Source organism: Rhipicephalus microplus, chromosome 3 (assembly GCF_043290135.1).
Source record: "Rhipicephalus microplus isolate Deutch F79 chromosome 3, USDA_Rmic, whole genome shotgun sequence".
Lineage (NCBI taxonomy): Eukaryota > Metazoa > Arthropoda > Arachnida > Ixodida > Ixodidae > Rhipicephalus > Rhipicephalus microplus.
In genome coordinates this window covers 95340827-95485005 of record NC_134702.1, presented here as the reverse complement: position 1 = coordinate 95485005, position 144179 = coordinate 95340827, and the positions used below count along the sequence as shown (strand labels likewise).

The window sequence follows — 144179 nt, the reverse complement described above, 5'->3', positions numbered from 1 at the left end:
GAACCTTTCGAACAGTTTTTGCGCGACATTCAGTTGAAAGCACAGACTTGTAATTTTGGCGAACTTAGGGACTCGATGGTGAGGGACCAGATAGTGTGCGGTATCGTCGACAAGAAGCTACGTGCACGCCTGCTTCAGGAGAAGGACTTAACCCTAGAATCAGCTGTAGAAATCTGCAAAGCCGCGGAACTGGCAGCAACGCAGAACCGGGCTCTTGAAAGCGAAGCGAAAGTGCAGAGAGTCGAAAAAATTGCAAACGCTGCCGGACAGTCTCGTACGAGCGGACAACGTCGACGCTGTGGCTACTGTGGCAAGATTCACGGACCAAGACGCTGCCCAGCGTTTGGAAAAACGTGCACGCTGTGCAACAAAAGAAACCGTTTTGCAGCTTGCTGCAGGAGTAGACGCGGCGTTCATGAGTTAGGCGTCGCTGCAACAGAAGATGCACTGGAGGAGTCCTCGGACGCTACCGATGAAGACATTCAAGTTCTCACGGTACAAATCAGAAACGTGTCCAAAAATCAGGATTGGACGGTGGCAGGGGACCTTGCCGGGCACCCGACAGAACTGAAAGTGGATACAGGAGCGCAAGCGAACATATTGCCGTACTCGTACTTTCGCAGGATGCGTTTGCCGACCATGGTGCGGCCATCGACCACAGTACTTACTAACTACGAAGGAAGCAAAATACATCATTTGGGCGTTATCAGTCTGCCACTACGTCTAGGAGAGCAGCAAGAGAATATCAGTTTTTTTGTGGTCAAGAGAGGCAAGCAAGTCCTACTCGGATTGAATGCAGCAGAACGTTTCGGGCTGATTTCCCGCGTTCACGATGTATCTTCAAGAAGTGACGTTAGCACCGACTGGGTCACCGAGTTCCCGGAGTTATTCCACGGTCTGGGCTGCATCCGTAGACCATATTCGCTGGCAATGAAGGATGATGCGCGCCCCACGATCATGCCGCCGAGGAAAGTGCCACACGCACTGCGAGCGCCACTTAAGCAGGAGTTGGCCCGGATGGTCTCGCAGGGCATCATATGCAAAATGGAAGAGCCGTCAGACTGGGTGAGTCCACTTGTTCTTATTATGAAGAAGAATGGCCGCATGCGAATATGCCTAGACCCGCGGTACATTAATCGAAGCCTTAAACGCGAGCATTATCAGCTACCCTCACGTGAAGAAATAGAAGCAGAGCTGGCAGGAGCGGTGATGTTCACCAAGCTTGATGCCAATAGCGGGTTTCACCAGATCCCCTTAGACGAAGACACTTCAAAGATCTGCACCTTTAGCACGCCGTTCGGAAGATACCGATTTTTGCGCCTGCCATTTGGTATCGCGTCCGCCCCCGAAGTATTTCAGAAGGCAATGACGGAAGTGTTTGAAAACCTGCCGGGCACACGCGTATATGTCGATGATATTTTAATTTGGGGTGCATCAAAAGAGCAGCATGATCAACGCCTGCGTGCAGCACTGATGGCAGCGAGAAAGGCTGGCCTGACACTGAACAAAGAAAAGTGTCTGTTCGCGAAGGCCGAAGTTAAATTCCTGGGAGATTGTATCAGCAAAGAAGGAATAAAACCCGATGCTAGTCTCATTGAATGCGTTGCCAACATGCAAAAGCCGTCGAGTAAACAGGAAGTTCAAAGGTTTTTAGGTATTATGAATTACTTTGGCAAATTCATACCTAATCTCTCAAAAAGAACTGACGCCCTTAGGTCATTGATAAAGAATGATGTTGAATTCATATGGGAAGTTCACCATGACAAAGAATGGAAAGATCTTATTAAGGCTTTGACATCGGCTCCAGTGATCGCAGTTTTTGACCCATTGAAGCAAACGAAACTCTCAGCTGATGCATCAAGCTTTGCAGTAGGTGCTGCTCTTCTTCAACTCCATGACCAAGATTGGCGCCCAGTGGGTTATGCTTCAAGGGTGCTCTCAAAGGCTGAAACAAAATATGCCCAAATTGAAAAGGAAGCGCTGGCCGTGACGTTTGCTTGTGAGCGTTTCCGGGAGTTCGTACTGGGGTTATCAGTGACAGTCGAAACAGATCACCGACCTTTGCTTGCTATTTCACAAAAGAACCTGAGTGAAATGCCGCCACGATTGCAGCGCTATTTCTTGAGGCTAATGCCTTTTGATATCAAATTGCAATATGTTCCTGGGAAGCATCTGCTAGTGGCGGACACACTGTCCCGAATTCCAGGAACCCAACCGAGTGACGGAGAAAGCGAACAAGACGTATGCATCCATGCGACTCGCGTGCTAGCCAGCATCGTAAGTGAGAACACGAAGACTGAACTGACCTCTGCAATCCTGGCGGACCCATACCTCAAGCAAGTGGTGGAGGCACTCCAGGAAGGACGACCAGTCTCAGGCGAACTAGCTCCATGTTTGTCAGAACTGTCATATGTTGATGGAGTGCTTTTGCGGGGCAGCAGGGTGGTAATCCCAAAGAGTCTGAGGCGATCCATGCTGCAACGTCTTCATGAAGGCCATTTGGGAATGAGCAAGTGCAAAGCCAGAGCACGCCTTCTGATGTACTGGCCTGGGATGAATGCTGACATCAAGTCACTCATTAGCAAGTGTGCCACATGTCAGCACTTTGCCTACCGGCAACCTTCAGAGCCACTGTTATCGAGGGAAATCCCAACGCGGCCGTGGCAGCGAATTGGTGTCGACCTATTTGACCATGGGGGCAAGCGTTACCTGGTTGCGTACTGTGCCTACTCCAACTACCCAGAAGTGGAACAGTTGCCTCAGTCAACAAGTCAGGTCGTAGTGGACACACTAGGGACCATGTTTGCTCGCCACGGTATACCCATTGAAGTCTGTACCGATGGAGGACCACAGTTCACATCGCGAGAGTTTAGACAGTTTGCAGTAAAATACGATTTTACTCATACCATATCCAGTCCACACTTCCCCAGGGCCAATGGTCTAGCTGAGAAAGGGGTACAGGTCGTAAAGCGCCTCTTGAAAAAAAGTGAGTACGCTGGCGAGGAGTTTTGGGTTGCACTGCTCAATTATCGAATCTCGCCCCTGATAGACGGACGCACACCAAGTCAGCTCCTTATGGGACGGATGCTTCGGGGACGACTTCCAGACTTCTCATCGGCTTCGACATCGTCAGTGCGGAAACATCCACAGGATCACGGCAAAGGCATACCTCTCACGCCTCTCTCCGAAGGGGACGTCGTCAGAATAAGAAACGACAAGGGGTGGTTTCCGAAAGCCCGAGTAGAGAAACTTGCTGGCCCTAGATCTTACATAGTCTGTACAGATGAAGGCCGGCGTTATCGAAGGAATCGTCAGCATCTAAAAAGGACGCCCGAACACTTAGACCCACTGGATGACAAGGATGTCGCACCGATAATCCCGTCGCCTATACAGCATAGACAACATTCAACATCAGATACAGCGCCCGATTTGACAACAGCATCCGCATCACGAAAGGAACGACATCCGTCACAACAGGCGCCTGCATCGAATGCTCTACTGAACCAGTCAGCTGCACGTGCACCACCCATTGCAAGTCAACCATCAAGGGACCCCGACGTGGTCCCGTCCCAGCATAAGGTCACTTGCCAGGCACAAGAAGCAGCCGACTCGAGTCTCAGAAGATCAACTAGGCCACGTAGAGCACCGACGCGCTTTGCCGACTACATCACCTAAAGAAAAAGGAGGATGTACCAGGCGGGCCACCGCTTAATAAATCGGGATGATCCCACCTCACCTGGCCACCTTGAGAGAGGGCGCGCGCGCGGCGCGGCAGCCATCAATAAACAGTCCCTTGCTAGCTAGCGTCTCGTGTGGTTGTGTCCTTGCTGAGCGCGTAAAGTAGAACACAAACCACCTCTTCCGAACTGACGAACATCACTTATCAGCTGAAAGTGCGGCGTCATGGCCTGCAACTCCACCTGGATCGTCTTCGGGTTGTTGAGCCTAATAAATCCACCACTCGAGGGCACCAGCGCAACAGGGATGCTTCCAACACGACTGCGGAAAAAATATTCCAATGGCAATTCATCATTTCGCAAGGAGGCTGACCAAGGGCTGAGCCCTTGGCCAGGAGATGAATTAGACATTAGCACTAATTCGATTGCTTAAAGAAGTAATATGCAACGTCAGCTAGTTTCAACAGGTCAAATTCACCCAAAACTCAGCCAAACCACCGTCCGAAAGAGTCCGAAGGGACGAGCCCGGTACAGAACGAGGCACAGTCTCGGCGAACGAGGCGAACGCGAGGCTACCGTTCTCGGTACACGTTGCACCTTCTTATCATTGCGCCTTCTTTATATTCCGTGTTTTCTCGAACAGGTTCGGCCAGCCGTCATCTTCTTCTAATCTTTCGTACATCGTGCACACCCAATGAACGCGGCTAGACGAGTAGAAGGTTAATTTTAATCATCATAACAGTCTTATATTATTCTTCGGTCAACTAGTTAGTAATTCTAAACTCTAAATTCGGAGTACATGAGAAATTGTATGCGCTCCGAATTTAAAAGTAATTCTTGTAGTCGCAGTGATATTGTCCTGAACGATGAACAAAATATCCTTGTGTCAATAACCTCGAGCAGTTGCCTAAGCCGAAAGCAGAACATGTTCTGATACTTCCAGGACCAGTTTTCGAAGAGGTGGTACTAGTATAATCATTATCATCATCGTCCTCATCATCCTAATCATCGTCAGCCTGCATACAACCACTCGAAGACAAAGATGGGTTTTCATCATCTACTCACACACAAACGAGGGGAGTACCGCAAGGCTCGGTGCTTTCCCCGGTGCTATTTAATTTACTGATTCCACGTAAACAGGATATAACAACTCATGTTTATGCAGACGATATCGCATTTTTTGCAATGGCAGATAACATTCAGACCTTATATGAACGGCTGCAGACTTACCTTAATATATTGGAGAGCAGGCTCGATGGCAACAGCTTTTTACTTAATCCGAGTAAATGTGCCCTCCTTGTTTTCCCGCTGGAATACCCTGTGAACATCTCTCTGTCTTACCATCATGAGGATATACCACAGGTGGGATCTGTTAAATACCTTGGATTAATTTATCACACATGGCTTAACTGGCGACCTCATATCGAACATATCACCGGAAAAGGTGTACGGGCCATTGGCATAATACGTAGGCTAAGCAACTACCACATAGGTATGACAAGACACATTAATAATGATATATCGCATGTATGTTCGTCCCATTTTGGAATTTGGTTGTGTACTTTTCTCAGGAGTTCCAGCGCACAAGTTGCGGCCTCTAATTCTTCTGGAAAGAGAAGCTTTGCGCATATGCTTTGGTCTTCCCAAAACAGTTGCCAACAATGTGTTGTATCTCGAATCGAGGGTCCCTCCGCTTTCTTGTAGAATTCGCCTTCTGACTGTTCAGACATTGTTAGGAATTTATGAATCACCATTACGGCATTCAGAAACAGCCTTTATTTCCACCCCGGAATCATTTTTTGCTGCTAGATGGCCGCGATTTCACACGCCACAAATTATATTTGTGCAAAATTTACTGGAGCCTCTAAACGTATACGTATATGCGACATCATGCCGAGTCGTTATAATTCAGCCCCGGTGGAAATTCAATTCGATGACTTTTTCCTAATGATGCCAAATTACTTCCCCATAATATTTTGGATGGTTTACTACAAGATCACCTGCGCCGTATTACAACGAACGTTATTATTGCTACACACGCATCGCAATACGACGAAAAGTCAGGGGTTGGTATTTTCAGCCCGATTTTAAATATGATTTCTTCCCTTCGACTACCCGATTTCATACCCGTTTTTGTGGCTGAGTTTCTGGCAGTAGTGCTGGCCATACGCAAGTTAGATACAGCAATTACATCAGCTGTCATAATAACAGGTTCCCTATCTCTCTGTGCAGCTCTTTCTGTTGGTGCTGATAATCACGTAACAAGGGCTTTCCATGCACTAGTACCTGTGCATTTGAGAAAAGTGCGATTAGTTTGCGTGCCTGGACATAAAGGTTTTTTTCTGAATGAAATAGCCGATTCTTTAGCTAAGTCGTCAATCAGCGAACCAATTCTACCGCTCTGACCATCATCCGCTTATGTGACTGCTGCTCAATTCCGGAGACGTACGCTTATGCAAGTCTTTAAAGGTTCAGCACTAACAAACTCTACAGAATATTGCCATCTATTGTATCCCTGGCGAAGAGACTTTTGCCGCACTCGAAAACAAGAAGTAGCTATCACAAGGCTGCGTTGCCGGGTACCAAATCTAAATTTCTATAAACACAGGTCTGCTCAGGCACCTTCGCCACTGTGCGCATTCTGTGATGAACTGGAAACAATAGAACATTTCTTTTTTACCTGCAGGCGGTTTAACACATTACGAAAAACCCTATTAGAAACACCTTTGCGTGGCATTGGTATGGACTTATCTCTGCCTGTCATTTTGTCTTTTGGAGCTTCCGTTCCTGGTTTCTCTAATGACACAGTATGCGCGGCCGTCCGGGACTATATTGAGGAAACTAATAGGTTGACTAATTAACCAGTTTCATTATCTTAACATGTTCACATAATTATATACGTATAAAATCAGATTATTGCTCTATTCAAAGAATAAATTTGTTTATGTAGATATTTGTATGCATTACATTGAGCACCACACTTGCCTATAGGCTATCGGTAACCTTTCTGTTATACCTCCATCATTCTAAATCTGACCAGTAAATTTTAAAGCCACTCGATTCTTGGCCGATTCCCCACAGTGGGTATGCGCTACTAACAATAGGAGAACAACAACAACAACAACAACAACAACAACAACAACAACAACAAAGGCCTCTCCCATGTTCCGCCAGTAAACTCGGTCCGGTGCTTGCTGCTGCCGCGTTATACCCACAAACATCACGATGTGATCTGCCCAACCAACTTTGTCTCCCCTTCACCAGCTTGCCTGAATTCTAGTCTGTGATCATTAATGAACATCATTTATTTTGCCTTAGCGTTACGTGCCCTGCCCATGAATGGTAGATTACCACTATCGCTCAAGGGTAGGGTATATAATAGCTGCATCTTGCTGGTACTTACCTACGGAGCTGAAACCTGGAGTGTTACTAAGTGGGTTCATCTTATGTTGAGGATTACGCAGTGAGCCCTGGAAAGAAAAATTATAGGTGTAACAATAGAGGACAAGAATTGAGCAGATTGTATCAGGCAACAAACGGGTGTTAAGGAACCATAGTTCAAATCAAGAAGAAGGAACAGTACTAGTATGCACTTCCTCAAAGCATTGAATAGGTGACAAGATAAAAAAAATAACAATCAGTTTGTCCAGGTCACAGCAAAAAATTCAAAGAAGAATTCAGTAAACCTGGCCAATGGAGAAAAAATGTGGCAGGTAACGTGAGTACGAAGTTTTGTGATGGCAACTTTTATCATTCTTAAATGTGCCCGTGTGCTCAGATTTGGGTGCACGTTAAAGGACCCCAGGTGGTCGAAATTTCCGGAGCCCTCCTCGACGGCGTCTCTCATAATCATATGATGGTTTTGGGACGTTAAACTCCACGTATCAATCATCACCTTTTATCATTCTTCAACTAGCCACATCACTGCTTCTGGGAAAAAGCGTCTTGAGTTTTAACCTAGTTGGCTGCCAGTCCGAAGATTGATGGTGAATTGCTGGCCACGACCCTTTTGGCACAATTCTTTATGTCTGTTTCAATGTTCTGGTCAGTGGTCTACGGGAGTGAATCCCATAACTTATGGAAAGTAGGCATTAGTTTTTGGAGCGCGATAGTTATTTTTCATTTTGGGTTTTTATAAATAAATGTGACAGGCAGGCGCCTGCCGTCTTTGCATACGAACTCTACGCTGACGTTTCAAAACCATTGCTCACGTAAATAATGTTGAAAGAAGTATTACCAGAAAAATTCGCAATAAAGTTTTAGAAAGAAGTTGTTTATATGAACTTCAGAGAAGTTGTTGATATAGAAATACAATTTGAGACAGTTTATAGTGAACTGGTATTAAAAAATCAACCACAATATGGTATGAACGAGAACTAACAGACAACAAGGCCGTAGGGAATGTTATAAGTATAGAAGTTGTTATTAAAAATAAATGGCATATAAGTGTGAAAGAAGAAATGTGGATGAAAATATTGGCCCGAATCTACATGTTACACTGTAAATGTCGTCGAAAGAAGATAGTTTTGCGTCTGGAGAGAGTGAACAAAACATTTATTTGATGTTCCGCGCAAGAAAATCGGTGAATGGTATTCTGAAGGCGCAGCGTAAGAGTGCCTCGAGCGTGTAACGTAGGCGAACAAGCTCATCTAGGCACGTTAAACACGAGCGCCATCTGGCAGTTATCTTCGAAAACGAAGGCATGAGCGACCGCGGAGAAAGATGCGCGCCAGTCACGGAGGTGATAAGGTGTAGAATGGAAAGTGACGGGTATGTGCCACCACCGTGTCGTCGTAGCAAAGCGTTGGAAACATCTTGAGCATCGCGTTGCACTGTCAGCGCAACGCTTTAATCGCTACAGTTCTTAGAGTGTTTTGTGTGTGTCTTTTTCTGGTATAAAGGGAGACATAAAAACATAGACATGTTGTTATGGCGCCTCAGATATGCGTAATACTTGCTTTTTTAATTGACAAATCACAACTATGAACGCTAAACCTTGAGCAATATTGGTGGGCGCTGCGGATGGGCTTGACCGTTTCGTGCCGTTTGAGGTATCGTTAAAGTGGACAAATAGACAAAGGTACAGAGAGACAGGCCAAAATTTTTCCGTTGAAAGTCCCCAAGAAAGACTATCGTCTTTAAAAAACCGCGTTGGGCGAGGACCGAAACTGCGACTTTCGAATAACGTGCACCAGATGCTGTGGCAACTGAGCTAGCACGGCGGCTATCTACCAATTCCCCTTTATATGGTTTATATGTGCATTTGTTGGTGGGAGTGTCAGTCAGCGCCGCCACTATAGCCATGACGGGGAGTGTGAGTCCGTGTCCCCAGCAAGTTATCTTTTCGTCCACTTTTCCTTCTTCAATTTAAGATTGAATTTAATGCTGATAACATCAGATATACTATCCATTGCTTTGCTGTCTCTTGCTTCGCTTTAGTATTGTGTCTAGCAAAGGAAAACAAGTCCTTACAATTTGCACATCTTTCCCTAAAACACAGGTGATTTACTTACTAATATTCATAATTTAAGGCCCCGATTTCAGCAAAACAGAAACTGAGCTTGCCGGGCACGCCGGAAACGTGGGTGCTGTGTACGTCAAGTCAGAAGTTCACGTAATTAAGATTGAAAAAAAAATGAGTCACAGTAGGAGCGGTGTGGAAAAACCGGAGAGTCTCAAATATACAGGTGCACCGTTTGTTCCTTGCATTTGGACATTTGGTATCTAGTACCTCTCTTGTTGTTAGTTAAACGATGGAAAGTGCAAAAAAAAAACTATCGCTTTTCTGACAGAAGTACCACTACCATGGCAGGTGTAGAGTTTTGCCCAATACAAAAAAGCAACAGGCCAAAATTGCGTTTTTAAATGCAAAGCATTTTCTTGCGAACTTCAGCGACTTCGAGCGTATCTATCTATCGAGCCGCCTATGACTTTTAGCTCTCCTTGCTGTTTCGATAATAGTATCAATACCCAACTTGGCATGGCACAACATGACTGTATGAAAAACATATTTGACCAGTCATAACATGAAAATCATTATATGTATCTCATGAATCTCATGATATACATTTCATGGTCCTGCCGCTCTTGCCGTGGTCTCGTTCACATGGCTTGTTGCAAAACTGGTATGGTAGGACATGATTGCATGGTGAACACAAGCGACAGACCCAAACATGAAAATCATGACATGCGTGTCATGCCATGCTCATGATGCGCTGGCGGCCGTTTCACTAGCTTCGCTTATACGAAATTCGGTATTACGGGACGTGAATGGAGGACAAACGTATGATACTGGTGCAAACATGATAAACATGAGATTCGTGTCATGTAACAACATGACTACATGCTACGCTCATGATGCGCTCGGAGCCGTTTGGCTAGCTCCACATTTAATAAATTTTGTATTACGTGGCGTGAATAATTGATGAAGGTAAACGACACAATAAAACATGATAATCATGACACGGAAGTCACGTACGGCATCATTTATCTCCACCTGGTAATGTTGTGCTGATTTTAAAGTGACATATCAACCTTTCTGAATCGTGTTTGACATATCATCAATTCCCACCGTACGTGGGATCTGCCAATTTTTTTTGTTCAGTACAGCACGTAAGATACAGCCCATTTGTGTTCAACGATCGTGTTCTGTTGAACGTTCATGTTCACCGAGGAAAAGTACTGTTAGCGTGCTTTGAAAAGCCATAATTATGAATGCCTGTTCAACGTAGGGCCCACGCTAACGGTACTTTTCCGTATTGTCAAGTATGCAGGTTATATGGTGTTAATTACTAGTTATATATAGTACTCATAACTGATTATTAGCCAAGAAAACTATTGATTGATTGATATGTGGGGTTTAACGTCCCAAAACCACCATATGATTATGAGAGACGCCGTAGTGGAGGGCTCCGGAAATTTCGACCACCTGGGGTTCTTTAACGTGCACCCAAATCTGAGCACACGGGCCTACAACATTTCCGCCTCCATCGGAAATGCAGCCGCCACAGCCGGGATTCGAACCCGCGACCTGCGGGTCAGAAGCCTAGCACCTTAGCCACTAGACCACCGCGGCGGGGATATTCAAGAAAACTATGTCGTAGCCGTAATGTACTTTCCATGGCAGCTGATGAGGTGTAGTGTAGTCATCACAATCTCGAGGACTCGAATTCACTACCTGGCTTGTGCTACCGCATTACAATGAGTGCCAAATTTAGGAACACCCTTGCACCTCGAGAGCCATTGAGGTCTGCTTATTATAGCATGTTCTTAAGATAAAATGTCATTCGGCTAAGGAAAAAAACCTCCAGGCCTGCGTGCAACGCGCAGCACATTACCAGCGAAGGCGGGAAGAGAGGCCTTTGAAAACCTTGTTTAAACACTTTTTCGCTAATTGCAAGAGCCACACTTGCAGGGTACCCCCCTATGCCTTAAGTTATCATAATTTTTGTCTAGTAGGCAGGCATTCACTTCGTCATCTTTTGTCATTCATCGCAGAAGCGTGATACCCGCTACACCACTGTAGGAATTTTGTGTATTTCTTTCATTCTTTGGCTGACGAAGCTCTAGTTTATTGTTGGGGCCTTTATAGACCCACTCGTTACGCAGTTCGCATTGTGTGACGCCTGGTTGTGCGTTGGTTGTTCTAAAACATTACTTATATTACCGAGATTCTTTTACTGACATCAAGCCCATAGAACGCAGTTTAAGGCACAGGCCTAACTCTGTGGTATAACGCTAGGCTGGCACACAGGGGACCAGGATTCGAATTCTATCGTGTTCGTGGTGTTTTCATATGCGTTTTTTTTATTTAGCGTGATAGGTGTCATAGACAGCAGTGGCGGCGGACAACTACGGTGCACACGACCCTTGTTGTGATCTCATAACAGCTTTCGCTGTAAAACAACGAAACGTGATAATTATATACGCCTACATTCTGTTGCACGGACGTTCCCATTCAGTTTCAATAAAACAGGAATCTGGGGGAACAGGTATCCTTTACGCTAATAAGGGGCCCCAATGTTCAAGCTTAGTTTGATAGAGACCGTTCCCTTTAAAAAGGTAGCCATTTTATAACCCCGTGAAAATAGTTTTCAGCCGGTATTTGACATCAATTCCGCGCGGTCTGTTTTAAATACGCGCGTGCGCACAACTTAGCCAACTTTACGATGGCATGGCTGTTTAGAAGACGACTTTTCTAATTCCCTACCGCATATTATTGCTCCAAATGTCGAATCAATCGAACGCAACATTTAGCAAGGTGGACTACTCGAACTGCTAAATGCCTACAGAAGAAGCGAAGACGAAAAGCCCCTGGAAGTGCCCCGGCACAAAAGCTTCTCCTTACTTAGAAGTGTGGCAGCTTGGGCTAGTTGGTATGGCATGACGATAGTTATAGCGCAAGAACAAAACGACGACACAGAGACAAGAAGGACACGAAAGACACGAGTGTCTTTATACAAAAAATGGTTATAGAATGGCTACCTTTTTAAAGGGAACGGTCTCTATCAAACTAAGCTTCAACATTGGGGCCCCACATTAGCGTAAAGGATACCTGTTCCCCCAGGTTCCTGTTTTATTGAAACTGAATGGGAACGTCCGTGCAACAGAATGTAGGCGTATATAATTATCACGTTTCGTTGTTTTACAGCGAAAGCTGTTATGAGATCATAGGGTCGTGTGCAACGTAGTTGTCCGCTGCCGCTGCTGTCCATGACACCTATCACGCTAAATAAAAAAAACACATATGAAAACAGCACGAACACGATAGAATTCGAATCCTTGTTCCCTGTGTGCCAGCCTAGCATTATACCACAGAGTTAGGCCTGTGCCTTAAACTGCGTTCTATGGGCTTGATGTCAGTAAAAGGATCTCGGTATAATAAGTAATGTTTTAGAACAACCAAAGCACAAGCAGGCGTCACACAATGCGAACTGCGTAACGAGTTGGTGATTAAAGGCCCCAACCATAAACTAGAACTTCCTCAGCCAAAGAATGAAAAAATACACAAAATTCCTACAGGGGTGTAGTGGGTAACACGCTTCTGCGATGAATGAAAAAAGATGACGCAGTGAATGCCTGCCTACTAGACAAAAATTATGATAACTTGAGGCGTAGGGTGGTACCCTGCAAGTGTGGCTCTTGCAGTTACCGAAAGAGTGTTAAACAAGGTTTTGAAAGGCCTCTCTTCCCGCCTTCGCTGGTAATGTGTTGCGCGTTGTACGCAGGTCTGGCGGTTTTTTCGTTAGCCGAATGACCTTTTATCTTAAGAACATGCTATAATAAGCAGACACCAATGGCTCTCGAGGTGCAAGGGTGTTCCTAAATTTGGCACTCATTGTAATGCGGTAGCACAAACCAGGTAGTGAATCCGAGTCCTCGAGATTGAGATCACTACACTTCACCTCATCAACTGCCATGGAAAGTACATAAAGGCTACGACATAGTTTTCTTGGCTAATAATCAGTTATGAGTACTATATATAACTAGTAATTAACACCATATAACCTGCATACTTGACAATACGGAAAAGTACCGTTAGCGTGGGCCCTACGTTGAACAGGCATTCATAATTATGGCTTTTCAAAGCACGCTAACAGTACTTTTCCTCGGTGAACATGAACGTTCAACAGAACACGATCGTTGAACACAAATGGGCTGTATCTTACGTGCTGTACTGAACAAAAAAAATTGGCAGATCCCACGTACGGTGGGAATTGATGATATGTCAAACACGATTCAGAAAGGTTGATATGTCACTTTAAAATCAGCACAACATTACCAGGTGGAGATAAATGATGCCGTACGTGACTTCCGTGTCATGATTATCATGTTTTATTGTGTCGTTTACCTTCATCAATTATTCACGCCACGTAATACAAAATTTTTTAAATGTGGAGCTAGCCAAACGGCTCCGAGCGCATCATGAGCGTAGCATGTAGTCATGTTGTTACATGACACGAATCTCATGTTTATCATGTTTGCACCAGTATCATACGTTTGTCCTCCATTCACGTCCCGTAATACCGAATTTCGTATAAGCGAAGCTAGTGAAACGGCCGCCAGCGCATCATGAGCATGGCATGACACGCATGTCATGATTTTCATGTTTGGGTCTGTCGCTTGTGTTCACCATGCAATCATGTCCTACCATACCAGTTTTGCAACAAGCCATGTGAACGAGACCACCGCAAGAGCTGCAGGACCATGAAATGTATATCATGACATTTATGAGATAAATATAATGATTTTTATGTTAAGACTGGTCAAATATTTTTTCATACAGTCATGTTGCGCCTTGCCAAGTTTGGTATTGATACTATTATCGAAACGGCAAGAAGAGCTAAAAGTCGTAGGCAGCTCGATAGATAGATGCCCGCAAAGTCGCCGAAGTTCGCAATAAAATGGTTTGCATTTAAAAACGCAATTCTGACCTGTTGCTTTTTTTGTATTGGGCAGAACTCTACACCTGCCACGGTGGTGCTACTTCTCTCAGAAAAGCAATAGTTTTTTTTTTGCACTTTCCCCAGTTTAACGAACAACAAGAGAGGTACTAGATAGCAAATGTCCAAATGCAAGGAATAAACGGTGCACCTGTATATTTGAGACTTGCCGGTTTTTCCACACCGCTCCTACTGTGACTCATTTGTTTTCAATCTTAATTACGGGAACTTCTGAATTGACGTACACAGCAGCCACGTTTCGGGCGTGCTCGGCAAGCTCAGTTTCTGTTTTGCTGAAATCGGGGCCTTAAATTATGAATATTACTAAGTAAATCACCTGTGTTTTGGGAAAAGATGTGGAAATCGTAAGGACTTGTTTTTCTTTGCTAGACGCAATACTAAAGAGAACCAAGAGACAGCAATGCAATGGATAGTATATCTGATTTTATCAGCAATAAATGCAATCCTAAATTGAAGAAGGAAAAGTGGACGAAAAGATAACTTGCTGGGGACACGGACTCACACTCCCCGTCATGGCTAGTGGCGGCGCTGACTGACACTCCCACCAACAAATACACATATATACCAGATAAACGGGAATGGGTGGATAGCCGCCATGCTAGCTCAGTTGCCACAGCATCTGGTGCACGTTATTCGAAAGTCGCAGTTTTGGTCCTCGCCCAACGCGGTTTTTCTTGGGGACTTTCAACAAAAAAATTTTGGTCTATCTGTCTGTATCTTTGTCTGTTTGTCCGCTTTAACGATACCTCAAACGGCACCAAACGGTCAAGCCCATCCGCAGCGCCCACCAATATTGCTCAAGGTTTAGCGTTCATAGTTGTGATTTGTCAATTAAAAAAGCAAGTATTACGCATATCTGAGGCGCCATAACAACATGTCTGTTTTTTTATGTCTCCCTTTATACGAGAAGACACACACAAAACACTCTAAGGTCTGTAGGGGTTAAAGCGCTGCGCTGACAGTGCAACGCAATGCTCAAGAAGATGTTTCCAACGCTTTGCTACGACGACACGGTGGTGGCACGTACCCGTCACTTTCCATTTTACACCTTATCACCTCCGTGACTGGCGCGCATCTTTCTCCGCGGTCGCACATGCTTTCGTTTTCGAAGATGACTGCCAGATGGCGCTCGTGTTTAACGTGCCTTGATGAGCTTGTTCGCCTGCGTTACACGCTCGAGGCACTCTTACATGGCGCCTTCAGAATACCATTCACCAATTTTCTTGCGCAGATCATCAAATAAATGTTTTGTTCACTCTCTCCAGACGCAAAACTATCTTCTTTCAACGACATTTACAGTGTAACATGTAGATTCGGGCCAATATTTTCATCCACATTTATTCTTTCGCACTTATATACCATTTACTTCAAAAAACAACTTCTATAATATATAACATTCCCTACGGCCTTGTTGTCTGTTAGTTCTCGTTCATACCGTATTGTGGTTGATTTTTTACTACCAGTGCACTATAAACTGTCTTTAATTGTATTTCTATATCAACAACTTCTCTGAAGTTCATATAAACAACTTCTCTCGAAAACTTTATTGCGAATTTTTGTGTTAATACTTATTTCAACATAATTTACGTGGGCCATGGTTTTGAGACGTTGGCGTAGAGTTTGTATGCGAAGACGGCAGGCGCCTGCCTGTCACATTTTTTTATAAAAACCCTAAATGAAAAATAACTATCGCGCTCCAAAAACTAATGCCTACTTTTCATAAGTTATGGGATTCACTCCTGTAGACCACTGACCAGAACATTGAAACAGACATAAATTATTGTGCCAAAAGGGTCGTGGCCAGCAATTCACCATTAATCTTCGGACTGGCAGCCAACTAGGTTAAAACTCAACACGCTTTTTCCCAGAAGCAGTGATGTGGCTAGTTGAAGAATGATAAAAGGTGATGATTGATACGTGGAGTTTAACGTCCCAAAACCATCATATGATTATGAGAGACGCCGTCGAGGAGGGCTCCGGAAATTTCGACCACCTGGGGTTCTTTAACGTGCACCCAAATCTGAGCACACGGGCACATTTAGGAATGATGAAAGTTGCCATCACAAAACTTCGTACTCACGTTACCTGCCTCATTTTTTTCTATAGGCTAGGTTTACTGAATTCCTCTTTGTATCTTTTTCTGTGACCAGGACAAAATGATCGATGTTTTTTTTTTATCTTGTCACCTATTCAATTCATTGAGGAAGTGCATACTAGTACTGTTTTTTCTTCTTGATTTGAACTATGGCTCCTTAACACCCGTTTGTTGCCTGATACAATCTGCTCATTTCTTGTCCTCTATGGTTACACCTATAATTTTTCTTTCCAGTGCTCACTGCGTCATCCTCAACATAAGTTGAACCCACTTAGTAACACTCCAGGTTTCAGCTCCGTAGGTAAGTACCGGCAAGATGCAGCTATTATAAACCTTACCCTTGAGCGATAGTGGTAATCTACCATTCATGGGCAGGGCACGTAACGCTAAGGCAAAATAAATGATGTTCATTAATGATCACAGACTAGAATTCAGGCAAGCTGGTGAAGGGGAGACAAAGTTGGTTGGGCAGATCACATCGTGATGTTTGTGGGTATAATGCGACAGCAGCAAGCACAGGACCGAGTTTACTGGCGGAACATGGGAGAGGCCTTTGTCTTGGAGTGGTTGTACGCGGGCTGACGATGATTAGGATGATGAGGACGATGATGATAATGATTGTACTAGTACCACCTCTTCGAAAACTGGTCCTGGAAGTATCAGAACATGTTCTTCTTTCGACTTAGGCAACTGCTCGAGGTTATTGACACAAGGATATTTTGTTCATCGTTCAGGACTATATCACTGCGACTACAAGAATTACTTCTAAATTCGGAGCGCATACAATTTTTCATGTCCTCCGAATTTAGAGTTTGGAATTACTAACTAGTTGACCGAAAAATATTAAAAGGCTGTTATTATGATTAAAATTATCCTTCTACTTGTCTAGCCGCGTTCATTGGGTATGCACCATGTACGAAAGATTAGAAGAAGATGACGGCTGGCCGTACGTGTTCGAGAAAACACGGAAGATAAAGAAGACTGGTCATGATGGTAACAGCCTTCTGGGGACTTCTCATGGCCTGAAATAACCATAGCAGCTCTCCGCTGCTAAAAAGAAATACAAGCGACCATAGGTTGTCACAAGACAATGATGTAAGTGGAGAGACAGTGAACGGCATTACCATAATCGAGCTTTTTTTTATTTGCGAATAGGATCATATTTCGCCGTTTAGGTCCGTTTAAAAGGCAAAAAGCCCTGCATGTCCGGTCGCCTATAGCGATGACATACTACTACCAAGACATGTGTACAACATGTGTACAAATATGTCATGCGGATCAGTCTTCGTAGATTTCTACCATTTAGCCACACCCATAATGAAGTTTATAACCCTCTAATGCCTGAATTATGATACTTGGAATGAAAATAAAAATAGATTTTTTCAGCTTTAGATAGCACCCTCTAAATGATTCCGAAAAAAATTATCTAAATTGCACCTTTATTGCACACGTGTTTGCATGCCGCGAATTCTTCGCATGCCTCAGAATCGAGGGCCTTTCAGTGAAAACGTACTGCAAAACTACGCAGCATGTTTTGTGCAACGTTTTTAGCGTGTATATAATAAATAAACAAAAGTATTTAAGATATAACTTACGTCAGCCAGTCGAGAAAGAGGTCAACGCTTTTCCACGTGTTTCGAACTCTCTGCCATTAGCTGCAAAACGATTGGCTGTGACATAAAATATATTTCACAGAATAGCACTAGATTTTGCACACCAAAAACTGCGTTCTCCGTGAATACTTGACAGTCAGCAATCAAACTTTTATTTCTTGTAATCTTTTAATTATTTTGATGTTACTTTGTTTGCTCTTGGTTATAGTTTTTGTTTTTTTTTTGTGTGTGTAGCCCACTCTATTTTGCAAGAGTATGTGTGATTGAGGGTAAAATAGGTACAAATACAAAATACAAAATAAAGGCGCAACGCATTCTGTGAGTTGCTTGCTCAAAGTTTTTCAGCCGACCTCAGACAATAAAGGGTTAATGTTAGTTTGTAAAGTATATGGCTCCTCCATGTTGTTCATGCTTTTCAAGAAGTAAAACAAGTTAACGTTGGGAAACAACGCTGTTCAGACCTTCAGTCCATGCCCTTATCATATATACAAAGGCCCTGTCAACCACCCCTCCCAAACACGAACCTTTATCGCTTTAACTTGACAGTTTTGGCAGCATGTTTTTCAGGTGCGACTTTGCCTGAGAGGCAACAAAAATAGATAAAAATCTGCCGTGCCGTTTCCTGCTTTACAACTTCATGAATAGATAAAAACCTTATGTACAGGGTGTGTCACTAGAGAGAAGGTTTTGACAAGGGGTCTAGTATCCATAAAACCTGCAGCTTATATACCTAGTGTGTATATATATCTTTACACTTCGCTCACTCTCTCTAAACCACAAAAGCCCCGCCGTGGTGGTCTATAGTGCTTAGGGTACACGCTCTGTGATCCGAAGGTCGCGGGATCGAATCCCGGCTGCGGCGCCTGCATTTTCGATGGAGGTGGCAATGCTATAGGTCCGTGTGCTTGGATTTGGGTGTACGTTAAAGAGCAGGTGGTCGAAATTTCCGAAGTGCTCTACAATATGGCGTCCCTCATCATCAAATTGTGGTTTTGGTACGTTAATCCCCCGTACCAATCAAATCAAATCCTATTCATAAAAATGTAAAAGGAAAAAGAGGTAAAAAAGATGAAAAATAAATAATAAAGGTAGTTCAGTAGCTCTTCCCTACCAATAAAAAGAGAGCAAGCTGAGCTTGGCATGTGTGTGCCTGGCCAACAGCTTTATTTTTCCTCACTTTCTTTCTATACAATTGCGTGAAGCTCTCTCCTAACGTTTTGCTTTCCTCTCTACCGGAAATTTCGCATTCGACCAACTGCTTAGGGGCACCAAACTTCATTAGCTACAGGCAAGAATGATTTTCGTATCCAGGCAGCAATGGCATTAAGGAACGTGAAATCACAAGTGACCTCGATAAAAAGTTAGACGGACATGAATATCAGAAATGGCAGGTTGCCGACAAGCTAACGTTTGAGAGAGTATCTGTTACTCGAAATAGGCGCATAGAAATATACGAAGCACGGTTCGTTCAAAACACATTCTAATTGAGCGAACATGCACTCCAATATAGACCTAATAAATAAAGTTGTCGCGTATCAGCGCGCCTCACTACAAATGTCGTCGAAATACGGTAGTCTTCTGTCGGCATTCTTCCGTGCATAGCATAACATTTTCAGCGCAGCCTAAGAAACACTGGTTTCTTTAGAACTGCGTATCTATGTTTTGGGTAGAAGGCTTTCCTACCGGAGCGCTGATCGATTACATGCACATCAAAATGAAATGAGGCAACAAAAACTGACTTTTGGAAGCTACATCAACACGCATGCTGAATTTCAAGGTGGTTTTCACTCATCACCAGAAACGTTTTTTAAAAGAAAATTATTGCCAACTGCGCATGCCTAGCCCGTACACTAGACAAATGACAGTGAGCTACGTGACCTTCAAGGGCAGATACTTCTGCGCGATGCACACAATGTAATAGGCGCAAATCTCTTTTGGAGATGCGGGCCTTTCTAAGTATGTAGACATTCGACATTTGCTGCTCGCCGACATGAGCACTCTGCGGAATTTAATACATGCTGACCCTGAAGCATGCTCAGCCCTGGCGACAAGCACGTAGCCAGGAATTTTTTTTTTTGGGGGGGGGGGCACCACCTTCATTTCGGGAGGGGCACCCCATTAGAATGATTATTTTTTGTTCTCTATGTCATGGTGAAAAGCAATTTTTTTTTGGGGGGGGGGGCACGTTCCTTCTGTGCCACCCCCTTTTTTACTTTTAGATGTAAGGTGTCTTAATTTTTCAAGCTCACTTAGTTGTGTGGTGTGAGCACCCTTACAGCGCATGCACGCCCCTGCCCCTCTCTCCTCTCCTACTCTCACCACTGTCTAGCCTCGCAATGCCGATGCAGCTAGCGTATACTATCCACCCTCACTCCACGCACTGTCTCCTAAGGCATCCTTTCCAGTGGCGTTTACACCTTCACTGCGCATGCGAGTCCCCCTCCCCTCTCTCTTTGCGCTCCTCCTCGCCTCGCAACGCCTCCCCAGGCTGCGTAGCGAATTATTGCTCTCCCCTCTCTCTCTCCTCAAATCATTCCTCCTTGCGTCGTATACACCCCCATTTGCGCATACGCACCCCATCCCCTTTCTCTCTCCTCTCCTATGCTCCTCCCCTCTCTCACCTCGCAACGCCTACGCAGGCAGATTCTGCTAGCAAATTTCTTGATTTAAAGAATGTGGCTGATCTCTCTTTCGGTAAAATGCGAAACAGAAACGTGTCTTCAGAGAGGTTGTTGAGCGTTTATTCTACGTTGTTTAGCCACAAGGCCGACGGAATGAATGCTGCAGCAACCAACTGTAGTCATGCGAAGAACGGTGAACAGCAGCAGCTCAAAACTTTGAGCGTGCACCGTAAGCAGTAAGCCCACACAAAATGAGCATACAAAGAACGAGAGCGGACTAAAGAATGACAGCATATCCACGGAGTGAATGATGGTTGTGGCAGCTTGGGCTAGTGGGGCGAAGCTGGGTCCGCACGCCGCTCCCGCGTCGCTTCTGCCTCCCGTTCTGCTACGCCGAGATCTTGTCGGCACCACCGCGCAGCTTCACGGCACGCTTCTGCCTCGCGCGCTCGCACATCAGGGTTCTGTCTTCGAGCACAAGCGCCGCCTTGCGTGCCGCCGCTCTAAATCCTTGTCTATCCGTTGACCTTCTGAACGTGCGCGCGTGCAAGAATGGCTTTGATTTTACTACAACCCGCCCTGTAGCGTACGGCGCCATCGACGAACACGCGATCGCCAACGTCTTTGTGTGACATCATTCCTATATTTTCGCGCGCTCACAGATCGGGGTTCTGTTTTCGAGCGCGAGCCGCCACCACCTTGTGCGTATCATACTTTTTATCGGCAAACCGTGAATCATCAGTTGGGCGCGTCCGTTCGTCGTCTGCCTGTCTGTCTCTCTGTCTGTTTGACGCACAGACGGACGTATGGACGGACCAACGTATGAATGAACGCACGGACGGATGCAAGAACGAATGGACAGATGCATGAGAGGACACATGGACAAATGAATGTACGGTTGCATGAATGAACGGTGAATGGACGGACGGTTGCGTGGACGCACGGACGGACGCATAGACAAACGCATGGACAGACTAATGGACGCACAGATTAACGCACGAGAAGATGAATGAACGGACGCACGGACACATGCAGGGACGGACAGACGGATGGACAGATGTAGGGACGGATGGACGGATGGATGGAAGCAAGAGCGAACGAACGGATGGAAGCGTGGACGGACTGATGGACGCTTCGCAACACTAATCATCATTCACTCCATGGATATGCTGTGATTCTTATAATTTATCATACAAGTAACGCCCTCTAGTATCGTACCATTTGCATTTTGCAGCGTATATGCATTTCGTTATATGTACAAGTACCGCTCTCTACAACCGGTTAAAGAACTAACGAGAGGTGGCTACGTACGAATATGACGGGACGCTCAGCCCACAACTTCATTGCTCGACCCTTACAGCGCGTTGTACAGGAAGTCAAAGCAACGCATGGGAGTGCTGCGACTCTGAACAGGCAGCGCCATTTTTGGTAGAAAAGTAGAAATCAGGGATGTACATCGCGCGTTTTCTCTTCCCGACAATGCACTGCCGCTCACCTACGTGCTCGTGCAGAGAGCGCTCGCTGCGTTTGAGTCACCTCACACTGAACCGCCGGCATTGCGGCTTCATAAGGATCTCTCATCTGGACAGGAACTTCCAAAAGCGAATCTAACAAAAGGACTAAAGCTCGTCAGTCATGTTTATGATACGGAGCAGACGACGGAAGATGAGGACGCCCGAATCACTGCGAAATTCATTTCTCAAGTCGTCCATGATAATACCGTATAAGACGTATGCCTCGAAGTAAGTCTCATTCTGCTGACATGAAACCGTGTACTCTATCGATGTGCTGTGTGGACGCTTGCGGAAACCATATATTTGTTGTTTTGATGTAACATCTAGCAGTAGCAGACGTGTAGTGTCATGTGCAAACGTTTGCGGCGTTCTACAAAATAAATAGAAAATAAAGTTGTACGGTCATGGCATAAAAATGTCCGAGAAGTTTCAGAGTCATGGCCTCCACGCCGAGCATGACCAACTGACGTCACTGCGAAGCAGCAAGCTGAACTTGACAGCCAGTTAAGTGCTTGCCTCGTTTTTTTTTTTTTTCTCTGGCTTTCGTGTCATGCTTGCCTTATCTTCCGCCAACGCAGCTGTGTTCGCCGGCTGTGACTTGCTGGAAAACTGATACAGCTTTACACGTGAAGAGCGACTCTTGGTGCTATCTGCATTGTTGTGGCAGCTCACAACACAACAATACTTCGGATCTCACCGACGAGTCCATGGGGCCACTTCTATCACGGAAAGACAGCTTCCAATAGCGAGCGTCTCGTTTGAGGCTGCCGAGCTGACGGTACGGCGCCTAAAAGTTCTCCGCACCGACTGCAGAACGCGTTGAGCGCGTGTCGCACGCACTCCCCTATCGGCGAAACAGACTCACACGCCTGCGACCTCTGCCCGCGTCTCTCCTAGAGTTTTCCGGAGCTCGCCGCCAGGGCCAGGCGCGGCGTCGTCATCGCTCCGAAAACTTGAGCTTCGGTTCCCTATATACAGAAAAAAAAAGGCACACGAAACGAACGCACAAGTACACACAGGACAAGCACTGACAACTGTCACAACTTTCACTTCTTTGTGCGTAAGTAGTACGCTTATTTTGTAATTGCAGCTGCGGTAGCTAGAGAAGTGACCTTGCTCTCTGGAATCGCGCAGAAAAGATCACGCCCCGTGGAGACAGCGCTCCACGAAACGCCAGAAGCGATGACCTTAGGAGCAGACCCAATGCCAGGGAGTCTTTATGTGCTCGCTGCGAGGCGGTGAGCACATGAAGGCACCCTATAAAATCATCATCATCAACATCATCATTATCACAATCATCGTCCTCGTTTATTTTCTCTTACAGGCCCCTTTTGGGGTAATACATAAGGGGGGGGGGGGGGAACATGAAAGTTAGACACGAGACTTATCAGGTCACAAATTCGAAACCCATCTCAGTGAAATTGATTACCAGTTTATATGCAAAATAAAAACATTTTAATTTAATGAGACATGGAGAACAGTGTAAGGTCGTAATGAATATTGCAGCGTGAGGAGATTAGTGCGCAACTGCTTAAATACGATGGGGTCATGCTCGGTGACAACACTATCTGGCAATGTATTCCACTCTGCAATTGCGATCGGCGAAAAAGATTGAAAGAAGACGTTGAACCATGCAACCACTGCATGCTGAAGGAGTTAAAAAAGGCGACGAGATGTGTGGTGTGGGGGTTTAGGAGTTTACAACGAAGTTGAGGAAAGTTGTAATAGAGCCTATATGGAACAAGCACAGCCTTACAATCTTACGTCGGAATGACAATGACTCGAGTCCCAGGGATGACTTTATGGCACTGATGCTTTCATCACGGCTGCACCTAGAAGAGATGAATCTGGCCGCACGTTTCTGTATGGTTTATAAAACGTTAAGGAGGTATGCTTGGTGAGGGCTCCAAATAGCTGATGCATATCATAGCTTACTCCGTATAAATGTTTCACACGCCAGTTTTCGCGTGGCTGAGGGACACAAGGAAAGGGAACGTCTGTGTAACCAAGTGATTTAGTAGTATGGGCAGCTAATTTTGCGCTGTGATCGGACCACGTCAACTTGTTATTTATTGTGAGACCACTATAATGATATAATTCGACGGAGGACAAAGCTAGATTGTGAGACCACTATAATGATATAATTCGACGGAGGACAAAGCTAGCGAATTCAGGGAGTACGCGTAACTATTAATTGAGTGCTTACGGGTTATCTGCATCACTTTGCATTTTGAGACGTTGAGCTTTATTAATGAATCGGAACAACAGGTTTTGATTGGATAGATCTAAATCAATTTGGATGATATCATGGTCACTATGGTGTGCAATGCGCCTATAAAGAACACAGTTATCTGTAAAAAGTAGAGTGGGAGATGAACTGCCGTTAGGAAGGTAGTCTATGAAGATGAGAAAGAGCAGAGGACCAAGGACGGATCCCTGTGGTACTCCAGAAATTACATCAGTAGTGACTGAACATCGATTTCCGACAACTGTGTATTAGAGGCGATTTGTCAGAAAGCAGCGGATCCATGACAATGCGAGGGGGTCAAGCCATAGGCACGCTAATCTACTGATGACGAAAACGCGCTGAAGCTGAGGAGCTCCGAGGACCGCCAAAGGGTATATGGTGTAATAAGCGGCTTGCTGTTAGCGCTGTTATCTGCATGCGCATTGTGATTGTGGTATAGTGTTTAGCGCTGCGGTTCAAAAGTTCTCCGGTTAGACACCCTGTGGTAAGCATTAGCATGTAGTTTTAAATGCGAGGCATGTTTGTTGACTTTGAGCGTATCTATCTATCTATCTATCTATCTATCTATCTATCTATCTATCTATCTATCTATCTATCTATCTATCTATCTATCTATCTATCTACATTGTAACGAGGGCAGTGGGCACGGAGCTCCTGCTTCGCCGAGTCAACTCCTGCTTGTTCAACAACCCGTTTCAATATATATATATATATATATAAATATATATATATATATATATATATATATATATATATATATATATATATATATATATATATATATATATAAACGCACAAGTACTTTGTATGCTCTTTTTGTATATATATATATATATATATATATATATATATATATATATATCTACGCCCCGCTGAGGTGGTCTACTGGCTAAGCTACACGGCTGCTGACCCGCAGGGCGTTGGTTCGAATCCCGGCTGCGGCGGCTGCATTTCCGATGGAGGCGGAAATGTTGTAGGCCCGTGTGCTATGATTTGGGTGCACGTTAAAGAACCCCAGGTGGTCTAAATTGCGAGAGCCCTCCACTCCGGCGTCTCTCATAATCATATAGTGGTTTTGGGACCCTAAACCCCACATATCAATCAAATCAATTATCTATCTATCTATCTATCTATCTATCTATCTATCTATCTATCTATCTATCTATCTATCTATCTATCTATCTATCTATATATCTGTCTGTCTGTCTGTCTGTCCGTCCCTATCTATCTATCTATCTATCTATCTATCTATCTATCTATCTATCTATCTATCTATCTATCTATCTATCTATCTATCTATCTATCTATCTATCTATCTATCTATCTATCTATCTATCTATCTATCTATCTATCTATCTTGCCACCTACGACATTTAGCACAGAATGCGAAATGCGAAAGAATACGCTTAGAATGCGAAAAGCCATGTTTGGAATAGAGCCCGTGCGAGCTGCATCATAGCGCTCATCAGTTTTCTCAACAGCCGACGTTGTGTTCGTCGTTGTCATTGTGCAGTGTGTATTGCCAGCGGCCGTGGTATCGCTGTTGTCTAACTTACCGTTTCCCGGCCGCACGTTCAACCAAATAAAAAATTTCATCTAGGACACAGCGACTGCTGCTTTAGTTAGCGTCACGACCCTGCGATAATATGAGTGAATAGTTCACAACTAATCGCTGCACGAACAGAAGCCTTATTCGACGCGTTCATTCTTTATACAAAAAACACCTTTATTCCGAACAGGGAATGGCAATCTGCTTGGCTAAATGCGACAGGGGGTGGCAATCTGCTTGGTGAAGTGCAAACTGCACGTTTGTTCTTTCAGAAACGTCCACTATTTTACTAGGGCTTGACACAGACCATGTTGTGGCATATCTGTAAAAGAAAAGATGGATGAGAAAATTGATCTACTCGTTTCCTGCTTAGAAACGATATCACGCGATTTACAGTACTGTGAATATTAGAATAAAGTAAAACCTGTGCATGTCTGATTAATATGACTGTTCTGAGAGATGTATGCTCTCCCCATGCGATTGAAAGTTGAATTTCCCAAAATTGTCAATAAAAGGTTCCGGAGGATCTACTTTTTTTTTTCTCTGTGTACGCATTTATTCCGCTTGTGTGAAGCAAACGCAGGGACATCTTTTCCCACGAAGTATTTATGAGTGTAACGAAACGTTAGCTTACGCCTTTGAAGATATGTTGCTGTACTGCTGTGGCGTATATTTGTTCTACAGAAACTGTTGATTGCAAGTAAGATAATGACACATGCACAGCCTCCCAAATCTTTAACCATCTTGCGTAAGTGGCGACCTTTCTGTGCGTCAGCGCCATATGGCGAAGTCTAGTCGCAAAGAGTCGAGGGCAAGAAAAGAGCATGTCCGTAAAGCACGCTCAGCTGCGCCTGTCGTTTGCTGGGCTCCTTCTACTTGAGAACTTCACCTTCTATTGTCTCGCTTCAGGTGAACAGACAGCGTGAGCTCGCTAATAACTTCTGTCATATTTCTTTTTTTAGAAAAGACGTTGCAGTGAAAAACAGAGAAAATATTTTGGAGGGGCCCTGAAACACTTTTTTGAGTAATTATTGAAATAATTCACTGGAAAAGCGTACTGCCTCACAAATTCGAGACCGCAAATTTTTTTAGAATCCGTCCAGTACGAGCGGAGTTACAAAGATTTCTCGCACGCTGCAAACGCATTCTCTCTTTTGCTGTTCCGACGAAAGCGCTGGAAGCTAAGCAGGGAGGGGTGGGCGAGGGCCAAACAAAATATGTCACGCACGCCTTGTGACCTTAAATATATTTTCTTTTTTTTTCTTCGAAAACGCGGCTTTTTTCTCAGTGTGATCGTGCGCGCACTCAAGAATAAGTGCCAGCCTCCCTCGGAGATCTCTGTAACGACCGAGCGCGCCATGTTCAAATCAGTCAATGGCTGATAGGTGGGCTCACTAAGAGTGGTAGACGAAGAAGGGGCTTAACAGCGCAAACCACAGGAGGGGATAGAAGAGACGAGTTCAGAGCGCTCAACCATCTCTTCTATCCCCTCCTGTCGTTTCCGCTGTTAAGCACTTTCTTCTCCTACCATGCAGCCCCAACCAGCCCAATCAAGCACCTTGTTAAAGTTTACTAAGAGTGATTTTTAGGCATATAGTGATTTGTCGAGAGATTAAAAAGCAATGTTTAGCTGACTTTGATCATTTAATGTGAATTTTAGGCAAGGTACTGCGTTATATTGTTTGGCTCGCTTGTTCTCGAGAGCCTCTACTACCGATCGGCAGCATTTTCTGACTATGCTCAAAAAGTGGTGCAGGGCCCCTTTAAAGATACGCACTCGTACACACTCACGATAAAAGCAGTAAATCTACCCATTAGTTGCAAAACCTTTTACATAGATGTGAAAGGTTTCGCTAAGCATGGAAATATTTTTTTTGTATATATGTCTTTTCGAAGACTTGCCACATGAACGGGTAATCAGGGGTGCACTCTTAGTTTTCACTTGCCCTAGAAGAGTAAAAACATTTCTCACCTTTTGCGGTTCAGTTTCAGAGCAGGGTGTCCCATCTATCGCAAAAGACGTGCGGTTCTGCATCTTCGCATGGCTGTAAGTATCGTGTACCAAGCAGCGAAATACGCACTGCTCTAGGTCGGATTGAAGCTGTAACAAAAACAAAAATGTCGATGCAGAACTTTCCCCTCGTGGTATAGCCCTGAGTTCTTACGTTCTATTTAATAATACATCTCGAGGTCCAAATAATAAAACTCAATTATACCAAGTTCTCGATGAGGGAAAGAACTTCCATATTTGTGCAGGCACACCCGTATGGTTCCATGTGGCCGTCACATAGAGTAACGAAACTATACCTTTTCTTTCAAATTTGTTTTTATTGAAAATGACTGGCGAAACAGCGACCATTTACTTCTACCTTTGGCAAAATAATTTTGGTACGTGGGATTCAACGCTATCGCTTCAAAACATATGGTTCTCTTAGGCAGGGTATACGTTTATCTTGACAGGGATGTGCGCCCCGCCCTTTCACTTCCAACGAACGTGGTAGTCGTGTGCGTTCTGATGTACTTGAAGGTGCTACGGCCCTAGGTCGGCACTTTGAAAGACTACTCACTCATACTCACTCACCACAATTTCTTCAGCCTTCACCCTCACTCATGTTCATACTCACGTCTACTCTCACTCATAGGACCTCACTCACGTTCATACTCACGCGTACTCGCACTCAGAAGTCGTCTCTCATAATCATATAGTGGTTTTGGTACGTTAAACCCCACATATCAATCAATCGCAATTATGAGTACTCACTAACGTTCATACTCCCTCCTTGTCACACTCAGAGTACTCACTCACGTTCATACTCACTCCTTCTCACACTCAAAGTACTCCCTCACGTTCATACTCACGCCTACTCACACTCACTCTTATTCACTCATGTTCATACTCACTCCTTCTCACACTCAAAGTACTCACTCACGTTCATACTCACTCCTTGTCTCACTCAGAATACTCACTCACCTTCATATCACTACTACTCACACTCATGAGTACTCACTCACGTTCAAACTCAATTTTACTCGCACTGAAAGTACTCATTCACGTTCATACTCACTATTACTCATACTCATGAGTACTCACTCACGTTCAAACTTACTCCAAGTCACACTCCAGGCCCTCACTCACGTTCATACTCACGACTACTCACACTGATGAGTACTCACTTATTTCATACTCATGACTACTCACACTTGTGAGTACTCACTCACGTTCACAGTCACGCCAGCTAGCACTTATAGGCCCTCTCTCAAGTTCATACTCACGACTACTCACACTGATGAGTGCTCACTCATGTTCATACTCATGGCTACTCACACTTATTGTTCATGGCTCACGTTCATACTCACGACTACTCACACTCTTAGAGAAACACGGACTGCTGGGCGAGTTGGTAATTCAAATTAACTGAGGTGCGCGAAAAATTGAAGTACAAAAGGAAGACATCTCGAGACAGCGTGCCATGTCCAGGTGTCTCCTTTTTGTACTTCAATTTTTCGTGCACCTCAATTAAGGCTCATAGTTACTCACTCACTTTCCTACTCGCACCTGCTCAAGATCAGAAGCCCTCACTCACCTCCGCACTCGCATAAGAATTCACCTTCATACTTACGCCTGCCCATACTAAGCGCACTCACCCACGTACTTTTACATTCACATACTCATCATCATCCAGCAGGACAAAGGCCTCTCCCCTGTTCCGCCAGTCAACTCGGTCCTTTGCTTGCTGTTGCCACTTCATACCTGCAAACTCCCTAATCTCATCTGCCCACCAAACTTTGTCTTCCCTTTTCCCGCTTTCCTTCTCTTGGAATCTACAAAATAACCGGCAGAAAACGAAAGCAATGAACAACAACCTCGAAAGAAAACAGCGCTTCTAGATAGGTGGCAGTGCACTTGAAGTTGGAAAAGGTATATACGTCTACTTAGGACAGGTAGTAGCTGCGGAGTCGAGCCACGAAACTGATGGAGCTAGAAGAATAACCCCCGAATGCAGAGATGTTACTTGACTCGTACTTGACTCGTTCTTGACTCAAGACAGTCTTGCCGGTCGCCATAAATCGTTCTCGAACTTGCGGATGACTTGAAGGCGACTTGGCTCGATCGAAGTCAGGACAAGTTTCAAGTCAGCTGCGGGGCTAGCTTGAAAGTGACTTCACGCGTTATTTCAACATGGCCACCTCACGAATGGACGTCGCGTGAAAGGTGGCCGCTTTTGAGTCTGCTTGCCGCGCCATAAGCGTAGCATTTTTTGAGGCGCAATGCCTGCCGAAGATTCTTGGAAACGCTTTACGTGACCAAGGAATTCCGCGAGAGTTCTACGACGAGCAACGATTCCACGCTAGGTACAGATTCATGAAGAACGCCGTGGGGCAGCTGCTCGTTATGTTGCCGCTCCGTGAAAGTGGGGACAACCGAAGACAGCCCGTGCATCCAGTGTTACAGCTACTCATGGCTCTCAGGTTTTACAGCGCAGACACATTCCAACCAGTCACCGGAAATAAAGTCCGCATTGCGTAGTCGACAGTGTGCCGTGCAGTCGGGAAAGTTACGCTACTCATTGCAAAGCACCTGTAACGCGATGCTGGTGCGCTTTCCGCAGCCGGCGAACTGTTATGAAGTGGCTGAGTTCCCTTGCGTTACAGGTTGTGTCGACTACACACACGTGCGTATTAATAGCCCCGGTGTCGACTACGCCGAAGTGTTCCGTAACCGCAAAGGCTATTTCTGTTTTTCTATAACACGACGACATTTTCCATCTCTTTCGGTAAAAAAAAAAATTGACTGTGTGCTGTGTCCGTGTGCCTCGTCTATCCTTTCGTCCCGTCTTGGGCACTGCTTCTCGCTCAGAAAGGCATCGCTTGTAGTACATCGCTACGTAAAATTACACACACATAAAAAAAGAGGTGCCCCTATCACGGGTTTTTTTTATCCGCGTCCCCATGATGCAGCGATGCATTGCTGCACTCCGCGAGACAGAATTCTGCTGAGGGCAATGTCCTGACCCCCGCTTTTTCTCTTGTTTAACAAGCTCAACAAGAGGATACGAATCACATTTCTTCTCAGAACTTCTATTTTTTTTCATAATAACTGCGACCTAGCCCATTACAGGCATGCACACAGGCGAACAGAAAGGCAAATACCATGGAAATCGCGTCACCTCGTGAGCCAGGTCAGCACAAATACATGCCATGGTGTTCGATTGAGAAAAAAAAAAACGACGAAAGAACCCAACGCGATGCTTGTTTCGCCTCCAAACAAGCAAGCGTGGAGAAACGCACCGCATTTGGGTGGCCACTAAAGCCAGCGGGCAACGAACGCTTTGCAGAAGCAACACTGCGCATCGCTGTGGTGGCAAGCACTACATGCCGCTCGTTAGCCGTAAAATGGCAAGAATAAGCTTGTGGCCCTTCGTTTTTATAGTTATATCAAAACGTATGGTCTTTTTTTGGTGTAATGCATGCCTTACGCGAACAACTTCATTATTACCCTCGTTAGCAGGCGAGCAGCGTGTTTCTGCTTTGAAGCTCGTTCTTGACTTGACCAAGCAAGACAGCCTGAGCATCTATGAAACGCGAAGGCTGACTTGGGCGTTTTGAAGTCCGCTGCTTGCTTCGCGCCGACTTGCTCAAGTTAAGTTGAAGTTGCAAGCCAAGTAACATCTCTGCATTCGGGGGTAAGAGTGGGGTAAAGAAGATTCGGCAAGCATTTTCAGCTCATGGCTGGCAGATTGTCACTACCTCCTCAAGACGAAGGTAAATAACAGCTGCATCTTGCCGGTACTTACCTACTGAGCAGAAACCTGGAGGCTTACAAAAAGGGTTCAGCTTAAATTGAGGGCGACGCAGAGAGCGATGGAAAGGAAAATAGTAGTTGTAACCTTAAGAGTCAAGAAGAGAGCAGAGTGGATCGGTGAACAAACCGGGGTTAAGGATATTATAGTTGAAATCAAGAAGAAGAAATGGACATGGGCCGGGCATGCAGTGCGTAGGCAGGATAACAGCTGGTCATTAAGCATAACTGACCGGATTTCCAGAGAAAGAACACGGGTTAGGGGGAGACAGTAGGTTAGGTGGGCAGATGAGATTAGGAAGTTGGCGGGTACATAATGGCAGCAGCAAGCACAGGACCGAGTCGAGTGGTGAATCATGGGAGAGGCCTTTGTCCTGCAGTGGACGTTGTCAGGCCGATGATCAATAATAATATTGAGGTTGCGTTACGTGTACTCAGCTTACTCAAGAAACAATCGAGCTGAACAATTGTCGCTTTCTGTTAGGGTCGGTAGGCTCCACAAACGGGCAATTACTCAGCGCAATTACGACGCACCTGCACATTCATTTGCGTTACAAGCACTCAAAACGCGCTTTCTTAGGCTACGACGCACGCGCGCGAAATAGAGACGCTCTCGACAGCTTCAGTATACTACACGGCCGCCGCTATGATTACCCGCCAGAACCCAAGACGTTGCCATGCCATCCGGCTTGGCCGCTTCGTTCGCTCCACTGCCCCTAGCCCCTTCTGACTGCACTAGCGAGACAGGCGGGCGCCGGGGCCTCGCCCCCACGTCGGCGCCACGGCCACCCCGGCCGCCCGGCCACTGATAGGTGTTCTGTGGCCCGGCGCGACCGTCGAGACGGCGCCTCCCCTCTCTGCCTCGCCTTCAGATGGAATGGGTTGCGTACGGCAGTTTTGCATTCGAGAAATTGTGCGCATCTTCGGAGATGTTTTTCTTCCTCTGTGGGTTGCGCTCACGCGGAGACTTCGTTGGCTCCGTGCCCGCACTGACGATTGCAGGGGGCCTTATTTATGGATCTGTGGACGCGGTCAAGGTTCATTGGAAGTGTGCGTACGCAGGGTTATCGCGGACAGCCGAATGAAAAGGTAATTAACGAGTTGCGTTATGTGTGTTTTTGTACTAGCCCGCGTTATGTGAATGATAGAAGAAATTATCAAGGGTGATTGAGCGCTTATTGCACATTGTGTCTGCACTGTTGAAGGCATAATAAGCCGCCGAAAAGTGAAGCGAGGGTAGAGATTGAAACGGCGATGCGAACTGGGTCCGATTACGCTATCGCATACTATAATATTGACGGCGAAGCTCAACCGTCCTCCAAGCTTTCCTTTTTTTTTTCTTTATGGGGCACTGGGAAGGCGAAGTTTGCACACAGCTTCGCGCTTGAGAGGTCATGAGATCACTTAAGGTTTTAGTTCAAGGCATCCTTCACTTGAGGGACAACGCAGAGGTAGAAACTGCAAAATCGCTGCGCACAATGTGCGTAGCGCACACAATGTGCTTTCTCTCGTGGGCCATTTTAGCGTTTTTTTTTTGTCGCTTGCGCAGCGCATTTCTTTTTTCTGAACCGGCTCGTGCGGCGATTCTCGTTAAAGGGCTTCTCAAGACCTTGTTGTTTACATGTATTATCAGCGCGTTGCGTAGACTGAAGGCGCAAGAGGTAAGTGCAGCAAGAACGGTAGCTATAGAGACAGGCAGCTCAAAGTAATTCAGCCTAGAAAATTCTAAAACAATAAAATGGACGGCTACTCTCAACCCGAGTTTTGCGCGGTCATCTCGCCTCCCCCCCCCCCCCCCCCATCTGAAGTGGGATGGCTCCCCCAGTTTCCAAACTAACTGAAGGCTTTTACGTACAGGAAGCTTGCATGCCATAGTGCCCGTTATCTCCAACGTAATGAGGACGCCGTTGCGATGGTTACAAATATTTATCACACTCATAGTAACTCACTCATGTTCCTACTCGTTGCTACTCACACTCAAAGCAACTCCCTCACCTTCGCAGTCAAGTGTACTTAAAGTCATGAGTACTCACCCACGTCATACTTGCTCCTAATCACACTCATGAGCTCTCCCTCACTCCTAATCACACTCATGAATACTCACTCACGTTCATACCAACGAATACTCACACTCATCAGTACTCACTTATGTTCAAACTCCTACTCTCACTCATAAGTACTCACTCACGTTCATACTTTCTCCTTCTCACACTCAGAGTACTCACTCACGTTCATAATCACTCCTAATCACACTCACAAGCTCTCACTCATTCCTGCTCACACTGATGAATACTCACTCACGTTCATACTCACGGATACTCACACTCATGAGTACTCACTCACGTTCATACTCACTCATACTCACACTCAAAGTACTCACTCACATTCATACTCACTCATACTCACACTCAAAGTACTCACTCACGTTCATACTCGCTTATACTCACACTCAGAGTAGTCACTCACGTTCATACTCACTCCTATTCACATTCAGAATACTCATTCATGTTCATACTCACTCCTACTCACACTCATGAGCACCCACTCACGTTCATACTCACTTTTACTCACACTGAAAGTACTCATTCACGTCCATACTCACTCTTACTAATACTCATGAGTACTCACTCACGTTCTATTCACTCCTACCTATACTCATCAGTACTCACTCATACTCACACTCACCATGTTCAAATGAGTATGAATGAGTGTGAGTGAGTGTACTCATGATTGAGTATGCCGAGCTATGGCCAGCCTATGGGCGGCGGCATTTTATTTGTATGTCAGGCTCTATGGGACAGGAAGCACTGATTGTGTTTTCAAAACATTGCCGCTCCGCCAGCACAATTTATCTATTTATCATCCGGGTTCCGGCATATCAGCAGCATGTCACACGTGGCTGTCTACCTGTCCTGCATTGCCGTGACATGGAGCCCTTCATATTCAAACATCTCTAGAAGGACGAAAAAATTCTGATCTCGGTTTCACAAAGTTCGCGATGTAACAGAGCACGAACGTAGCCATCACTTCTTGAAATCAAATTTTAACTGGAAAACCATGAAGAATTCACAAGATTTTCTTGTTCTTATTTTATTGTTGCTTGTAGCGAGCTAACACTAATGTATTACCGGAAAATAAAACAAGCTACACTTAATGGGCTTAGAAGACGGGGAGTACATCGCATAAAGGTCTGGCAGAACCTACGTGGGGTGTCATTGTACGCACGCACTTTAGATCAGGGTCTCTTCTCCACATGCCATTAGGAGCATTTTTTTTTCGGCCTGAAAGTGGACTTTGTGGGGCTAAAAACAAAGGTGAGTGCCCACAATGAAGTCGGTCGTTATTTCTTTTTATCCCGTGGGTCATGAAGAAGAACAAGTCATCGCTTTCTTGGAAACACGACAAAGATTCTGCACTCGCACCTCACGCACATGCCTGCCTTAACAGTCTACTAGCTCATGAAGCCTGTGGAACGCATTCATAAGTACCCATCCTTCTCTATTCACATATACAATACCAGTAGGATTTGGAGAAGGTACCGCCTACTAGGACGGAGTGGGTAGCCACCCCCCAAAAGACCTAGTCAAGTTCGCTGTGTATCAAGGCGGGACCAAATGGTAGGTATACCCTCGTAGCTACCCTCCTTCTCTCGTGCTATTTTGAAACCATATAGGTAGCACAGCTTTCTACGCCATTCACGAACTGTCACTCTCTACTTTAAACCTTCCTGGTTTGTATGAGATTCAACATTCTGCCACTGAACTCTGTTAATGGGACGCCATCACCGGGCTAAAACCTAAGGTGGTGTTTTCAACAGCCAAGTAGCACGAAGTTCACATTCTCGTTGTCGTAGCCGTAAAAGCATAGGTTGAAGATCGTGCATGGTGAACCCCAAATAAAGAAGGATTTATCTAAGCAGTTTCGAGTCTCAGACGATACATGTGTCAATATGTGTTGGTAGCTGAGAGTCTTATCGGCGCTGAAGATGTGGGTCGACAACCTAAAATATCCAGTTCTTTATGCTGCCTGAAAACGAGGTGTATATGAGTACAATTTACGTTTCGCTGACGTAGAATTTGGTGTATGTCGCATAGCTATTGTATGTCTAATAGAGGCGGGTTTCTTTACAATAATCACCGGCATTTGCCAACACATCTGCCATTTGATTTCTCTCGATTGCAGTCTATCAGAATCCAAAATGCAGAGTGATGGTCTTACTTTGGAGCTTCTGAAAGGTCTTTTGAGAAAGCCTTCCATACATGCGGACGTATTTTATCTCAATTGACATTTTTTACACGTGCAAAAGAAAATCCGAGATTACGATTTACCCACTTGGTGTGGTTTACATCTCTCTCTTTTTTTGCATGTCTGTGTTCTCAAACCTGTTCCAGGTAGCCTGCCGGATACTACCATTGTCTTTATATTCTTAATAATATTACCTGGAGCTTTACTTCCCAAAACCACGAGATGATTATGAGAGTTGTCATTAAGGAAGGCTCCAAAATTTCTGCCATCTGGTGTTCTTTATCGTGCACTGACATTGCACAGCTTCGCAAAATATGCTCTACGATGGTATAAGCGTCAATGTTCTCATCGTGTATGTACTTTTTCATGCAATTTACACTGGCCCCCCAAGCTACAACGCGGTAGCCTAAAAGTACAATGCCCTAACCAAGCATGGTGTAACGGCTAGAATGAAATTAGCGATTTAGAATCCTCGAAGTAACTTTTCGGCCATGAAAATTAAGTTGCTACATTGTGAAAGAATAAAATTGACTAAGTAAAGATAGTCTCAGTGGCCAATGTTACAACTCTCGCAGTGTCTTCGCCCATTGTGTACTTCAGTTGTGTAGGCCGAGACACTTTATTTTACGTTCTTTTTTGAAAGCCCCCCCATAACGTTTGTCTTCTCATTCACGCATGTAGTGCTAGCAGTGAGTGGTAATCACTTGCCAGTGTGGTGTAAAAACTCAAATTGTAGTCACACTTAAATATAGCGATTGTATTGAGCAGCTATTTCTGTCATATGTGATTGAACCGGTTGGCATTGAGGCCATCTACGTCTCATCTTTTTTGTTATAACACTTCTCGTTCAATTTGTATATTATAGCGTGCCAAGAACACATTCATTCGAACTATAATTCATTTCAGACCGTGGTATTTTTTGCAACTTTTTATCGAAAGTTTGGTACCACACACCGATAAAAACGTCATTGATTCACCTGTAAATCATTTGAGAAGAATATAGAAGACGCACGTCTCACCTTTATATAAGTGGAGTTCAAGTATCTGGGTTCCCTGTAGTATTCCTTACAGAATGTTTGCCCATCCATAACATCCCCTGGAAGGTCTGCCGCCTTGTTTGGTAGAGAAATGACGTGGCATACGTCTTTTCGAAATAGACATTTTGAATATCGCCACCTGCAGAGTGATAGATATATAATGTCCAAATCTTTCCAAATAAGGCAAAGAGAATGGCTGCTAACTGTGAAGTTCTTTTTGCTGTTTCATTCATGGCGAAAATTCGATCGTCTTTAACGGATATAGTTTTGGCCCGACAATACCTTGGACTCAAGATGTGACAAGTATTGATGCGTATAGGTTTTGTCCTAACGACGTAAGGATAGGTTGCAGCACGGTTGTATACTATGATTGATGTTTCACGTCAAATATAGGTATTTTTCACGAAATATTTGTATTTGCTTACAGTATGTTAGTCGAAGTCGATTGGTTCAAGCATCTAGCAATAAAACGAATGAGTCGATGTTCACTCCACTGATTTCAATCACTTACTCATAATTAATATTCTAACCCCTGAAGTAATTCTCATTTTCCAGTGTATAGCAGTGCTTGCAATGTTACGAACGCAGCTGGAATTGCTACCTGTGGCTCCAGGACAAACACAATCGTTCGGAAGCGTGAGCTGCTCTGTACGCGGTAGCCGCGTTTCAGAGGAGTCGAAATGCCACTAGCCTGTCTACCTAAACTTAGTTGCACGTCAGCGCACACCTGATGTTACGAGTGGACATAGTTCCATCCTCCATCATGAGCACCAGACGAATAAAGTTTTTTTGACCTTTTCAGTTCGGCGTCCCTCATGATCACATCGTGGTTTGTAAAGTAAAATCTCAACAATTAACAACAACAACAGCAACATTATTATTATTAATATTAACATTAATATTAATATTATTACTATTATTACTATTATTATTAGTGGTAGTAGTAGTAGTAGTAGTAGTAGTAGTAGTAGTAGTAGTAGTAGTAGTAGTACTCGTATTAATATTCACAATATGGTCAAGAGAGCCGCCCAGCGATGTGTTGTAGAATGATCTCCAATAATAAGAACTATATTTTTGTGTGTTTCCGCAAATATTTAAAATAACGAATATTTTCCAAATAGCTTGAGTAATTCGTACGGGGGGAGAACACCAAACAAACAAAGCTTTGGAGCAGCTAAAGATTATTTTTCTTCTTTTAAATCTTGCAGTGATCCGCTCACGGCCCAACCTTTTACGAGACTACTCATGCTTTTTATGATGTTGATTGCCGCATGCTTCCTCTGAAAAGTGGAGATGTAGTGTGGCCGAAATTTAGAACCCGAGCTCGGCCGGGCCCGCTGACTGTGTCGAAGGCGCACCGAGACCGACGCTGGAGAGCTGCGAGTCCGCCCCCCCCCCCCCCCTCCTCCGCCCACTTCTATTCAAAAATAAAATCATGGGCCTGGTTCGGCTGCATGTTATGATGTTTGCAGCGGAGACAAGATGACGTCTTTTAATAATGTGACATTCCACATTCACCATATCAAAGTTAAGCGTAAGAAAACTACAAATAACCGTCACTCTATGCAACGATTACATTTGAACGGGGCTGGAGCGGAGCCAAGCTGTGAAGCAGACCTGACTCGAGACAATATGTATCGATCACGAGTGCGGCCGAGGAAGTTGTGTGAAATTAAGCAGTCAAATGGTTCAAGTTTTGATGAATGGTGGTGCGTCTACGTCAGATATCCCGATCGACTGAAGGTCCGTCGGCTGCTCTCATCTGGCAGCCGGAATCGCCAATATCTCTTCCGAGTAGAAAGCAAGCATACAATATGCAAACTGTTATTTCTTCTAGAACTTTGGCACCTATGATTTAATATATAATTACAAAGGTCACCTTGTCTGACTTCACCCTCTCCCCTTGCGTTTAGGGTAGCGATGTGAAAAGAGAACAGAAGAAACGGGGTGCGGTGGCTGCAGTGAAGGCGCTACGGAGTGGAAAACACTTCCGCCAGGGCGTCTACATTTTAGACTTGACTTCGATTTGCATCTGGTATGACCCGCCCGACTGAAAAACATTGTAACCCGAGACCATCCCGCGTCAGAAATGAGAGGACGTCAGCCCGCCTGAGCAGGACCCACGGGTTGGGCCGGGCTCGATCTTTCGGGCAACCCGATGCCCGTTTCCACCTCTACTGAACTCTCCCCTTTTGCTGACGTTTTACGATGTTGAGGCTGTATCGCGTTGATCAGCTCTTGTCTTCACCTAGCAATAACTGAAGCTTCATGCCTAACAACAGATGCAAGTGTTGTATTTGCGTAAACTGTTCTTGCATGTATTGATTTAAACGCGGATTGTTGCACGGTTTTGGTGTGCAGGCCACGTTGTGATGGTAGCTTGACTTGCTTCATTACATATTTAGCTGTATTTCTAAAGTTTGGTTGAAAATTGTTTAGTTTTTATGTCCCAATTTAAAGGAAGTGACAAACTCTGACGTTCATAGCGCTAGTGAACGCAGTATTTGAAACTAGAGTCATAAAATACTACCATAGCTCTAGTCCCGGCAGTAAAGCTTATATTTGTTTACCTTATTGTGGTATATCGTGACGACGAGTTTCTGGAAAACAAATGTCCTCCAAGGACGTACCATGAACTTTGCAAGAACTTTTATCTGAGGAGGGGAAAGTATCCGCCACTGCACAGTAAACTGAACCGGCCTCAGGCATTACCGCTCAGACTTCTGCAGGTCGGGGCATACCCAAGTCCCGCACTCTTGCACAAAATTTAGCCTGAAATTCAGACGTCAAACATTTGCGCGCTTTGCTCAGACTTTGCCAGTTTAGATCATATTCTCTGGCGGTGCCCTGCGTTACGGGTCGAAAACGTTGCATCGTCAAAGTGGTATGCTGCGCTACGCAGTATGAATTTAATGACGCAGCTATGCGCAGTCGAACGGGCCCACGACGTGGCGGACACGTTAGGCCTATCTGTCCCGACGTGGGAGCGGCCCGCTATGCGCTAGTTCGCCCCGATGGACCTAAATATTCTTTTTCCATACCATACGATACCATTGTGGTATATTCATTTGGTCATACCTAACTGAATATTCTTTGGTGACAGTTTGTGAATATCTGTTTCAAATAAAATGTTGCTTTCAAGAATTGTTTTGAAAATGGTCTACTTACTGTTCGAAAATTATTTTTACATTATTCATTTACTATTCGTGTTTCATTCACTGTCATCACTATTGATTTATGCTTCGTTTCGTTTCCAAAATTTACTATTCCCACATCCCCAGTAAGGACTTATTCTTTTTCGTGTTCGTCGAAGTACTCATCGTGTAAATGTGGATCTGTTGCTTGTTATTTAGGTTGGAAAAATAGCCGTCAGATTTGGTATAAGCAACACGACACCTGAAGTTTTTCGGCAAAATTGACATATACAACAGAATACAGTAAGCACACCAATGGATCCCTTTGTTAAAAAAAAAACTATTTTGCACATGGGCATGGGCATATGTCTAACAAGGAGGCGGAAGACAGCGTTTTTTGTTTTGTCAATAAAAACATTTCTAATTGATGGTTACTCGCCTAGCCTGGAAAAACTGGTTTATTGTCAGGTCGATGAACATTACTGTTTTGTTTCGACTCTGTCACCTAAACAGAAAGCGCAAATGCTCCTTGTTTATGGGCTTACAACTGTGGTTCAGGTCATGTACATTATCTTGATTCGCAATAAAAAGCAACAGATTGCAATCAGTTTTCTTCTTTATGTGCAGTTCCTAACTATAAAAAAACAAAACATGTATTGTGAGTATTGCCGGGAAGCTTACGTCAAAAAGTCGGCGATGTCATTCTTGCTACAGTTGGAAAATGCACAGCTGTTATTCCCGTTCCTTCGGGGGCTGCTCATTATGTAACCCTCATCACTCGAGCAATTCTTTGCTGCGCCGTGACCGTCATGGTCAGCGTTCAACCTGTAAAAAAGGAATGTCAATATATACCCAGGCAATCTTCAGGAAATAAGTGAGATGAGAATAACAAGTAAGCTTTTTTTCTATGAGCTCCGCACATTATTAACTTCCCTCATCTCTGTTTCAAGAACATCACATGAAACTCATCGCTACTTACTTTACAATGTAGTGCTCGCTATTCCAGGTTTCTTTGTTATCGGCGGGAATTGAGCATTGCGGTCCCTTCTGTATGCACATTAAAAAGATAATTCATCAGCCGCCTCATGCCAAATACAGTTGTCCTCCTGTGGTAATTGAACGTATGTGGCATGTAGCTATACTGCAGCAGTTGGAACGGGGCAAACTCGAAAACGGTGAGCACCGAAGTCTGAAGGCTGCATTTTCTGGGCGAAGCAGTTCTCTTTCGTACATGTGAGCAAGATAGTTACTCTCTATCAGCATGTTTTATTCGCCTTGGAAGGAGAGCAGCCCGCCACTACTGCGTCTCTTATAATCATATGATGGCCTTGGGGTGTTAAGCCCCACATATCAATCAATCGAAATCCCCTTGCAAGGGCAACTTGAAAATATTTTATTTCAATGTAAACAGTGCTACCAAAAAAGAAACATGAGGATGATGTATTCACTGCAAATAAGGTTGCAATGAAGGTGAAACTTCTCGCTCACCTAGCTCGGTGCTTCGAAACTCTATTACTACAATGAGGAACATTGTTTTATAGTTTTCTAGCTATAAACCACAATGACATTATGAGGTATTTCATAGTGGAGGGCTCCGTAAACTTAGACCACCTCGAGTTTTTCACATGCACTTAAACCAAAAAAGCTTGTGCGCTAACACGCGCCTCTAGTATTTCGCTTCTATCAAGGTTCAATCGCCCCTGTCGGGAACGAACCAACGGTGTTCGCGTATAATTGAGCACATTAACAAGTATGCCAACACAGGCGCAGGCACTTTGCGTATGTACCTAGTTTAACATTTCTTGTAGTGTTTTATTTCAGCGAGCAGACGCAATTCAGCAAAGATCTATATAGTGTATTCCATATAACCGCAGCTGTCTCTGTCAGGTATATGTACAGCCTCAGCCACGTCTCTGTAGAGCACGTGAGCAGCCGGTTTCACCTTTGCGGAGCGAAACCTTGAGGCTGTATCGGGCTCTGACATGGTGCGCTTACCAACTAGGCCATGCATGCTTTTGACACACCACTTCAGAGCCCGAAACTGCCTCAAGGTGTCGCCCCGCATAGCGAAAACTGGCAGACGTGGCCATGGTTTTTCTCCCGTGACTAGATAGTGAAATGATATGGGAGAGTGGTGCTTAGGCCTAATGTTTTGTGTAAACATTCACTGACAATTGCGATATTGATTACTGGCAATTTTGAATAGGTTGAGACGAACAATTTAGGAGATACGTGCATGCATGTACACTGTCAATATTTATGAATTGCAACACGGGAGCTTGAGGCCTATATACGCCCTCCAGCGGCCGCTGGCAGTGCACCGAAGTTGGAGCGAAAGCAACCAAAGTCTCTTTTCGCGTCATCTCGCGGCGAGCAAAACAAGCACCCATTGATGATATGGAACTGCTGGCAAGATAACGCCCTCCTCCTCAAAGCAATTAGCAAGAGGCCGGTAGTCACCTTGAAAGGTGAAGGCGCTGCAAACTTGCTGCTGATTTCATATCAGCAATGAATGGATGTTTTGCTACAGAGGGAAAAATTAATTGAAAAAAAAAACATAGAAAGGGGCGCTAATTCATAGTGTTGTTCCACCATGCAGTTGTTCAACCATGCATTAACAGACTGTGCATTATTAGTGTCATCCCGAAGCTATGACAACAATTGGAGTTTTTAACAAGCAACAGAATTTATAATATATACATATTAACAATAACAGTTATATATCTCTCATTTTAATATACTGTTTTACTAGTTGTCTTCCCAGATACACTCGCTTTTCTCCAATTCCCGAATTCATAAAGAAATTATTTACCAAGTGCGGGATGCTAACGTGCTCCCTGCCGGTACTCCAGATCTAATATTCCAACTTTAACACTGACTTTATTCTCTCCATTTTACATTCATCATCATTTCGAGGATTGTGCGAAATATTTTGTAAACCTTCAATCAAGATTCTTGCTTTTCTTATGCGTAGATACGTAGCCCAGAAACCGCAGCATTTCCTACATATCATATATGCTTCTTCTTCACTACCCCCATATTACTGGAAAAATGTATTGTACAGTGTATACCGGTACACATCCGCATTCTGTTTAATCCGCGATAAAAACACGAGTATAGATTAAAAGGAAGACACGTTATTATTCAATTGCTGAGCAAATTCTGAAGGCTACTATATTGCCAATTATTCCGTTGGCTGGTAAACACCATTTCAACACTCAATACGTATTCTAAGTCGCAAGCGTTTTGAGCTCCTCAAGGTACTTACAAATGAGCGATTTCATGAGCCGATGTCTGGACACCAGAAAAGGTAACAGGCCGGTCCAACCCTAAGGCAGCTTTGCCATTCCTGCAGGCCTTTCCCTTATTTGCCATTCCTGTGTATTAAAACACAGCGTGATCATTAAAGCTGAAGACGACCAGATGGATGATTTGTAGCTAGAAAAGATGTTTTTTTAATGATTAGTTTTAGCGAGTTGTCTGCTAAGAAGATGAAGGAACCAGTTTTTTAAAGAAGTAATCCCTTGACTATAGGGATGAGGGTGGGAGGCTGAGGATGAAGTGCGATATGTGTTAAGAAACAGGGAAACCGAGGCACATCCTACTCGGTGAGAATGGCGCAAAGTGAACCAGTGCACGCGAGTGCGTTGCAGATTTATGCTATATGCACACATCAGCTGGCGGCGTGATCCTTGATGTACCTGTCCTTATCAAACTGCTCAGCGCAAAAAAATGTTACACAACGAACACAAGAGATGAGCACTAGTGCAGACTTCTGAAACTGATTATATATATATATATATATATATATATATATATATATATATATATATATATATATATATATATATATATATATAAATATATATATATATATATATATATATATATTGTAATGATGAATGTAGTGGGTCATGCAAACCTCGGCAAACACCGGTGGCGGCATGGCGAATGGGTCCGGTGGCGGCATGGCGAACTGCCGTTTCAAGCACGTCTGTTTCATCTTGCAGATTGCCGTTATCGCCGGCTGTCCGGATGTTCTGATGCATGGCCCTTCAAGCGACACACTGCGCAGGCTCCTACCACGATTCAGCGGCGATCGTACTGACGGCCATGTGCAATCTTCGACGGGGCGGGAATCTGCTGCTGCTGATCGTGTGCAGGATTTTCCGCCTGTTGACGTGATTTCGATCAACCATCTGTACTGTTCACGGCATGGTACAGTGGCGGCGCTGGCAGCGAGGATGCCCAAGGATATAAGAGCGGCAATGTGGAACCATCACTTCAGTGGGTCCGGTGGCGGCATGGCGAACTGCCGTTTCAAGCACGTCTGTTTCATCTTGCAGATTGCCGTTATCGCCGGCTGTCCGGATGTTCTGATGCATGGCCCTTCAAGCGACACACTGCGCAGGCTCCTACCACGATTCAGCGGCGATCGTACTGACGGCCATGTGCAATCTTCGACGGGGCGGGAATCTGCTGCTGCTGATCGTGTGCAGGATTTTCCGCCTGTTGACGTGATTTCGATCAACCATCTGTACTGTTCACGGCATGGTACAGTTGCGGCGCTGGCAGCGAGGATGCCCAAGGATATAAGAGCGGCAATGTGGAACCATCACTTCAGTGGGTCCGGTGGCGGCATGGCGAACTGCCGTTTCAAGCACGTCTGTTTCATCTTGCAGGTAACATACAATTACAAATGCTGCAGAAGTGATAACCGCTGTTTGCTGCTGCTACCGGACCCTCTGAACTTTACTGCCGTTGTGACACATCTGGTGCATTGCTTAAGAGTATCATTACTGTTACTTTGTGGCGACATAGAGACCAATCCCGGTCCCAAAGTTGATGAAATGTTGTCGCAACTACTGTCTGGACAAGGCCGTATCAGCCAGGAATTAGCTAGCCTATCTGAAACAGTTGCATCGTTTGAAAATCGTCTAATGAATGTTGAGGCAATGGCGGCGTCTGTGTCAAACATCATACCACGTGTAAGTGAACTGGAGCAGACCGTTGGTACGCTTCAAAAACTAGTTGGTAAGCTTGACCGTCAGAACGATGAGCTAGAAAACAGACTCCGTAAAAACAACCTGATAATTCATGGTTTGCATGAGACACCATCCGAGACGACTAACCATTTGCTTGAGTCTGTATTGGATCTGCTATCAGTTAAACTCGGTGTAAATTGTGACGACATAGAGCGTTGCCACAGGCTTGGAGCAGTAAGAAGAGATAAACCTCGGCCGGTAATCATTAAACTGATGGACTTCAGGTCAAAGATTGCCATCATGAGCAACGCCCGAAAACTTAAAGGAACTAAAGTTTATATAAATGAGGACTACTCTGCTCGGGTTCGACTGGCACGTAAAATGCTGTGGCAGAATTCGCAAAATATGCGCAAGAATGCTAGGAAAGTGAAGCTTAAACACGACACCCTCACAATTGACGGTGTTCGTTACACGTGGGACACTGATAAAAAAGCCATTATCAAGGTTTCTACGCACTCGCTTTCAGCGGGGTCCGACTCTGTGAAATCGGCTTCTGCGCAAGCGCTTGGTATAAACTCAGCTTCATCCGCTTCTGTTTTCGCGAAGGCTGATTGACGTTGTGATCGGAATATAATTGTCCTCAACTTAAATGCGAGGAGTATACTAAACAAAATTGAAGCTCTGAACTGTTTAGTGGAATGCCACAGCCCATCAATTGTCTGCCTTACTGAGACCTGGCTAAATGATACTGTTATTGACAGCGAAATTTCGCCTGCTGGTTATGCGCTTCTTCGGAAAGACAGGCGTGCCGGACGTGGAGGCGGTGTGGCAGTTTTAATTAAATCTAATCTTGAATTTTCTTTATTACCTGACCTTCCGGGTACAGAAACCATTTGGTGCAAAATATACATTAAAGGTATCGTAATAGTTATTGGTGTCCTCTACCGTCCTCCTAACTCCGATGATATTGTCCCTGCTATTAATGATTACCTTGTCAGTAACAAGTTGTACGATTGTAGGTTACTTTTGGCTGGAGATTTCAATCTCCCGCACGTTAACTGGAACTTACTTATCCCAACAGGGCGTGACAGGACACTTTGCGCTTCCCTGATCGATCTGGCGGTTTCTTTTGGGTTAACTCAAGTTGTAGATACCGAAACACGCAAGGACGCAATATTGGACCTTGTATTTGTAAACCAGCAACTCTTATCGCACGGTGTAAAATGCGAAGTCATCGATGGGTTATCTGACCATAAAGCTGTCGAAGTTGCCTTGAACTTAGTGTGTCCACCTCAAAGACCTGAGATAAAAACTGTTTTGAACTTTTCTAACGCTGATGATACTTCCGTATTGGACACTTTAGCTTCATCTTATGATGAATTTGTATATTGCAGTGAATTTTGCAATGTAGATACGCTGCTCCTTAAGTTTTGTGACATTGTGCGTGAATGCCAATCAAAGTACGTGCCTCAAAAGTATATTAAACGGAACCCAAGACACCCATGGTATAATAGAGAAATCATTCAACTCACTCGTCGCGTAAAGCGTTTACGTAAGAATCGTCATTCCAGGTGTAACGACAATGTTTCTTCATTTAATACATTGAAAAGTAAATTAGGCACTAAAATGAAAGAGGCTAAAAACTACTACTTCAGCAATACTTTGGCTAGATTTATGAAAAAAAAATCCATCCAGGTTCTGGAGATCGATTAGTCCTGTATCGTCTATACCTTCATCATTTATTGTTAATGACCAATCCTGCTCAAATCCCGAAGCTATAGCAAATGCCTTTAATAATTATTTCAAATCTGTTTTTTCCACTGATAACGGCATCAAGCCTTCGTTTTCTGCATGCAGCAATCTGTCTGCTCTTCCTGATCTTGAAGTAAGCTCCTCTGGAGTACATAACCTTATATTAAATCTTGATGTAACGAAAAGCTCTGGCCCAGACGGTATTCACAATGTCTTTCTAAAAAGATATTCGGAGTGGTGTGCTAATTATCTTACTGTAATATTTAAAAAATCATTAATCTCTGCAACAGTTCCCCAGCTGTGGAAATTAGCAAACGTCGTGCCTGTATTTAAGTCTGGAAACAAGCAATTAATACCAAATTACAGGCCAATATCTTTACTTTCTACCAGCTCTAAACTTTTGGAGCATATCATTCATAAATATATTGTAGAATACCTAAATGCACACAATATACTTTCCCGATCACAGCACGGTTTTCGTGCTTGCTATTCTACTGTTACACAGTTGCTTGAATTTACGCACGACGTCGCTTCTTCTCTTAACGACCGAGGACAGATTGACGCCATATTTATTGATTATTCAAAGGCCTTTGACTTGGTTTGCCATGCTAAACTTTTAGTTAAACTTCGCACATTTTTTGGTGACAATAAGCTAGTTGACTGGATAGCAGATTACTTGCGGTCACGCACACAATTTGTTACGTTTAACCATGTGAAATCGTCTGAAGTACAAATCACTTCAGGGGTGCCCCAAGGTTCGGTGCTTGGGCCGCTCTTGTTTATTATCTACATAAATGACGTAGCAGAAATTATCGGTGACACACAAATTAAACTAAGAATGTATGCAGATGACTGCGTTATCTATAACACCATCTCTAGTGTTGAAGATCAGGAAGCCCTGAACAGTGTTTTTTCATTGTTTTGTAATTGGAGTGAAAACTGGCAAATGTCAATTAATTTCAAAAAAACTGTAGCCATGACCTTTTCAAATAAGAAACAGCCTCTTAGTTTTGCATACACTAATAATGGTGTCAGTCTAGCTCGTGTCACGGAGTTTAAATACCTAGGTGTAACTCTGACAACAAACTTAAAATGGCGCACGCACGTCGAAACAATCTGCAACAAGGCTCTTCGAAAACTTTGGTATCTCCGACGCACTTTAAACAACTCGACAAAAGAATGCAAATTGACAGCGTACAAGACCTTGGTCAGGCCCATACTTGAATATGCGTCGGTTGTTTGGTCGCCTCACCATAAACATGACATAGCTATGTTAGAATCTGTTCAGAAGAAAGCAATAAGGTTTATTTTTCGTCGCTATGACCAGCGGTTCTCGCCTACTTCGCATGCGCATGTTTTATCACTGCAGTCTCTAGAACATCGGCGCACTTGCGATCGTATCATCCTCCTGCATAAGACTGTTCACAACGGCTTGGGTGTTCTAGCGCCCATTTCTTTTGTTGCAGTTTCTGCGCGCCGTACCCGACGATTTGATCCCTTAAACATTACGCCCTTTAGAGCTAGTCTCGACTGCTTTAAGTTTTCCTTTTTTCCGTGGACCGTGGATCTATGGAATGAGCTTGATGGGTCTCTGCGCAGACTCGATGCTCTGCAATTCGAAAAAGAGTTGCGTAGTCATGTATTCTGATAATTTGTTTTACTGTTTGAACATTTGTATTCCACTCCTGCAATGTCTCAAAAACTGATACAGCAGTATTTGTAAATAATAATAAAAATAATAATAATTGTCAGTGCTAAGCACGAGACGCTCGGCCCGGACTGTCGCTGATTTCGCTAGCTAGGCCTACGCTCCTACCTGGTCTCGAATAACAGTTCTGACTGTCTCAGTTCTTTATTATAATTGGTGGAGTTTCCGGGGTCTCCTTGCAATCCTGGAGTTGCGAAGCCAGACTCTACCTGCTGTCATGACCACTGCATCTGCCACAAGCCCTCCTCCTATGGCTTCCCAGGCAATCGTGTGCTCCGGCGCTGTCCGTCAGCGGGATCCTCCAATATTCAGCGGCACTGACGATCACGAAGTCGACAACTGGCTGGCTACTTCGAACTCGTGAGTGTCTTGAACAAAAGGGACGAAGCCACGAGACTGGCCACTGTCGGCATTTACCTGAGTGGCGTTGCCCACTTATGGCTTCGGAACCATGAGACCGACGTTCCCACCTGGACAGCATTCAAGGCAAAGTTCAGCGAAGTTTTCGGTCGTCCTTCTGTCCGCAAACTTCTTGCGGAGCAGCGCCTTCAGTCGAGATCTCAACTGCCTGGTGAGCACTTTACAAGTTACATAGAAGACGTCATTGACTTCTGCAAACGCGTCGATGTGAACATGACAGAGGTGGACCGCATCAAGCATATCTTTAAAGGTATTGACGAGGACGCCTTCCAGAGGCTCATTTCAAACAGCCCTGCTACTGTCACCCAAGTTACCGAGCTCTGCTATGATGAGCTCCGCCGGCAACGTCTCGTCACCCGCCGTGCTGTCCCACATTAGGAATTGATGTCCTGCTTAACTCCCTCGCAAGACCCCGTCCTCCTCTCGCAGATCAAAGATTTTGTGCGCGAAGAAGTTGCCCGCCAACCTTCGCTCATCTCTGGCCTACCGGAGCGCAGTGCGCCGCTTAGCACTACTCTACGAACTATTATACGAGATCAAGTGTCTGAGGTCTTTCCTCCGCAGCTGGTTCCATCAGTCAATGCACCATTGACGTACGCCGAAGCAGCAGCACGACCACGACCACAGACGTTCCAAGCGCCGCCTCCACTGCCTGCTCCTGTTTATGCCGCCCAGCCGCGACTACCTCCAGTTCACCGAGTCCCTAATCCATGGCGCACTGCCGACAACCAACCGATCTGCTTTTCGTGTGGTCTACCTGGGCACTTCGCACGTCTGTGCCACCGCCGCCCACTCAATTCACGTGAAAACCCACGTCCATATGAGAACGATTACACGTACACTCAGTACACTCCAGACCCCGAATTGTACGCTTCTCGATCAAGCCACCGACCAGCTCCTGATCGCCGATCTCTTTCTCCACGTCGACGCTTGCCCTCCCCGATGTGCCGACACCCCCCTACAATCGACGCGGAAAACTAAATGACGCAGTTCCCGAGGCAAGAACTGCGTCCTCGTCGCAAAGCACAAGCCCTCTTCGTTCACCGCCGAATGTAATTAATGCCGTTCTTGAAGGTGTGCCCGTACTTGCCCTTATTGATACTGGTGCCGCAATTTCTGTCATCGCCGAAAAGGTTTGCCGTTCAATTCGAAAAGTGACAACGCCTTACTTGGGTTCATGTCTTCATACTGCCACTGCACAGCCTGTGCAGCCTCTGGCTGCGTGCACTTCCAGACTTGTAATTCAAGGAGTGCCCTACATAGTGCAGTTGGTAGTACTCCCACACTGTTCTCATGACATCATTTTAGGTTGGGATTTTCTCTCCCATCACCAAGCCGTCATTCATTGCGCCAGTGCCGAAGTCACCGTTTGTCCCCTTGGTGATGCGCTACCAGTGCACGATCGCCCTTCCTACGCGAAGTTGGTCATTGGTGACGACATCCAGATCCCTCCACGCGCTACTGTCTTCGCACCTCTGTCGTGTTCCGCCGTCATCGACGCTACCGCATTCTTCACGCCTTCCGCTGGTTTCGTTCATCGCCACTTATCACCACCCCTAACGGCTCTTCCTACTCTTCAAGGTGGTGCGACCAACGTGCCTATAAGGGATCCGTTCCCATTCATGATTACGCTGCTTCGAGGCGAATGTATCGGTTCGATAGAATCATTCGAAGCCATGGCTACGCTTGACGTTCCTGATGAACCATCGGAAGTCAATGCCCTCTTCTGCAGTTCCGTGAATGACCCATCCACTACCGACATTTTCAACCGTGTCATCGACGAAGGCCTCAACCCAAAACAGAGGTGTGAGCTTTCAAGCCTCCTTGACAAGTTTCGGCCATCTTTTGACAGTCGTAGCGCTACTTTAGGTCAAACATCCACCGTATGCCACCAGATCAACACAGGTAATCACCCACCACTACGGCAGCAACCATACCGTGTTTAGCCGACTGAATGCCGTGTCATCGATGAACAAGTAGGTGACATGCTAAAGCGAGGCGTCGTTCAACTATCAAACAGTCCTTGGGCGTCGCCAGTTGTTTTAGTTAAAAAGAAGGATGGCAAGATACGCTTTTGCGTAGATTATCGTCGCCTAAACAAAATAACACGAAAGCATGTTTATCCTTTGCCTCGAATCGATGACGCCCTCGACTCTTTACAAGGCGCAGAGTTCTTTTCCTCCGTTGATCTACGCTCTGGGTACTGGAAAGTGCCCATGAATCCGGTTGATAGACCAAAAACTGCCTTTGTTACACCAGATGGCTTATACAAGTTTAACGTGATGCCATTCGGCCTATGCAATGTACCGGCAACATTTGAGCGCATGATGGACACTATCCTACGAAGCCTCAAATGGAACACGTGTTTGTTCTACTTAGACGATGTAGTGTTATTGTAGCCCGATTTTCCCACGCACCTTCATCGCTTGGAACAGGTTCTACGCTGCCTCTCTGCAGCAGGCCTCCAACTCAACTTAAATTAGCTGTCACTTTGGAGCGCGCAAGCTGACCATTCTCGGACATGTCTTGTCGAAGGATGGCGTTCTTCCTGACCCCGCTAAGCTACGTGCTGTTCGCGAGTTCCCGAGGCCCGCGTCTCTCAAGCAGCTGCGTAGTTTCATTGGGCTTTGCTCATACTTCCGCCGCTTCGTCCGGGATTTCGCCTCGATCATGGCGTCTCTGACAGACCTACTTCAGGGAGACCGCAATCTATCTGCGTGGTCTCCAGCCTGCGACAGTGCCTTTGCGAAGCTCCGTGAACTGCTTACAACACCACCCATACTGCGTCATTTCGATTAGAGTGCTCCCACAGAAATCCACACAGATGCTAGTGGTGTCGGTCTTGGCGCTCTACTCGCCCAAAGAAAGCCTGGTTACCAAGAATATGTTGTTGCGTACGTGAGCCGCACTCTTACAAGAACAGAAGCAAATTATTTGGTAACTGAGAAAGAATGTCTAGCGATTATCTTGGCCATTACAAAATTTCGGCCTTATCTTTACGGCCGCCCTTTCGATGTTGTTACCGGCCACCACGCGCTCTGCTAGTCATCCTCCCTCAAGGATCCCTCAGGACGCTTGGCACGATGGGCTTTACGGCTCCAAGAGTACGACATCCGTGTCATTTATCGCTCAGGCTAGAAGCACGCCGATGCCGACGCTCTTTCGCGTTGTCTCCATTGCGAGTGTCTCCATCCAAGACAACCTCCTTCCACTATCAGGACCCATCAACATAGCTGCGGAGCATCCCAAAGATTCGTGGATTGCGTCTCTGATGGATTACCTATCTGAAACACTCACCCACCCGCCATATCGAGCGCTACACCGACAAGCCTCTCACTTCGCCATCCGTGATGGAATACTTTATCGCCGCAACTACCACCCTGACGGTCGCAAATGGCTACTCGTCATACCCAGGCACCTCCGTACCAGCATATGTGCTGCTTTCCATGCCGATCCGCAGTGTTCACACGCCAGTTTTTTTAAAACCTACGCCAGGGTACGTTTTCGGTTTTATTGGCGCGGCATGTGCACATTCGTTCAAAAGTACGTTCGATCTTGTACAAAGTGCCAACGCCGCAAGCACGATCCTAGCCGTCCTACTGCAGCAATGCAGCCGTTACCATGCCCAGTGCGACCATTCGACCGGGTTGGAATAGACCTTTATGGTCCTCTACCATATACGTTAGCTGGCAATCGCTGGATTATTGTAGCGATCGACCACCTCACGATATATGCAGAAACGGCCGCTATACCAGCCGCGACAGCACGTGACGTTGCGTCTGTTCTGTTGCAACGTTTTGTTCTGCGTCACGGTGCTCCACGTGAACTTTTGAGCGACCGAGGCCGCGTCTTTCTCGCGGATGTTATTCAAGAACTTCTTGCAGAATGCCATGTGATGCCCCGCTGTGCTACCGCATATCGCCCACAAACAAACGACTTGACCGAGCGCTTCAACCGCACTCTTGGCGACATGCTCTCTATGTATGTAGTCTCCGACCACACCAACTGGTATCTTATTCTTCCCTACGTAACGTACGCTTACAACACGGCACCTCAAGCGACGACAGGCTTTTCTCCCTTCTTTTTACTTTATGGTCGAGAACCATCATCTCCAATTGACACCATTCTCCCCTACCGACCCGACTCATCCGAAGGCACACCAGCTTCCGAAGCTGCACGGTAGTCGGAAGAATGTCGGCAATTAGCTCTCACCCTTACAACACAAGAACAAGGGCTACAGAAATTTCGTCATGACGATGGGCGGTCCAACTACAATTTTTCGCCCAACTCTCTTGTTTGGCTGTGGGTTTCTCCGAGTGCAGCTCCTGGTACCTCTACAAAGTTTGTCAGCAGGTTCCATGGACCTTATCGCGTCATAGAACAAACTTCCGCTGTCAACTACCTCATCGAACCCCTCACAGCCACTGTGGACCTGCGGCGCCGAGGCCGCGAAATCGTACATGTGGATCGCCTCAAGCCATATCACGAACCACTTGTCCTCACAACACCTTTGAAAACTTACTTGGCACCATCTTCAGCGAGGGGGAAATATGTAATGATGAATGTAGTGGGTCATGCAACTCTCGGCAAACATATTGTCAGTGCTAAGCACGAGACGCTAGGCCTACGCTCCTACCAGGTCTCGAATAAGAGTTTTGACTGTCTCAGTTTCTTATTATAATATATATATATATATATATATATATATATTACAAAATGTCTGGCTTTGCATGCCGTATAGCTAGAGAAAAATAAATATATGCTTCTAAAAACCTGTTTATTGGTGGCATTTCGATCGGAGACCGATCTTCATCAGACAAAATTTACTTGGCTCCGATGCGCTTTTATGTCATCGCCTAGCCAAGCGAGAGAACGATAGCGAGAGAAGAAAAATGAACACATAAACGAGTGGTCAAACAACTTACGATATACTCAAAATTAGTCCATACTGATAAGTGGTCTAACAACCACGTGTGCGCGCGCGTACTTCCACATACGCAAAGCAGGTGTACTTTGTGAAAAAAAAAAGAGAGAAAAAAATGCACACATAAACGAGTGGTAAAACAAACCAAGTGTGATTAGTGATGGGTTTTTCTGTCCCTCATCACTTTGTTGTGTGAGAAAAGTTGTTTTGTGGAAACAACTTTCTTGTGTGGGGGTTATTGGGATGAGTGAAGAAAACGATTATTGAAGTGCAGGGAAAGACGCATGTAATGTGCGCGTGAGTGTCAGCGAATCAGCTGATGACCTGTGGTGGCCCATAGATGTGGCGTGCCACGATTGGGCCACGTGTGACCATTACGTGGCAGTAGGCTGTGTGGCTGGGGACGAGCCGGAGCAGCGGGAGACGGAAGACAGCGGGCCGAAGCGTCGGACGCAGGCGATCCAAGTTCCGGCCAGGGAACGTGGCCGTCCACGCTGCTGCCGTCCAACCACCAGCTGGGGCGGCATTGCCGGCACGAGTACTTCATCTCGGGGCGCGGCCTGGCCTGCTGTTCTCTTCCTTGCCGAGGGCATCGCGGATCTCGGCGAGGCGTCTCCACGGTCAGCCGTCCGGCACAGCGATGAACGTGGCCTGGCTAATGGTCACGGTTGCGCCGAGCATCGCGTCTCGACGCAAGCTGTTCGCTGGGTGGGCTGGCCATTCCCCGCATGGAGCATCGCGTCTCCGATGCGGGCTGACTGCTCCGTAGCCGCACCCACGCCATCAAGCGCCGGTGTCACCAGAGCGTCGCACATCGGCAAGGGACGAGCGAGACGTTCTGCCGGGCGAGACGCGGGCGTGTGTTCGGAGGACCACGGAGCCGGGCGAGGTTCAGGGTGGCCGAGGATCCAGGTGCCAGGGGAGTTCTGGCTGAATCGGATCGCCGAGCAGTGCCGAGCCGTACCGAGCGACGCGCCAGACTCGGACGTGGGCCGCGAGCTCATGAGCTGCAGTGTGCACCCGAGGGTACCTGGCGGTGCCCTGGCCAAGAAGAAGGAACGTGGGAAAAGGAGCTCGAGGGTTGAGGCCACGAAGGCAGACGAAGCAGTGCGCCGCTCAAGAGGACGAGTTCCTGGCAGCGTTCCTGAGCCGGACGTGGGACCCGTACGTGTCGGCCAGGTTGAGCTTCGGTGTGTCTGTTCGAGGTCGAGTCCGTCGGTCTGTACAAGGTCCAAGAACGGGGCCTGCAGAACGGCTCCTGCCTGGGTGCAGTGGCCGGGAGCAGGTTCGTGGGCGAGCCCTACCGGGTGTGGTCCTCGTGAGCCGTGGCCTGATCCTGGACCTCCGGGGTTGCGACCCTGACTGCTGGGTTGGCCACGACGTCCGACTCAACGGCGCTGCACACGGTAGCGAATCCGTGCGCCGTCAGCCGTTCCACCCGTGCCATCAAATAAATTGTTGATGTTAATCCTTTCTCGTCCGCTATAAGCAAACATAGTGACGAACGTCCTTAACCATCACACCAAGATATGGGGGACCAGCGCTAAATAGGTGGCGCGCCGAAACAGAGCACCAAGCGGAGTGTCGTGACACAACTCAGCTGCTCACGCCCAGACGACCAGCCGCAGTATACCTTGAAAACGTGGCGGTTAGGACTAGTTGGTATGACATGATGGTAGATATAGAGCGAGAACAGAATGACAACAACGAGACGAGCGCTCGTCTCCTTCTTGTCCCTTTGTCATCGTTCTGTTCTCGCGCTATATCTACCGCAGTACACCACTCGGAGAGAACGCGCGTGCGCCGCTGCCGTGCTTCATTTTGGAACGAACAGCTCTAAAAGCCACTGTGCAGTGATACTGCACTGTGGTTTAGAAAAATAATTTGATTCGAAGGCTACTCTCACATAAAAAGCACAAAAAAACGGAGAGAAGCGCTGCGAAGCGGACGGCGTCTATGCATATGATACCAAAGGGACAATGCTGTGACGTGATGGCGACTCCCTCGACCTGATTTTCTGCGTACGTGCTGGGTTACGTGCAATTGCTGGTATAGGCTGATATGCTCCCATTGATAGGTCCGTGCTACGACGATACCACGCTGCTAAAATCTCCAGTAAAACGAAACAAAAACAAAAGAAGAGTACATGGTAGCTGCGTCAATTTCTTTTTTTAGGCATCGTTTGTACGCCCTGTCCACGGTATCTATGCAGGGGGACGTTGACAAGGCAAACCATGAATTGTGGCAGAAATAACACGAGTGGCGTCGCACTGCTATTCTTGAGGGCGCGGCATAGATTAACGACGACAGCAGCCACACATTGATTGGGGTTAAATATGGAAAGAACACCCTTGAACCAAGATATATGATTGAAGAACCCCAAGCGGTCACAATTGTTGTCAAGCTTTTCATGTTAGGGTCTGTTGCTTGTGTTCGCCGTGCACTCATGCCATACCATACTAGTTTTGCAACATGCCATGTGAACGAAACCACCAAGCTGCAGGACCACAAAATGTAAATCATTACGTTCATGGCATCCATGTCATGATTTTCATGTTATGACTACTCAACTATGGTCTTCATACAGTCATCTTATGCCATACCAAGTTTGCTATCAGTACCTTTATCGAAACGGTCAGGAAAGCTGAAAGTTTTTGGCGGCTAGATAGATAGATACGCTCAAAGTCACTGAAGTTCGCTAAGAAATGCTTCGCATTTAAAAAAAAGACTACCTGCCTATCGTATCATTCCCTTTGGCATCAGATTGTGTTTGGTGGTGGTGGTCAAATGGATGAACGAATGAAAATTTTGTTAGTCCTGAAGTGCACGACTCAATTCTCAGCGGGCCAGAATAAAAAAAAAGTGTACACAGGCTGTACGTTACATAATAGGCTGGTTCTATTTCCGGCAAAACACCCTTTAAACTCGCCTGTTAGGCCCTGGTTTTCGCTGTTTACCGTCTTCACTACCGAATAAATATAGAAAACACGTGCCATTTGGTTTAGAAACGAGCCCGACAGCACTGGACAGGAAAGCGAGAGCAGAATTTTGATCGTTTTTCTGCTTGGATGCAACGCCGCCTCCTTTTTCTACGTCCTCTCTTCACTCCATTCGTCCCCCCTCCCCTCTATTTGTATATTGTTGCACTTGAATACGCAGCAGTAGTGCCAGTGCCTTTTGGTTTTGTTACAGCGACGCGCGCCCACACCGCCTCTTCCAGCCGCAACTCTCGTCTGCGGAAGCAGCTGGGAGGTGCGTGCTTTCACTGCTAGGCTGAGTCGTGGAAGCTCCAGCGCTGGTTCTCTATACATAGAGTTGAGCCAAGTTTTTTGGGTCCAGGTGCGTAAATGGTCCCGTTGGGTTAATAAGCACATCCCAGTGATAAGCCCTGAAATTTCACTCCTCATGCTCACCCCTTCCATTCATAAAGGTGCTTGCGTGGTTAGATGTCATACGAGTCCCCTTAGCCGTGCCATTAATTTGTATGTAGTATTGATTAAAAAACTTGAAGCTGTTGAGTTAAAGCATCAACTTAGCAAAAGTTTCAGTGACTATTCGGCTTGGTGAGTCATCATATTTATGTGAACTATAGGACTCTACTGATGCTTTGATGCCGTCACTGCGAGGAATATTGGCGTAAAGGGAAGTTACATTAAGAGCTATAAGGAAGGCATCCTCCGGGATTGTTATATCTTTGATCGTCCTAATAAAATGATGGGTACCACGTAGGTAAGAGGGGTGTGTAGGAGGTATGTTCTTAATAAGGGTGTCTATGTAACTTGATATTGGTTCAGTGAGGATACCTCTTTCAGAGATTATTGGTCGGCCGGGGTTTCCCTTTTTGTGTATTTTCGGAAGCATATAAAGCCGTCCAGGTTTGGCACGAGCTACAGTAAGTGCCTTGGAGAATTTAGGATCTAACTCTCCGAGTTCTACCAGATCATGGAGTGCAGTGGTTATTATTGCTTGGTGTCCTCGGGTGGGATCTTTATCTAGTGTTTTGTAAAAATATGTGTTGGTTACTTGGCGGGTGCCCTCTTGGATATAGTGAGATATGTTTATTGTTGCAATTCATCTTCCTTTATCCGCTGGTTTTATGACGCTATACGTTCGATCAATGAGTGCCTTAAGTGCTTCATACTCCTTTCTTGAGAGGTTTTGGGCTGCTGTGGGTGTGTGTGTTATATTTCCGAAGTATGTCTTTTTGGATTGCTTCAATGTAGGTATCTAGATGCCTCTCCGGCTGAGTGCTTGGTGTCCACTGTTACCTTGAACTAAAACGTATTATGGTACTGGTTTCTACCCGGGGTTTGTCGAAAAAGTATTCCTCCAGGCGAAGATTCCGTGCGAAGTTATCAAGGTTTTGTAATAAGGAGAACTGATTGTATCGGCTATATAGTAGTGGGGCAAAATGTGAGTCCGCGGGATATTGCTGTTCGTTCATGACTATTAAGAGAGGTTGTTAAGAGAGGTTAAGAGGTTAAGAGAGGTTGTTAAGAGAGAACGTTGGAGAGGTTAATTAGGTTTTCTGCTATGTAATGCTGCGTGTTAGTAGTGCCTCTCGGCCGGTCGTTTAAGATTTTATGCGTGCGACCAAATAGTGGTACAACCACTAGTTGAGGGCCCTCTGAATTGACTGTGTATAGCTCGCAGAAGTTTGGAAGTTTATACCTTGTCATTTTTTTCTCCTTTTATAAAATTTTCACTGACCTCTTTTTCTAAAAGCGTTAGAATTCAGTACATTTTTTAGAGGATAGAGAAGTATTAGATCTAGCTTGACGTATATGTATATGTATATATATTTATATATATATATATATATATATATATATATATTTAGTGTAGACATTCATTAAGCACATCTACTTTCTTTACACATATTCATCATCATGAGTGGTCGTCATCTTCATCTGCTGTGGGAACTTGGCTTGTCTGAGTTCTGTGCCTTGGGCGTGGTCGCTTCATCGTGTCTTCTGGGCCTAATAAAGGTTGCCTTCACCGTTACACCACAAGTGGTGGAGGTGCTGGGTAGTCACGCTCGGAGTTAACGAAGCCAGCGGGACAGGCGTTGAGTGTGCGGGCATCGGTTGTACCACGGGTGGTGAGCCAGCGAGGACTTGTGCGTACGTCGGCTGGAGTCGAGGTACTGGAGACTCTACAAACGCTGGCCCGGTCATGGACGCCAACTCCTCTTTGATAACATCCCGCAAAACAGTGTTGGAGGGGGGAGGTGGACTCGGTGTCATTGAGAGGCCGAAAGATTGCAGCTCTTCCCGTATAATCGCCCGGATCATGGCACGCAATGAGGCATCAGTCGTGGTAGTGTTTTCAGAGCTGTCCGGCGGTAACCGTTGGGATTCAAGTTCCTCTAGGCGTTGGCACGTGGCAACAACGTCAGCGACTGTAGTCGGGTTTTGAATGACCAAGGCACTGAACGCGACCGTGCCTATCCCTTTCAATAGATGACGAACTCTCTCTGATTCTGACATGGACGTGCTGAAACGGTGACAGAGAGCAAGCACATCCTCTATGTACGACGTGTATGACTCACCGCATTGTTGCTTGCGAGAATCCAGTGTCTTCTTCGCGAGAGCAGAACGAACCGCCGGGGTGCCGAAAATTTGGCGAAGCTGTTGCTTGAAGCGTGTCCAGTCCGTAATGTCGGTTTCATGATTGAAAAACCATGTTTTCGCTACGCCTGTGAGGTAGAAAGAAACACGGCGAAGCTTGGTAGGATCATCCCAGTTGTTAGTGGAACTCGCTCGATTGAACTGGTCCAACCAATCTTCCACATCTTCACCTCGCAGTCCGGCGAACGTGGGCGGCTCACGCTGGTGCGCGGTGATAATCCACGTTGGATAGGCCGTGGTAGCCGGGGCCGTGGAGGTAGACGCAGAAGCGCCGGTTGGCTCGTCCTGAGGCATGTTACCGGACACCTGGTACAAACGACGACCTGTATCGCAATTCACCAACCAACGCCCGGAAAACTAACCTCTGCAGCTTTTGGAGGAAAAGCTGCATCGAACAAAAAGACAGAAATTCCTCCACTGCGTCCATATAATACGATAGCTGTTTTAATAGAAGGTGTGTACGTGGACGCTTTAATAGACACTGGTGCTTCTTTGTCTGTCATTGATCGTTCTTTGTGCTCACGTCTACGAAAAGTCACCACCCCTTATGATGGACCTACACTGCACGCTGCTCAAGGGGACGCCATTAGACCTGCCGCTATGTGCACCGCTCGTGTTTTCATAGCTGGTATTCTTCATTTTGTAGAATTTGCTGTGCTGAATTCGTGTGCCCACCAGATTATATTAGGCTGGGATTTTCTGTCTACGGCGAACGCTTCCATCTGCTGTCAAGAAAATGTTGTTCATATGATGGAAACTGACTATGCCCTGTATGCGGATGACAAGCCCGTTCGCTTGCTCGCTGCTGAAGAGACCGAGCTACCACCTGGTCATCAGCGGATAGTTGCCATCACTTCTAATGTGATCGACTCTGGTGACGTGTTTGTCCAACCATCTGCACGCTGTCTCACAAGAGGTATAGCCCTTGCTTCAGGTCTAGTGCGATTCCACAATGGCTGCGGACTTCTCAACGCTACAAACCAAACTTCTGAGAAAATTCTCATTCCTAAAGGCACCACAATGGCTTGCGTTTCTGAATCTCAACCTGTCTCTGTTGTCCCGCTTATGCCAGCGTGTTCTGACCTTCCTTCTATTGGACGTTCACCAAGCGTTTCTGTTCTTGCTGCGACTATTAGTCCAGAACTGACCTCTTCACAGACAGATGAGTTGCTTGCCTTGCTACAAAAGCATAGCAAATTGTTTGATGCCCATTCCTCATCTCTGGGACAGACGTCCATAATTAGCCATCGTATCCAGACCGATGGCACTTCGATCGTACGCCGTCGACCATATCGCGTCTCTTCATCAGAGCGTGAGATCATTGAACAAAATGTAGCCGATATGCTGCAACGGAACATTATACGTCCCTCCACGAGTCCTTGGTCATCCCCTGTTGTTTTAGTAAGGAAAAAAGATGGCTCCGTGCGATTCTGCGTGGACTACAGAGCACTTAATAGGATTACCCACAAGGATGTTTACCCCATGCCGCGCATAGACGATGCTTTGGATTCACTGCAAGGTGCTGAGTACTTCTCAAGCCTAGACCTGCGTTCAGGTTACTGGCAAATACCCATGCACGAGGATGACAAAGAAAAGACAGCGTTTTCAACACCAGATGGGCTGTATGAATTCAACGTCATGCCATTCGGCCTTTGCAATGCTCCAGCAACATTCGAGCGGATGATCGACACAGTTTTACGAGGCTTGAAGTGGAAGACTTGCTTGTGCTATTTAGACGATATCGTTATTTTCTCGTCAACCTTCCCTCAGCACTTGCAACGACTGGACGAAGTTTTTACGTGCCTTGCAAACGCAGGCCTTCAGCTGAACACCAAGAAGTGCCATTTTGCGAGCAAGACGATTAATGTGTTAGGCCACATCGTAAGCAAGGACGGTATTCGTCCCGATCCTGACAAGATTTCCGCTGTCCAACACTTCCCGCGTCCTGAAAAAGCCAAAGATTTGCGCAGTTTCCTCGGCCTCGCTTCTTATTTTCGCCGATTCATTCGAGACTTCGCCTCAATAGCTTCACCATTGCACAAGTTGCTCGGATCAGGCGTCGCCTTTGTGTGGTCTCCTGAATGTGAAGCGGCGTTTGCCCAACTGAAGTGTGCACTCACATCCGAACCAGTCCTCTGCCATTTCGACGAAAGCGCGCCTACGCTCCTGCATACAGACGCTAGTGGTCGAGGCATTGGTGGAATTCTCCTACAGCGAGACAAATCTTCACGTGAGAAAGTCGTCGCATACGCGAGTCGTGCACTGACCCCTGCTGAAAAGAATTATACCATCACCGAACAGGAGTGCCTAGCGGTCGTATGGTCGATACAAAAGTTTCGACCTTATCTCCACGGCCGCCACTTTACTGTGGTTACGGACCATCACGCCTTGTGCTGGCTCTCGACAATCAAGAACTTGTCCGGCCGCCTTGGTCGCTGGATTCTTCGCTTACAAGAATATGACTTCACTATCACATACAAGTCGGGAAACAAGCACCAAGACGCCGACGCACTTTCGCGTTGCCCGCTCTCTTCGGAGCCGCTTAACAAACCCGCCACTGTCGCACACGAGAAGCTTTCAGCCGTCTCTTCCCTACATGTTTCGTCATTAACTACTTTGGACCCAACTTCTCCAAGCGAGTGTGGTTTGTTCTTATCTCACCAACGTGCTGACCCTTACTGTCGCCGCATCATGGACCGTCTTGACGACACTTGCCGGCCCCCTAACGCCCGTCTTCGCCGACAGCTCACGCAATTCAAGCTACACAACCACGTCCTGTACCGTCATATCTACCACCCTGATGGTCAACGCTGGGTGCCCGTTTTACCTCGCTCTCTTCGGGCTCAAGTCCTCAAGACATATCACGACGACATGTCTGCTGGACACATGGGCTTCCAGAAAACGTATGACCGCATAAGATGTCACTACTACTGGCCGGGCTTGTCCACCTGTGTCGCGAAGTACGTTGCCTCATGCGCCCTTTGTCAGCGTCGCAAGCTACCTACATCAACTCGAAGTGGACAATTACAACCGCTCCCGTGTCCCCTGCAACCATTCGAGGTAGTTGGCATTGACCTGTATGGTCCGCTTCCTATGACTGTCACGGGCAATCGATGGATAGTTACAGCTGTCGACCACCTGACCCGCTACGCCGAAACAGCTCCCGTGCCTTCTGCATCAGCTTCGGAAGTGGCCGACTTCATCCTTCGAGCAATAATCCTTCGACACGGAGCTCCTCGTGTAATCCTGAGCGACCGTGGAAGAGTATTTCTTTCAGCACTCGTCGAAGAAGTGCTCAAGGCAGCCGGCACTACACACAAAACAAGCTCCAGTTACCATCCTCAGACGAATGGCCTGACTGAGCGCTTCCATCGTACACTGTCAGATATGATTGCGATGTATATCGAACCCGACCACAGAAACTGGGACGCCGTTTTGCCATTTGTCACTTTTGCGTATAATACCTCTGTACAGCGCACAACCGGTTACTCGCCGTTCTACCTCGTCCACGGTCGCTTCCCCTCTTCTTTCCTCGATGTTTCGTTCTTCTCTGCGCCTGTCAAACCATGTTCATCTTCAAGTGAAGAATACGTGTCTCGTCTACTTCATTGCCGCCAGCTGGCTCGCGTCAACACTGAAGCCAAGCAACAGGATCGCAAGCTTGAATATGATGCCTCTCATCGTGCCGTGTCTTTCAGCCCTGGTGACGAAGTCCTCCTTCTTACACCCATTCGCACTCCCGGACTGTGCGAGAAGTTTCATTTACGTTTTATTGGCCCCTACACTGTCTTGGAGCAAACATCTCCTGTGAATTATCGCGTGGCACCCGTTCTTCTTCCGACGGACCGCCGCTACAGGGCAGCAGAAATAGTCCACGTATCCCGCATGAAGCCTTTCATACGGCGTTCATCTTCACTTTAAAATGCGGCCAAGAGCTGCGGTCAGGATGACCGCTTTCACGGGGGGGGGGGGGAGTTAGTGTAGGCATTCATTAAGCACATCTACTTTCTTTACACATATTCATCATCATGAGTGGTCGTCATCTTCATCTGCTGTGGGAACTTGGCTTGTCTGAGTTCTGTGCCTTGGGCGTGGTCGCTTCATCGTGTCTTCTGGGCCTAATAAAGGTTGCCTTCACCGTTACACCACAATATATATATATATATATATATATATATATATATATATATATATATATATATATATATATATATGTGTGTGTGTGTGTGTGTGTGTGTGTGTGTGTTTGTGTGTGTGTGTGTGTGAGTGTGTATTTATATAACAGAAAAAAATTATAACATGCTTATTTAAGAACACAGGCCAAAAAACCGACGAAAACAAAGCGACTTCAAGAAACGAAAATACGCAAACTCTTTGTCTGGTGAAGCTATTGGCGGTTTACTGATGCAGCGGCCTCGAGCGACCGTTGTTGCTTCAATTATGAATCTAGTGCATTCGTTAGGCTGGGACACGAGAACCGTTGTCTTTTCAAACAATGACTTACATAACAAACTAAAAAACCTGCCCTGTTCTACACTTCTTACTTTCTGACAATGTTCTTGACGCCTTACATTAAGGCACCTGCCTGTCTGCCCTGCGTACTCTTGTCTACAAGACAAAGGTATATTGTAAACAATTCTTTTTGCGCACTTAACAAATTTTCCAGAGCTTATTTTTGAAATCGCTCGCAGTACTTCCTACAGGACTAGTTCAGACACACTTTATGCTATGTGAAATTACAATGCGAGCAATGAACTTTTCATCGGGTGAATTTGTAACGTGGAGCATGCGATGTTCACAATGAAGGACGCGAACGTGATGCTGTAAACCATGAAATTTGCTTTGTTTGACGCCGGGTCTCAATTTATAATAGTAACAGAAGCACTAATTACATATTTATGTGAACTCCTATTAGTACAGGGCTTCTACACTGCAAAGGTTTGCCTTAAAAATTAACAGCATGGCAGCTTGAAAGCTTCCAATCATGACACTGATGCTAAAATACAGGCTAGACTGAAAATATAGAGTTGTTGGTCGAGCGAAGGCAGGTCGACGGTAGAACTGGCTACAAGTATTGAAAATTTTAGCGCTCCTGATCACCTTGTCTAAGCCCTCAACCTGTTTTAAATCGTTCTTGTTGATTTTCTCATACCTTCTTTTTCTGGTATTTTTTCACACACGCACAGTCATAACTTTTTTTTTTCCGAGAAACCCTTTTTCATTCAATATTGACGTATTTTCTTATAACGTTAGTAGACGTGTACTAAACTTCAATTATCAAAATCGTGCTAGAAGATTCACAATGGTTGCCTGTAATACAAAGGTACCCCCATAGTGCTAGTGCATATTTTGGGGTATTTAATTACCATCTTTAGAATATTTATTCGTTCTGATCTGCTTTAGTTTATTGCACAGGCCTGAAAATGTTGTCATGTCACTACAAAAATAAATATTTCTTCGCATGCATAATTAGAGCTGGGAGTGTTGGCATAAGGCCCGCTTTCAATAACATATAAAAAAATAATAAAATAGGGACTTGGTTTAAAAGGCTCACGTGTGCCGAAAAACGTGCTTTATGTTGTAGGAGAATAAACTTCTGTTATCAACGCTTCTCAAAAAATTCCGACGCTTGGCTTCATTCCTTGAGCACTGGAGAACACCGCGAAATGAAATCGCAACATTGAGATGTGTTACCTGTTTTTACGTTTATCCTGTTCTTGTTGTAGGGCAGTTTGCGGTCTGCGTTTAGCTTTGGGGTATATATATTGCAGAAAGTAAAAAAAAAGATTAAGTTTCTGAAAAAATGTGTAAGAAAACATGAACAGAGAAACAACGCTCTTCAAATCAGCCTAAAGAGAACTTTGTTGCAGGCCCCGTACAATGGTCAAAAGCCATGTCTATAGAACGACTAAGCGTCGTACTCTGAATCGTACGAGTCACATCTGCAGTTCGGAACAAGCCATATCAGAGCATACGCGGCGCCGATAATGTTCCTTACTTGCAGGTGCCCTCTTTGTTTATCACCGCGGCCATGATAACTCCTTCGGCTGTCAGAAGCGCGAGGAAAAAGTACGATCTACTGGATTGGTGCATTTTATACTGTGAAGTTATTCTCGGTTCGTGGTACCATATCATGCCAAGAATGGTCCACTTTTTTTTGCGCTAAACCGATCAGAAAGCCTCCGATGGCCAAATTGGGTGTTGCATGCGTGGTGACACTCAAGAATAAAATATGCAAACTAAGCTCGTCGTTGGCGCCACGCTTGCTAAGGTGGGGCTTGTTTATCACTGCAGATGTCGCTTGTGCAGTTCCGAGTTCATGCTGCGTAGTTCGAGATATCAAGGTGAACCACTGCACATTCTATCGAGATAACCCGCTCCAGCAAATACATGATAGGGCAGACGTTAAGCTGTCACATTAAGTCACTTACCTAAAGTACCGCCAAGGTTTTTCCCACGTCTAATTTTAACCAGACCTGCACTAAGAAAAAAAAACATTTTACACGTGACATATCACACCAATTGATTTCACTCATGTTGCTATACACAATAAAATGTATCTTTCACAGACATCAGACGTTTTTTTATAGATGACCACTGTGACTACAAAACAAAAAATGAAATAAATCTGGAATCATTTACTGCGTATTGGTTGTTTCGCTAATTGGAATTACTTCTCGTTATAGCCTAGATAAGTATGGTATGGTATGGAAAAACCTTATTTAGCTTCATCGTGCCGTGCACTGGCACATAGCCGGTGCCACATAACCTTTCTACCTTGTCGTGGGCCCGTTGCACTGCCCATAGTTGTGTCCTTAAATCCAGACTGCATAGCACAGCATCCCACTAGGACGATGTTATATCTTCAACCCGTAACACAGGGCACTTCCTGAGCATGTGATCATAGCTGCCTCCACCACGATGGTCTAGTGGCTAAGGTACTCGGCTGCTGACCCTCAGGTCACGGGTTCAAACCCCGGCTGCGGGGGCTGCGTTTACGATGGAGGCGGAAATGTTGTAGGCCCGTGTTCTCAGATTTGGGTGCACGTTAAAGAACCCCAGGTGGTCGAAATTTCCAGAGCCCTCCACTACAGCGTCTCTCATAATCATATGGTGGTTTTGGGATGTTCAGATAGATAGATAGATAGATAGATAGATAGATAGATAGATAGATAGATAGATAGATAGATAGATAGATAGATATATCAGGAGGCAGAAGGGAAGAAATGAAGGGCAGGGAGGGCAACCCTACGCTTGTCCAAGTTGTTACCCAGCATGGGGGAAAAGTTGAGGGGATTAAAAGAGAGAAGTGAAGGGCAAGATGTGGGTACATGTGAGCCTGTGCATTGCACGCTTATAAGCAGTAAAGTTCCAATCGTCTATGTGACCTTGTCCATTGCACGCCTATAAGCGGTGACGTTCCAGTCGTCTTTAAAAAACCTAGCAATGCCCGCGTGGATTTGCTGGCCTGCAACGCGTAGAGCCATGAACCGAGGATCTTAGCTTCGGAGAAAAATTGAGACTCAAATAAATGTGCACCTGGTTCACAAAGAAATACTTCCTTCGCCTCTAATGCGTGAAAACTCAAATGAGTCTGCATGTCTGGGCCTGTTTCGGCAGAACATTGCCATATACTGAACGGCGCTAACCGACGGCGCACACATTGTCATTCTTGTTTATTTCAAAACAGTCGACACGCCTTAAAACAGTCTCTTGCTGTAATCATTGTTGCAAGTCATTCTCTCGAAAAAATACGAGACAACGAATTAAGCGGGGTTGTTTCTTTTAGCTGGCTGGGTAAGAGTGAGTTTACATTCCAATGTGTTATTTAGCACAGGTGTACCGACCGATAGTACTGAAACCAAAGGCATAGGAGGAAAAAAGATCACCATCTATAGAATATGAATTAGAACATCAAGATTATTCATCCTTTCAACGTGTACAACTACAAAACTGCACCCATTTGTCTGTGTCCTTGCACTGTATTCAGGAATCCCACACTCTCCTATTAGTAATTTTTTTACTATAAAATCTGCACCTCTAAATACTTTGGCCTTTGCAGCATGCACACCATTACAGCAATGAAGCGGTAGCAGCAATAGTTCGTTGTTCCTCGGTGAAGGCCACTGAGGCAGCACAACCTGCTCTTGGTGTTTTATATGCAGTTTCCACGGTGCAATATGGACTCTGGTAGCGTTTTCCATTCATTACTTAAGAAGTAGTTTAGGTTATGTAATAACCTTTGTGTACATTTACCTGACTGCCATATAGAGGATGTCGGACTTCTTGTGTACTTCGCTGGTACGTGCCAGACTCCCCAATGCAGACAATGTTTGATCTACCATGATCCGTCCGTCGTCATGTATATGTAGATAGTCTGTTTTGGCCTGAAAGGTAATGCTCTGATCAGCATGGACGCAAAATATCCTAACGTGTCTTCTTTACCTGCAGCCCTTCTATTGCTGTTAACGCTATCCTGGCGGGTGGCGTGAGTTGCTGAAAGCGGAGGCTCACCTGCAAAGGTAGACCAAAACAAAACTGTGCATCTATGGCTGTGAACAAATAGTGTGCCACAAGCAAAAATTAGCAAAAAAATGTAAGGCAGCTTTGCACTATGGTCTCAGGTCTAAAAAAAATACAAAACTTGGCAGCGTTGTTTTTTTATTTCTTTTTTGATTCTCCATCGTTGTAATTCCCTTTTTCTGTGTTTCTGTATTTTTCTGTCTTTATTTTCTTCCTACTTCCTCTCTGCTTATTTCTTTCTCTTTCTTGCACTTCTGGTTTTCTTCACATTTTCCCTATTCCCTGTCATTTCATGTTGACCTTGTATCGTCTTTTTTTTTAATGTTATACGTGTCTTTGGGTAAGGTAATTACGGCTAGCGATGGAAACATATCCTAGCGCAGTCCCCCAAAAGGGTTCCGCACTTTATAAAGGTATTGCGACAATGTATCAAGTTGATTGTAGGCTTCTCTATAAATCACAACTGAACATTTCCGATGTGGACGTATTTATATTCACCGACTGTAGGCACCTAGGCAATGAAACCATGAAGGCTAACGTAGGTATTTATGTAGTTCGGAAAAGAGGAAAGTAACAGAACATTCTCCTGAATATATATACTTGAGGAAAACTATATGGCATAATTTCCGTATGTATCTCGTCATAATAAGCACTGGCCCCGCCGCGGTGGTCTAGTGGCTAAGGTACTCGGCTGCTGACCTGCAGGTCACGGGTTCAAATCACGGCTGCGACGGCTGCATTTCCGATGGAGACAGAAATGTCCTAGGCCCATCTATTCAGGTTTGGGTACACGTTAAAGAACCTCAGGTGGCCAAATTTTCGAAGCCCACCACTACGGCGCCTCTCATAATCATATGGTGCTTTTGGGACGTTAAACTCCACAAATCAATCAATCATGATAAGCACCGCGCAGTCAGACGGGCAGAAGTCATTTCACACCGCCTGTGAATCCTTCGCAAATGTTATGAAACAGTCAAAGGCAAGATCTGTTCGTGATAAAAACAGGAATCAGTATTTACCAAGCGTTTTTTTTAAACTAAAGTCGACTTGGAGAAAGCAGCGTTTGTCACTTCTAAAATCTGCATACCACACAAGCACAGGAAAGAGAAATAAAAGGCGTCTGTTGTACAAACGCTTGCGATGAAATGTGGGAGGGGCTTTGAAGGCAGGAACGTTCTCCCCCGGACGGCTCGCCGGGCTCTGGCGACGAGTTGACTCTACTGCACCTGATCCTGCTTCAAGATCGCAGCCTCCCAGTATTTTCTGGGGTGGTTTGCGTCGACATTTGTGGCTGCCCCTTTTAGCGCTGGGTCACTTGATTTGCAATGCACTCGGTGTGACGAAGTATCTACCATATAAGAGCATGAGCAGATATTGCTGTATCTCGCATGATGCAATAAAATGCCATGCGCGAATGTATTGGACTGAAGTCGACTGGTTCGTGTCTTCGTTTCTCGTGAGATTTGGATGTGCAGGATTCTCGGAGCTGTGACGGTATCTTGCCTTTTTGTTCTTCGTCCGCTTATAGGGTGGTTCCATATCATGTCGTAGCACTACTCGTCCTGTGCATGAGAGCTCGAGTCTCTCGACCTGGTTGTAGAGAAAGGTGCTTCGTTTAGTCCACCGTATGTGAGCTCCCTTGCCAAGTAAATGGTCAGTGGAGGCGGTTGGTGGCAGTCCTAGGGCGACCGCTGGGGCCTTTCGTATATATATATCTGTCAAACTCATTTTACAACAAACGCTGTTATGAAAAAGTAAGGCAGTAAGGCTGCTGTATTTCTCCGCCACCACCACTACCGATGTCTCTAACCACAGTCACACAAAATGTTAAGAAAAAACAAAATAAGAAAAACACCAGGCCTGCGCAGAAAGCCGCAGCAGAGCCGCAGGGAAAGCTACAAGAGTGCTGTTTCTAGAAACCGTTGCAAACTCTCTTGGCGCTACTAATACAAGTACGCTTGCAAGGTACTCAATGCTCCATTAATTGGTTCAATGGCTGAAGACGATCTAGAAGTATCGCTGAGCCCCTTTTAATGGGTTGGAAGCATCCATCAACCCACTCGTGATCGAATTTATATTTTGTGATGCCTGGTTACAAAGGTTGTACTACGTGATGCTTGGTTATTTTACTATGCGATCACGTTATATTGCGTATGTTAACGCTGTTCTTTCCCGGCATGCTACTCATATAAGATGTTTGTGCGTAAGGTTTTCGAGGACTGATATTGCTAAGTTGTAGAACACTAGGCTGACACGGAACAGACCTAGGTTCCGGTCCGTTTGCCCTAGTGTGCACGCTGGTTTGTTTGACATGGTTTGTCTTTTGCAAGCGGGTACGTTTGACATTCCACGCGTTGTGAGCGTAAGAAAGATGGTTATACGTGCAATGGGTCGATGATGTTAAAATTAAAAAAGCGCTTGTGTATTTGCTCTTGTATGAAAACGCAAGGTCTCTATTCAGCAAAGGCACACAAGTTTGAAGAAAGAAACGTATGTTAAAAAAAAGTAGTGGAAGAATAAAGTTTTAAACTTCGCTAGCGCACAGGGAGAGAGGCTTGGGGTGCACCTGATGCCTTACCTTCATGCATGCCAAGTTTCACTGAGAGTACGTCTCCCTGGCGGGGACAACTTCTTAGTTAAGTGCACCGAGACATCGAAGTATCCTTTACTATTTAGACGGGACGCTCAGTGATGCCATTGATCTATAAGTAGTAGGTGGCTTGTATGGCTGTATCTTATGATAGGCTACGTTAGGTGAGCCGTAATGGTCCCACTACTGTCGGTGACAAGAACCTCTGCAGCACCATGATGAAGAACGAGGAACTGAAGAAAGAATTTCGCTGCCTCGACGGCGCTTCTGTTCGGCAGGGCCCTCTTTTCGGCGTAGCGGGAGGTGTAGACTGTGGCTACGGCGATTCGTTCATTTCTAAAAGTCAAAGTCGCGAAGATTATTTTGTCTAAAGGTCGGCCGGCGAAGAGCTTTTAGGGACAGGAGAACTTCGGCGTGTCTGGTAGGTGGTGCATTCCATCTTTATGGTCTCGGTAAGCCCTTATGTAGTAAGTGACACAGTAAGTGACATGGGAGGCGAGGCAAATAATACTTCGCATACATTCTAGTGAGACAACGAAAAAATTCATTTAGGAATGCCAGTACGGCATGTTGGTATAAGATCATAATGAAAAAAGCACCAAAAGTACAAAAATGGGGGGACCCTTAAGCTTCACCTTTAAGAGTTGAACGTGATAGCGAAATTCAGCCCCTAGTGCGCTCTTCAACCACTAAGTGCATACATATTCATATGTTGTGTTACATACACACACACGCACACAGCAGATCGCAGCAGCGCACGCACGCCAATGGTACATACAGTTTTTTTTTATCTAAAGCAAGAGCTGCAAGGCATCCAAGATACACCCCGTGCGCACGCCATCTAGAAGGCAATAAAGAGCCTCACAATGCCTCACAGATAACAGCACATTATCTAGCATTTGCTGTTTGCTTGATCAGCGCCTCTACAAAGGCATGACAGGTTTTCCGCTAGATGGACATAGTTGTCTATTTGTAGAGCTGTTTGAAAGTTCTTGTGTGTGTTTTAGCGGTGATGGCTGCACTATCCCAGTCTTTATCGACGTAGATTGAGGCTTCCCAAATGCGCCTACAAATCATCGGATGGGCTCGTTTTTGTCTTGACACCTGTCGAACAAATGCGTTAAAGGGGCCATGAAACACTTTTTCAAGTAACCACAGAATGAATTCACTAGAAGATCTTATTGCCTGTCGAAATATTGCCTTTGTAACTCCACAGTGCGAGTGGAGTCACAAAGGTTTGTCACACGCTGCCATTGCATTATCTCTTCTCTAGTCCCGACGAAAGCGCTGAAAGCTAAGCAGGGAGGTGTGGCAAGGGCAAAGAAACTACCGCGCCTCGTGACCTTGAGCATTTATTTTTTTCTTCGAATGTTTGGCTTTCTCAGTAGGATAGCTCAAACACATGGACAAGTAGCGGCCTCCAGCGGTGATCTTGGTGACTTGAGTTTTCGGTCACAGACGTAAAGACTATTTTTCGCTCACAAACAACAGGGCTGATATCGATGGCGGGATTTCTGCGACATAAGCTCTCTAACGCTATTGCGTTAAAAAGTACAAGGAAGTGCTCGTCATGTGTCCTTTCTGAGTGTTTGTACTTTTGGGCGCTTGTTGCATTATGGAAATATCCAAGGTGTCCAGTCATGGGATTGTTGCGGAAAGCTTCGAGAACATCTGGAAAATCTTTAACGTACTACTAAAACGCTGTTGGCCTGAAGTGACGAGAATCTTTTTAGTGAAAAGCTGCTTTGCAATAAATACAATGCGAGTCCCCATTTGAATGCATTTGAAAATCTTCGAGAAAGCACAATGGCGTCGACTGCCTGCGTTTGTGCCCTTGTCGCATCACGACTAGAACTATTGCTGCTTCTTGGGAACCACAAATGCCGACGACTTTTCATAACAACAGATAGACCATGCCAGAACTCAAGGAAATCGTGGAATATATCGAGGAGAGCACCGCAGTTGTGTTTATAGTGGTAGTTCCGCCGACAAAAACGAAAATTGTTTTTCCACAATTTAATAATAATATGTGATGTTCAACGTCCTAACACGTAGATATTATTATGAGAGGCGTGGTAGTGAAAGGCTCTAAAATTTGAACCACCGTAGCCAGATTTTCGCAGTACGGAGAGCCCTTCTGCACTTTGAAGCGCATGGTCATGTGGTGTCTCTTCTTACGGTACAACAATCATCTCACCACGGAAGCAGAGTTTGGAGAAAGCGCTCTACAGCTCCAACCTCGCTGCTCAGTTACGGGACCCCCAGAACGCCAGCGACACGGTAATCAGGGATGGCCTGCCCGTCTCGACATGGGAGTCGCCCGCGGTGGCGCCTCTCCCGTAAAGGTACTTTCCGAATCACCCCTCAATAAAGCTAATTGTATGCTGTTGTGTTATTCTTTAATGTGCATCTCAATCTGGGGTACATGGGCCTTAAAGGGGTACTGACGCAAAAGCCATGGCCTCGCGTTTTTCTGCTGCAAGGCGTTGCTGGGAGCCTGTTAGTCATGACACGACATATTGTTTGCTGCAGCACGCGACAGATAATTGATTACAGGCCCCTCATTATCAATCAGTTTCAGTTTCGGATTGAGAGCTTTCCAAAAAAACAGAGTGCAAATGTCGCCATAGTTTGTGCAGCTCTTGACCACGTCCGCACACAAAACTGTGACGCACTTCCGCACGGTCTGCATAAAGAATACTTTTCGGGTAGGAAACGAGACTGGAATGTCGCCAGACACTTAACTTTCTAAGCATGCGCCACGGCCACACACTCACAACCAGCCGCCGAGAAATATAGACTGCGAAAGCTAACGCGGCAAAAAAAAAAAAAAAAACTGGCGGGCGATTATTAAGTCATCATAACTTGTTTTGTTAACCATAGCGTGGTGACGTGAAGGAAGTAGGGGTTCACCTCGGGGTCCCTTCCGATGATGTTCACAGCGCTAAGGAGTCGGTCGATCGAACGAACTTCAAAATGAATTTAAAATACCTTCCAAGGTATATTTACTGTTGATATCTTCTAGATGACATACGAATGTTCACAAGAATCGACCCCGCAGGCTCTCTCAGCCCCGAAATTTTGTGTCACTACCCCTTTAAGCATTTTCGCCTCCACCGAAAACGAGGCCGCCGCTGCCGGGATTTGATCTTGCGACCTCCGCTTCAGCAGTTGAGCACCGTAACGACTACACCAGCGTGGCGGGTGATGAAGAATTGAAGGCATTATAACCACAGAGTGTCGTTTCTGCGCCCGCGTGGCTCGGATGATGACAGCACCATTTTTCCTTGATGTAAAACATACGACAGTTTAGTTTATCATAGAAACAGCCACTCAGGGAAGTCGTACGTGGCTACATTACGTGAAATTAGCTGCTTTATGACTGAGTCTGGTCACTAAAATTTTAGGTTGGCGTGAATTGCGGCTACTTTCTGTCTACACTAACATTTATGTTGGTTCATTTATTTTCCATCTCCCTTATTGTTTGTTGTTAAAGTTCCGAATAAGCCTAAGGACTACCTTCTGTTTCCAAGCTCTCCTGACGTGAAAGTCGATGCATGCGCGTCCACTACGCTCGCAAACAGCCTGGTTTTCAGACAGATAGTTCTACGCAACGTACGACACGCCTACTAAGATATAGTGACAAAGGCCTCGTTCTTGTTCACCTAGTTAGTTTTACAAAGTATTGGAGCAATCTGGCTTTACTCTCACCCACTGTGGGGGACTCGCGAAGACGTCGTTGGTTTCACCAATCAAATAGAAAATTTACATAGTGTTAATTAGCCACATAACTTACCAATTAGAGATGAAATTGAGCTGCGCTTTCTGGCAAAGATAAAATTGGCACCGTTGCGTGCATGTTGGCAAATGTGTGGCTAGCACGCTGTTCACGTAGCCTGCGAACAAGCTTGACGCTATGGGCCAACTTCTAATGCAGATGCACTTCACAAGAGCACGTGTGCTCATTTGAAGTTGACAAAAACAGCAACCCTTGAGAAAATGAAGATTTGCTTTGCGTCTTCGACCCCATGACACAACCTAAAGGTGTTCTGGAATTATGATAACTTCCTAATCGTTTTTGGCCTATGACTTCGAGCAAAATTTTATTATATGGTTTACGTTTCTACTGAGTGGTTGCCTGGAATGTTCCAATCTTACTCTGCCCCTGACAGTGAAGATGTTCTACATAGACTATATGCTGGCGCACAGAACAAACAATGTGTTCACTTATTTGCAACTAGCGTGGGACTTGAAGACGTAGAAAGAGGAAAAAAAAACTGTGCACATATTTTCATTTTATCACTGATTCAAAATAACATTAGTTCTTTGTCAACACTAAAACTTGTTACATAATACCACTTCTCTAAAATTTGGGTACAAATATTTCAATAGGAGTGGATGGCTTGACTACTTTAGCTACTTTTAGCTTGAGTACTGACTTCCGTTTAAATCTCATCAACAGCGACACTGAAGTTTCTGGGCGTTCCTGTCCTCACTTACCGAATGCATAAAAAGCATAACATAGGCTATGCGCTCTTCCGTTTCATTGCCGAAGTACGCGGTGTGATTTAGAGCGGTGATGAAGTGTGTCTCCACGGTATAGGATTCTGGGAGGTCACGACTTTCTGTAAATGAAAATGTAGCGTAAAGAAGAGGTTGACAAGGATCATTCTCCAACCACATCTCGTATACTTCCACAGACATCAAAGCCTTCTTTTTCTGAATAAATTTGTTTAAAATAAAAAAACAAAAACAAGCCCTTGATTTTTTTTGTTTTTCTCCTTCAGTCACAGTGAGGGTCTTGTTCTAGCAGACTTGATGCATCATGATCATCATCATCATCATCATCCTGACTACGCCCACTGCATTGCAAACGCCTCTCCCATTATCCGCCAATCCACCCGGTCTTGCGCTTTAAACTACCACGTTATAACCACAAACTATTTAATCTCATCGGCCCACGTGATTTTCTGTCTCCCCTTCGTGCGTTTGCCTTCTATGGGAATCCAGCCAGATACCCTTAATGACCATCGGTTCGCCTGCCTACGTGCTACGTGTCCGACTCATGTACATTTATTTTTCTTCATTTCAACTATGATATCCTTCGGCCCGGTTTGTTCCTTGACCCACTCTGCTCTCTTCTTGTCTCATGAGGAACACCTATCATTTTCCTTTCTATCGCTCGCTGCGTCGTCCTCAATTTAGGCTGATTCCTCTTTGTAAGCCTCCAGGTTTCTGCTCCGTAAGTAGTAAAGACTAGCAACATGCAGCTGTCATATACCTTCCTCTTGAGTATTAATGACCAATGACCATTCATGGTTCGAGAATGCTTGCCGAATGTTATCTACCCCATCCTTATTTTCCTAGTTATTTAACTATCATGGTTCGGCTCTACTGTTACTACATGTCCTTAGTAGACATATTCCTTTACCTTACAGTGTCTCTCCACCTATCGCAAAGTGGTGTTTCTGCCGAGACTATTGCACATTACTTTAGTTTTGCGCATATTAGGTTTCAGCGTGACGGCTAATATTTCTACTGAATCAAACGCCTTCTCGTAACCTACATAGCCTTCATAGATTACGAAAAGGCGTTTGATTCAGTAGAAATATCAGCCGTCATGCAGACACTGCGTAATCAGAGCGTCGATGAAGTATATATAAACACTTTGCGAGAAATCTACAGGGGATCATCTGCTACCATGATGCTTCATAAAGAAAGCAACAGAATGCCAATCAAGAAGGGTGTAAGGCAGGGGGGCACAATCTCCCCAATGCTGTTTAACGCGTGTTTACGAGAGGTTTTCAGAAGCCTATAATGAGAACAGTTAGGGATAAGAGTTAATGTAGAGTACCTTAGTAACCTACGCTTCGCCGATGATATTGCATTGCAGAGTAACTCAGGGGACGAATTGCAACTCATGATTACGGAGTTAGACAAGGAGAGCAGAAAGGTGGGTCTTAAAATTAATCAGCAGAAAACGAAAGTAATGTGCAACCACCTCGGAAGAGAGCAGCGCCTCGAGATAGGTAATAGTGCACTTACTTGTAAGAGACTATGTTTACATATGGCAGGTAATAACAGCGGAGCCGAAGCACGAGATTGAAGTAACTAGAAGAATAAGAACGGGGTGGAGCACAATTGGCAAGCACTCTCAAATTATGACAGGTAGATTGCCACTATCCCTTAAGAGGAAGGTATATAACAGCTGTATCTTGACGGTACTTAACTACGGAGCAGAAACTCTTAGACTTACAAATAGGGTTCAGCTTAAATTGAGGACGACGCAGGGAGCAATTGAAAGAAACATAACAGGTGTAACCTTAAGAGACAAGAAGAGAGCAGAGTGGATTAGGGAACAAACGGGGTGTAAGGATTTCATAGTTCGAATCTAGAAGAAGAAATCGACATGGGCCGGGCATGTAGTGCGTAGACAGGATAACTGCTGGTCATTAAGGGTAACTAACTGGTTTATCAGAGAAGGCAAGCGGGTTAGGGGGAGACAGAAAGTTAGGTGGGCAGATAAAATTAAGAAGTTTGTGGGTATAAATTTGCAGCAGCAAGCACATGACCGGGTTATCTGGCGGAACTTGGGAGAGGCTTTTGTCCTGCAGTGGACGTAGTCAGGGTGATCATGATTATGATGATGATGATGACGAATTTTCAGGCCTACTTTTCTGAATTCTGTGAGCAGTTCAACAATCATAAACTCTAATTCGTCCTCTGAGTTACTCATCAAGGCAATGTCATCATTGAATCACAGTTTACCAAAATACTCTCCATTAACTCTTATGCCTAACTCTTCCCAGTCTTTAGGGTCCTGAATACCTCGTGTGACCACGCCGTGAATAGCATCGGAAAGATCATGTCTCCCTGCCTTACACAATTCTTTATTGGTATTCTGTAACCTTCTTTGAGGAGAACTACGGTGGCTGTGAATCCTTGGTAGATTTCTTCCAGTACGTTTAGGTAGGGTTCTTCGATGCCCTGATTTTGTAGTGCCAACTTTACTGCTGATGTTTTGACTGAGTCAAACGCCTTCTCGGAATCTATGAAAGCAATGTATCAGTTGCTTGTATTCTGCACATTTTTTTATTACCTGATTGATTTTATGAATATGGTCCATTGCGGAGTAGCTGGTACGAAATACTGCTTGGTTCTTTGATTGATTTAACTCTAATATCACCCTAATTCTATTGGCTATTTTTTTGTGAATGGTTTGTAGAGATTGGATAATATGCTGATCGGCCTGTAATTTTTTAAATCTTTGACGTCTCTTTTCTTATGGATTAAGCTGATGGCATTCTTCCAAGATTCGGGCACCCTTTCCGTCAAGAGACACTATTTATATAAGGTAGCTAGTTTTTCTAACACAATCTATCCTCCATCTTTCAGCAGATCTGATGTTACCTGATCCTCACCAGCAGCTTGGCCTCTTAGCATTCCCTTCAAAGCTTTTCTGACTTCTACCATTGCTGGTGGGATGTTATCTAGGTTACTGCAAATTCTTGTAATAAGGTTGTGGTTGTCCCGACTACTGTACAGATCTCTCTAAACCTCCTCCGCCGTTTTAACTATCCTATTCTTGCTGCTAGGTAATTTGCCTTCCTTGTCCCTCAGCGAATACATCCGGTTTTTGCCTATGTCTAGTTTCACAACTTCTCCGCCATCTTTCAGGAGGTCCATTGTTACCTTATCCTCACCAGTAGATTGGTATCTTTGCATTCCATCTAGGGTTGTCCTTATTTCCCCTGTCTTTACTGGTAGGATGTCAAACTCATCTGATCCATTATTGTTTCTCACATATTATCCTGGTTCTTTTGACTTCTGTACAGCTCTCTGTAGAAATCCTCCGCCATCTCCACTATCCTATCCAGATTGGTTATGACGCTGTCTTCCTTGTTCCACAACGCATACATTCGATTTTTCCTCTATTCACAAGTCTGCCTTCATAGCTTTTAGGCTTCTGCCACTATTTATCACCTGCTCAGTTCTTTCCACGATTTGGTGCCTTCAGGTAAAATAGAAAAAAAAATTATTTCTAAGCTGCCAGTTTGTGATAAGATCAGGGGCTACGAGAAGACAGCAGGCAGGAAAAGAGTGCTCCATACTTGTCGTCATAACTACTAGTGATGCTCACAAGTACTCTCAGGTTTCAAAGCACATCATAAACTAGACGGGTAGACGACCACCACTGAAGCTCATTTGGTAGAGCAGCGAACCCGTTTTTTGAAGGTCGCAGGTTCGGTCCCTGCCAGCCGCAGGGACCGAGACATTTTGACCGCTTTTCGACCACTTTTCGCTCTTAACATTTACTTCACTATTACTTCTTGTGACAACTCCTATACTTTCTTCGGCATTGTTGTCTGTTACTTCTCAGCTATATTTATTCAAGGCAGGGTTATGTTTGTCCGGAGACGTACCAATTTCTGGATTACGTGATTCATTTTCCAACTGGTTTTCTGAAAAAGACAAGAGTGAATATATTACAGGCATGCAGAATGGCCAAAAACGACCCTTATGTTTTTCCAGGTACCAGAAGTGTGTGACTACTTCATGAATTCCCAGTGGCTAGGAGTGCGCGATAGCGAATTTCAGAACACAATCGAATCAAATTGTCCTTGAACTTGTTTACGAATAATAAGGCAGCTATTCTCAAAGCAGAGCTAAAATGACAATGTAACATTTTTCTAAATAGCCCAAGAATTGCAAAATGCTTGATTTGAAACAAATATTCATTATATTCAACAAAGGAACATTGCTAGTATTTTAACCAGCAAAAATGTCACTGTTCGACATAAGGCCATAGCGATGAATGCGATAGCAACACATCGAACTGTTATACGAAGTAAGGCTAGGAGATTTACGAAACATACGAAATGCAGCGAACGTGGTCGACTATACTCAACTCTCGGAAAAGCACGTAATTTCGTCCCCATTCTATTCCATGCAAAATGCGCTTAATTCCATTCCTCCAAGTTTTGTCGCCCTTCCATTCCGGGGCCGCAAAAATGTGAAATGATTCCGAATTCATTCCGATTCTGGATTGGCAACTCCGCAGCAATGATATCAGCCATGGTTGTGCATTTGCCATCACCATCAACAAAACTGCATGCGTATTTGAGGGCTTTCAGAGCGGCTGCAACAAGGCAACGCAGACAAGCGGAACCAGAGTTGCGGGCTCGGGAAGCTGCTGCATAAAGACAGCGCTGGCAAACTGACCCGGAGTTGAAGACTCGCGAAGCTGCAGCGGCACGGCAGCGCCGGCAAGCGAACCCGGAGGCTGCGAGAGTGCGGGAAGCAGCTGCCAAACGCCGAAGGCGTTGCGCACTGCTACTGCTACCCACCAAAACGTCATCACTTACCCGTTTTAAACGCACAGGAAGGTTTGACACGTTTCCTCTAAGTGATTGAAAGAGGCTAAGTGATACCCGCGATTCGAACACTCACCATCATTCACTTCCTGGATATGTGGTGATTTATTTATTAAGTGCATCTTGCAAAGTATTTTGCTATTTCTCCAGTTTTACTAGTATCGGGCCCGCGCAAGAAGCATTGAAGAAACACAACTTCAATAAATTGTCATGGGAAGATATTTCCTGAGCTCTCCTCCAACAGCCCATGTGTCCTTGTGTTCAGGTACTTTGAAATGTTACATATTGGTGTCCTTCTTCGTACAGAAAGTAAGATACATACCTGGTGGCTCACACACAGTTCTGTGATAAAGTCGTTGATCTCGGCATTGACACATACATACATACATACATACATACATACATACATACATACATACATACATACATACATACATACATACATACATAATCATCATCATCATTTATTTACCCTTAAAGGCCCCTGTTGGGGTATTACGCAAGGGGGGAGCTAGCATACACAAGAGAAAAAAAATTGAAACAGTCATTAGGAAAGCCAAAAAAAGAAATAAAATTTACAATGAAATAATCAAAATGCACGTAAAAGATAATGCGCTCAAGATGAAAACACAATTACACAAAAATCTCAATTCATTACGCATCAGCACTCAATAAACTTGTTTCAAAATTTGATGGGGTGATGTACAATTACAACACTGTCACGTAAACTATTCCATTCTGCAATGGCTATTGGCAAGAAGGAGTTGTTGTACGAATTGGTAGAGCATTGAATTTTTTAAAGACTGAGGAAGCGGGACAGGTGGCTTAATGTGTGGTTTGGTGGGAGAAGAAACATGTCACGTAAGTGTGGAAAGTTACAATGGAGCTTATGAAAGAGGCATAAGCGAGAGGTTTTTTTGCGAAGTGATAACAATTTAATGTCAAGGGATGATTTGATACTTGTGACACTTAGCCGACGGTCGTACTGGGATATAATAAAACGGGCTGCGTGGTTTTGGACAGCTTCAAGTAGGTCAACAATGTACGCTTGATGTGGGTTCTATATTGCCGATGCGACTTCCAGTTTAGTGTGTGTAAATATATCGTAAGCAAGTTTTCGGATCAAAGGTGGTGATGATGATAGGGACCGTCTAATAGATCCCAGAGATATGTTAGTGGTGGCTACCAGATTATGAATATGTTCGAACCATTTGAGCTTGCTAATGATGGTAACCCCGAGGTACCCGTATGAATCAATCAGATCAATAGGAAGAGAATGCAAAGAGTAGGTGTAGGGCATGAGAGTGTTTCAGCGACACGTGCATGAATTTACATTTTTTTTGGCGTTTAGTTGCATGAGCCACAGAGTGCACCATTTTTCAATTGTTTTGAGGTCAAGTTTTAAAAGCATGTGATCGTTATGAGAGGTAAGGTAGCATACATACATACATACATACATACATACATACATACGTACGTACATACATACATACATACATACATACATACATACATACATACATACATACATACATACATACATACATACATACATACATACATACATACATACATACATACATACATACATACATACATACATACATACATACATACATACATACATACATGCACGTGTACTCCGATTTGGGTGCACGTTAAAGAACCCCAGGTGGTCAAAATTTCCGGAGTCCTCCACTACGCGTCTCTCATAATCAAATGGTCGTTTTGGGACGTTAAACCCCACAAATCATTCAATCAATCTTCAATCAGCATACATACATACATACATACATACATACATACATACATACACACATACGTACATACATACGTGCATACATACATACATACATACATACATTTATACATACATACATACATACATACATACATACATACATACATACATACATACATACATACATAAATACATACATACATACATACATACATACATACTAAGCCGGGAGGAAGGGTGCAGTCAGCAGAAAGCTTGCAGCTTACCGACATCATTCACGACTTCATAAATCCCAGTTTCGATGTGGATAAGTTATATCCGGTGCGCCAGTCTTTTCTGTGATGTGCGTTCCCAATTCTCACAAGGTTCAATTCTATGAGTGTGATTCACCATGCCCGTCTGAAAAATAGAGAGCGGTTTTATTGTCCCCGTTGTTGCATGGCATATTTTACAGCATTGAACTTGGTCTATTTGTTGATTTTTTGTTTATTTTTTGTTTCGTTGATCTATTTGTTGATTTCTGAAAAATGGCAATAACAAGAACTTTCCCCAGTATAAATATTACATGACCTCTTTGTCAAATCTGTCTTGTATAAACAGATTGTCATGTACGGATGTATAGCCAGGAGTTTGTTTCGGTAGGGGAGTAGGAGAAGGGAGGTCAAGTCCTCTGTGTGCGCTTGCATGCTTGTACAAGATACAGGCTAACAGTGAGGATTTTGAGATAGGTTGAACACATCTACTTTACAGTGCCCAAAATGAGGGCTACTTGGGGCAACAGCGTGTAACTTAAAATTCTTCACTCACGACGTGATAATTTCCTGGAACTACTGGCTTGAGCATCAGTGATGCCAGCTTGTCCGGATCTTCGAACAAGTGTCTCTCATAGTGGGAGCTATGAACCTGCGTATAACTTGTGTGAACACTTCCACGTGACTGTGAACTTTCATGTGAACTTGCGCATAACGTCTGTGAACACTTATGCTTGAAATAAATAGTGAATAGTGATTGAAACAAAAAGCGCCATGCCTTCTTGGTACACTTTCTTGGTACCCACTAGGGCATTATTAATAAACGTTTGGGTAGTAGGCAGGCCTCCGCTATGCTATTTTTTGTAATTCTTATGAAAAGCGTGGCATCTTCAAAACACTTCCTAGGAATTTTGTGCCAATTGTTCATGCAGTGGCTGACGACGATGAGGAACTATGGCTGAAGTGGGTATACGCCACAGTTAAGAGGGGAACAAGACCAAGCTTTTGTGATGGTTTGGAGCATTGGACGGCCCACTCGTTACGCTACTTGCATTGTGCAACGACTGGTTGTTCTTTCGCTGTTGTAAAACGCTTTATAAGTCGTATTAACGCGATTGCTTTCCCGAAATCAAGCCTGCTTAAGGCAAGCGTGACAACAAGTCACAAGCACCGGTGTAGCCAGCTGTTGGAAACTGTTGGAAAAAAATACGATGAAAAAAAATTGTGTAGCTCAGTGGTAGAATACTGGGCAGGATCCCAGCAGACCGCGGTTTGAGCCCCACTGTGCCATTGGTGCAAGGGTTGTTTTTCTTTTCTACCTTCGAGCGATGTTGTTACAGACGGCAGCGGTGGTGGTGGCTGACAACTGCGCGTGACCCGAAAAGTAATCTTATAAACGCGGTACGGCTCAGTGTAAACAGGTGAAATTTATATTACACTTTTATTTCACGTTTATATGTGCGTTGGTCTGACCCCCCTCCTCCCCTTCTAAAAGTATCTTGGGCAAAAAGGTTACAGAAGCACTTACAGTAGATTATTCGCAAGCCCCCTAGTTACTTCAGATCTCTGATCAGCGCTGAAGAGCTTGAAGGGTGCGCAATTTAAGAATATATGCTTCACGAGGTGACGCGTTATGAATATAGGATACAATCGAACACAAACGTTTCCGGACGGCACGAGTGCTAGGCTAAAAGCCTCTTCACGACATTATCACTACGTTAGCGGTAGTCGATAGCACGAGAAGCATGTCTCCCTATTCCAGGCCCGGTCTCTTTTCTGGCTGGGTACAAATAATTTTAACTCTTCGCTTTCCAATGCGACGCGCTTTTTTGCATCTTTATCTACGTGTTTCTGCTTCGAGAACCGACTATGAGCATACAGTTTATCGGTCGCACTCTTCATTACGAAGTGACAACTCGACAATGGTATGCCGTTTCAGGCACGCCAAGTTAGATTTGATCCTGCTATGAAAGAAGAACTGTGACGGCCATACTGCAAAAAAGCGCTTAGCGCGAAAACTTCAATCTAACAATGCTCTACGCGGCAGCAGAAAATTGAAAGGCCAGTGAATATCAAGAAGACCCATTTCCGGCCTCGCCCTGCAGTCGATGGTAGATGGCGCGCCGCTAGATGATGCGGACAAATGGTGCGCCGCTAGATGGTGCGGACGTGGGACAAATGGCGCGCCGCTAGATGGCGCACGGCTAGATGGTGCGGAGGTGGGTGATACGTTTGTGGTGATCACAAACGTATCAAGCTAAGTTTTGGAAGAACAGTGAAAGTGGGAAGGAGACAAGATGAGCAACTACAGGAAAATTTTTATCCAGAAAGGCCAATTAAAATAGCCGCTAAACGAATTGACAAAGTAATCACGGAGGATAATAAAACAGTGTGGACATACACGAACCTAATTAGACTGTTTGAGCTAGAGCTTTCTAAGACGCATGACAATTCACCCCGGCAAAGAAGACACAAACCTGAAAATTGGTGGGATGAGGAAGTTAAGAAAGCCTTAGCAAAACGTCAGGAAGCCTCTAGGAAACACAGATATGCTAAGCAGCGGGGTGAACCGACAGATGATGCTGAAAGAAAATGGGAAACCTTTCTAAGCTGTAGAAGGGATGCATCCCTTCTGATCAATGAAAAGATTAGAAGAAAGGGAGCTCAGTGGCTGGCAGAAGTACATAAAAAAGATAGAAAGGCAGCTGCGAAATTTTGGAACCATCTAAACTCCCTAAGCAATGAGACGAGCCTAGAGCAGAGGTTTATAACTACCACCCAAGGTGCTAGGCTAGAAGGGGACGAAGCTATTGAATATATAAGAACAAAGGTGACAGAAAAATTTTGACAAAGAAGTGCTTTATGCACCACAATAGAGAAGGTGAATCAAGTGGTGCAAAGGCTCAATTTTCACAACGAGAGTGGGAAAGGGCTGAGAAAAGGGTTCCTAGTAGTACATCAACAGGCTCAGATGGCATTCCAATTATGCTGATAAAGACATTAGGTCCGAAGTCTAAGCATGCTTTCAGAGAGGCAATGAGCGTACTAATAATCGATGGTGAAGTACCCTATGAATATAAACTTAGCAGGATGAGCATGATCTATAAAGAAAAGGGGGATAAAGCTGAGATAATTACCTACTGTCCTATAACAGTGACATCAGTGGTCTACAGGCTGGCGATGCAGATTATAAAGGAAAGACTGCACTGCAGGCATAGATAGAGGATGATGGGGTGCTGGGGGAACTGCAGAATGGGTTTCAGAAACACAGGAGGTCGGAAGACAATGTGTTCTGACTGACGCAGTGCATCGAAATAGCAAAAAAGGAACATATGCTCCTGTGGCTAGCATTTTTGGATATCAAGGGAGCGTACGATAGCGTGGTTCAAGAGGAACAGTAGGAAATACTGGACACACTAGGCGTGCAACGTGTAGTCATTAATATTTTAAAGGATATCTATAAAGGTAACAAGGTAGTTATAAAGTGGGAAAAACAGGTTTCCAAGCCTGCAGAGGTAAAACGGGGGCTTAGGCAGGGGTGTCCCCTGTCACCCTTATTATTCATGATGTACCTACAAGGATTAGAGGCCAAATTAGAGAGAAGTGGACTGGGCTTCAACCTCTCTTTAGTCAAACAAGGAAAACTCACTGATCAGGCACTACCAGCATTAATGTACGCAGATGACATAGTGCTAATGGCCGACAACAAGGAAGATTTGCAGAGATTGATGGACATCTGCGGTAATGAGGGAGATAGGTTAGATTTTAGATTCAGTAAGGAAAAATTAGCAGTCATGATTTTCAATGATAATGAAGATAGTGAGCTTAGAATAGAGGAGGTCACGCTAGAGATAACAGATAAATACAAATATCCGGCCGTATGGATAAGCACTGGGACCGAGTACCTAAGGGAACACGAAATATACGTGACTACTAAAGGTAACAGGAATGCAGCAGTGATGAAAAATAGGGCACTGTGGAATTACAATAGGTATGATGTTGTGGGAGGAATAGGGAAAGGCGTCATGGTTCTTGGTCTGACGTTCGGCAATGCGGTCTTGTGCATAAGATCAGAATTTCAAGCAAGATTAGAAATTAAGCAACGTGGAATGGGTATAAGGCTTGCTTTAGGAGCTCGCGGGAATACACCAAATCAGGGAGTACAAGGTGATATGGGATGGACATCATTTGAGGGCAGGGATGCTAGCAGCAAGATAAAATTTGAGAAGCGATTGGGAGAAATTGGGGAGGAGCGTAGGGCTAGGAAGGTTTTCAGCTACTTGTACATGAAGAATGTCGATACAAAATGGAGGAAGGGAACCAGGAAATTGAAATGTAAATACTCACAAAACAGCAGGTGGCCAAACCGAAAAGAACTATCGGTTAAGAAGAAAGTGAAGGAAACGGAGACTGACATGTGGAGAATTGGCATGATTAAGAAGTCCGCACTAGAGATCTATAGCACTTTTACGCAGGAAATTGCCAGGGAAAGGATCTATGATAATACTCGGGGTAGTTCCCTATTGTTTGAGGCCAGGACGGCAGTGTTGCGAACCAATACATATCGGGCCGAATACGAAGGGGTAGACACAGTATGCTGTGCGTCTGGAGAGGAAGAAGAAACTGTCGAGCACTTGATAATGTTCTGTAAAGGGCTTCACCCTAGAGTTAAGGATGATGGCACAGAGTTTTTCAAAGCACTGGGGTTTAGGAACAGGGAGGGCAAAATAGACTTTAAGCGGGTAGACTTACCTAGAAGGAGGTTATCTGATTGGTGGCTAAAGTCAAGGCACGAGATAAAATGAACCCTTCATGGCAAAGTACGAGTACTCAACCTCCCTATTTAGAGGAAAAAAGAGAAAAATCTAATGATTAGTTCACTAAGTATTACGGCTAGGTGGTGTTAGCTGCCACCCGATTTAAAGGGTACAGCCACATCCATCCATCCATCCATCCATCCAACCATCCATCCATCCATCCATCCATCCATCCATCCATCCATCCATCCATCCATCCATCCATATCCATCCATCCATATCCATTTATATCCATCCATCCATCCATCCATCCATATCCATTCATATCCATCCATCCATCCATCCATCCATCCATCCATCTATCCATCCATCCATCCATCCATCCATCCATCCATCTATCCATCCATCCATCCATCCATCCGGACCGGTAGTTTGGCAATGGTGCGCGAGGTCCGCAAGCGGTTTTGGTTGACTGTACATTCCTTTAAAAAAACCTGGAGATTCGTGCTACTCCTGCGCACATAGCGTTCTTTTAAAGGGGGGAGGGGGGGCTTGATGCTTTACATATATGTCGTACCAACTACGTCAGCTTCAGTCATTGCTGAATGTATATTATAACTTTTGTGGCAGCAACGTTTTCAACGTGACCAATTGTGTTATGAAGCAACGGAGGTTTCACCATTCTTCCAGTGTGAATGACGCGGGGTATATGTCGCATGCTATTCCACCGGTGACACATGTCTGGGTCACCCAGCACGTTTTGAATCATCATAAGGTAGCTTATCAGCCCAAACTTTCTTAATTATAATTACCGAATAAAGGAACAATATATAATTATAACAATCACGTTTATAGATGCCAACTGTCTTCCTGTAACCCTTGACGCCATACCACAGAGCATCCTGATCAAGGCGTAAAGGCAAGTGTATTGAAGGATCGAAACGTCAGGTGCTGCTTTTCGTACAGTGGTATGTGTGCAGTATCTTTAGAAGCCGCTAGGATGTCGGGACACCTGTGCTTCTGTGCATCGATGTAATTTTTTTTCTCTTTTGGCTTGAATAGGTGGATGGGGTAGAACGCATGGACGAAGCCGCGGAAGATGAATCCGTGCCGCAGAACAGGAAAAAACTGTATGAAGGGGAGAGCAGCTGAGTAATCTTCTTCATAAAGCTAGGTTCTCGAACACTGATATTCTAATCATTTTAAAAGTGATCACTCTGCAACAATGGCTTAGAATGTGAATAAACGTAGCTGCACAACAGAAGCTCACCTGCAGTTTTTGGTCTGGGTTCGAGTTTGGTTCAACACCTTTATAAGCACGCTTCAAGGTAAACAATTGTGCGCAAATGAATACAAGGACACAGAAAGACCGGAAAGAGACAGCTGCAAACTTTAAACTTACTTTATTTGTGTCCTCCTTTTGACCAAACAGGTTACAAGAGGCCACGAATAAAAATTACACTACATCCACGAAATTAATGATGATATGTAGGTGAAGCTCGAGTGGGGGAGATCATTAACAAACCATAACTCTTCCATAAAAAGTTAGCGCATTACAGCAATAGAAAGACGTAAGAGTGTGTTTATATTACACAAATCAACCTTTATTTTGTTCGTTTGTTGCTTCGTCTCTTTCTTTGTTCTTGTCATTTGTTCGTTTTCATGGTGGCTGGATTGCGAAGTCCCTTCATTATCATGCTAGTATTAGGGCGAAACCCTTTCAACAATTCATGGGGGCTCTCACTATGGCTTCGTGACTCTCGTCTCAATGCGTAATCAAACAGATTATAAAATATTTCAAAAGATAGCTTGCACTTACGTATTGTTCGGCAGTACCATTTTCTGTTACTTCTAGCAGAAGGACTGTGTCGGCAAGAACGGAAGCTTTCTTTAGATTAAGAGAGTACCCGTCAATAACCAGCATTTTTTCCAAGTTTTGCTGTCTGCTTTCGTACACTTGGGGGTAAACCGTAACACCCTCTGTGCTAGAATCGGCTTGCTTGCTTGTGAATGGGTATGCGCCGGACAGGTCCACGAAGAAGGACATTCTTTGAATACCTGGCACGAAGTAATTCTTTCGATCAATGATCAATACAATCGCTATGCATTAGCGATACTAAATACTTCACTTCTAGACCACAGTAGCTGAGTGCATCATTGTACCACAAATATTTTATAAGACGAAAGAGCACATATTTTCTCAATAATCTCACATAGCACACTGGTTCTGTGTGTCAACTCATAGAAGTACTGTACTCCTCGTGTTATAAATGGGAATCACCATTTGGCACAATCGGAAAACTGTATGTCGTGATTCCAGTGCAGCATTTTGCATTCTTATTAAGCAGAGAAAACACAAGAAAAAGTGTGCGAAATTTTTAATCCAGCTAAAGATACTGGAAAATTCCAAGAAAACAAATCAACATTTCCTAGATTGTAATTGCCACAAATAAATATTACTGAAGCAGAGTGCTGTGAAGCAGCTTGGTGTGGCAGCAGATATTAAAATAGTCCGATGAATGACTTGATTATACCGTCTATGGTGATAGTACGTGATGTATCCTCGATACAAGCTCTACCTATTGTCTTTGCGCTTTCTAAACGCACACTCGGTGAAGTGAAATAAACTGGTCCTCGAGCACGTGCGCTTCACGGCATAGCGTCTTAAGAAAATCCACTTCCATTGATGTATCCAAGCCTGCGTTTACTGCCGACCTCTTTTCAAGTTTGTGCGTTATGACTGAACAAAAAAAACCAACGAACTAAGAACAATCGACAATCGCTCTATAGAGTCGAGGGAGTCACAGTTTAGCGGTTGGATGGACCACGTCATCCATCACAAACACCTGGATAAGGTTATTGTCTGTGTGTGCCTTGAATTAATGTGGAATGCGCCGTTTGCCAACGAGAGTTATTTCACGCTCATTGGTATGTTTTCATAGGGACTTTCCCGGCTGCACAACAACTGGGCATTAGCGTTTGGTTGTTATTGACTTTCTTGTAATTTCCTCTCGCCGGCTTAACGCGGGGCATAAAATTGCCATAAGATGAAAATTGTAGCGCCGTTCTTAGGCTTCTATTTTTGAACATTACGTTGTTTAGGCGATAAGAAAAATATTTTCATTATATCATTCTTTCGGACTATTGCGCGTAAAATGTCAATTGACGTCTATCGAAGAATATTATTTGTGAAAGTACTTACCGATTACCACGATGGAGACATAAGCGCGGAGCAGCAGCACGGGCATTTCACTGATTCCTCGACACTATTTTAGAATTAGTTCGGGGGTTTAAAAATTAGAATTTCTTCACTATCACCTATTTTTTATAAAGTCACTTTGACTGGTTCTGCGAGTCTAAGACTATGTCTGTATTGTTCAAACTGCTTTAGAACAATCACAAGGGCCTCGCGTCAGTGTACAAGCTGTGCCTCTTCGTTTTCGCGTCCGCTGCAAGCATTTATTAGTTAGAGTAGTGCACCAAAGTAAATTTTCTCTTCGAATGATTGTGCATTTAAAGTGGCGACCTCTGCTACGGCTAATATGAATGACACCCACACCAGAACCTTACGTTGGTTTAGATATTTTATTTCTGCGCAGGTGCATAGTTAGAATAGGTTGTCCGGAAGCAATCTTTACTATTCACTGAACTCGAACCTTAACGGATATGTAAACGTAGTGCCCTTATAATATACGATCTCAATGAAACTACAGTTGTATATGGGGGCCTTCGCACTCCTTGAAAAGACGCCAATAATAAGTCCCAAAACCACGATATGAATATGAGGAACGGTGTAGTGTAGAGCTCAGAATTTTTTTATCTGGTGTACATTAGGCAGTACATGGGCCTTTTCATTTCGCCTCCATAAAGACTTGACGGCCGCGGCCGGGGTCGAAACCAAGACTTTCGGGTCAGCAGCCTTGCATCGGTACTGCTACAACAGTTCGGTGGACGTCAGCTTCAACATATTCTTGTTTAAATGAAATAGAACAATAACGTCGATTGCATCCGTATTTATACAGATATAAAAATATCACGTTTCTTTCTGCTGTCTTAGCCAAGCCTACATATTTAGCGAACAAAAGAATAAGAATTCAATTGGGTTAGATATTTAGGAAAGATTAACCTGCATGCGTAGACGAAAAATAATCTCCGCATATCCACAAAGTGAATGATGATGAGTAGGTAAAGCACCGGTGGATCATATGCATGACTAACCGTGAATCATCCGTACGATTCTCACTCGAACATGCAAATTGGTGACAATGCGTGCGTAGAGCATATACAATGTTGTTTTATTAGTCGTATATGGCATTGGGGTGCGGACTTCGTTTTGCACGTAGAGCGTGAACCGAGAATTCGCTGTGAGCATCAACGCCGGGGAAATTTCACCGCAGCACAGCAATGGCGTTCGTCTGAGACGGTTTGATTTGAATGTTGGCGATTTTCCCCAAATTACGTCGCAGCTGTCCGAAGTATTTGCAAAGCGGCAAACACCTTGCAGCTGTGCTCGAAACTCCGGTCAAGGAAATCCCGCTTGAACCGAGCATCGGTACAAGCAACCTCAGGTAGTGAACGTTTTCGATGTTTTGCCGTTGTTTCTGACGCTCTCGCCATTTCAGGGTCCGCTTTCTAGCGTCGCCGTGCTGGGGCAGCTTCCCGCGCCTTGGACTCCACGTCCGCTTGTTTTTCTGCGTCACCGCTTCTGCAGTAGCTTGCCGTTGGACGCCAATTGTGAGGATATGGACTGTAGCTAGCCCACAATGCGTGCCCCAGTGAAGAGGCGGATACTGACCAGGAACCATCTTTATTGAAAAGGAGCCAGTGGATCCTTTTGTGTAGCTGGTGTAGCTGCTCCTTTTGGTGTGCTCCTAATTACCTATTGAAGGGCGATTACAACTTGCTCTATACAGTAAGAATACACCACTTGAGTAACTTCAGATATTGCAAACCCTAATCACAGTGTAGATCTTACGAACCACTAAATCATCCTAGAATAAATAATTGACCAAGCTGGAGTACACAGCACAAAATTTCAAGGACGAACAAAAGTGCCATTGTCTCACGTTCTATTCGCCAGTCCTCGTATGTTCGCGCTGTTTGTTTGTTCAATACCTAATTTTCTTCATAGCGTAGGAATCACACCACACTTTGTCAAATAGGACTGTGCTTTCTTAAATGGCACAAATTCGTACTGCTCGCAAAGTAGTTTGTCTTAGTCAAATAAATAACGCTTTAAGTGTCCTCTGAGGTTCAGGATTATCGCCATAACTGCGTAGTGTTTTACTATATTTACTAGCATGTAATATATACAGAGGGATGTCAGATGTATGTATATGTCAACGACACCGGATATCATGCTACATCAGTGTGTGCTGCAGGCTCATAAGAATAGACCGGAAACAGAGGACTTTAACTTGCCCTTGAATATCAATGAAATCACAGCAGTTATATTCTTTTGAATTGTTCCGCAGCAAATGTCGTTGCTCTAGCAACACGACCCTATGCTGCAGGTGGACTCAAGCATTTAGGAGTCACTTACACCGGAAAACCTAGCTGAAGTTCCGGAAGATATTATGGGAGTATGGGAGCACCAGCAGCAGGACAGTACAGATATTTGCCTAATAAAAACTAGTTGCTGTATTAGGTCGTGCATTCTTTATTTCTTTATTTTCGTGCGAGAAATTACTAACAAATGAAAGACCTGTCCAGTGGTATTTCATGTATTTGTTTCTTTATCATGAAAGCAAATACGTCGTCAAGCTATGGAGACATACGAATGAACGCTTGAGTTGGCACCCAGATGTGCTCATCACAATTCATTACATCTTATGTATGTTCAACTCAATGCGGCATTCGATAGCACCTGATTATCTGGCTCAACTGCTTGCTTATCTCACGCCCGGGTTTTTTAAAACATGAATTATGGATTTATATCTTGAGCTCCGTCTACTTTTCGCAAACAATATTAAATGCAAATGATCGCGCCTGCCTTTTCTTCTTCAAATATTTTTCATGGCAACAGTACCAACTTTTCTAGCAATGTAATGATCAGAACAGAAAAATTCAACACAGGTTTCAATTAGTCAAGCGACGTCATTTCGTAACCACGTACAATGAACTCGATATCGATGCCCCAGCGCATTACTCGGCCCATTATTTATTACTCACTACCAGTGCTTCTCGGAAAAGCATTGATATCAAGTAGCTATTTAGATTCAATTAGTGTAAAATCTGAAGATATATTTCCGAACAATGCTAGCCATTTGCCACATCGATTTGTATTACGTATCTTTTATATCCATAACTGAGCTTTCTCATTGTGACTCATACTCCCTTTTGTGCATAGATACACGACTTGTGAAAATCGCATCATTGTCTTTTAGTTGGCCCTTTTCAATTCGAGTATATGTGTTTAGGCTATTTTTGTAAGCAGAAATTTCCGGCAGTCAACCCAGTTTTACGCAAACGACCACAATCTTCAGCAGCAGTCGTTATACTGAACAGCCTATCTGACTCTTCATTAGTGAGTCCGATTTGTCTAAATCTGCTGGCTTGTATTCGAGTTTTATTAACGGATTTCATTTAATTTAAGGTGTATATGTCACTGCAAGGTTCCAGTTGCGTATGCGGATCCAGTTGCATTTTTATCACACGAGGTCCCATTAACTCTTTATCGGGGACGTCCACGTACGTCTCTGCAACGAGACTCACAAAGTTTGATATGCCTAGTAACTTCAATAAACGTCCTTCATTTTGTATGTGATCTTCCATACCTGAAATATCCTTGGATGAAATTAGTGGTATCTTCAGCCAAGCTATATATATGCCGAAATATATATGGCTGAGTACCCCCTGTACTCTTCCTCTCACAGATCTTGCTTCTATCATGTACTCTGTTGAACCACAGATACCCAGACCGAAAAAAAGAAAAAGAAATAACAATAAAGAAAGAGATAAATTCTTGGGGAAAATCTTTTGCTTGAAGAGATACAAACCCACGTACCTTCAATGTGAACGCGAGAGTCTGGAACAATCGTCTATGCAGGCCTTTTAGTGAAGCAGAAGTGCTTAGCATAGCGTTTTCTAGTATAGTGCAGCAAGTGTGTGAAAAAGCGTAATCATAGTGATGACAGATTTTAGGGTGAGAAAGAGAGAAAGGAGGAGGGCACAACAATTACGGAGAGACACAAAAAACTATAAAGAAATACAGAAAAAGAAAATGGACACAAATGAAAGAAAGAGAGAAAAGCTACGGTGTGAGAGAACGACTACAAAAATAAGAAGGAAAAGACAGGAAGAAAGGAACAAATACAGAAAAAAGGGGGTATACAAAGGGAAACATTGATATACTGACGATGAGAGAGTGAAATAAAAAAGAACGCGCAAGACAAGGATAAAGTCGAAGGGTCGACTGTATACGTTCGGAAAGAGAAAAAAAATAGATATTCAAAGAGAAAGGCGAAACCAGAAAGACATCGAAGATGTCTACAGAAAAGATACAAAAACATACAGATAAAAGATATAAAAACATACAGAAAAGATACAAAGACATACAGAAAAGATACAAAAAGAGCATGCACAACCATGTATAGTAAACAATAGTAATGAATGGTAGACGGATAGGTCAAAGGATAAAAGACCAAGCACGCCAGGGTCAGCCAGAAACCCACTGTTGTAAACCATCCTTGAGTGGCTTTGTGAAAACAGCGTCTTTTGTTTAGGTTTTTCTAGAAAATCTCCCTGTACTAGGGTAATGTATGGCGAGGAATCACGTTGACATGCGCAACATTGCTTCGCGGCAAGTTGAATCAGAGCGGTGGTTAAAGCGCATCAAGCACGACACTATAAAAATTGTGTAATGAACATTGCGAGGGGGAAGAGGCATAAAGTATCATACCTATTATGAAAGGCTCAGTTGTATTTCTTCACTTTTGGCATCATCCACCTCAGCAACAATAAGATTTGCAGCTTCGCTGGTACGCATGTTGGCTTAGAAATGCATAGTGGTTGTTCCACCACATAGCAAAGTGTGATTAACCGCCCGGTGGGTACCTCGCAGCTTCATTTGCAGCCGCCTTAGCAGAGTTTGCAAAGGCATCCATGAAATTCTCTCTTCCTGCCCACACACTGTGTTGCGTGTTTCGCGCCGGCATAGCATTTTATCGATCATTCATTTTACAACGAACGCGGTTACGAGATTACAACAATGGTCACGTGCGTCGTAGTTGTCCACCACCACCATGCACCACCACCAGTGCCCGTAACCATTGTTGTGCGCAACAAGACAAAGATCTCGTAAATGAAAACCTCCAAGGACACAATGGGATTCAGTCCCGGGTCTCCTGCATACCAGACAAGTATTCTATCACAGAGTCATGCCGGTGCTTGAAACTCCGTTGCAAACTGGGCTTACACAGCCTTGATGTGGGGAAAGTCATCGCGTTATTATCAGTAATAAATCTTTTTTTAAACAAAGGTAACAACCAGGTGGCATGCAATTCGAATTGCGTAACGAGTGGGTCATCGACTGCGCCAACACATTACAAAACCTTCAGGCATAATTTTTCTGCTTCGTCAGCCACAACATAAAGTATGGCACAAAATTCCTCTCAAGTATGTAGCCGGTACCATGCTTATCCAGCGAATGATGATGGTTGAAATAGTGAATGCTTCCTTACCAGAGAAAAATTAGGATGATTAATGGCATAGTGGGTACCCTGCAAGTTTAACTTGTAGCAATTGCCCACAAAGTGTTTAACAGTCTCTGAAAGGCCGTTTTTCTAGCTTTGATGATCATGATGATGATGATGATGACGATGATGATGATGGTTCCCAGAAAAATAGCCCTACCCACTACTGGGAATCGCCCATGAGGCGCGCGGCAGCAGAATTTGTGAAACAAGGTAACATAATGATGAAAAAAGAATAATAAAACAGAAAAAAAGAAAAAAAGACAGTGGGAAAATATGTAAGAAAGATCATCTAAATAGGACAATAATATTCGTGATAAGTTTGGTGTTTTTCAATGCAATTCTACTTGAAGTTGAAGATATGAACTAATTAATTGATATCATTAGGGTGAAAGAATAGATGGTACAGTGTTTAAAAAGTCCTGATAGATATAGCATGCCATTCTCTTTGAATCTTTTAAATAATATAATATAGCCTCGTAAATTACCCTGTCACAATGGCCTTGTGCCGACGCTGAGACTGCACTGCGCAGGCCTGGCAATTTTTCTTTTGCTAGAGTTGTTTCTTAAGACTACTTTACGTTGCGCTTTGTTTGTATCAGAGGATATATTACAAGCTATTCATTTCTAGAAACATTTATTTTTTAAAGCTATTTATATTGAAAAAGAAGGTACTGCCTGATTCATGGCCGATTTCTCTAGCTGCGCTACACCTGGTTACTGGATGGGAAACAGGCAAACACGTTTCTCCCAATTCCCGTCGTCGTTTGTGAAACAAGCAAGCAAGTAATGCTAAATTTACTTGTTTCATTTTTTATTCTAATGAGAAGTGGCTCATACCCGCGAGGGGGATCGGCCACACTTTCTATTACAAAGTCCAATGTAAGCAGTGCGCAATACTTCAGAAAAACGCAGAGGTAGTGGGTATGCAACACGGTCCGTCGTCTTCCTCTTCGCGCGCTCAGCTTCCACGCGCAGGAGAAGAGCTCGAAGCCACCCACACGCGACGTGCTGGGTGAAGGTCACCCACAACAAGAACTTTGACGAAGCAAGCCAGCCGTTAACTGACGCACACAGAACGTATAGTGCACCGGATCGTGGACCACGGCTTGCCTCTATGCCGAGAGAGGACACGCTGCGGTCGGCCAAGGACGACGCGAAGGCCCAGGAGACGGGCGCGGCCACGCACCCGGTGAGCTCCGCTCCGACGTTCGTCCTCGTAAGCGATACCCGCATGTTCATCCAAGAGAACGTCTACGCCATCCTGGGTCACGGCAACTTCCAGCGGCGCCTGCTCTTCACCGGCATGTTGTCCGTGACGGTGCTACTGCTGCACGCGTTCGCCAACTTCCTGATTGGTCGCGACGTGGACCACTGGTGCCGACAGCCGGACGATCTGAGCCACGTGTCCGGAGAGACCTGGAGGAACACGGCCATACCAATCGAAGCCGACGGCAGCCACAGCCGATGCACCGTCTACCACCCAGCCATGCCAACGGTGAGGGCTCTCGCTTCGCTGCACGGGGTCTAAATGGGGCTACTTCCAGATTTAGATAAAAAAGGGTGCAAATACCGGTGATCTAATACATCACCGACCATTGGTAACTGCATAGTCTTAACTCGTTCACTGAACCCAGTTGAAGGTTAATGACGTGTTATAGTACTTATTTTTTTATAATGCCAGCATTTTTACACACTACCCTAAGCATTGCTGTCGCAGTTGGGCTTCTCGACTTGCTTGACATTAAGCGAAGTCTTGGTGGCATCCTTGCGCGGCCCCTTAGCGATAAGCGGCAAGTGAAGGAAGTGGCACGAATGTCCGCGTTTTCTATGCCCTTAACGACCTTATGTCGTGACGTGACCATGTGCCGTCATCATGATGGCATGTTTTATCGTCATAATGACGCAATAATCACGTCACTTTTTCATATTGCATTGTGGCTTGGTCAAAAGAGAGATGACTGCCTAAGTAGTGCACGTTCACGCAAGATACAGAAAGATTCATTCGAGACAAACACTGCAGTCGGTAGACGTTAGGGTAAATTATTGTGTTTCTCTCATGCTATGGCTCGCTATGGCTTGCAGGATGTTTGGCCACGGATTGTATAACATAATGCGTTGGCAAGTGTAGACTTTCTCCTTAAATTGTTGCAACGATGGCACAGTGGGTTTTTTTAGAACAAACCTTTTTTTATTATTGGGCGCCTGATTTGTTAGAAGTTACACGATTTTTATGCAGCCTGAGGCTAGTGATTCACCAAAAGCGGAAACTAAACGGCAAGCCCTGTTCTTTCACGGGCAAATGAAAAAAAAAATTGACAGAAAGCTTTCCTACAGAAGGATCTGCGTACTGTTGAAGTCGGAACAATATCGTAATTATTCTCGTTTTTTTGCTCTGCACCCGCAACTAGCAGGAAAGTCTAATAAATCTGTATTTTTTCTGACTGATCTGCCGCGATAAGCCTGCAAATAGAATACTCTGTAGCAGTACTACTGCCCAATGAAAGAGACGCGTCTTACATGTCACCAAGTAGCGTGCTCCCGAATTTATGGCTCTCGTCACCTACAACTAACATTTGGTTCTTCGTGATAAGCTCGGGAATGCCCATCAGCTCAATACGTTGTTTAGCTATTACTACACCTTCACCCTACAGATAATTTCTTCAAAGTTTATTATCATAAGACATCTATAATATAGAACGTTTCCATCTTGTCAGTTAATATTGTAGTGTACATGGTAGCGACAAGTTCACTCTTGAATACACCACTAAACAAACAATGCATCCTCTTGGAGCCGTGCTATTACTCCCTCAGTTGATGAAAACCTTATAAGTGTGCATGCGGCTGACTACTCTGCTAAAGAATTGAAAAAGCACCACTTTGCAGAAACTGCACACGGTCAGTGTTTTATATGGACGAAGGTCATGTGCATATTTAATTGTAGGTAACCAACGCCTACTGTGCTTATTGCGCTGAGTTACTTGTGAGTCCCGATACAGGGTAATGCACGCGTGAATCACCATGCCTCCACCAAATTCACTACAAAAGGTCTCCTAAATCTGTTTTTTTATCTTGGTATGTAGTACAATTACAAAATAGAGATGGCACAAACTACACAGACAGAGTATTAATAAGAACAGACAAGGATTACAAGGATAGTATAGAGGACGGTATTACTAGTATTTCTAATGCATGATTGTGAAGACACAAATGTGGACGAAAAAAACCTTTTCGCTGGCAGGGACCAAACCTGCGACCTTGGAGTAATGCATCGGATGCTCCATCATCAATGTTCTATCAACCCGGTGATGTAGATCAGTTTGCCAAGAATAGTGCTTCTCTGTTTGTTTATTCTGAAGAACCATTGCTTCACAAGCGGGGTTGCCTTTATAAGTGCGGAAAAGTTGGCTACTTTTCTTTTTGTCGGCCAGGCTTTACCTAGATAACGTACCTGCTTTGAAAGGCCCTAATTGAAATACCCTAACTTGCAGTCTTACAAGCCTAGATATATTTTAATAGGCAAGATATATTCCTTATTCTCCCAGCCGGACAATGCCGTGGAGATACGCTCCGTGATTTCAAGATACTGTTGGAATTACGACACCCAAGACGTCAGTGACAGCATCGTGAGCCGCTGGGACCTCGTCTGCAACAAACGCTGGCTCTACAAGTTCACCAAGATTGCCAACATGTTGGTAGCCGCATTGCTCGTGCCAGCCGCCGGGTTCGTGTCCGACCGGATCGGCCACCAGCTGGCCATATTGGGCAGTGTGATTTGCCTGCTGGCATGCAGCGTGGCGTGCAGCGTTGCGCAAACGTTCTTCATGTTCCTTGTGACCCGGTTCTTTCTCTCCGCGGCCAGCTGCTCGGTTCAGGTGCTCATGTTCATCCTCATCTACGAGGTGACCGGCAACCAGAACCGGGCGACCTACGGCGTCCTGGACGCAGCGCTCGGCACGACCCTGGTGCCGCCAGCCTTGTACGTTCTCTCCATTCAGGAGCCCCACTGGGTTATGGCGCACCTAGAGCTGCTGTTGCCCACGTTCATGCTCGTTTTCTGGTGCTTCCTTCTCGACGAGTCACCCGCCTGGCTTCTCTCGACGGGAAATCCTCACGCCGCGGAAGCAGCCGCCGTGGCCGCTGCCACCAGTAACGGCCTGAGTGCGCACACGGCGCGAGAAGCCTTCCGGGCACTCGTCGCTCACATCCGAAGGCGCGACGCCTCCAAACAGTTTGTCATGACCATCGGCGGCAGCGACATGTTCATGCACGAGCCTCTGTTCCGTTGGGGCGTCATGTCTGTCCTGCCGTCCTGGTTCAGCGTGAACCTCGCCTACTACGGTTTCGTCCTTCAGAACGCCTATACCAGACACGTGTGGCGCACAATACACATGGTCGTCCAGGCGTTGCTCTACGCCAGCGTCTGTTGGTACATCAGCGACCACGGACAGCGGGAGACGCTCTCGATACTGCTCGCCTTTCTGTGCGCCTCCGCGGTCACTCACGCTGCCGTGTCCGTGACGATGGCGGGCCAGCTATCCTCAGCAGTCGTTCTCGTCGTCGAGAGCCTGGCGTCCGCAGCGCTAAGCGTCAACTACGGCTACACGGTGGAGGTCTTCCCCACTACCGTGCGGAGCATAGGCCTCACTATCTCCTACGCATTCGGTCGCGTAGGGGTCATGTCATCGTGGCCTCCGTTATTGTGGTGCTCTGGGGTGGTGCCAATGAAGCTGACATTCCGCTCGATGTGGCGGTGGCTGCGTTCGCTTTGTTGAGCGCCGTTTCCATCCAGTGGCTGCCCGAGATATTTGCCAGGAAAAAGGAGAAGTCTTGCTGCAGCAGCGAAAAGGAAAGGAAGGAAGCAATCCTGGCGTCACTGTCTTCCACCATCAAGACGATCAAACACCCACTCAAAACCCGCCGAAGGTCATCGGGAGCCGTCTCGGCGTCGTCTTCCAAGACACGCACACTAACGGCCCGTCCACCTAGCAGCCTATAGCTGGATATACTGTCGAAGGAGCCTCCATGTATGATCAAGTGAACACATATTGTTCTCTTTTTACTTATTTATTTTAATATTTTCATGAGCACTTACGTTGATAAAAAATGATTTCTCTTGCGTCATACGTTTGTTCGGCCTGCCTTTTATTGCATTTTATTAACGCTGGACTATACATTCTTTTGTGAACCATCCAGACAGTCGTTTATGAAATATTTTGTGTGCTTGTGTGGGCTATAAAACCTCCTGCGAGCCATTTTGCGGCACACAAAAAATAATGTTAACACACGCGCTCAGTATTATCATTCTTATTGCATTTCTAGAAGAGTATAGGCCCCGTGGAGTAAAAACGCCTTTACTTCCAGAGCCCCTCTTTGGAGGCTCAGCATTCGAGTGGACATAAATTGGCAGCAGCCTGGAAAGCATTGGTGTGTATAAATGAGGTGCCCTTAGCAAGTGTTCAGTTATAGTCCGTATAAAATACTGTAGCGATGCTGAAGTACATGGACGAGTCAAACAAACGTATCATGCGCGAAGCTGTGCCCACAACTTGAAGTGAATATGGTAGCTAAACTGCGCGTCAGTCGAACACGTAAAAAAAAGTCGGCTGTCTTCTTTTTTCTCTCTGCGTAAGGTCTGAGCGCGTGGCGCATACGAGCTGAATCCTGTCAGCAGCTCGTGCTACGATGTTTTCTGCGCGTACATACCCTGTGCTCACCAGTGAAGGCGCGTTATTTGAACATGGGCAAGATGCCACGGCAATACTACGTATTCGATTTGTGTAAGCCATCGAGCGAATGAAGCACATTCTCTTACTTACAATGACACATCCTTATTAGCAGTGGAGAATAATCCTGTGGTGCCCAGTTCGTCGAGTTGGCTTATTATAGAAGTTGTTGTCTCGCTACATGGGTCTTTACCGTATCATTTGCCAGGTAACCGACGTCACCTATGAGATCATTCCTGCATCTGAAACCACGAGCCTGGCTGCAACCACAGCCAGTGAAGTTGTGCACGTCAGCAGGCTAAAACCTTACCACATGCCTTATGAAGACCGCATTTGATCTGCACCGAGACGGCACTTTTACCGCAGGGGTAAAAGAAGACGACAAAGAGGAAGTCGTCTGTTGATTGTGCGTGTTGTCCTCAATCTTAGTCGACGCTATACGCATCAGTGTCAACATAGATTCGAATAAAACCCGCCTGGTGTCATTTTTACGTAAGAATGATATTTCATTGTCGGTTTTGTCTTTTTCCACCTTTTCGTAATAATGCCGCGCAGTATGTACGGTTATGACCAAGTAGGTCGAATCAAAGTCGGTATACATGACGTTTGTTAGGTGCCACTTAGGGGGAGAAAACAAGCCCAGGCAAGATCCAAAATGAGTCGAAAACGTGTCATGCAGAAGATTTTGAGACGACGCGAACTCTTGGTAACAATCGATACGTATGCGCATGTCTAAACTTTAGCAAAACATAAAGGTATATATCCTCGAGCTCTTTTGGGGACACGATCACTTTCGCGTAATTTATTTTGACTGAATTTCGCACGTACTAAAAATACGTGAGCTTGTTAAAACGTCAACATCACGGCAGCTCACCTTGCATCGTTCTCGAGGCGAAGTGGGCCAGCTGGCTGTTTCGTCCATGGACGCGCCGAGTGATCGTGCGAGCGTACGAAGGCCGTACCCCAAATACGTAAGCTCGAGGATAATATTTCAGCTTTTCGGCGAACTTGGCTACGTATTTTCAAGTGGACAATGCAGAAAAAAAAACCAACGCACCCACGGCACTTTGTTTCGTGACGCATAGTCATATGATAGTTTTGGGACGTTAAAACTCAATATATTTATTGAAGTCTGGATATCACTACGCATTCTCTGGCTGCACTTTTAGTTGGCCAGAGCCAAGCCAGAGCAGAGAGTAGGCATGATGTAAAAGTATGAATGATCTGCCTATTTGTGAAAGAGAAACCGAAGGATAAGTTAGTGTACAAACACGTGCATTAGAGCAGCAGATACTGAAGGGAGAAACAAGTTATCCGTGCACGTTGGTTCCTACTGATACCCTAAGTACAGCCTGAACTTTATCCCATCAGCAGTTCAGTACCCGACAGAATTAAATAACCTTTGCGACAAATGAAGAGGTTACATACCTGCGCACTAGCGAACACAAGTTTTCACCCCATTCATACTTGCGAGGTGCGCTTGACAAGCGAGACACCTGCGTTCCAGTGTTGCGTATTCGATGCAAAGGCACAAGGTGCCCGGGCGGTGCACTGTTCCAACTAATACAAAGAAATCTTGAAGGTTTTGCTCTGCTTTAAGCATATCCTTGTATCCTTCATATTCCCGACCACTCCACACCTGGTAAAACTGCTTGGTCTTCCTGAACGCTATTATTATCGGCAGAAAAATATGCTTTGCCTTCACTTTTGCATTACCACATTTAAGCTGACACGATTTTAAGGCATCACCATTCGTTTGAACATTCTGATCATGCAAATACTATAGGTAGCGATAGAGCTGCCCTACAGGAATTAGCAGGGTAGAGTATTGCACGAGATATGTCACCAAGCTTCTAGCCCTAGAATTTGGTAACGTATCTTGCATTCTTATGCAAACTCGAGAACATCTACTATCCTTCATAGACTCCCGGCGCGGATTGGCAATATCCTTTCCCTTCCAAGGCGTCAATATCTGTTCAGCCGAAATAAACGCTGAAAAACATATAGAGCGTTAACAAAGAGGGATGTAAGAGAGACGACAAAACAATGCGCCTAATATGTTAGCTCTCAATATGTTTTCGAGTTCACTTTACCAAAATGCCCCAAAAATGGCACTGCTAAAAATTTTTTTGAAGTTTTTGTTTATTCTATTGACGTCAGCTCTATGGAGCATTTATTCTTAACTGAATAAAACTGTAAAGATGCCTTTCCGAAGTTGAGAAATTACGAGAATGGAATTGAACAGCCCGGTCATGGGCATTTGGGACGTGGGGCAGAAAGGACATTTTTTTTTAATTGGCAGAATTCAAAGGAGTGGAATTGCGACAACTTCTCATTCCCCGAAATGAAACTGGAATGGAATGGAGGCGCCCTTTCCACAATACTGTGTAACTCTACTATGGCAGAGCATAAAGCCGTCCCGTTTGCCTTACACTTGATGAGCCCGTGTTGACAAAAATTACGGCGTGAGCCCTATCAAGCAAAACACAGCATTCAGGTCACATGCTGTACAAATTAGCTCGTAGCCATCACCTGTGTGTTGAGAAAACTTGGTTAACGATTTAGAGTACTTGGTGTCCTACTATGGGAGAGCTGAAAGCCATGTGTTTAGAATCCGTGGTTAACGATTTATAGTACTCGGTGTATTCTACTAAGAAAAAGCTGAAAGCCGTCTCGTGGGCCTCACGCCTAATGCGGCCATAACGAAGTACTCCTGACTGTACACGAGAGAACTTGCTGAAATGTACCTGTACGACTGAAGAAAACATTCGCGCTTGTTTAAAACAGCCACTCCAACCGTTCTCACAGAGTATGAAATTATTTTTGAGGATTTAATATGTAATGGGATGTTATTATTTATGGGGATTATAGCTTTTAATGGATTTCTGCAGTAGCGCATCTGATTCATACAAACTCTGATAACAAAAAAATCCTAAAGAAACATTAACGCCACCAGAAAGCACGAACTGCGCCACTCGGCAGTTTATGAGGCATGCTACTTTTTCTTACTGAATGCACACTTTTCCTAAATGAGTGAATGGGATTGCTCTTACACCTATGTTGCCAGACTTTCAGCGACAATCTTCGCTTCTGACGAGGGGCACACACGTTGTCACATTGGCTTAAGATGCGTTCTTCTAGTCAAGAGAGTCATACGTTTCTTTCTTATATCACGTGGCTATGTCGACGAAGATAACGTCTGAAGCATGATGCCGCTAATGCCGCATTGAAAATCTGGCGATGTTCTGTGAGGTAACGAAGGGTTGAGGTGTAAAACATCAAGCGCGCGACATGTCCCGCCCCACACGAAGAAAACGCGCTTGTTGTACAATCTAAGTAGGTTGTACGCATGGTGTACATTTGGGCCGAAGCTAGCGCTGAAACCCCAAGCGCTCGTCGCACGTGGTGCGATAAAAATATGAATATTACTTACATGAAGTCACCTCTCTATTATTTGATTGTTTCTACTGTGTTCCGGAAGCTTATATTTTTATGCCATCCGATTTGGTGTAACATATTCGATTATTGAAAAGAAATTCGAAACACAAAGTCCTGCCGCTAATGTCGCTTGCTTCGATTCATCAGTGTTCAGTAATGAGGCGCCTGATTGCGCGAGGCTGGGCTGGTGCTGTTGAGTGCCCTGACCGCTGGCGATATGTAGAAGATGTACTGGGCGGTCGTGTTCATTGAGATGATCAGCGTGAAGAGCAGAGCCGTCTTCATGGCCAAGCCTGCGAGCACCTGCGCCACGAGGTTTCATCGTTAAAATCTTGCCTTTTGTAAGTATACAATAAGAAGCAGTATAGACACTCGTCTCCATTTCGAAGAATGCAACATGCTTAAATGATGAAAACGGAAGACAAGACCACACACGTTTGCATAAGAAAGCGTGTTGTCTGGAAAATTCGTGCTCAGTTTTGATTTTTTGAGTGGGAGGCGTTAACCACTGAGCCACCGAGGAGCACGTCTCACTTCTGTATTTTTTTGGTAATAATCTTGAGTGAACGCATTCTAAGGTAAACTATATAGTTATGCGCTGATAAAAAAAATACAATAAAGTTGCTCTGGCAGACAGAGGTTAACAAACAAAATTGCACAAAGCGCTCTGTTTGGTTCACCAAAGAATGTCTGAATGTCTGCTTCATCACGATTCTCGCAATCTGCGCATAATCTAAACTTTTATGTGAACCGATTTGCCTCGGTCACCGCTTTACTGACAGATTTCCTAGGGGGAACAAATCTAACATTCACGAAGTAACTCCACTCATTGTTCTGTTCACTATAAATTCATCCGGCTCACAAATGACCTTGACTGCACAGTGATCATGTTGATACCCACCAGGTGTCGCAAGGGCACATCGGCGACCTCGTGAAGGATCACCAGGGGAAGCGTGATGGGCATGATCAGGTTGGACGACGCTGCCACGACCACAGGTATCGCGTAGTAGATGGGATGCATGCGCGTACTCACAGCCTGCGCCGAAAAGTTCGCTACGTCTCTGAAATGGTCGCAGTGAGAGAATCACTTCATGATTTATGAGGGTCATTTCATAACACGAAAGTCGCTTGATGATGTTGGTGATGACGCTGTACTAAATACGTCCGTAGACAAAGGCACGTGAAGCGTTTACTTTCAGAAAGCGAGGGCTCATCGCAGACTCCCCCCCCTCAAATATGACAATGTATGGGGCTGCTTTTGCACCCCCTCTTAAGTAATTAGGCACCATCCTGCCCCCCCCCCCCCTCTTTGCGCACGACTACGTAAGTAGCGGACCTCGATGTACGTCTTCTAAACAAGATGTACGCACACTATCGTTCACTGTTAAAGGGATCATTTGAATGAGCCCTTTTCATGTTGCTGAATGCTTAACTGCCAGTTAACTTAAAAATATACTTCGCACATAGCACTAACCTGTCTAAAATAGTTGTGACTGTCAACCACCGGTAGTATTATACAAACATAGGCCACTATGTTTTTGCGAGAGAGCGAATTCTGCACATGTTCTGTACGCAAGTGTTTCGTTTAGCAGTGGACGAGCCTGTACAAGTGCTGTCAAAGGTCTAGTGCAGACTCAGCTTTGTGTTCTGGTCAGTACGTGTCCATACCACGGAGTAACCTTATATTGTATAGACTGTGAAGTGAATCACTTCATTTCTACTTTATTTCCCTCTGAATCATTTTGATGTCACAAAACAAGCACAGTGGAAGAAGCGCCAGAAATAGGGTCATGAAAAATGGCGGTTACTAAACAGTTCATTGGACGACTATTTTTCAGTCAGCTGGTTAATCAACACGGCAATAAACAGTTGAGAATCTAAGGTAGCAAGGTCACGACTGTGATTGTAGAATATATCACATTCGGCCCAAAATATATGGAAAGAGACACAGTAAAGAGCACAACACGACAAGTGTATAACTTTGACCGGACTGAGGGACAGTATAATGCATAAGTGGTGGCTGTTGCGCTAACGCAGACGCATCGGCTTTGATCCGTCAAGTACTGTTTGTCCCTAAAGACGACAACGAGCTTTTGTAGTTTAAAGAGACACTAAAGAGAAACAATCACTTGGTTCAGATTAAGACTCCACTCTGAAAATTCTAATGTCATATATTTTTCTATCTTAAGTTCATTATTAGCGGAGAAGTTTAAGGTTGAAGATTAATCTTTTAACTTTGTCCGAACATATCCGGGCGTGACGTAACAATTTTAAAAAGTATATCTGATAATTTAGTGGCATTGGCTCTACGAAATATTCTAAACTCAGTATGCTCACTCTATGGCACCCAGATATCACGGTTATATAGAATGAAAAACGTCTTTTCTCTTTATCGATTAGAAGCTGTGTAGGACCCAGTAGACATCTTCAAACTTTCTTACGTCATGGTGTTTGAAGCACCATGGACGGTTGGCAACTTTATCGTTCCGCCAGATAAGAAGGCTTCGTACTCTTCATCCCCGGCACACGTGCGTGTACAGGTGACGGGGGTCGGCATTTTCGCGATTAGAAGCATGCGATGAGCTTCCGACTCGTCGCTGCTTCTTCCGCCAGGCGGATAGCTCTTTGCTGTGAAGCAGGCTCCTTGGTCCGCAGCAGAGCTTCCCGGGGTTTTCTACAATTTATATTGTAGAGGGTCCCTCTCGCCCCACAGTGTTTGCATTCATCTCATTTTGCCCACAGTCCTTTAAACATGCAATGCCCAGACCAGGTTTACAAAATTGCCATCTTGCAGGCGCCGCCATGCGACTGCCTTCCTTTTTTTCAGGTTTTTATCCCTAGCCAGCTTCACTCTCTGAAGTAGCCGATAGTTTTCAAAGATATCAGTCTAACTTTGTAGGCGCTTGTGCATGTTGTTACAGTCAGGTAACTCCACAGTCACCCGGAAGTAGAGGGCTCGGGCTAGCTCTGGGGTTGCCTCTTTGCCAGGCACGCACGTGTGTGCTTGGGTCGACATTAGGCTAAAGTTTCTGTTTAGCTGTCTGTACCAAACAAAACCCTTGCCGCTTTGGGCGATATACGACATTTATCGAAATTCCAAACGGCCGTTCAGGTATCGCTGATTATAAAATGAGCTGCTGTTCCAACGCTAGCAAGCGCTATCGCAAGTTCTTCAGCCGTTAACGTACTACGTCTTCTATAATGGTGGCGGCCTATACGGGGGCACCTTGGCCTTCGACTAATGAGGCGACTGCCGTGTCCTTTTTGCCACTTGCCGCGTCCAACTTGGTCCAAAGCGTCTTATTAGAGTTTTTGCTTACTTTTCGCCCCCTCTCTTTGTCATATATGGAATGAATGTTTTGAGGAAAAAAGGGAAACAATTAGATTTTCTCGGTGTTTGGTGCGGGGATTTTAAGGTGATGTCCGCACCCGCATTTTCTTTTCGCGCGTTTTCTCGCTTACGAAGTTTCGTGTCGCGTTAAGGCCGCGTTCACACGTGAGAGTTGAAGAAAAAACGAAAACGCCAGAGCAACCGGAAAACCCCGAACGCGCGTGTCGAAGACGTTCACATTAGTGCTGCCCCATCCCGCCGCCGCTGCCGTCAATACCTTGACAATTATTTCAATTTCGCCTGCTTTCTGAGCGCTAAATTTGGTCCCTAATTCTAGTTATCCACGCAAAGTAGTGAAAAGAAACAGCTCGCACCTTTTCAAACGTTGTTTTGGGAGGTAAGCCAGCAGAAACGACACGAGCGAACGCTCCGGCAGCGGTGGCGCATTCAGCTACACAAACGCGAGACACGTTGGGCCATGCCGACTCGCTACCGCTGCACCCTTTACTTTCAGAGTTCTCGGCGATCGTAATCCAAGTCAAGCTCTCGATGAGCGCGTCCTCGTTGAGGCCTTCAAGCTTCGTCGTGCTGCACGGGCGATTTTCCATTTGAGTCGATGCAAGCCACCACCGACGCCTGTTCTGCCATGTTGAATCTGCGGCCGGTAGGTTAGGTCACGTGGTTTGATCTAGCGCAGCCAAGACTAGGAAGCGGAAATCGGATCCGGTTTTGCGTGGCGGGAAAATCGCGCTCGAACCGATTTTCGCGCGCCGGCCGCGCGGCGTGGTTTTCCGGCTGCTCGGGTGGCGAAACGAGCCGGTTTCGCTCTCTTCGAGGCCAAGCGTGAACGCGCCTTAAGAGTGGTGTCTTCAGAACTGCGAAATTGTACTTTACTAACGTGCAAAACATTGTTTTTCTCTTCAGTGTACCTTTACCTATAACTGACCATCGTTCAACTGCTATGTATGTCGATCGCATCAAACGACTCCCGAAGAAATTTTCTTTTTTTTTCGTGTGAAGCTGCAGCATTAAGAAAAAGTCAAAGTACTTGCTAACTGTCAGTTCTTTAACCGTTTGTCACTTATGTTAAGCTGTATTTTTGACTGAGCTAATGACATTTTGTTCTTAGCAAGCAAAAAAGGCAGTAAATGTTACTAATGGTGATCATGCAAAAACAACAATACCCGCATGGTTTAGTGTCTTTATTTTTTTCAGAATGGGGTGTTGGGCGGGGGTATTACAGTCTTTTTTCCCCAGTATATTCCATGTATCATTAGTGGATTGAATTCTATATACATAGCATGTATATAGAACGTGGCCATTTTTTTTTTCATATGCAGTAAATCGTATAGCACAACGCAATTGGTACAGATGTCCTCTATATATAACTGTGGAAGAAGAGTAAGCAATACAATTCGTATACGAGCAGGAAGCTACACCACGAGAGAGCAGGAAGCTACACCGGGCGAGTGGCAAATGCTTCAAGCTGACCTTCTGGCATCATGCTTTTGCGACTCGTAATACACCAAATAGAAAAATTCTTGCGCCACAAAGCAGTGGCTCGGCAGAATTTCCAGGGTCTAACAAAAATGTCTCATGTGACCTGGCAAAACTCCTTTAAGAAATAAATGACAAACAAAAAACACGTGGATTATTTTTTTCTTAATTTAAACGCTACTTTACCCTGACGACTCACCACGATTTCGCATTAGTTATTCATTGTCATGTGGCTGCGCAGAAGCACCTCCTGTTTCCTACGCATGCCAGCAGATGCCGGGGAGGTGCTGAGCAAACGACGCGGCACGGATGAATACATGTGTAGAGGCTACTAGGGCTGGGTATTGGCTAAGATGCCTTGTAGCCTTGCCAGCACTGAAAGAAACTTATCAGGAGTATTGGTTGCACCCCATAGAGTTCGAAAAGCTCAATTTTGCCTAGTGACCTGAATAGCGGTCTTCAACTGTACTTGAAAGCAATATTTGAGGCTAAAAAACGTTCGCATAGGCACCGATTATGAAAATGTCCATTGATAGGTATGTTGACATTGTGGCACAAACTTCGAAAATATGCAGGTATAGGCTTTAATAACACTCTAAAAGCTCTTATTAACCTCTCAATCATGTTCGTATGTCATGGTGGCATGATAAGGGCTCAGGAAACAAAATAGGCATTTCCCTACAATTTGGTCTGTAGTAACTATATTCTTAGTCATGTTAACTTGAGAGTAGCCAACACTCGCTATGACTAGCCGGCATTATTCTGCAATTACCCAGCATTATTCAAGAATTCTACTAATATTGAACACGTTATTCTTGTAATCGAGCAAATACTGTAGCAAACGAGGGTTTCAAACTTGATAATAAAATTAAACTAAGTCAAATGTCACCGTTGACATGCCATCCCAATAGAGGGAGTTACCGCAACAACACCGAAAAGACATCGTCTTCAACACTGCTTGAAATATATCTGCTTTAGGCTAGACGGTGTACCGCATGGATGGTGAGTGGTAGCAGCATGCGACTGAGTGATTCGTTGTTCATGGCCTCCGAGAGCAGCGCAGCCACCACGGTGAGAATGATTTGCACCGTGAGGGGAGATTGCTGCATCCAGGAAGTTGGGCGCAAGGTCTTCGTCAACGTGTTGTTGGCCTGCATCACGTTGGCACGGACAGCTTGAGAAACAACTAAAAAGTGGAGTGATGCACAAGCTCATAGCCGAGGTAGAACATCTAAAGACATTGCCTATCCTTAAAACCGCGAGAGGCTTCTGAGAAAGTCCCACTTGCATGTTGCAAATTACTATGAGTCATGGGTAAACTGAAACTGATTGTCCCGCCAGACAGAACAGAGTAGACGAGACTCTGGGATCTAGATGAATTGAGAAAACAGACGTAATGAACTACGTGCGAAATGCGTCTTCTACCGGTGAGTCTAAAACTAGGAAAAAATTGCTCCCTCATTGGTGGGGAAGAAGGTGAGTATAAAATGCCCAACTCAATCGACACTTGAGCCGGAAACCGCCAAAGCTTGCCATGCGCACCACTCATAATTCGCGGTCGCCACGGACCTCTCTTATTTTATGAAAAGTAGCCACCAGGCAAGATCCGGGGAAGAGTGTTTTTTTTCCATAGCTCCTATCTTTGCACTGTCACCGAAAACTACGCAGGTAGCAAGTCAATTCATGTAACCTGCTGGCCCAAGGTGTGTTAGCCGATTCCATAATAATGAATGGGGTGCGGAGTCCCAACAGATGTTTTCGAGTTCACTGCTACGTTATATTTAAAGTTACCATAACCACTGCGGATACCGCAGCGTGTACGCTCCGCAATTATCTGAATCAGATTTACCGGCCGGCATACGTATAATTTGGAGCAAGAGTTCAAGGTTAAGCCGGGCGCTGACGTATATTTTAGACGGCGCATCCGTTTATCATCGTCCTCTCTCTGCCGCTTCAAACGTGATCGTGCAGACGAGAATGATATGATAGCTAGTTGAGAACATGTATTGCAGGAACCTTCATTTAGAATGTCGCGTTGTTCAAGATGAAAGAGAACAGGTACTACATCACATTTGGCAACACATTGTGTGTCTTGAGCATGAATGCTCAGTTTAGAATGCACAAGAGTTCTTCGGAGCAGTAGCAAATAAATAAGTCCTGCCTGGTTTCAAGAATCTGCATGTTTTGTGTTTCTAGTCATGTTTATCAGGCTTTGTGGGTGTGTTCTCGGACAAATGGAAAAGCGGATGTGCTAGTGCATGCATATGCATGTGCCCATCAATAAGCCTTTGGAGATGATTTGCAATATTCTGTGTCCATGCGCATTCTTGTGATGGCTGATTTGCCTCCACGCTGTTATTAACCATAGAACCCTGGTTAGCTTAATGGGTAGAGCGACCATCCCCGGAAATTGTTGGAGCCTCATTCGACCCTCGAACAAGGATGAATTTCTCTTTAACTTCCTTGTGGCTTCATGGTACTAACAGGTGGTTGTCAATTATCCCAATAATTAAAAGGGTGCTTCAGGGCCCGTTGAAGCAGCTGTCATATAACATGAACATCGCATGCTGGTGGTTCACTTAACCAGCCGCATTACTATGCGTAGAGTTAATGAAACGTCGGTGTCCCGTGTATTTTGGGTTAAAGCATCCGGCTTTGCTACCGGAGGATTCCACTCGAAAATCCGGTCATCGGAACGCATTTTTTAGTGCGAAATCAGCCGACGTATACGTCTTTCTGGGAGGCTTTCGTCTTCTAGGTATTGTTCGAAGGTGTGCTGATAATTTTTTTCCCATTATGTGCTTCTCAGACCTTGAACCCGCCATTGAGTATTTTACGGTTATGCACCGCCATACCAAAACTGTTAATGCGACCCCTTGGCCAACGTCATTAGTGTATGGGTTCTTTTTCAAAGCAGTATCAAGAGCTGGTGTGGCTCTGGCGTAGAATAATTGCCTGCCACGCAGAGCACTAGGGCTCTATTCCATGTGAAAGCTTTATTTTTCTTTGCATTCATGGCTATCTCGTCGCAGCACTGTGACGTTAGTTTCTAGACGGCTCTTCGAAGGGGGCTTTAACTTAAACACCTCAGGATATCGCCTGAATAATAGCTTCAAAGAGTTGCGTTTGATTATTACATCCACCCCTGTAATGGCTCTCTAGGCGCTTTGGCTTTTGTGATTGAATGGGATATCGGTACTTACCTCAATGATTTTGCTCATGACCTGCACGGCTCCGATCACCAGAACCACGTGCCATGGAAATTGGCTCCAGCAGTTGGTGGCATCTCTTTCATTTTCCGCCTGGCGCTGCTCGAACGTCACAGCTGTCGTCACAACCACCATGCTGCACAGCACGCACAGCTGCGCCTCCCTTCCCAGACCGTCGGTGAAATTAGCGATAGAATAGACATTCTTCTTTTTTTACATGTAGTGGAATGTAATCTTGAGTTTTCTCGTTTAACAAAGAGCGTTAATAATGTACGAAGCAGTGTTTTACAAAGAGAGCACAAGATTCGACATGAGTTTCATGAACTAATTAATTTTTTGCGGTACTATACAGTTCACATCTTCAGCTGTAACAGGAGTCAGCAACGAGTCTTTTGGAACTAGCAGCCCGATGACCTGTCTTACTATTGATCCATGTTTAAGCAGAAGAGCTCTTCTATGGCTGGGCCTCACGACGACTGAGTTTCCGCGTTACGTGTCACGCTCCGGTTACCAAATATTCCCTCCCACGGCGTTTATTTGCGTCAGTCCTGAACGAAGCTGTAGCCACACAAACGAAAAACAAGGTTCGAACTTGAAGAGGGCTTAATGGCTTACTGCAGGTTCCCAGCCACACTCATTGATGACGTCTTTGTCGCGAATGAAGCGGCAATCACAACAGAAACAAAAGGTAACCGCAGCTCCGCTGTTTCTGCAGATTATACATTTCGTCAAACTGGCACTATCCGTTACTTCACTGTTTGCGTCGCAACTATGCTAAGTTTTTAAGACTATCAGCTGCTCTTCTCAGCCCTTACCGCAATAGTCCCTAAAATTCTTCTTGATAACCACGAATAAACAATTACACAGGGCCTAGCGGAGGTTATGGCTGTATATCACTTATGGCGTGCTGGTTGTATAAACTCAAGGTGACGTTGCCTCCAGTTTTTCTATGATAAAAGACTTCAAGTTTACCGAGCATTTTCTTATGTCAAAATTGGTTCTTTGAAATTGTACTATCGTTAGCTGTGTACGAAAAAAAGCAGATTCGCGTACAGTGGGAAATGGTGTTATGCGAAGCATGAATCAGAAATGTTGATATGTCACTTTAAAATCAGCACAACGTTACGAGGTGGAGGTAAATGATGCTGTACAAGGCTTCTGTGTCATGCTTATTATGTTTGCGTGTGTCGTGTACCTTCGTCATGTATTCACGTCACGTAATACCAAATTTAGTATATTTTGAGCTAGCAGAACGGCCGTCAGCACGATATGAGCGCGGTATGTTGTCACGTTCTCACATGACACGAGTGTCAGGATTATCATGTTTCCACCAGTCATATACTTTGTCATCTATTTACATCACTTAACACCAACTTTGGTATATGTGGAGCTAGCAAAACGGCCATGAGCACTTCCTAAGCGACCCAATATACTCCAATTTAGCGTTGACGCGCGCGCACGCTGGGCACAGCGGCGCTACGTTAGCAAAACGCGAGCACTCTATAGTCTGACAGCTGGCGTGACTAGCGTCCATCGGCGTTGCCCAAAGGCAACAGCACGAAATGCGAGGCTGCATTTCGCGCCGATGCCGTAGAGAAACATTACTCTATGCCGATGCATTACCCAGACAACACTGCGTATCCCTCTTTTCGTGACGGAGGGACACCGGACGCACTGAAACGCGCAAGCGTCAAAGCGACGAAGCGTGGCGCGCGCCTGCGAGCATTTGGCAGGACCGCCGCCTGGTATGGCAACGTCGCCGTGACGCGACCAAATTAACGCCGGTGAGTACGTGCACCGCGTCATGCCGAACTGTATTGGTGCCTTGACTGTGGCATGTAGTCATGTTGTCACATGACACGCATCTCATGATTTTTATGTTTGCACCAGTATCATACCTTCATCATCCATTCACGTCCCATAGTACCAAATTTGGTATAGGTGAAGCTAGCGAAACGGCCACCAGCGCATCATGAGCGTGACATGTAGTCATGTTTTCACATGACACGCATGTCATGATTATTATGTTTGCACCAATCACATACCTCCGTCATTCCTTCACGTACCGTAACACCAAATTCGGTATATGTGACGATAGCAATACGGCTGCGAGCGCATCATGAGCATGGGATGTAGTCGTGTTGTTACATGACACGCATGTCATGAATTTGATGTTAGGGTTTGTCGCTTGTGTTTGCCATGCAATCATGTCATACCATACCAGTTTTGCAATATGTCATGTGAACGAAACCACCGCAAGAGCTGCATGGCTATGAAATGTAAACCATGACATTTATGACATACATATCGTGATTTTTATGTTATGACTAATCATATATGTTCTTCTTTCAGTCATGTTATGCCATACCAAGTTTGCTATCGATACCATTATCGAAACGGCCAAGAGAGCTTAAAGTCATAGGTGGTTAGATAGATAGATAGATAGATAGATAGATAGATAGATAGATAGATAGATAGATAGATAGATAGATAGATAGATAGATAGATAGATAGATAGATAGATAGATAGATAGATAGATAGATAGATAGATAGATAGATAGATAGATAGATAGATAGATAGATAGATAGATAGATAGATAGATAGATAGATAGATAGATAGATAGATAGATACGCTAAAGTCGCCGAAGTTCGCAAAGAAATGCTTCGCATTTAAAAGTGTCCTTTTGGTTTATAGACCGTTTTGCTGTTTACAAAAGAGGTGCTGGACGGCTTGTGGCTTTGATGCAATAGCATAGCCTGCCTAGGAGCGTTGACGGAGAACGAATGCTTTACCGAGGAGCCCACTAATTTTCAACACTTTTCCTTCCATTTTTCCGGCCGAATAATTCAAATACATTTTCTTCTAAACTATACACAACGTTACAGGAAATAGTAATGAACTTTGTGTGCCCGACCTTTTAGCAGAACATGGAAAAAAGTTTTTCTTTGCTCTGGCACAAATAAAAAAATATTGTTTTATGTTTCAGTGTTGAAGAGTGATAATTAAATTAACCGGAAGTTTCTTGGGAAGCAAAGCGTGCTATGTTTAAAACGACTGGAGAATTAAACAGTGTCTGTTTGTTGTATTACACGATAAAATTGCAAAAAAAAAGTCTTCAGTCTTCGTTATTGCTGTTTAAGGTCCTTAATAGTGCTTATTCTTCACATGATACATCGAAACTGGTTGATGTTGAATAAAAATGCGTCATATTACACCCTGGAACTGACAACTTGAAGGACATTGGCCTGTACGAGAGGATCGTGAGTGAGCAATTAGGCCTCGCTCGCAATGCCTTCTCTGTGCACATAGAATTGGCGGTTTCAAACTTTTCTAGAATGAGTGTACAGTTGCGACGGGCCCATAACCGTGCTAGATTCTTTTATGGGTGACGTCGTAACCTAGCCTTGCGGGGCTATCCTTTGACTGGTAGTAGGGAATGTACGTGTCGGGACGGCTTTATGCGCTCCCATAGTAGAGTACCATGTACTACAAATCGTTAAACACTTTTTCTGAACACATACGCCATCTCATATCTATGTTCATGTGATTGAAGTCTGTTTTTTCGTCATCGCTATTGCTTGTCTAAGAAGAAAATGTTAGGTTGAAATGTTATGGACCTCTGAGAAATTTTTCTAAAGAGCTCCTCACGCCGTAGGTCGTACGTCGCTTGTCGTAGTCGTAGTAGCGACCTCTCGTTTAGTTCTTGAATGTCCGCTGGATGGCGGTAGTTGTATATGATGACTATATGATGAAAAGATGCGAGATTGCGCTACTTTGAGTATTCACTAGATGGACGGATCTACAGATAGACGGACGGGTGGACGGACGGACGGATGGACAGAGAAACAGACAAACGCACGGACACTTCGCCCCACTCATCATTGTTGACTCTGTGTATAAGCTGTAATGTTTTTCGTGAGCTATCAAAGTACACGTCCGTTATACGACACGAGCTTCTGCTTGTGTTGCTGAACGGACGCTCAAGAATGTCTCGATGTTCGCGTAGCTGCACAGAGGGCAGATGCTGTTGCCGATTATGATTATAGTATGCCCGCGCACTTTGTCATTGGTGCGCCTTTCGACCGGCCGCTCGCTACGCAGGTCACATGTTTTGATGCCTGGTGCTTTTCTACGCTTCGGCCACGCAATTTCCCGCCCCGTTAAATACTCATCGCCCTAGATGCCGTTCGTGTAGTCTTTTTCTATTTTAAACGCGAAGCCTTTCTTAGAGAACTTCAACAACTTTCAGCGTATCTATCTATCTAGCCGACTACGACTTTCAGCTCTCTTCGTGTTTTCGATAATGATATCTATACCAAAATTAGAATAGCATATCATGAGGGTACAACGATCATAAGATACTAATTATAAAGTGTTATATTTATGCCATGAATATGATAAGTACATGTTTTATTTGTGGCAGTTATATTTATGTCATGAATATTATTATTTGCATTAAATTTATTTATTTATTTTATTTACAAGATACTGCAGGCATGGAGCCCAAGCAGGAATGGTACAGGCAGTAAGGCAATCAAGCCAAACATCACACAGCATACAATAATTCAATCATCACACACATACCACTACAATGCAACCAAACTTATCGTAACAGCGATGATTTAGGTGGGAATGTGTGAATCGCAAAGGGAATCAAAGGGAAACAACAAGGCGCTGAAAGTAAGAGAAAGAAAAACTGCAAAACATTTTTACATCCTCAGGAAAACATGTGCGTCAATAGAATCTGTCGATAGCAGGGCGGCAAACGGTAAATTGTTCCACTCACAGATTGTGCGCGGGAAAAACGAAAATTTGAAGAGATTAGTTTTGGAGAAATACGGAGTTAGGGCAAGGGAGTGTGAATGACGACCGCGCCGTGTTTCCAGCCGACTAATGTAGGGACTGTGATCAAATAAGAGCTTCCGGTTAACCATTTGGTGCAGTAATTTTAGCCTAAATGATTTACGTCGTGATTCTAATGTTGGGATACCATGTCGTTCCATCTGGGCAGAAACGGAGTCTGTTGGACCGTACATACCATAAATAAAGCGGACGGCCCTTCTTTGAATTCTTTCGAGGCATTCGATATTGGTTTTAGTGTGAGGATCCCAAATAACGCAAGCATATTCAAGTTTAGGTCTAACTATAGAAGTATATGCTAAGTATTTAACCTCAGAGGGAGCGGTTTTGAGTTTGTGTCGTAATAAACAAAGTTTACGGAAAGCGGCAGCGCATATGTTAGTTATGTGAGAGTTCCAACTTAAGGTACTGGTTAATGTTACGCCAAGATATTTGTGTTCATCTACTTGCTTAAGCGGTTGGTCACAAGTACAATAAGAGAATTCAAGAGGGCGTTTCTTTCTAGTCATTCGAAGGTAAACTGTTTTGTCATGGTTTAATTGCATGTTTGTAGTTTTACTCCAAGAAGCAACGTTTTCTAACGCCGAGTTTAACGCAAGTTGGTCCTCAATGCTATTAATTTCATTAAACAGTATACAGTCATCTGCAAAAAGACGTATTTGGACCGGACTGTTTATAACGTTAACAATGTCATTACAAAAAATAAGGAAAAGTAAAGGGCCTTGCACACTTCCCTGCGGTACGCCAGACGTAACAGGGAGAGCGTCAGAAGTGCTTCCATTAATGTCGACGTACTGTCTACGGTTACTTAAATAGGCAGTTAGCCAAGAGACGATGAACGCTGGAAGCCCGATTTGAACTAATTTATCGATTAATTTGTCGTGCGATACGCGATCGAAGGCCTTACTAAAATCTAAGAGTATGAGGTCAACCTGTCCCCCCTTATCAAGAACTGAAGAAGCGTGGTGAACAACTGTAAGTAGTTGAGTGACTGTCGAGAATCCCTTGCGAAACCCGTGTTGAAATGGAGAAAGGATTTGATGGGTATCTAAAAATTGTGTAATGAACATAGAAACAATGTGTTCAAGTAACTTACAGGCGGATGATAACATAGATATGGGTCTGTAGCTGGGAATTAAGAGTGGGTCGCCTTTTTTGGGAATAGGTACAATACGGGCTATTTTAAAATCAGAAGGTAGCGTGGCCGTACGAAGAGAAGATTCAAAAATAAGTACAAGAAATTTCGTCAAGGTTTCAGCATAACGACGGAGAAATGCGTTCGGGATGCAATCGGGCCCTGGCGTCGATTTGTTTTTTAATCGAAGTAACATATTTAAGACACCATTGTGCGAAACAATATTGACATCAGGGTATGAAGCTATTGAATTACTCTGTTTCAACTGAGACTGCGAAAATACGCTATGGAAAAACAAATTGAAGTGATTCGCGATTGCTCGAGGATTAGTCAATTTAGATCCGTCGACTGAAATTTCAGTTATGTTTTCATTGCGCTGTCTAATAAAGTTCCAGAATGTATGTGGTTCCTCTCTTAGGAAGTTCGGTAAAGTAGTGTTAAAGTAGAAATTTTTGGCACGAGTAATAGCATTGAAAAGGGTAGCACGAATTTCGGCGAGTTGTTGAGGCGCTGTACGTTTTTTTCGCAAGCGCTTGGCTTTGCGTTTAAGGTGAATAATAGATCTAGATATCCAGGGCGTATATTTAGCGGTCTTCTTAACTTTATCGGGTACGAAGTTCCGCAAACAGAATAAACACATATTTTTAAATTTAGTCCAAAGGACTTCAACATCGTGATCATTGAAATTTGGCCAGGTATTTTCTAAATACTCAGTAATTGCAGTGTCATTAGCTTTCGCAAAGTCTTTCACTTTTTTGAGAGCTGGGCAACTTTTTGCATTTTTGTATTGAAGGGAAATGGATGCAAAAACAATTTTGTGATCTGAGAAACCGTGTTCCACAGACACGTGGTACTTTTCGAAAGATCTGGGCAGGAAAGCAAGGTCAAGTAGAGAGGATGAATTGCCACAAACTCGGGTTGGTTGCTGAACTATTTGAACAAGGTTGTGTGAAAACATAATGTCGAGAATATCGTCACTGTGACAAGAATCGGGTCTTGTTTTCAAGCGGTCCCAATCAAAGTTGGACAGATTAAAATCCCCTAGGATGAAAAGCTTATTTTTACTGAAAGAGGCCAAATGAGATCGCAAATTTACAAGAAAATCGGGCCCAGAATCAGGTGGTCTGTACACAGCGATAACAATGATTACTTTGTTTCCGAAAGAAACCCTTAAACATAGGCTTTCAGTATCTGGCGATTGCGCTAGAAGGGATGCTTTGATACTGGTTTTTAAAATCACTGCAACACCCCACCTCTAGTTGGCCGGTCTCTTCGAAATATTTTGTAACCTGGCGGAACTAAGTTGTCATCAGGTACTTCACTGTGAAGCCATGTTTCCGTAATGACGGTCAAGTGTGGGCTATGACATAACAAAACGGTGCTTTCGTTCATGTGAACGAAAGCACCGTTGCTCTTGCGGTGGTTTCGTTCACATGATATATTGCAAAAGTGATATGGTATGATATGACTACATGGCGAACATAAGTAACAGACCCTAAGGTGGAAATCATGACATGCATGTCATGTAAGTCATGACTACCCGCCATGCTAAGGTGTGTTTGTGGTCGTCTCGCTAGCATCACACATAATAATACGGGGCGTGAATGAACGACGAAGGTAAATATCACGTCGAAACATGATAATCTTGACATTCGTGTCATGTAAAACTTGACTACATGCTATGCGCATAAAACGCTTGCGATCGTTTCGCTAGCTCAACATACACTAAATTTGGTATCATGTGACGTGAATAGACGAAGAAACAAAATGACACGTCCAAACATGATAATCACGACATGCGTGTCATGTGAAACGTGACTACGATCATAGCGTGCTCGCGGCCGTTTCGCTACCTTCACGTATGTTAAATTTGGTATTATATGACGTGAATGGACGACGACCACGAATGCTACAGATGCAAACTTTATAATTATGATATGGAAGTCATGTATGGCAAATTTTACGTCCAGCTTGTAACATTTCGCTGATTTTAAAGTGACATATCATTGTTCCTCATTCGCGCTTCGCATATCATGGTTTCCAATTGTTCGTGGGATCTACCAATTTTTTTTAAGAAGTTTCAAGCGCTGAATTGGACCTGCAGTACAGCGCCTGCTCTCCACGGAGAAGTTATAGATTCTACTCCAACTGGAACAGAAAATATTTGTTATTTTTCTACTTCTGTTTCAAATTTTTGTCCATTGGCTACGCTGGCAAATTTTTCCCTCAGAAGCGACTACTCCGACACAAAACTTTCTGCAGAAACTATAGCTAATAAACGTTATCGCTTTCAAACAGCTAATCTGTACTTACTTGTCATCAGTACCTGCAATTCGAGCCAGAAGGTAGAAGCAGCCGTAGCTTGTTAGAAAAACCAAGTAGAGGAGTTCCTTGTACCTGCGTTACAGCGGCGTTGTTCACGAGATATTGCACTGCTGTGTCACTAGTATACCACTTACCGCGAAGTTTAGAAAAGAAATATCGGTACAACTAATACTCACAGTTCTAATCACCCCTAGGGTTATTTACTCCTTGAAGGTATTTTTCACTAGCAGTTTTGCTTTCGTAGGAGGCTTAAGAGTAATTACCATTTTTTTCCAACAGAAAGTGCCATTTGAAGAAGCACGAGTAGTATCTGCTAGTTGATTACAGAGGCTCTGAACTATTGTCTACAAAGCAGCTTCGTCGATAAGGTTTTACATAACGCTTGTTGGCAGGCTAAATTGATTACTCATAGTTGTGTAACTGCGCAAATACGTCCAAAGATAAAAAGACCTTGACATTTGACGCAGTGTGGTGCCTTTTTCTGAGATGGCAAAGCTGCTCCTAAATGTACCTAATTGTATTAGTGTTCCTTTTCTATACTTTCTTCAACTTATTTGAATTATATAACCAAACTACAGTTGCCATGAGGTAATGGCACACGTAATTACGACTTTTGAAAGCAATCAAAAATTTAAAATTACAGTAACAAAACATTTCGTCCCTGATGTACAGCTCATGCACACCTACGTACACCAATGCAGCGCATTTGCACTGATATATTGGATATCCTTGCCCTAATTGTTATGCTTGAGGTTTGACACTCAAGTTAACATGTATTTTCTTTTTACTTTGCTGTCGTTTTTAGGTCAAATCATGTCATAGATGAAGTGAATGGCCTGGTAAAAAGTAATTGAAAATGCACTGAAATTAGAGAAATTATTTGCAAGAAGCAATTTATTCATTTTATATTACTATTTCAAAAACAATACTGCAATAACATTTTTATTCAGTTTGACTTTGTTGGAGAGTAAATTCACAATCATGCCGGTGTCTTTTTGGATCTTCAACTATTACGTCTTTACGATTTTTTACCTACAAAGAACGGCTTCATAGTTGCACTTACCGGTATTTTTTTAGGGCCCAAAGGTATATGTTGGGTAGATTATTGGAAATGCTGCTTCTTATATATGTCGGCCAAACAATGCCATTACAAACTCTCATAAAGGTGCCAGAAACAATGCATTAAGTTGCACAGTGCAGACCATGCGAAATTCGTACCTACATTTAGATACTTTTCCGCCTACTACAGGTATATCTAGCACCCGCTCATCTTTAATTGAGTTACAAATGAGCAGCGAGCTCTTCTCACCTATTTAGTTTAGGTAGTGCCACTGCTAATGTTGCAAAAAAACACAAGTTGCTTCATAAAGGGGATAAAGAAAATGACATCACATCTTTTTTCGAAGCCCTTATAGATAAACAACATCACAATTGAAGGCATACATCCATGTTTTTTTTTTGCTTTTACAAGCATTGAAGGATCAATCCGGACAGTGGTACAGCCGGACATTTCTTAAGAGGGGTTCAACCAAGTTTATGTACGTTGGCTCGTGTGTTTATTCGTCTGCAAGATTTAAACAAACGAGAAGTTTAATACTTGCGACATTTCCATTGCCCTCCTTCACCTCCAGCTACGTCAATGAATACGGATACTTTCTCATCTCGACAATTTGTATACATTTAGTGTGTTTCTGTTTACGAGGCAAACCGTTAGTACATACGACCCTAGTGTCAGGTCGTACCTGATGTTTGGCGTTTTCCTGAGGTGCCTCGCCGTCCACCGGAGCATTCGGGGCTGCAGCGAGGGATCCAGCACGTATTCACTGCGGGGGCGATTAGTCAACATATTATCTCATAGGAAAACCCCAGTTCCGTGTCTGCATTTCGTTCAATATTCTCTGCTATTCTGGCGATCACACATGTGGCCCCATGTGTCGGGGTCGTTCTTCGTCAAAGAAAACGTGTTTTGATGGCCGCCTGATGTTTTTTTCGAAAATAAAAACAGACCTGTTTACGAACATTTTATTTGCTTCTAGCAGCATACCAGTCTCAGGTCTAGTCATTCAATAAATGTGCCTTACGAATTGAGCACCAATCGCACAAAAGCAGAAAAGCTCATTTTCTTCGACTTCGTTGTCACGTTATCCAAGCCTGTTTTCAAAGAGCTCCTACACGTGATAATAGGTGGCAGCTTTTTCATAGCATTACACTATGGGAAGAGAACAATCTGAAAAGAAGCCATGCACCGTTACAATAAAATAAGTGACCATTTATTACTGTCGATATAGAAGCAAGGTAACTCTCTTTTAGGTGTCACGATGGCCTCTGTATTTGCTACGAGCTGGCAAATTGTTCTAGTTTCAGATTTAATAATTCGCGTTGTTATTACAGCTTCGCGGGGCACACTTACTACTGCTTGAACATGAAGACGTAGACGTATAGCAGGCCTAGCGCTGACGACAGCACGCAGCTTGGGAACGTGATCAGGGTCCAGTGCCACATCATCGTCGGCGTACTGCGATCGTGAACGAGTGTGACAAAACCACAATCGCGATGTGTGAGGCATATATGCAACAAACCTGCACCGTAAAAAAAACAACTCACTATACCGAAGGCGGATTCTGCAAACGTCACATTTATTATACAATATGTGCGGTGTATTGCGTATTGAAAGTCCTCGATGCGCAGAGCCGGTGCAAGACAGCGCAGTGGTTCATTGAAACGGCGTTTTGCAAACGTTTTAGTGAGCGTCGTAGCGTTTCTACACTATCTACTGCGGGAAAGTGTAGCAGTGCACTTGTTCAGCCACCAGCGGAATGTTTTAGTAGGACATGAGTTCACCTAATTATCGGGCTTTGAAAACACTTGCGACTTTGCCTTTTGTTACATCGTCGTTTTTTCGTTTGAGATAAAGTAATCACTCGTAATGAACTTTCGGCGTTCGGTAAAGGCAAAAATGCTGTAGATATGGGGTCACGATAAAGAACCCCAGGTGGTCAAAGTTTCCGGAGCCCTCCACTATGGCGTCTCTCATAATCATATGATGGTTCTGGGACGTTACACCACACGTAATAATCAATGAACTTTCTGCGCTCATTCGAATAGGTAAGCCTAAATGAAATGCTGTAATCGCATTCGGCAAATATTCTCGGATCATGAATAAGAATCTGCCACTAACCCTCAATTTACCTACGGCGCTGCAATTTGGAGGCTTACAAAGCGGGTTCAGCTTAAATTGAGGATGACGCAACGAGCTGTGGAAAGAAAAAATGATGGGTGTAACCATAAAAGACAAGAAGAGAGCAGAGTGGGTGAGGCAACAAACCGGGGTTAAGGATATCATAGTTCAAATTATGAACAAGAAATGAACACGGGCTGGGCGCGCAGCGCGTAAGAAGGATAACCTTTTTTCCTTAAGGGTAACTGACTGGATTCCCAGAGAAGGAAAACGCACGAAGGGGAGACAGAAAGGTAGGTGGGCCGATGAGATTAAGAAGTTTGCAGGTATAACGTGGCAACGAAAAGCACAGGACTGGATTGATTGGCGGATCAAGAGAGAAGCATCTGCCCTGCGGTGGGCGTAGTCAGGCTGAAGAAGAAGAAGAAGAAGAAGAAGAAGAAGAAGAAGAAGAAGAAGAAGAAGAAGAAGAAGAAGAAGAAGAAGAAGAAGAAGAAGAAGAAGAAGAAGAAGAAGAAGAAGAGGAGGAGGAAGTAGACTTTTTCTCCAGGATGATCGGCTCGCGTGCTCTAATTGTTTTCATATCAAGTACCCGAAATCGTTAAACAGACATTAGCGCATCACTACGAAAGTTGATATCTAGGAATTAATTTTACTTGCATGCATTTCATTGCGATAGGTTCTTACAAGGGCTTAATTATCTGATCCTTCTAATGGCCTACACGTACTCATCCCGCAAATCCGCATATGCTGCACGCTTCCTCTTTCCAGAATATTAGCATACACCCTGGTGATGCCCAGATTGCATAGTATAACCTAGTAGCCCCGTCACTGTGGTCTAGTAACTAAAAGTACTCGGCTGCTGACCGGCAGGTCACGGGATCAAATCCCGGCTGTGGCGGCTACTTTGCCGATGGAGACGGAAATGTTGTAGGCCCGTGTGCTGAGATTTCGACGCACGTTAAAAAACCCCAGGGGGTCTAAATCTCGGAAGCCCTCCACCACGGCGTCCCTCATAATCATACGTTGCTTTTGGGACGTTAAACCCCACAAATCGATCATTCATTTACCTCACGATTCACGACATTGTTGGTACTTCCCAGTTTACGCGGTATTTTTCGTTTCGGATTGAGGGTCCTAGGCGGCAAGCAACTCGAGCATGTTTTATGAGGATGTACTGTAACTATCCTCGCCTTTACATATCTGCACAAAGATACTTGCATGCTGAGGTGACTCTTGAGAACCGTCCACGCTGGATTCTGGAAACAGCTGGTCGAGGTGGCTGAGATAATCACCAGCATGGCACCCATAAGAAAGGTGTGCCGAAGACATTCGTAGACCCTGGACATATAACCACATGTTAACATGCCATCTATATACACTGGTTGATGGTGTTCAAAATAATTTGTGTATGAAAAGGTTCATTGCAGCATAACCGTTTCGACAACTCAAAAACTATCTATAAGCTTTAGCTGCCTCGAAATAGAATAATATGGCTAATTATGCACGTGCTTTCAGTGTAACTGCGTGTGTGTTCTTTCCCCCCTTGCGTTAAGTAAAGCAGCACATACGCACTGACGGAGAACAGATGCGGAGATGTGCATGACCTATTTTTGATAATCGCAGACCTCATCGCGGACTGCCTTTCTAATTCACTAAACTTGCAATGATCTAATTTGTAGCACCACTTGCTCATCAGTGAGGTTCGAGAGAGATTTCGACCTTCATCCAGTTATATTGCCCCTTACGCCGAGCAGAACAGATCACGGAGTCAGCACAGAAAAGACCAAAAGATTAAATTTCTTAAGAGGGTGTTTGGGGAATCACTAAGAAAAGAATGGAATGCGTACAGATATGTGAGATTTTCAGAAGTGAAGCCGAAACCTCCAAACTAAGTGTTTATTTTTAATTTTCCCGGGATTTTCGTCGAATAACTTTACATTCCTATTATTTTACAGCCTTTCCAAATACTGCTAAATTCAACGTAAGCGAAGCTTGGCGTCGGTGCGCCTCAAGTGCTTTTTTCTTTCTTTTTATCACATAGCCTCATTCCACCGTTCACACTTTTCCCTTCCTTCATGACAAGCATTAGACTTTTATCCATGTCCTTAGAAGCGCAACACTTTAGTTTTTCAAGGCAGCGACGACAGTAATGTGTTGGTATCCAGGCAACATATAAATTGTGGCACAATGAGATGACAAGTGACTTCTATAAAAAATCAGGCAGCCATATCAGTGGTTCTGATCACCCACAAGGCCGCGATCAAGAGAGCAACACTTACTGCAAAACGACGCATATACAAGTGCGCGTTTGACTGGGGCGTGCGCCTTTGAGCTAACCCGCATGCCAGTTCCCTCGCCTTGGCCAGGACTGTCGCGTACAACGCCGCCACCAAAATCTGTTACACATAAAAGCTGTGCTTTAAATCATTCACAGCTTTGAAAAGACTACAGTCAGCAAGAAACAGGAGGGTGCATCATAAGTTAATAAATGGTAGGCTCAGAGTGCTTCCACTCTGAGCTTACCAGTTGTGCGCGTGCTTTATTACGGTTTCTCACGCAACAAAAACAATATCTGATCGTTTTTCGGGGAAAAAAAAGCAATTTACGCTGGGGAACAACTAGATCATCTCTCGTTGCGTAAAATGTTATTAAAGTAATATCCTGTATTCTGCGGCTTTTCGAAGGGCTTCTTCGCCGAATGCGGACCCCAACAAGTAATTAAATGAAAAATTCGGGAACCCTTAAGCTTCGCTTTAAGGAGTTGAAAGAGTTAAAAACACTAAACGGCACCCTTGGGGCCGGATATCGCGATAGCGATATTTGGCCCCGAGGGCGCCGTTCAACCGCCAAGTGCATACATATCAATATATTTTGTTACACACATACACACGCATACGCACACGCACACACACACACACACACACACACACACACACACACACACACACACACACACACACACACACACACACACACACACACACACGGGCGCGCGCGCGCGCTTACAAATGTGCGTTTGCGAAGTGTGACGTATGTATAGTAATGGTGCAAGTTTTTTATGTATTTAACAGCACTGTGAGGAGGTTTATTAGCCGTTAACAACAGCGATGAGACAGCGTGAAGAACCGTCCAGAGATCGGCACAGAACGAACCGAAGCACGAGCCGAGAGAGCCGAGCGTTGTCGATGCTGCTTGCTGCAGGCACATGTTCTTCACAATCGCTCCCGCTGAAAAAGGAGCTATCCTGGCGACCTAAAAAAGTTCAGGGAGGGGCTCATAATACGGTTTTAGGCGGGAAACATGGACCATGTCACGTGCACGCCGGCGCATGTAATCCCATCGGGAAACTGGCTCAATTAGGTAATTAACCGGAGAGGTATTCTCTAAAACGGTGTAAGGCCCCTCGTACCGGGGGACAAGTTTTGATGAGAGTCCTGGAGTTTGGTATGGGATGGCAAGCCACACGAGAGACCCTGGGGCATAGCTGAGATCCGGAAGAGAGGTGCAACGGTTTTCTTTCTGGCGTTGCTGCTCGTCCGAGGTGAACGCACGGGCGAGCTGGCGGCACTCTTCGGCTTGTCGAGCAGCATCAGAGATAGGTGGACATTCGGAAGCATGAGGACGGTAGGGAAGTAGAGTATCAATTGTATGGGAAGGGTCACATCCATAAAGGAAGAAGAAAGTTGAAAATACCGTGGTTGTTTGTATTGCAGTATTGTATGCGAATGTGACGTATGGGAGAACACGGCCCCAGTTGCTATGATTAGATGCCACGTACATTGAGAGCATATCACCCAGCGTGCGGTTGAACCGTTCCGTTAGCCCGTTTGTCTGCGGGTGGTATGCTGTTGTTTTACGATGAATGACTTGGCATTCCGAAAGCAGAGCTTCGATGACCTCGGAGAAGAAAGCGTGGCCTCTGTCACTAAGGGGCTCTCGAAGTGCGCCATGTCGAAGGATAAATTGACGCAAAATGAAAGACGCGACATCCTGAGCGGTAGCGCTCGGTAAGGCGGCTGTTTCGGCGTAGCGAGTTAGATGGTCGACCGCCACTATAATCCACCGATTGCCATCTGGTGTCAATAGAAGGGGGCCGTAGAGGTCAACGCCAACGCGATCAAATGGCTTGGCAGAGCATGGAAGTGGCTGCAATTCGCCAGTCGCACATAGCGGTGTTGATTTGCACCGCTGGCAGTCAGGACAGCACTGCACAAGTTTGCGTACAAAGTTGTACATGCTGCGCCAGTAATAGCAATGGCGAAGGGGTTAATATGTTTCGAATACACCGGCGTGGCCACATTGTGGATCGTGGTGAATAGAGGCGCATACCTGCAATCTTAAAGTGCGTGGAATGACCAGTAGCCACCGGCGGCCATCAGGAGAGTAGTTGCGTCGATGGAGAAGTTGATCGCGGATGGCAAAATGGAAGGCTTGACGTCGAAGAGATCAAGATACCGGAAGGTTGGGCTTACCGGACTGATACTCGAGAAGAGATGCGATTCGCGGGTCACGACGTTGTTCGGTGGCAATTGAGTCAAGATTTAACGATGAGAAGGTCTGCAGGCGTGTGTTTCCCCACGTCGGATCTGGTGGTAAAGGTGAGTGGGACAGGGCGTCAGCGTCAGAGTGTTTGCGTCCGCAGCGGTATACGACGCGAATTTCGTACTCCTGGATGCGGAGTGCCCATCGCGCAAGGCGGCCAGAAGGGTCTTTCAGCGTGGAGAGCCAGCAAAGCGCGTTGTGATAAGTTACTAGATTGAACGGGCGGCCGTATAAGTACGGCCGGAACTTTCCACGCGCCCACACCAGAGCCAAACACTCTTTTTCTGTCACGCTGTAATTAGTTTCGGCTTTCGTCAGAGTGCGGCTAGGGTAGGCTACAACGTATTCTGGATAGCCGGGTTTTCGTTGAGCGAGGACGGCACCTAGCCCGACTCCACTGGCGTCGGTGTGCACTTTGGTAGGAGCCGTCGGGTCGAAGTGGCGAAGAATAGGTGGGGAGGTGAGCAAACGGCGCAGAGTGGTGAAGACAACGTCACATGCAGGGGACCAGGAGGAGAGGTTCTCGTCACCGCGAAGAAGCTGGGTTAATGGTGACATGATGGATGCAAAATTGCGAACAAAGCGCCGGAAATATGAGCATAGACCTAAGAAACTGCGAAGTTCCTGCATGGTCATCGGCTTGGGAAATTCTGCGACTGCTCGAAGTTTTGCTGGGTCAGGTAATACGCCGTGCTTCGACACGATGTGGCCAGGGAGCACAAGCTCGCGTGCAGTGCAGCGGCATTTTTTCAGGTTAAGCTGCAGGTCAGCGTTGTTCAGACAACTCGAAACGTGTCTGAGGCGAAGGAGGTGCGTAGGAAAGTCGTGCGAGAAAACCACGACATCGTCGAGGTAGCAGAGGCACATATTCCACTTGATGCCACGTAGCGTATTACCCATAAGTCGTTCAAACGAGGCGGGCGCGTTACAAAGCCCAAAGGACATGATGTTAAACTCGTATGGTCTGTCAGGTGTAATAAATGCAGTTTTTTTGGCGATCGGCTTCAGCCATTGGAACTTGCCAGTAGCCAGACCGCCAATCTAGTGACGAGAAGAATTCCGCTCCGTGAAGGGTGTCAATGGCGTCATCAATGCGCGGCAAAGGATATACATCCTTGCGGGTTATCCTATTCAAACGACGATAGTCCACGCAAAATCGGATAGATCCGTCTTTCTTACGCACCAGGACGACAGGAGACGCCCAGGGACTGTGAGATGTTCGAATGACGTCTCTACGAAGCATATCTTCGACTTGATCGTTGATGACGCGGCGCTCTTCAGTGGAGACATGGTAAGGTCTTTGACGCAGTGGCTGGTGTAGGCTAGTGTCAACATGATGCTTGACTTGCGACGTGCGGCCTAGTTGAGGTTGGGACACATCGAAAGAATTCCGGAACTCATGCAGAAAATCAAGCAGGTCGGCATGTTCGGTGGGAGTGAGGGTGTCAGCGATGGTGCTGGAAAACGTATCCTTAGACGACTCTTCGAGAACCGACAGTGATTTTGGGTGGTCGCAGTAGTCATCCGGGACATCAACCAAAGATGAAGGGTCGAGATCCTGCACGCGGCCGAGACAGTCCCCCGCTAGCAAACTGACAGGTGTGGAAAGTTGGTTGAGTATGAACATATTGCTTCTTCCGGTGGCAAGGTCAATCGTTGCGAAAGGCAGCGGCAGAGCTCGACGACTCGTGAAGCTATTGAAAGGCATAAAGAAGACTGTAGCGTCAGTGTAGGCGTTGCATGAAACTGGAACAAGTGCGAAATTTTCAGGTGGAATATTGGTATCTTCATGCACGAACAACTTCGGCGGCTGATGAAGAGCGTCAAGTAATGGGACATCACGAAAGGGTGAAAACTTAACTTCAGCGCAAGCGCAGTCGATGACGGCATTATGGCGAGATAGGAAGTCCCATCCAAGGATGACATCATGCGAACAAACAGCGAGGACAATAAACTCGACAATGTAAACAATGCCTTCGATGGGCACTCTTGCAGTGCAGGCTGCGAGAGGCGTTACTTGCTGTGCACTTGCGGTGTGGAGTGACAGTCCCGAAAGCGGCGTCGTGGCTTTATGTATTACACGGCAGACATTAGCGGCAATAACAGAAACAGCGGCGCCGGTGTCTACAAGGGCGAAAGTAGCATAACCTTCAACAGTTACTGCGACCACGTTAGCAGGAGAGGGGCGAGGGCTTAGACAGCTCGAGAATGGCGCAGTTCTTGCCTCTTGAACTGCGGTGCTTAGTTTTTCTGGTTAGAAGGTCTGGGCCGGCGACGCATGGGGGAGGGCGATCGCCGACGAGGAGAGGGTGTGCGCGGCGTCACGAAGTCGGGGTCGTTGGGAGGGGCATAGCGAGATGACGAGACCGGCCCGTATTGCGCGAAGGGTTGGCTGCCGGGTTGCGACGATCGGACATAGTCGCTGAACGTCGGAGCTCAACGGCGGCAGTAGCGGGCAACGTGTCCGGGAGTAAAGCAGGCGTAGCATATCGGTCGGTTATCGGGCGTCTTTCAAGAATTGGCGACTGGTGGTGCCGCCCAAGGTGCAGTATAACCAGCCGGGTGGGCGGGCTGTGAGCGCGAGGTGTAGGGTGGTTGCGGAAGCCTACGCACAGCGTCTGCATATGTGAACGGCGCTGCTACAGGCTGCATCACTTGTGAACAGGCGACAAGAGGAGCCACAGGCTGCGCTGCATACGTTAGGGGCGCGGCCACAGGCTGCACGGCTGGCGGATTGGTGACAGGAGGGCCTACCGGCTGCAAGACACGCTGGAAGTGAACACGGCTGGATAGAGGCGGCTCGGGGTGCGCAACAGGAACAGCTAGGGCAACCTCTTCCGAAATAGCAGGGCGAAGCGAGGCAGGTAGACGGGTGGTGGTCTCGTGAGTGAAGGGCACTAGGGAAAGTTGGTGGGCGACTTCCTCACGGACGAAGGCTCGAACTTGCTGAAGCAACGGTGAATTGTCAGGCAGGGTGTCGAAACTGGACAGTGCCTCACCACCATGCTGAGGCTGCTGAGTCAGAGTGCGTTGCTTCTTCAACTCGTCGTAGCTCTGACACAAGCTGACGACTTCGGAAACTGTGCTCGGATTTCTTGCCAAGAGCATTTAAAATGCGCCGTCGTCGATGCCCTTCAGGATATGTTTGACCTTGTCAGATTCGGGCATGGTGTCATTCGCACGTCGACAAAGGTCGACGACGTCCTCAATATAGCTGGTAAAGGTCTCGCCAGTCTGCTGAGAGCGGACGCGCAAGCGCTGTTCTGCCCGCTGCTTGCGGACAGCCAGCCGACCGAACACTTCAGCACATGACGTCTTGAAGACGCTCCATGTGGGGATGTTGTGTTCGTGGTTATTAAACCACAATTCGGCGACGCCAGTTAGATAAAATATCACGTGGCCCAGCTTGTCGGCTTCATCCCACTTATTCTTGGCGCTCACTAGTTCGTAGTGCTCGAGCCAGTCTTCAACGTCGGTCCCATCCACACCGCTGAAGACCTTCGGGTCCCGTAGCCTAGGATGGCCGGGGCAGTTGAACTGGGGCGAAGGCGTCGATGTAGTGGCGTTGTCAGTCATGACAGGCGGTAGCGTGCGGCTTCGCAGCTCCAGGGTGTAGCAACGGGGATTAACAGAACCTTCCGCCAAATGTAAGGAGGTTTATTAGCCGTTAAAAACAGCGACGAGATAGCGTGAAGAACCGTCCAGCGATCGGCACTGCAACGAACCGAAGCACGAGCCGAGAGAGCCGGGCGTTGTCGATGCTGCTTGCTGCAGACACATCTTCTTCTTCACAGCACTTTTATAACAACTTCATGAAAATATTGTACAGTGATATAGTCACATGGTTCTATATTGTGATCTGCGCGTTGGCGTCCCACTTGTATTCGTAAATGGCCCCATTCTGTCGCCCGTCTTGCGTTAGTTATCTGGCAACTGTTCGAGTTGTTCTTCTATAGACCTCTTTCGGCCAACCGTAACATGCATCGCCTCATGGTTAGTGAAATGTCAACTGCAGTACTTCACTTCTTTAATGGTGTCGTGAGAATGAAAAGCCAGCCTAATTCTATGCAAGTGTTGTAGCTTGTTGAAATGGAAGTTCCTTGAAGGGGCATAAAGAGTCTCACAATACCTCCCAGACGGCAGCACATTATCTAGCGGTTCCTGTTTGCTTGATCAACGCCTCTGGAAAGGCAGGATGTTTTCCGCTAGGTGGACATAGTTGTCCATTTTTAGAGCTGTTTGAAAATATTTGTGTGTTTTTAGTGGCGATGGCCGCACTATCCCGGCCTTTTTCGACGTAGTTTGATGGCCTCCCAAATGCGCCGGCAAATCGCCACATGGGCTCGCTTTCGTCGTGGCACCCGTCAAACAAAATGCGTAAAGAGACTCCTTCCACTACATGACATTTATGAAGTGTTCTTTTTTTTTTCACAATGCAGCTGCAAGTACCGTCGTGGCTTTGTGGTAGGACACCCACTTGAAACGCTAACGGCCCCGGTTCGATCCTGAATGGGACCTAAAATTTCATTTATTTTCTTTGCTTCTTTCTATGTTTTTCGCAACAGATAATTTTTCGCTCACAACCCACGGTACCGACGCGGACGGCGTAATTTCTGCGACACGAGCTTTCCAATGCGATTACGTTAATATCCTTCTCAGTAGCGTAAGCACGCCGCCGTGGTTATATATTGGCTCAGGTACTCGGTTGCCGACTCGCAGGTCACGGGATAGAATCCCGGTTGCGGCGGCTGCGTTTCCGATGGAGTCGGCAATGCTGTAGGCCTAAATCCTCTTATTGGGGTGCAGGTTAAAGAACCCGAGGGGGTCAGAATTTCCGGAGCCCTCCACTACAGCGTCTTTAATATTCGAATGGTGGTTTTGGAAAGTACAAACCCCGCATCAGAAGTGTCTAAGTATAATTGTTATTTTATGAAAGCTTCGAAGCACGTTACTATCACACATTTACAATAACGTGAGTATTGGTGTATGGTCGTAAATTTCACGTACCGCTCTTGGACCTCTTTGTCCAGGACCATGCTACATGACTCTTCATCTGCGTGGGAAAAACTCAAGGTTATTTTTATTGTGGCTCAAATATCTCGCCGTCATTCTGCGAAGAAAGAACAGCGTTGATTCAACAGTTCAGAGAGGGTTAGTTACTTCTGTATGTCAAAAAATGCGTTATGGCTACAAAATGCTGCTTGTCTTACGAGCTCATCTTATGTTAGCGCGCATGTTCTTGCATTTCTGTGAAAATCATGTTGTTGCATTTGTATTCAAACCTCTAGCTTGAGGTAAACCATAGTAATCTCAAAAAAAATTCAAGTATACAGTGGTGAGTAAAAGAAAAATTATCTGCATGTGGAGTGGGTGGCTTCGTTTTACGGTGATTATGTGAGGTGGTTCCACTCTGCATTCGTATTTAGACGTACTTATTGATAATAAAAGTATTGAGGCGCATATTTCGTGTCATCAGAAGCCTATTTGAGCCAAAGAAGATGCTAATGCAAGTGTGTCTTGGTCGGGCTATGTCAGGCATGCGGCGTTGTCTGCGGCATCCGCGTGCTGGCAGGAATACTCTTTGCTCTCACTCCCTGTGCCATGGTAACAGCAGCCGGTGGGCGTGCTTATCCTTGCCCCTAGAAACCGCAGCATGTGGTGTGAAAGAGTGTAGGAGAGTGTAGGGGCAGTGCTTCGGAGCTCCCTCTCTCACCGTTGCGCTCTCTCTCTTCCCTGCGCACCGCTTTACCGTCCGATCGCGCCTCACTCTCTTGAGCCTGATCACATGTGAGCGACCGAGTGGCGGGAGGACGCGCGGACACGCGCTCGTTTCACATTCGCCGTGGCTACCGCACGACACCGCTGCTCCAGCGGGCAGTGTTGCCCGCGGAACGCGCCGGCGAACCGCTGTTTTTAGTCGTAGCTAAAAACCACGCTTCGCTCCAAGTATCCTTTCTTTGGCACACTTGTACTCTGAGGTTTTTCATCAATAGCTGCTCAACTTTGATGCGTCTGTACACTGATTGAACTCTGTGTACGTGACTTTTATAATAAATAAAGAGCGTTTGCAGTCGTTTTTTGTTTTGCTTTGGCTTTTAACGTATAGTTCTTGTTGCGCCCTCATATAACGGGCCATGAAAAAGCAAAAGCAAGAGTTTGCTGGTGTGGTTTTATTAGACAGCTTTTCCAGCTAGGTGATGGCTTAAAAGCTGCGAGTGTGTTTACGCAGCACTTTCTGCGGTTCTCCAATTACAACAGCGCTGGGTAATCGTGACGTCATTATTGCTCTCCTTTAGTAGAGTACGATGTGCTCTAAATTGTTAAAAACTTTTTCTAAACAATTCATATTGCTCGTGCTTTCAGTGATTGATTTTCAGGACGTGTAGTATAAACACCTCGCAAAATTCGTACCTAAGTCTGTGTGCCTGTTCGCTTGAGTCAAAATAAAAGTTTGTTTAAAAGGCCTCAGTGGTAAGCTTCGGTCGTGTTTTTTGGTCACCCTGTGGCATGTGTGAGCACACTCTTCATGGCAATGTTCCGAATGGTCTACATCTCTTCTAGCACTCGTATTTCTGTGGTTCTACCCTAAATAGCAAGCCTCTTAGGTTTTTTAATGATTCAGTTAACCACCTCAGACAGTGTTTCACCAATGGCAGGTAACATGGTATACGAGATACACTCATTGTCTGGTTCTTTGGCTGCTGTATAATAAACTTGTGCGCAACCCATATCGGGCGCTACACAGCAATTCTTGTTTCAACGGGAATTTGCGTACATAAATGCTGTGGTGGTGAGCAGGAATTCCGAAATATCACATCATTTCACACAGCCATACTTGCCCACAGAACACAGTGGCATTCAATTTGTAGCCTCCGGCCGTGTACTTTAGTTGCATGCATCTATAGGCACGTGTTGCTGTACTGGTGCTTGAAATCAACGGCTGGTCTTCGTTATTCGCAATTTTCAGCTACAGTGGCGCGCCATACGGCACCCGGCGCAAACTGTGATGTGGTGATAAAACGAAAACTTGCTTGCTGACAACGTGTCAACCGTGCCTTGTCGTCATGGTGTTCCACAACTTCTAGCGCATGCGGGAACTGAAGCGCAATGAATTTTATTGGTGCAAAGTTGCAGAACCGTTCAGCTTCAATATTGCGCGAATAATGCAAGATAAATCGCTTGTGCGCTGGGCTGCATGGCTCAAACTGCCCCACGAAAGGCGTCATTAGCGGGCGTAGTTTTCTTTTCGGCTGACGATGGAAAAAACAATGGGTCATCAAACTATACATCGTGAAACTTGTCAACATATTGTTGTTATCAGCGAGCCCTTGAAATCTGTTGACTTCTTGTATGGGAAACAATTGTTTGTATTTTATTTACCAAAACCACGACACGATGAGACACGCTCTACCATGGGCCTCAAGATTCATTTTCATCACTTGGGGTTCCTTAAAGTTTTAATAAATCTAAGCCCACGATTGTTCTTTTCTATTTCGACCTTTCAAAATACCGCTGCCATGACTGGCAATCGAGCCCACCGAACGCAGCGGCACGGTACTTCACGGTGTCAAATAGACCCTCCACTGTACTCTAAGGCACTCGACTGCAGACCTGCAAGTGGCTTGATTGAATGCCACCCGCAGTGGCTTCATTTTTGATGAAGGCGAAAATGCTTGAAGCCCGTGTTATGTGCTTAGACTTCGGTCCGCGTTAAAGAATCCTAAGTGGTCGAAATTTCCGAATCCCACCAAGACGGCGTCTCTTATAATGATATGTTGGTTTTGGGACATTCAACCCTAACCATCACTATCAATCCTGAGACAAACAGTTGAGTGCTAGTGCTTTTGTTGGGTTTACAATAACACGGTAATACAACTATGTTTTCGCGAGTGAAAAACACTCAAACACAGTTCGCCGCAACTGACACATACGAGCAGCGGCTGGGCAGACACCACCGCCATCCGCGATCTAGCGCAAGCTTATCTAGGGCCCTCAAAATTAAGCGACAATTTATATAGTTTTTTCTATTCTTACGCCTGCGTCGAGATACGCTAGCAGTTTTCTCCACAACATTGATATGAAGATCAAAGTGAAGTAAGCCGTTTAGCGAGATGACCTGCACTGCCGCATGTTTACCTGCGAAATGCCCAATAACCGTGGTTCAAGATCTCTCTCGTAGCTTGTAAGCCGGTGCTGTTTTGAATAAGTGACATACTGGAGCACAAGTTTATTCGGTTAGGCATTAGTTTGTGAGATAAAACAATTGCAGCCCACCTTCGCTGGCATAAAACCGGCACCCTTGGTCAGAAGGATAGGAGTGGTAAAGAAACCATGGGTAGCTCAAGCGGCCCTACGTCACCTGTCTCCCGTGTTGTTTACCGTTGTCGATATATGGCCGCGCGAATGCCGGACCGAGTGGATGACAAACATCTGCCGAGTTTAACGCACGCTGGGTGCCCGATCCGGCAGTGCAGTGTGACGGAACGTCACCGAATCGGCTGCTACACGAGCGCGTTCGACATCAAACTTTGTGAAAGATCATACCGTGTGTCTAATACTTTATGCACTGTAGCATGACCTGCTTCTTTCGTGGGAATTTCAATGCCGCGAAAAATCATCATAGGCGAATGCGGGGGCAACCACGTAGAGAGAAATCCAGTAACGAAAGCTCCGCGCAGGCAGGGGAGCACCGCATCGACAGCCATTTTGGTTTCCTTGTGGCGCCCCCTGTAGTCACTGAAAGTTGCGAATCTGTGCAGTGTATGTTGTGCTCGTGATCGGACATCTATATTTGCTCAGCCAGCCGCGCATTACGACACTGAGTTTCACGAAGAGCAGATGGCCTGCAGTGCATGTGGCAAGACTCGCCGGCAGCCTGAAAACTTGAGCGCTGTACAGCGCTACAGGGGACGAGGACAAGTAAGCCTGGGTTTAATGGCGAATTCCATTGGGAAAGCAGGAGCACTCAAAAGCATGCTGAAAGTGCTCTCTTCGGAGCCGGCGTGTTGCAGTGGTCGAACAGGTACAGGAGCACTGTCATCCATTGGTAGAGCGAGAGTGCTTTTGCGGCGCCGAGAGCAGCCAGGAGCAGTTTGCAGTGCTCTCGCCTGAAAAGCGGAGTAGGCGCAGTGCAGCGAGTCACGTGGTCCTTGAACGCCACATTCTCCGAAATTTTCTTCAGCGGCAAGTGTGGCGTCAATGGTAGCCACCGTATGGAGTTTGACACCGCTGTTTTGTACGGGTATTGCGTCGTTAGCGTCATTGCACTAACAGACTAGGTATAAGGATAACGAAGAGCGTGTGGTTGATCGTTTTCAAAAGCATTTTGCTGCTTTCCCACAGAGAATATGCCACGGCTTGTAATGTTTCGACCACATGGTCTCCCTACTCATCACCCCCTTCACCTGCCCCCCGGCAGCGCGCCGAATTTCAGTGGCAGGTTGAGTGGCCCTGCTCTCAGTGCTCTGCTTCCCACTCCTCAAGGCCCTGCCCCTTTACCCCTGTTCTTTCAATGAAATTCGCCATTAGTCAGAGATAGAGGTGTTGTTGAAGGGGAGAACAAAAATAAGGACCCCTGGGAATGCTTTATTTTCCCAAACCATGGCAGCACGCTTCACACCCCCTCCTTGTTGAGCCATGCCACAAAATTCCTTTTCAGAGTCCTGCATGCATGAAATGCTACTTCTCAAGTCGACTGCCGTAGAGCCCGGTTTTGCTCTCCCGTACACGTGTTAACCCTATCAGCTGTGCACCGTGTCACCAAGTTTCATCTTTTGTTAAACCGCCAACATTTGCTGCGACAGAGAAGTACGTCATGCAGCTCCTTCACGAGTGTGTTAACATGCGATGAAAATACAAATAAAAAGAATAATAAAATATAACAAAAAAGTCACGTGCACACAAATGTAACCCTGGTGGAAACTAGCATGTACAGAACTTAGCCATCTAATCAAGAGTGATTGTTTTTGTTCTTCGAGTAATAACCTGGTACCCGGAAAGGCAAAAACAAAACAAAAATGGACTGCAAATATTGTAACTGTTAGCATATTCATCCTCTATATCCTTGCACGGGACGCAAGCTGTGGTTAGAGAAGTAATGGTGTTACCGAACATTTTGACAGATAATAACAATCGCACTAACCACGCAAACAGTAAATTCAATTTTATTTTGAACCTCAAAGTACAATGTTGACGTCACTGGACGAAAATACTCAAAAGGGGGCTTGAAAGCATACGCTGGCCATCAAATTTGGCAGAGAGCAGTGACACAGTTATAAGGATTACACGAAACTGGCATAATAACGCAGAAAAGCGTGAATAATTTAACACATAGCTAACATAATAACGCAGAACGCAAAAAGATTTACGTTAGCATTGCACACGAAAATTCATGAGTGCTCAAAGAAATAAACACGTTGTAGTTAGCGTGACTTACTGCTACAACGCTTTGAGATCATTAAAGCCAGAGGTCATTGTCCTCCTCACCTGCCAGAGAGTCAAACGACAGCGCGCTTGAACGGCGACGAAGGTTGATGTCGCCCAACGGTACAGAGGGCGTGGCAGTAGTTCGCGTCCACAGGTGAGGCATGCGCGAGGCAGCGGGGTTCGATTCTCCGGCAACCTTGGCAAGCGCTGCACGGTCGATGTCAGCCTGTCAGCGGAGGCAAGCGTACGACGCCAATTAACCCTTGTAGTTACCTGCTATAGGTTGGGGTCATTGGTAAAGATTGCAAATAATAATAATGATAATAATAATAATAATAATAATAATAATAATAATAATAATAATAGTAATAATCTATCAGTAATCAGTGATTCTATTATGTATTTGAGAATATTCGTGCTACTGATATTTCTGTTGCTAACTTTATCCTATTCGGAATTCATTTATGAACCATGGTTAAATGGCAACCTTCGGCTAATATTCGAAACTTTCTGTCGCTAAGCATCTTGCGGGGTTTTTCTATGTTCCCACAACCTTCTGGATTGACATTGGCCCTGAGGCTATTACTGATGATTATGCATGTATTAAATAAATAAATAAATAAATAAATAACTATACAACTAAATAAATAGGCACATACATAAATAAAGCATAAATTGTCTTAGCTCATGGCATTGGGCTTTAGAGATCTACAATACAATACCTGCCTGTCCTGCATAGAAGCGATTGCATACATTGTATGCATTGTGTCTGATCACTCAAACTACACTACAGGAGTAGGGAGCCCAGCTAGTTGATACGAGTGCATTGTCGAATAGCTCAAATAACACACACAAACACCCACCCACACAAAAAAACCCCTCACACACACGCAGGCGAGTGAGATTTGTGACACAAGCGCATGATTTCAACTGCTGTATATGCTGTCGGAAAGACAACATATATACATAAAAACAACTGATCATTCGCAGTGACTGTTCAACAGCTAAAGCAATGGGCAGTTAACTTTCCCGTTTACAGCCCCGAAAGCATACTCTGACTCAGCAAGCCCACACAGTATGTATATATGTTGTGTTAACAATAATAATGGTTGGGGTTCACCGTCCCAAAACCGTGTAGTTCTTACAATTAACACCGCAGCGGAGGGCTCCGGGAAATTACACCACCTGGGGTTCTTTAACGTGCACCTAAAACTAAGCACACGAACGGGCCTCGAGCTTCTGGCCTCCTTCCGATATAGGGCTGGTATGGCCGGGATAAGAATCCGCGACCATGGTATGTCATTCTTTTTTAGTTGATATAAAGGTCAATTGAAAGTGAGTGACTGCATTTCCAATAGATCATAGAAATAGTGATAAGCCTTCTTATGAGGCTGTACACAGACAGACGCCACCACGATCCACAATGCGTATTTACGATCAGTCAACGTGATCCAGCGTCATCGCATGTGCGGCTCACAATAGCTCATCGCTGATCGTGCTCTGTTGAAACTGATATTGGCGCCGACGCATGCAGGAAAATCTTATTGCCACTTTTTCATAGAAGCGTTATTTTAAATGGAGTAACTTCAAGCTGCAGCTGCGATGGAATATGAGAGACATTTTCTTTAATTGATGGCTTTGCTATAATTCTGTCGACTTAAGTCCCAGTAAAGTTGATTGATTGATATGTGGAGTTTAACGTCCCTAAACCACCATAAGAATATGAGAGACGCCGTAGTGGAGGGCTCCGGAAATTTCTACCACCTGGGGTTCTTTAACGTGCACCCAAATTTGAGCAGACGGGCATACAACATTTCCGCCTCCATCGGAGATGCAGCCGCCACAGCCGGGATTCGATCCTGCGGCCTGTGGGTCAGCAGCCGAGTACCTTAGCCACTAGACCACTGCGGCGGGGCCTCCCAGTAAGTATATAAAGCGAAGCCATGGATGAAAATTTGGCCAAGAACGCCTCTCTGTTATTTGTCATGCGCACTTGCAGTAAAATTTCCACAAGGAAAAAAAAACGGATTTTCTTTCATCTGCTCACGTTCATAAATTGATTTTACTGTAAATATTTAAACAGTCAAGAATGTTAACCACGGCCCATGTAAAGCGTGGAGATTATGAAAGGAAGTAAATCTTTTATTTATACGGGGAGAGGTAGAAAAAGGAGCAAGCTAATATGGCGCAACAGCAACAACGCCGGTGTGATTTCATTCGTCGTCTTCACCATCTTTACGGTGCGTTCTTGTACCTGCCGTCTAAAAGACTTCAAGCCGCAGACGCAACGTACTCTCCAGTGCATACTCATAACGTCTATCTCATAGCAATGTTCGCAGAAGTAAGCCGTCTACATGAGACGCATACAACTGGCTTAATTTTTCGGGATGCCTCAAGTATATAGCGACGATATTTAGTTCATTCGTGATAGTTTCCAGACTACCAGTACGCACACGGAAATCAACGGTTAAAAAGAACACCAAAGCGTGTGGCCGCCACTCGGCGCCACCACTGCTTAGCGGCTGAAATTAATTTTGCACAGGAGCAGTAGTTCTCTTTAGTCGTCTAATGTCGCACATGAAATCGTGGCGCAGCGAACCACTTGTGCGACAAAAGAGCACCTCACATGGTGCTCCCTCCGCCTGTGAGAAACCAGTTGTTGCTGGTGGTAGCACCTAACTGCCGCCACGCGCAACGTTAACACTGGCTGCCGGGTACACATGGAGAGTAGAGCTAAAGTCGAGAGTGCTCACACCAGGGCGCTTCCGTACCTCCGAAAACCGGGACGAGTCCTTGAGAATGGAAGGCCTCCGTAATTTCGACTCCGGCGGTAGCGGATCCGAAATAGCAGGAGCACTTGACTGCAAAGAAAGCTCGTTGTAGTAGCATTTATGTTAGCAGTTGTGACAGCAATATACAATGAATATTTGATCTAGTGCGTGTGAGGAAGTATTGTCGGTTACAACCAAGGATGTCGAAAACAAAATTGAGTGGAAGGAAGCTTTCATATACGTCTTGGCAGTGTGTGTGAAGCCAGCATTTGCTTGGAGTCTACTTGAAAAAGCATGGCTTTCTCACGTGATACCGAACCTGAAATTGAGTGCATTGTTTTGCTAAAGTGAATTTGCTAGCCTAAAAATAGAATGAGAAGTGGCTGCTTCTGGTGCACAAAATATTGCTGGATTTGTACACGTAGCTTGGTCTTCAGTGATAATTGACAAGACTTCCCGTAATATACTTAGACACAATTTGAAGAGTATCTATCTGCGGAAAATACCAGCATTGAATTTGTACGGCGTGGGAGCCCAACGCTGTTGTTATTGTGCTCTTTGCTAACGTCTCATTGTGCCTAGAGTAACATGGCGGTGGTCTGCATTCACTTTTCGAACTTCACTTTAGCAGTTTTTAGATGTGAAGCTTCTTTTGGTCAAGCTCAACCCAGTGTGCGGCATAGCTACCCTCACTGCACATGCGCATCCTCTGCCCTTCTCTCGCCTCGCAACGCCGATGCAGGCAACTTCTGCTGCTAGTGAGCTTGTTTGAAAGCCATGACTGGACCTTGAACTCTAAGGTAGTGCCGGTGGAATATTTCTCCTCTGCATTGTTGAACAATAAAAATTTGCAGCGTGCGCGTTCAATAAAAGCGGACTGCGGGTATCTGTGCCAAATCGGAGTTTTCTGTCTCTCATTGCCTATCAGCAGCAATTGGCATGTTCCAGTATGACACACCGGTCCATTAATGCATGCTTTGCTCCTCATAAAGTTTCTATCTTGCGCAACGCCTTGACGAGTGCCAGCGTCATCGCCGCCGCCAGTGTAAGCGTTAGCACCCGCTGCTTCGCATCTACACATAGTTCTTTTTAGCGGGAGGTGGTGCAATTTTTTTTGTTGAGTCTCAATCTTGAAACCTCATTGTTTGCACCATTATGGGTACTTGTCTTGCCTATAACTAGCAATCTTATCGTGGGGCTTCAATAGAATATCCATGGCAAAACACGCTTAAGTGTGCCGACTGGTTTACAGCGCAGGTACTTATTGTCGCCGATCGAGAGATCGAACGTTGAATTGACAGGTAATCCTCGTAAACGAAACCTTCTTGTTCTATGTTTTCTTTGTCATCTGGCTAATAAAATTTTACCAGTGTCCTTTCCATGCAGAAAATGACGTCAGTGAATTTTCGATGGACCACGGTGTAAAACATTTTTGTATTTGCAAAACCTATTCCATATTCGACTTGATACTGGAGCTACACTACAATCTTATTGGGCACAATTCCAAGTATCGATCGGCGCAAGATATAGAAGTTTTGACCGGAACTTCATACTATAGGGACAGTATAGATTTGGCAGTATATACATTTGCCGGCAGGTGTTGCGGATAACTTGGACTTGCCTGTGACTCCAGAGCGGTAATAAATACCACTGAGGGACGTCGCTTCCTCGTCAGCTTGTCGTCTTTCGTCGATGCGTCGGAGCCGTGCCGCTGAATCTGGGCGGGAAAAGGGAACTTTATGCAGACCCTTATACTTTACTATCACGGAGGTAGTTGTAATGTATTGTAATGTAAAAGGTTGTTGTATTGTTGTAATAAAAAACTGCACGGGCTAGCAGATGTATTTTTTGTACGATTCCGTCTAAAAGCCCCTGTGTCTTCTGAGTGGTGATTCCCCATTATGACTTCACCATGCGACGTCATGAGAACTTTACATACTGCTAAATCTTGTGACGTCGTATGATGACTTCTTCACGTGACAATTTTGCTTTGTCAAACGTTCGTGGATCCTGGAGGACACACGAAACACACGCAAAGCTGTATTGACACGACAGATTAAATTGTGGTTCGAGCCTGCGTATTGCGTACCACGTCACCATACGACAGCCCTTCCCGTGTTCTCGCTTCGCGGTCCGTGTGAACCAATTTGTGAAACGACTGAACCTCAATCGCTGTAGGGATCATCGGGTACCAATGAGCAAAACCTCTCTTGTATACAGTAAATTCTGGCCCCGTGAAAAAAATGATAGTTGCGGAGGGATAGCAATTACGTCACATGTCGCGTTAATGATCTGTCCACGATAACGTCCGTCGTGAGACAGCTTTAGGCGCAGAGAAAAGCGTTGGCATGGGGGGAGGAGGGGGGCTCAGGAAAGAATCAATCGACACAAA

The 144179-nt window shown here is 45.1% G+C and overlaps 3 protein-coding genes across 5 annotated transcripts; 1 reads left to right on the top strand and 2 right to left on the bottom strand.

The window, feature by feature from the left end:
- Positions 1-25964: 25964 nt before the first annotated feature.
- LOC119186778 (A disintegrin and metalloproteinase with thrombospondin motifs like) lies at positions 25965-90118 on the bottom strand. 3 transcript variants are annotated; one of them, XM_075890011.1, is made up of 13 exons: positions 89854-90118; positions 88471-88709; positions 81910-82042; positions 78952-78990; positions 75029-75153; positions 67861-67929; positions 67672-67802; positions 65847-65896; positions 43265-43373; positions 40678-40821; positions 36845-37001; positions 27753-27881; positions 25965-26102 (listed from the first exon to the last, which is right to left on the bottom strand). In XM_075890011.1, the coding sequence occupies exons 5-13, from the start codon at positions 75044-75046 to the stop codon at positions 26070-26072; spliced, it is 840 nt and encodes a 279-aa protein (XP_075746126.1). In that variant the 5' UTR covers positions 75047-75153; positions 78952-78990; positions 81910-82042; positions 88471-88709; positions 89854-90118; the 3' UTR covers positions 25965-26069. The 3 variants fall into 3 exon arrangements, with proteins under 3 accessions (XP_075746126.1, XP_075746127.1, XP_075746128.1); XM_075890012.1 differs by lacking the exon at positions 88471-88709 and adding an exon at positions 86647-86733; XM_075890013.1 differs by lacking the exon at positions 88471-88709.
- A 6343-nt stretch (positions 90119-96461) lies between these two features.
- Positions 96462-101407, top strand: LOC119185040 (solute carrier family 22 member 7). Its single transcript, XM_075887953.1, has 3 exons — positions 96462-96842; positions 98890-99972; positions 101279-101407. Exons 1-3 carry the CDS (start codon positions 96462-96464, stop codon positions 101405-101407), a joined length of 1593 nt encoding a protein of 530 aa, XP_075744068.1.
- A 3251-nt stretch (positions 101408-104658) lies between these two features.
- LOC142802878 (uncharacterized) lies at positions 104659-120929 on the bottom strand. The gene is made up of 6 exons (XM_075887952.1): positions 120857-120929; positions 112540-112708; positions 111128-111170; positions 110329-110522; positions 105371-105544; positions 104659-104811 (listed from the first exon to the last, which is right to left on the bottom strand). Exons 2-6 carry the CDS (start codon positions 112678-112680, stop codon positions 104659-104661), a joined length of 705 nt encoding a protein of 234 aa, XP_075744067.1. The 5' UTR covers positions 112681-112708; positions 120857-120929.
- Positions 120930-144179: the final 23250 nt, after the last annotated feature.

Coding starts and splice junctions, on each gene's coding strand:
- LOC119186778 (XM_075890011.1), bottom strand. Junction 27,882..36,844: donor TGAACTCCACTTATATAAAG/GTGAGACGTGCG, acceptor TTTTTGTTACAG/CTTCAATCCGACCTAGAGCA. Junction 26,103..27,752: donor CTGAAACTGAACCGCAAAAG/GTGAGAAATGTT, acceptor TTTCTTTTACAG/ATATGCCACAACATGGTCTG.
- LOC119185040 (XM_075887953.1), top strand. CDS start 96,462: ATGCCGAGAGAGGACACGCTGCGGTCGGCCAAGGACGACGCGAAGGCC. Junction 96,843..98,889: donor ACCACCCAGCCATGCCAACG/GTGAGGGCTCTC, acceptor TTATTCTCCCAG/CCGGACAATGCCGTGGAGAT. Junction 99,973..101,278: donor TGGAGGTCTTCCCCACTACC/GTGCGGAGCATA, acceptor ATCATTTGCCAG/GTAACCGACGTCACCTATGA.
- LOC142802878 (XM_075887952.1), bottom strand. CDS start 112,680: ATGGTGGTTGTGACGACAGCTGTGACGTTCGAGCAGCGCCAGGCGGAA. Junction 111,171..112,539: donor TCATGAGCAAAATCATTGAG/GTAAGTACCGAT, acceptor AATCTGATTCAG/ATAATTGCGGAGCGTACACG. Junction 105,545..110,328: donor TACCACTCACCATCCATGCG/GTACACCGTCTA, acceptor TTTTCGGCGCAG/GCTGTGAGTACGCGCATGCA.